General features: G+C 43.2%; 1 protein-coding gene across 1 annotated transcript; it reads right to left on the bottom strand.

Annotated features, from left to right (window-relative positions):
- Positions 1-39,795: 39,795 nt before the first annotated feature.
- Positions 39,796-115,812, bottom strand: PTPRJ (protein tyrosine phosphatase receptor type J). Its single transcript, XM_063398138.1, has 24 exons — positions 115,071-115,812; positions 68,278-68,296; positions 67,093-67,233; positions 66,063-66,326; positions 65,188-65,454; positions 62,155-62,421; positions 61,401-61,667; positions 60,004-60,270; positions 58,507-58,773; positions 57,363-57,629; positions 55,374-55,655; positions 55,005-55,139; positions 51,049-51,259; positions 50,786-50,901; positions 50,116-50,203; positions 48,774-48,815; positions 47,761-47,848; positions 46,569-46,659; positions 45,692-45,765; positions 45,408-45,542; positions 44,885-45,004; positions 44,397-44,557; positions 43,798-43,933; positions 39,796-43,073 (listed from the first exon to the last, which is right to left on the bottom strand). The coding sequence occupies exons 1-24, from the start codon at positions 115,479-115,481 to the stop codon at positions 42,915-42,917; spliced, it is 4,275 nt and encodes a 1,424-aa protein (XP_063254208.1). The 5' UTR covers positions 115,482-115,812; the 3' UTR covers positions 39,796-42,914.
- Between the last annotated feature and the right edge of the window lie 2,473 nt (positions 115,813-118,285).

The following is a 118,285-nucleotide window of genomic DNA, read 5'->3' as shown; positions in this document are numbered from 1 at the left end:
CTGATCTGCCAAAGGAAAGATTAAATGGCAAAATTCCAGCACTGAAACCTGCAAGTCTCCTCTGCTCTACTCCCTAAGTGTGAACACCAAATTTTTAGCAGTGTCACTGTGTACAGTCTATTATGTTGTTAAAAATGTGGGGTTTTCAGCTCATTTTCCTCTTATTGAAATAAAGTAAGTTTTTCTTATACATTCCTATGGGTTTATGGCATTTCTGCCATTAAAAGTACTTGCAGGCACTTTGTGGTTCATCTGGTACTTGAGCAGGTTAGGAAAAAGATTTGAATTTTCACTGAAGTGAAACTGCGAGTGGCTTTTATCAAACAAGAAGACACTCTTTTTAGTGACTTTGGAATATTTTTTCATATTTCTTGATTCAAACCTTGGAAGTATGTTGGAGCAATTAACCTGACATAGCTTTGTCAGGGAAAAATTAATTCTCCCTCCTTTGTTCTTTACCTCAGAGAGCTACAATATGTCAAAAAGCTGTGCTGTGTTCCTCTATAGACAAGACAAAGCAATTCAGATGAGAACATGCCATTGGAAACTAGAGGAAAGGAGGAGATCTGCAACATCAGTACCCTGAAGAGGAGAGAACTGACTAGAAATCTACCAGCTGTAGAGCTCAACATCACCTAACCCACCTTTTTTTATTTTTATTTTTTTTCCTTTTTTCTTTTTTCCCTTTTTTAAGACCTTCCAATTACTTTCTTTAAAGCCCAGAATTGGGAACATGGATGCAATAATCTAGTCCATTACCCTGCCTCAGACAGCAGCAGATGTTTCTGGGGAAGGAACCAACAACCAGCAGTAGACTGTTGTAGGATAATCTCACCCCCCACATCAGATCAGATCAAAGCCTAGTTTTCAGTAGTAAAGAGACTGGCTAAAAGCAGAGCATTTAATATCCTTTTGAGAGGGTTTTCTACTCTGGCCACATCAACGATTAATTTCTCTCCAATACCAATCATGGAGGTGAGTATCCTTCATAGATCTGCTTTATGTATGATATTGAGTCTCCTAAAACTCTTAACATTGGAGAAAAGACTTAAAACAGTAACTCAAACTACCTTTTCCAAATGGAGAGAAGGACACTCAGCTTGCTGTGTACAACTTGTACTTTGTGGAATTCACAGTACAAGCTGCTTGAGGCCTCTTACATCATTGCGAGATCTGTGCTACTTCCATGTCCATCGATAATGCATAATAAATCATAGCAAAGCAATTGGAAATCCCAGCTCTTCCCCCTATTCTTAAGAAAAGGCCTAAAGATATAGACAATAAAATTATCTTAAACTATACTACTTAAAATTATGTATTATTTATAATGTAACGTTGACACAACAGATATGGAGCAAAGAGCAAGAAGATGAACACAATCCTTTAAAAATATGTCATAAAAAAACACCTCCAAACTCATGAACCCCTTTCCACCACCACCTCCCAAGAATGGTTTTGTTTCGTTTTGTTACAGAATGTAGGATGAGGAATAACACACCATTGCAAGTTTCAGGGTATTTATTCTGTGATGCAAAATTCTCCAGATGTTCAGTCCGCAGCGAGCACTGAGACTCCAAATTGCTTCTACCTCCAGGCTGCACCTCCTGAGGCTGCAGTAGAGATCCCAGTGAAAACTATCACTAAACCTGCACCTTTCCTGGCTCTTCAGTGACACCTTCTGGGACGAAAATAGATCAAGCCAATCTTAGTTTTTCTGCAGCTCTTTTTACCTGTGACTAGGAGTCAAGTAAGACTTTTGTAAGCTAGTTGTCGAGGAAATGGTGGGCCCACAAAAAACGATAAGCAAATACAGCTGCCTGGCCCTGAAAAGCGTGATCTCTTTGGAGACTGGGCAGGAGATGAGTCCCAGATGGCCACAAATCTGTAAGATTTCACTTCTCCCAACGCGTATTTTGATTTCCTGAAATTGCTAAGTGAGAAGAAAAAAAATCACACTTGAACAGCTGGATCCTCCCTATAAGAGCAGTAAGGATGAAAGTGGAAGTTTATATTGAAATATCTTACTTTTAGTGACAGTCCTGTTATCTTTGCTTGAGGGCAGGTTTTAGATGCATCTGTGGTGGGACTCCAGGGCACAACTCTTGTATTTCACTCTGGCACCATAAAGGGCTGGACTGCAATTCCCACTCCCATGCAACCCCAGTGATAAAGGACAGGGGCACATAGAGATATTACCTCAGCTGCAGGAGGAAAGACACCTTTTTATCCACTCTCAGGGGAACATGCTGTTAAGACAAGTAGGCTTTGCTAGGTGGGGTATTAACTCGATGAATAGGCTGCAGCTTAGCTGAGAAAATGATCACATTTAGCAAAGAGGTCTGATCCTGAGCACTCACACATGTACAACCCCAGAATTCAGTGTTACTGTGCAAATTCACTCAGACAAGTAGAAACATCTCATTTTCCTCTGTGCATAGTCTGTTGCAAGTAAATGTACCTTTGATCATGCTGTGCTCCACTGATGATCTGTCTAGTACTTTCTGGTATTTCCATCCTGTCTGCCCCAGCCTATTTATTAATCTTTAGCTTTTTCCTAATCAGACATCTTGGACAACAGTTTTTTATGTGTTTTGCAGCTACTGTTTCACAAAGAGAAGACACAGTGTGTGAAAAAAAAATTTAAAATCTGAGATGGTCTTCAAGTTCAACACAAAACCTCCTTTTGTCTGACCTGAACTAAAAGGAAGCCAGAAGGGCATCCTCTCCACCCAGGGCAGCTGGCAGTATTGCAGGGGTGACATGGATGCTGTGCTCTGTGCCCAAAGACAGAGGGTCAGCAATTCCATCAGTGTGACCTGCTCCAGTGTGTAAGTTAAGCTGCCCTGTGTAGGTCTTCCTGGACACTGACTGCTTTCATCAGTGCACATTTGCCTGAAGTGGTAGGGTTTCTTTGTACAGGAGGTGGTTTTCATGTACAGGAGGTACAGCTAACCTGACACGTTGGAGCACAGAGAATTTGCGCTTGTAAATGGGGAGTGCTGAGAGCCACAGATAAACTTGGCAGTGTGCAAGGTAGACAATGTGATTTGTAACAAAAGCAGAAAGAAGTTACGTATCCTATGGACTTGTGCATCAATGATCCTTGGCCTTCTGCTGGAGGGATTCTAATGTAACCCATGAATCATGCATAGCTTGAAAGGAAAAGAGGACCAAAGAATTGCTGTGCTATTGGATCCCTTCATTTCTTCTCTGCAGGAGCCAAAGGCTGACCTCTTTGCCTCAGGGTTAAGTGCTCCTAAGTACACTGCCACAAAGCTGAAAATAAAGGAGAGAGTTCTATCCATTTCTGTCCTCACCCTGGGGCTCAAGAGGAGTCCACATCTCCGTGCTTCTTTCCTGGCCACCTGGAGATCCAAGTGTCTAATTCCAAAGGGTAGGGTTATATATCTGTTTTCATTACTGGGTAAGTAAATTGCTACAATCAGCATCAATTAATGCTTGCTCCTAAGCAGATGAGGTCTTGCTAAACTGATGGGACCGGTTCTGGGAATTGTCTTCTTGCTGTGGCTCTTGGTTTGGACAGTGGACATTGCCCTCAAAACTCCCCTACTTCCCTTTCAAAGTAGAGTATTATCTCCTCCTCATAAATTCCCAAATACATATTCTGGCATAAGCCTGGATTTTTTTCTTAGGCAAATCTATACATTGGAGCCCACAGAGAGCTTTTTCTGAGTATTGAGTTCTTTCCATATATTAGAGCTTATCTGCACATCTGAACACAATTTGCTGTCACCCCTTTTTTCAGGATTAAAAGTCAAATACCACATAAATTGTAAACCTCTGTGATAACAAGAAGGCTCAGCAAGAAGATTTTCTGGCTTTTCTACTTTAAAGAGACAGGATCTTGTGATTATTGTTCACTTGCAATATTGAGGCAGGCTGACCCAAACTGAGGCCCCAACATGCTGTGTTGTTTCTCTAAATACACAAATGAAAGCAGCTTGTGAGAGTAGTAGGTTTCCAAGGCAAAACATTATGATTTACATTTGACCTCTTTAAAAAACTGTTCTCAGCTGTCCTCAAGAACTCTGCACGTTTTCTTTTTACATGTCTTTTACTTGCACCCTTTGCCATAAGCTGTATCCTGCTTCATACTCCTAGAAGCACTGATTCACTGGGAGCTGTGGGTCAGGAAGCGCCTTCCCAGCCCTCCACATTCCAGCTCCAGAGCTTCTTGTCCTGCACTTTGGTATGTCCACCCTCAAAACCAGGCTATGCCTTCTTTTTGCATATGACTCAGAAGGGATGCCCTGTTTGCTGCCTGGCCAGACATGTGCAGGAGGAAAACACTTCTGTCCCCAGGTGTAACTACTGAAGAGGAGAATTCTCTCTCCTGTGTACCCTGCCAGGCTCCCCAGGATGCCATGTGCCTCTCTGCCTGGCTTACAGGGATGTGTCAGCCCTGGGAAGGCAAAATGTAGGCCCAGGCAAAGCCAAACTGAGATACCTATGCTCACTCAGGCCTCGGTGAAGCATGTGCCACTGGTGCCCATAATTTGGCTATCAACACATGTTCTGGTGTGCTCATATTTTAGGCATGTCTGTGTTTTAGGCACTCTTTGCCCAAATATTAATGAGTAGCTCAAGGGCATGGCAGCAAAGCACCAGGGTAGAATTATAACCACACTTGGCATGATACATCAAGCAGCATGCCAGAGTGCCTGTTAGAGATTTTGGGTTAATATTTGCCAATGACTATCACGGCTCATCAGCAAAAGCAGTGTGTTTTTAGTAAACTTTGAAATAAGGGATAGATTAATTGTTCTGACTGCAGCAATCCAGTCACTAAACTTCTTCTTGGGCACAGCTTATCTTTGTTTTCTCCATAGCTCTAGATTGTGAAGGACTGTAAGTTAACTTGCCATATGGAAAGGCTTCCCCCCTTAGACACCAAGGTGTTATTTCCTAGCTTGGGCTAACCACAAAGTCAGACAAATCCTCAGCAAAGCACCGTGCCTGGAAATGAAGAGAAAAATTGTTCCTTGAGCTTTGTTCATGTGCTCTACTGCAAGTGCCAGCAAGAGGGCCTCTTCCCTCCAACAGCGACTGCAGGGCTGGATCCCGGGAACCAGAGCTAGGCAGGAACAGGCTGGAAGCACCATGTGATTGTAGATGGTACCCGTTAGCCCTGCCTGAGCAGAGGCCACACTGTGGGACCACAGTCTGCCCACAATGGGTCAGGCCCTTTGGAAAGCTTGGACCAGGAGAGAAGGGGTAAAGTGCTCCAATATCAGTGTGCTGTGAAAGCCCAGAAACTTTGGCCTTCCCTTGTTTCTCCACAGCTTTGAAGCAGAGAATGAGGCTGCAGTCCTAGAGGGGTAAGCACAGTTCTGGCAGCCTTGGTACATCCTGCACAGGCTCTGGGACAGCAGCAAACCCAAGCTGGTTGAAGGAACCCAAAGATTTAAAACTTAATAGTCCCTGTCGACATCAATCTTTCCAGAAGATGGACCAACAACAAAGAGAAGTTTTAGCAGCAAAACTGCTTCAATAAAGACTGTAGGCCTAGTGAGACTGCTAAGGAAAGATAGAAAGCATATGGAGATTCGACTTACTGCTGTAAATTTGGGGACATCAGCATAGCTGCAGAATACACCATTACTGAGTCCTTAAAAATCCAAAAAAGGAAAGTTTTTAGTACCGAGATACGGAAAAAAGAGGAAGAGATAGGATATGGTATCTGAAAAGAAATAGATACTTACCTTATTTCATATGTATTTTTGGACTCAATTTTCCCCTTGCATAAATCAGTAGGAAAGTCATCTTCAGCAGCATATTTAAGTACATAATTAGCTTTAAGTAGATGCTTCATCCTGATTTAATCAAGTTACTGCATTTCTGCCTAAATCAAAATGCTCTTCAGAATCTTAAGACTACAGTGGTATAAAAAACATGTAAGAGGTCAAAGTCAGATACTCCAGAGTAGAAGGTAAATTGCTACTGCCAATGAGCTGTTAGAACAAATGGTGTTATCTTTTACTAACAAATTACATTGTGTTATACTATGAAAAAGAGAATTTGTCTTTTCACCCTAATCTGTTTCCTTTCAGCTGAAAATGACTCTACAAGAGTCAGAGCCCAAAATACAGTCAAAATTCTTAGGACAAAAGCTAAAATGCAGCAAACTTCTTGTGTTACATTCAAAGATACCTAATGAATTACACAAATTGCTTCCACAAATAAATGAAGCAGCTGACCTGGTGTTCTCAGACTGTTACTGCTGTAACGGAGTGGATGATGCATGCCTAAATAATAAATACTGCAATTCAGCAAAATAGTTCAATGTGTGTTTCACTCTCAGTCAAGTGAAGGTGGGATAAGACAACACTCCATTATAGGGTGGATGATGCCTTGACTTTGCTCATTTCAGTGAAAAGTAACACACCAAATTCTGGAAGTTACAAGGACTGGAGCAACATCTAAGAAATCCCCTTTAAAAAATAAAAGAGGAAGACAAGTCCACTAGTTTTATCTACTACACAAAATAGAACACTAATTAATTCCTACATCATGGATAGCAGAATAGATAATCTATGTTTAAATTGCTCTATAAAACAAGATTATAAAAAGATGCACAGCTTGTTTCAGAGCTAGTTTTTAATGGGATACTTACAGAATCAGCAAGCCAGAAAGTTTATTGGCAGCCCAGTGCTATGTATCTTCACCTGGTTTTCCTATTGCCATTCTTCAGTCAAGAGAGTCAACTTGTGATTTTCCAAAACACAAAACCCTCTGGGAATTTTCTACAGGGGAAAAACCCCTCTCACCCTGAAACCCTTCTCGTATTCAGGATCTACCTCTTTTTGAAAAGCTAAATAAAAATCTCCTTACCCTTGACATCATTCAGGGAAGTAGGAAGGAAGGTCAATGTGGGCACCTCAGGACTGTATTATTTTAAAAGCAGTGCCAACTTCACACATCTGGCTGGTGCCACGCTGGTTGAAGACCCATATTGACCACAGTCTCTTCAAATCTTTCCCTTGCATTCACATCATCAGCTCCTGAGTCAAACTGGGCTCTGGAGAGCACCTCCCTTTTATTCTCTCTCTGTGCTAGACTGAGCACCATGGAGCTGCTTGGTGTTAATCAGCCCAGCACAAACACAGCTCCCAGAGCAGCAAGCCCCTATTTCCCACTGCTGCCTGCACCCTCCACAGGCACCCACAGCAGGGGCTAGGACCCGAGTGCAGGATTAGGGGCGTGGAATAAAAACAGCCTTGGGAAGTGAGAAGAAGTGAGAAGACGCCGTGGGTGGGGGGAGCCACCTTGGGTGGGCAGGGAGGATGCACACAACTTTGTGAGTTTGGGTGATGTGCATGGGTGGGTAACACTGGAAATATAATTGTTAACAATTTACAGAAACAAGATGGTTATTAGTCCATGGCATTTTTTATTAAACCTTGATGAAACTCAGTGTGTGCACCCATTTTGGTTAATTGGTTAGCATTAATAATGCATGACTAAAGCACTCCAAAATGCCACTGAAATGGGAAAATATCCCTTAGTTTTGTCCCATCCCTCATTCTAGGGAAGAAAAATTATGATAGGAATGGCATTGCATTGGGACTTTAGGAGTACAGATGGAAAGCCTGCCTCTCCCTGGGAGCTGTAAGCCTTCACATAGTAAAATCATTGAAATGATCTCTGAGTACTTAGATAGAGATTCAGGGCATTGGACAGGCTTGTATTGCCCTGCTATATGAAGTTTGCTTTAGCACTACTTGATCTCCAGCTAGCTGGAAAAGATCTACCTCAGGAGCATCAGTGCTTTGCCCTGCTTTATTCCACCTCACTTTCTTTCATGGGGCACGGGCCTATGGCTCAAGCTAATAAGTTACAGTGCCAGTTGAAATAAATGGAGCACCTGTGCAAACACTCAGGCACCTCATTTATCCACCTGTAAAAAATTCATTTGGCACTTATTGTTCAGTACTGGCACATGTGGAGCTGTTGAAGCTGAAATGTTTCAATAAATGTTCGGGGAAACTGCCTGCGGGCTGCTGGCCTCTCTCCTCATCCCAAGAGGGGGTAAAAAAACCCAAACCTGTTCTGGATTCTGTCTAGTCTAGCACAAAGCTCTGAAGAGAAATGAAATATAAAACAGGAGACAGGCCATCAGAGACACTCCAGAAACGCCTAGCACAAGGCCTGGACAAAGCTTTGCTCTCTGAAGCCTGCAGCGTACCAGAGGAAGCACTAGGAAGCCACTCTTGGGGCTATTGCTCACCCCGAGCTCGGTGCCCACTTAGCAGTGGAACAGAGAGTCCCTCCCTAGGGTACCAGCTGAGGCCTGGGCCCCATATGCAGGCAGGTGCTGGGTATAGAAGAGAACAATGCTTGGTGTTTAAGATGCTGCCTTTTACTTGTGAATTGTGTGCCTTTCTTATCTTAACTAGACATTTATCTTGGGCATCAGCTCCCCATCATAGCTTGTGTTAAACCACCTTCTTTACAGAGATTTTGGCTGCCTCCTGTTTGAAGATTCCCCACCTGACTTCCAGAAGATTTTGGGGGTGAGTTTGGGATTAAAGACCTCAAGCAAACAAACGGGGAAGGTGCTACTTTTCTACACTAATTCATCTGACTTTTCTTCTAGGCACATCTTCTAGAGATGCCTTATGCAGTGAAAGACAGCCCTGCATAAGGAACCCACACCTGGAAACATTCAGAGGCAGGACCCTGCTGGGAAGGCTTAAAGGGAGGATTTAGGAGATTCGTAAGCTTTGTGCCAGCCTGAGAACTGAGATAAATGTCTCTCCAGAATACAGAGCTCTCTCATTTTTTCTATAGCCCTTTTCACCCTGAAAGAGCTTTTTGGAAAGGGAACATTTTTCCAGCCTGAATGAGATTGCCTGGTACATATAGAAACTAATGTAACTAAACATTGGAATTGCAAAAAGGAAAGATAAACGAGACCCCGGTGCTACCAATGATACAATTAGATGGTTTTCACATGGGACGGGTAACAATAGATACTTTTCAAGAATAAATCCTTATGCTTTCAAGACATATGTCTTTTCAATTACCAGGTCTTTTAAAAGGTTCACAATAAATGACTGCAAAGTAAATTGATGAAAATGTAAGGTCATCACTTAACATTCCTGATATTGATTCCATTTCCTTAATTGGTAAGCACTTTATACTCTCACAGAGAGATTTTTGTCCCTCCTCAGGTGTTTAATTACAAAAACAAAAATAAATTTAAAGATTCTTGCCCTTGGAGCCTACCTCTAGATATATTTCGAGAATGATACCTTCTTTTCAGTCAGGATGATATGGAAATTATAGTAGTGAGAAGGGGATGTGACTTTTTCTGCAGCCTTGAAGCATTTGATTTGCCTGTTAGAAACACCATCCGTAAAACCTGCAGTCCTCACCCTCCAGAAAGAGTGGCAGAGAAAGCCAACAGATGAGTCAGGATGATATTTACTGTGCCCAGATTAGCAGTGGGTGTGTGCACATCAGGGTTCTTTGAGGGTTGGCTTCCTGTTTGTGGAAGCCATTCCAGGACAAAGCTTGAGCCTTTCTGAGTCATCTTGGCCATTTCCTCAGGGTTACACCAGTACTGAGCTGTGGTTTAGCCAGAAGAAGGTTGTCTTGCAGTACAACATTTATCATCAAGACAGCTTTTCTGCCAGCCCAGCTGGAAAGCAGGACACTGGAATCATTTTCCATGGCTCTATGACTTCTCTGGCACTCAGGGTACCCTCTGCAGAGCAATCTTGCTTACTCTACACAGCCTTAGATTTCAGCAAAGCATCAGGGATTTCCCGTGCACAGCAGATGAATAAAAAAGAAGGAAGACTAAAAAACATGTCCCTGGCAAGATAAAATTACTCAGGTGAACAGGTAACTTAATAATAAGAATCCTTTCCTGATAAGAAAGGATTTACTGGAAGGATATGGAAAAGATTTGAGGTATATTGCAATAAGACGTTTTCCCCCATATCTTCCCTGAATTATTTGCAAAATCAACACAAATTTTCAATGTTTTTGCTGATTTTCAATTGGCTTTTTTTGCTGAATGAGATTCATTCTCTAATAGCCCTGACAAAATAACTGCAGGAAATTGATTCTTTCTACTGCTCTCCACAGCAAGTGTTTATATGCACAGAAATTAGGACATTTTTCAGAAATGGAAATCATCCAAGAAATTAAGGAAGTACAATATGTCTTAAAAGACTAAACCTGCTCCAGTATTTTCAAAACAATATGCAAGACCTGAGGTGTGTGCTCCTACTGGCACTAGGGAGAGTCACAACATTGCAGTGCAGGTCTTTGAGATGAAAATGTCTGAGACCTGATTTCACTAAACTTTAAACCAGAACCTCTCTGCAAGAGCTTACAGCTTCCTAGAAGTACAGAGGAGAAAGAAAACAAACAAAACCAGTGAAGAGAAAAACCTCTGAATAGCAAAGGCAATATGTAAGGGAAAGGCAAGCAGAAATGACAGTATTGTTTGAATTCATTGCCTAGAAAATTGGCAGTGATCAAGGTGAGGGCTTTCAAAAAATGGCTAATCTGAGTTGTTTTAAATTAAATTCACCTCTGGTATGAGCTGCAACTATATCTACACACAGTTTGACAGAGACAGACTGGCTAAGCTGAACCCTTTTAATAAGCACCTAAGCATATGTGGTGCTTATAAAGAATAAATATTCTTTACCATATGTGGTAAAGAATAAACCCTTGGAGTGAACTACAGCTGTTTATAGTCATATGGTCAGTAGTGTAAAAACCCCAGCTAATGCACAGCAACCCCAGCCTTCACAGAGTAGTTAATCCTGTTTTAAAAAGGACTTCACTGGTGGCTACAATGACCTGCCCTCTGGAAATGCTCACTCTCACTGACTACTGGAAGATTCCTACCAACCGGAAGTCTAACTAAAGTTAGATAGATAAAATCAGAGAGTCTATCAGATAGATAGATCAGATAGTCTGACAAGGTAAAGTAACTTCTGTAGAGTTAAAAAATTGCCTGGAAGGCTTTTCTCAGATGGCATTTTAGTATTATTTTCATTAAAAACAAGAACATTTTATGATTGACTTCAATGGGAGTATGTTCCCATTAATGCCAAACATTTTGAGAATATTGTGCTTGCTATATTCAAGTGTAAAATCACTGATTCTTAAGGGAGTGCTGTCAGAAAGAGAGCTGAACTTCCTCCAGTGATTTAATTTGGTCTGCAACAAATCTCACTAAAAGAGACAGTTATATCCTGGATATTAAGGCTTCCATGCAGAGGTTCACCAGATTTCACATCTCTACAGGAAGACCTTGCTTAACTGAAGGGATTTAAAGCAAGTCCTCAAAAAGAGATCATGCAGAAACTCGTTTGATTGCCCTTTTTCACCAGGAAGGCATTAGACAACACTGCCTGGCATGTTGCTGCACAGACTGACAGCCAACTGAGAAAGAGCTGGGTGTATGACCTGACTTTGTATTTCATTGGAAAATCGTCCTTCTTGTGCCAAAAGCTTCTTCCCTGTCCTAAAAACAATCACATCAAGGAGATAAAGCTGGCTTTTCCTGTAACACACTGAAAGAAAAAACAAGAAATTAATTCTTGCCCCATTGTTGACTTACAAACAGCAAAGTTCAGTCAGAAAACCCAGTCATCTCAGAGGACTTCCCAAATGGAGTCATGGTAGAGGTTTTCCTTCTTCCCCATCCTACCTGCTCCAGAGCCAGCTCTTCAATCCCAGGTAAGTACTGAGAGCAAACAGTGAGAAATCCTCCTTGGGAGGATCCTCTCTTCTGTGAGGACTCAATATCTCAGTTGCAATCCCAGAACTGCTGTGAACTGAGGCAAATTATCCTTGCATTCCCACCACAGAGACTGCACAGGGCCATGAGGCACACACTGTCACACCAGGGTTGATATTATAGTCTATCACAATGAGGTTTTACTTTGTCAAGTAAACCATGACACTGACAAATATTATCTAATAAAAACATTTCTAGTGTGAGGCCAAGGAAGAGGGTTTCAAGTTTAAATGTCATGGCTAAGGGTACACTGTTCTTCAAAGCAGAGGGAATAGGAGGTAAAAAGAAGCTAAAAATCAAGCTGCAAAAATATTAGTGCTTCCAGGCATGTCCAGAAACAACTAAAGAAAGGATTGTGTTTTGTTTGATAGAAGAGAAGGGCTCAGCTGCCCAAATTAAAAATAACTGAACTCAATTTCTCTGAATTTACTTCACTACATTGCTGGCTTTATCTATGCCTGGCTTAAATCCTGAAGTAATTGGAAATCATTTAAGTAGAATAAATTCATGCTTCTAGCACTTGAGAGTTCAGTTTAGTGAGTTTATAAGAGTTTTTGGAAAAAGCTTACAGTAGGTCTAAATTTGCATATTTGGACCTTTACTGGGACCAGTGTCTGAGCACAGAGTGGTGTGTTCCCTCTGTGGACACTCCAGGAAACCACAAGGCAGAAAATGAGTGTGTGAGAACTGATGTTTGACATTCCTAGGCCAGGGGCCAACCTGGCAAGCACAGCACTTGCAAGGCCCAAGCAGAAAAGATTTAAACTCTACCTTAGCAGTTGCAAGGGCTTTTGAAATACTATCCTCCAGAAGTCATAATGTATTTCTTTTCAGCCTCTGTCTGGCAGAGCACACACTCCTCTTGTTAATAAAGCAAAGTATCTCCAAGGAATTAACAACCAATGGAAAAAAGTCTAACGTAAAGTAGCAATTTAATTTACAGAGCTTCTGATAAAGGCCTTTTACTTTGGGGTATGACATAAGGCTGTCGCTAACAAAAGAACACACTTAACCATGAAAAAGGTGTTTATAAAATTCCTTGACTACAAATCCAGCAGAGTCAAGGCCATGAATGATTGTGCTCCTGGCTGGGCATCTTGCCCAGTCCCAAAATTTGATGCTTTTGGCCCTCCTGCTCCTATTGCAGGGTGTACTGGCACTGCAGGCAGCCTTCCTTCCTGTGTCAGTCCCCTCCAAAGTGGAGCCTGGTTCCAATCCCACATTTGCTGAGGCATGTGGAAAGCAGCAGCTGCACACACCAAAAGGCCAAAAAACCCAGATCCAACTACTCTAGGCAGTCCTGCTGAGCTGCCTCCTGGAAATCACGAGTAACCTACAGAAAAATACATCCTAGCTGAATACAGCCTATCATCTTTAAAAATAGCTCTTTCCACCGACTGCCACACCTGGGAGCAATGAAAAGGTGTATGGAAAGGAATCAAGAGACCCAAATGGGCCTGTAACATGGGCTTCCTCAGTAAGATACTCCAGACTGTTCCGTGGATTTTAGCTTCAAATTCAAAGTCTGCTAATGTACATAAATCCTGACCTTTCTGCAATTCATGTTTGCTCATGCTCAACTCTGTTAATACATTTTTTTTCACAATGAGTCCTCAGTTCTTTAGCAGTTTTGGACTCCAAGACTTCCCTTCAGCTTTCCATTCTTAATTTTGTAAGATTATGGAACACTTGGAAAAATGTGAGTTGTTTTATGCCAGAATAAAGGAAGATCGCTACCTATGAAGAATCAATTTGTTATTAAGTCTATTTGTGTATCAAAAGAAGGATCCAGACATAACAGTATACATATTTCAAGAGAAAATTAATAGTGTACTTCTAATTAGAATGCCATAAATTATGTAGAGTCATTTTTGTGAGGCCAGAAATCATCACTGGTCATAGTCTGGCATTTTGTTTGGAACAAGGCTCACTAAACTCGCTTATACATATGTATTTTCTACTTTAAAAAACCCATACATCACCTTTGTTTAGCTATTGTAAGAGGTGAAGGGTCCCCCACAAGTACTGCTAAGTTGTTTCAGTGATTGATTAACCTCCTTCATGTAAAGATTACATTTATCTGCTTATCCTCCACCCCCAGGGCTGACTCTCAGGCAGCAGAGCCTCTGATGTAAGAACTCTCAGCAGGATGCAGAGCTGGGCAGAGGTGGGTGAGGTAACTCAAGCACAACCAGCAGCACAGCCTCCAGACACCTTTTTCCCTCCTGACCATGTTGTTCTTCTGAGGCAAGCTAACTAGCCCACATTTGGGGGTGATCTAAAGCGGTTCTACTGCTCCTGGTACCCAGAAAGCCAAGGGGAGGGATTTGGGTGTTCCTACACAGCATCCTCTCATGGCAACATACACTGCCAGTATCCACAGGCTGCAGGCAGGTGGCAGGGGAAAGGAGCTCCTCCCAGCACTTTGGCAGGAGGCAAGACAGACAGCTCCCAGACTGCAGTCTTCGGTAAGAATACTCCAAAAACCAGCTACACCTGACATCTTTCCCCATGGTACAGCTCAGCTGGTTCAAACACCTGAGGAGAACCCCCTCCTCTTCTCAGATCATAGCACAGAGATGTGGCCATGTAGAAACACCTCATTTTCTTCCTGCACCCACTGAAATACCCACCTACCCAGGCAACCCTGGCCCAGCAATCATCTTCTGCTTGGTGCTGCTTCTGACCCACATGTCATGTGCTGCCAGTGCTTTTGCTGCTTCCTTCCAGGTCACTGCCCTGTCTCCAAAAGCACATTCCTGCCACCTTCAAAACCTTGACAGAGTCTGTTTTAAAACAGCTGCTGTCAGCACTCACTGCTGGCAGCCTGATCCTCAGCTGACAGCAAAGCAGGCAGTGCTAAAGCTTTCCTTCCTCCTCCCAGTTCCTGCTCTATGTATGTATTTGCAGTAACAACAACAGCTCAGGCACCTTCCGCATCACCATTCAAGGTGTTATAGCAGCCGCAGGAAAGAGCCTTTTCCTCTCTGAGGAAACTGCTTGCTGAACATCTGCTCCCTGCTCATCCTCACTGCTGCCCAAATAGACTTCTGTAACAAAAGCCAATCCACTTCAGGTAGTTACTGAAGGAGTCAAAGAAGACATTATTTGGTTAGGGCACAGTCTGATTGCAGCTCTGAATCTGCCTAGGTCCATCAAAACTCCTGATGAAATCTTGTTCCCATCTATTTAGCAGATTATCATGGCAAAGGTGTTTCCAGCCAAGCATTTTTAGAGGAATATTTCTCTGCAGGCCCTTTCAAGGGAAGGACCTTCTGACATCTCTTTGCTCAGGAGAGTCTGAACATACATTAGACCCTTTTGTGTTGCACCTGACTAATCCTTGTGCATGCAAAACCAGACATCCTCTCATCAGAAGGGTGCCATTTTCTCCTCCCTTCCAGAGAGTCTGGGGATGAGATCCGGCTGATACACACAGTCAATATAAGAGACTCTCCCTGGAAATACAAAACTATGTCTCCAGTCATTTCAGCTCTGGCAGCTCAGATAAATCTTACTCTGCACGCAGCCATGGCCAGGACAGAAATGCCTTTTTCAGAGGAAGCTGGTGAGCTTGGCAAACCACATCCTCCTGCACCACGAGGGACACGGGATGAACAAATCCCGGGCTGGCAGAACAAGGGGCATCAAAGTAGAAAGCTGCACATATCCTGCCAGTGATTTTTTAATGGGTGAACTTGGGGCCAGGCTGGACGGGCTTGCCTCAGCCTTGCACTGCAGTCTGGGCAGCCTGTCACACCTCCAGACTGGTGATATATTCTCAGCACTTGATCAGACTTTCCTGTCATTTCCCCGGGCCAGCACTCTAACATCTGACCAGAAATGCCTCCTTTACCACATGGAAATGACTGCTGACATACACAGAGTTAGTCTTGCATATTTGCTATTTATGGTTAAGGAAATGAGGGGAAAATAAAGGGGTTTTACATATATTAAAAATGTCCTTTCTTATGGGGAGGCAAAGAACAATCCATGTTCAATGCTACATTGTCTCCCTTAGGAATCCCTATTTTATTCTTGTATAATTTTGTGGAAGAAAATTGGTTTATGTTCAAAATGGCCCAATACTCTGCTGGAGAAAAATGGTAACTAACTTCTCTGCAAGCACCATGTACTTACTTACAGTTGAATGAAGCTGAAATGGCACTTTTCCTTGTAAGTGACCAAGAGACGTCACTTTCCACAGGGATGATACTTTCCACAGGGATGATACTTTCCACAGGGATGGGTACCCACTGGTGGTGAACTCAGCTGGCTTTGGCAGCACCCATCACATGATGCCACGTAAAAGTCCTGCATCTTGGTCTGAGATTGTTTTTTTTTTTCAAAGCTTAAAACGTTTCTCTTACTCTGAGGACAAAGACAACTTGCCTCAGCAGAGCTAAAGGTCAGGATGACCTTATGGATGCCCTTAGGAGTTTCTTGTCTTTTAAGTGAAGTGGCCCTGCAAATGGCTTATTAAAGTGACATCAATTTAGTGGTGGTGTTTTGCAGTAGAATTTCGTATTTCAGTTTCTCATGTGGGGTTATGCATTTCTGATTTGTGCTTAAGGAGGAGGAGGTAGTTAAAAAAAAAGTGAACTGAATATTCATGAGCAGAATAAAGTAACATCCTTCTCTTGAAGCAATGAAACCAAACAATTTTTAGTGGAATTTGACTTAATCTCATATAATCTCAATAATCTACTATAGAATGCTTTTTCAAAAAAAATTCAAAGTATTTTTTTTTTTTTTAAAAAACATTTTCTTAGTTTTTCCTGAATTTGTTATGCTTTTTCTGGTAGCCAAAAAAAAAATCAATAAGGCAGTAATATATAAAGTCTCAGTAATAAAGATATTCCAGTACTGGGGGGAAATTAGTTTCATTTTTTAGGAGTTTGAGTTCATTAAAAAGACAGTTCTTCCCTGAGAAATTTGGCAACCTGTCTTTGAGCAGGGGGATTACAATATTACAAACAGATTATGTTTGCTTTGCTGGCCACACTGGTGATGTCTCCACAAATTTGCTTTGTTGAAAGCAAATATAAGATACACAAAAGGGACCACACTCCTTTCCTTACCACAGCCACATCTGCATCTCCTTCTCTCTAAACACTGCAGACAGGGTGTCTTGCCAGGAGAAGTGATCAAGTCAGGAAAGATTCTGTGCATTGATGCAGCACCTCCTTATCTCCCCAGAGACCATCTAATAAGCCTTGTATTTCCAGACATCTCTCCTGCAGTGTATCCTCTTACTCCCTTCTGTGTCCCCCCACCACCAGAGGCTCTGGAGGATCATGAACTTGGTGGTTCCAAGCACAATCATGCCAACAACCCCATGCGTGCCACATGCCACAGCCTTCCTCTCAAACTCGTCACAACCTGTTTGCCTTTGAGAGCTGCCCCCTCTCCTGGATTTTGCTGCAATGTTAGTGCTCCATGGACAACAGAATCACAGAATGGCTGAGAACAGAAGGGACCTCTGGAGGCCATCCAGAGCCCCAGTCACACCCTGCTGTGGTTCTACAAGCAGCTGGAGGGTCCCTGCAGCCACGGACAAAGGAAGCTCTGCACCAGCCCCCTGCTTCTGTGTGCAGCTTAACATAAGGTTTGTGATTCATGAACCCACTGGCTGGTGTGTGCTGTCTTTTTAGGAAACCTGTCAGGGCTTTTCCTTTTGCATAAGGATTGCATAAGCTTCAACTTCCTAGGAAACCACGCTAAAAAAAAAATTTCAAAGCATATTAAGTGTCACAGCTAAGATTAGAGCCTGCAGGCAGGAATATGTAAACTAAATGTGTGCTATGAAGGAAGCAACAGTGTAACTGAACCCAGCTGGCTCCTTGTGAGCTCCTGAGAATCTCTCACAGATTTTAGACCTCTAAGGGACTCTCTAGGATGCAGGAATGACCAAGTCTTAAGCTTAGTATCAGAATAAACAGACCCTGGGTACAGAAGAACTGAAAGACTTGCTTTGATTTAGAAGCACTATCACGTCCTGTGATAATTAATTTCATTAACAGACATGATATCAATCTCTCATTACTAAAGGAAAGTGTCAGAAACAGCAGAAATTGCTCTCATTACACATCTGCTCCACCTAGACCGATAAATACTCTGCTCCCATGCTGGTAGGACTGCCAGTGTCAGGAGAGCAGCTGCACCCCTTGCTGTACTGGCAAAATGAGCTTCCTCACCAACCAGCAAAGGCAATGTACTGTGAAGCTGTGTGTGAGGACCTGTGCTTTTAAGGATAAGGAACACTGCACGGCAGCCAGCTGACCTACATTTACAGCTGAAGATGTAAAGCTGACCCACAGGGACTTCTGTCTGACCTACAAACACAGAAGGAGTGTGCTCAAGCAGACCATGTCTTTTAAAACCATCAACTGAGCAGGGGCAGCAGCGTGGGGACAGGCCTTTCCTGCTCCCACGTGTAAGAAGCAGACCAGTTCCATATACCATGGTAAGCCACTGCCAGCAGGAAGCACATCCCAGGGTACCTCCTACGGCCTCGATATGCCTTGCTACAGGGAGAAAAGCACAGTTTTGCTTTGTGGAGGAGAACAGAGTGAGCAGTGAGATGGCAGCCTGGGCTGAGCAGGGCAAACCAGGCCCTGGGGTCCCATTGCAGGAGTAAAGCTGCAGCAAAGCCAGTGCTGCTGTGCTGGCTCTGCTGCCAAGCTCACAGCATCAAAGCTCACACAAGGAGCAACTGGGGGCCACAGACACAGCTCACCACGTGAGTAAGGGTAACCTTCAAGAAACAAAGGGGACAAACAGTGCATTCTAGGGTTGCTAGGCCATAAAAAGAGAAGAGGAAGAGAGGCACAACCTACCCCAGGCACAGTGGTGATATTTGCATCAGAAGAAGAGAATCACACACACTTGGGACCAGATTTTTAACCCCCATCAAACAAAGTAGCTCTGCTGAGATCAACACAGTGCTGCTCCATAGTGTATGAGGATCTCCTCATTGGGGTAAACCAGCCTTCAGAAAAAAACAAGCTCCAGTTAATTTGCTGAGTCCTTTCACCCAAAACACAGATTTTTCTTGAACAGAGCATTCCCTGTCCCACTGTGGAGCTGCAAGGTCACATGACAGCTAAAGAGTACACAAGCTCTTTTTCCACTGCTACAGTGCTAAGATGTAAAAGAAAAACTGAAAGCTACCACAAGGCAAAATTGCACATCCTAAGCCCACCTATTAAAGACAGACTGTAAGTGTTAATTAAGCCACCTTGCCTATAGTTAAATTACATCTCACTATTTCATCCCTGAATGACAGTTCTATACTCTGGAATTTTATGAGATAAAACCAGAGCAAGGAATAGCTCTGCTGGGCTCTGTAAATGTATGTAAATAACCACAGAAGGAAACAATCCTTAATAAAACCTGGATAGAAAGATATCTCCCCAAATTACTCAGTATTAATTTCCTCTTAGTTTCATTTTGCAGAAATCTAACCATCTTTTATCAAAATTTCACACAGACAAGACTTTTCCTGGGACCATGCAAATGCCTGGTGCAGACACAGACGTGGGAGCCAGTGCAGCTTAGCTGCAGCATGAAGCAGGGACTGACTGCTGAGACACAGCCACGTGTCTAACTTGCAACTCAGAGCTATGTTGGTGCTAGGTGCTGCAGTGGGTGTCTATATTTATCACACACTTGAGTGGCTCATGTTTGTTACCTTGGTTCTCGGGTAAAGTCACCTCCCTATAGGATCTTCATGGCATTTCTGTGACGCCCCAATAGAAAGTATGATGCCCATATATTGGAGCCAACATGGGACATCAGCTTGAACACAAACCATTCAGGTTTTCATGCATCATATCTTTGTCCTGCCACCCAGCCAGAGCCTTGTATCATAAAAGTGAGTAAGAAGTTAAGTAAATACTTCCTACTTTTTTATATTAAACATTGGTGTCCACCATATCAAATAAGGTCAAGAGGAATGAGGTTTGGTTTGCAGACCAAACAGGAACATTTAATATAAAAACGTAATGTGCAGTGATAAAACTCCTTGAGGAAATTCCCATTTCCTGTGTCATGGATTCTGGAAAATAAGTCACAGACTCGTGGAATCATAGAATATCCTGAGTAGGAAGGTATCCTCAAAGACTATTGAGTCCAGCTCCTGGCCCTGCACAGGGCAAATGCTCACTGTTCCTTTCCTGAGACAAGTGCACTTTCCTACCATGCTCTTTTTCAAGCAGAATCTTTTCTATTACAAAGGTTGAGGCAATTACCCATGACTGACAAATTTTATCAGTTCAGCAAGTCAGTTCCAAATTTTACTCCTCACAGATTTCAGCCAGTTCATGATCAGCAATGATTTTGGCCAAAGTTAGGCCCTTTTTACTTGTGGGAAAGAAACATTTCTATTCATTCAAGGAAGATGGACTAGAAAAACATTTCAGAAGCGATTACAGGATTCAACACCATAAGCCCCTAAACCACTTTTAAAAGCTAGAAGGTCAGAGGTTTAAAAGCTGCTTTTGATAACTTTAAAATATTTTACCCTAATCTTGAGCTACAGCAATTTACAAGAACCTGAGGAGATAATAGATCATTCCACAGTAAGGAACAACCTGTCAGACATAATTTTTGTTAGTGACCATCTCCTGTAAGAACAGAAGTATTCACCAGTACATATTCCACGTGGCAAATTATATATACAGTCATTTGGATTTATGAAACTTTGCAGAACTCTCTCAAGGGAAAAAAAAATAACAAGTATATAATCCTTCTGTAGTCTAGCCTGAAAATTACAGGCCTGTAACATCACATAGAGCGTTTTCCTCAAAAAATCCTTCCTAAGAAGCTAGCTGAAAAGAGAAGCTAGAGATGCTGGAGAAACATTTTATATATTAGCACTAAAGCAGCAAATTAAATGATTACACAACCTTTAAAGTTGTCCCGTCCCCCCTGCCCCATTTCAGTTACCTATGTGGAGACCAACAGGCCAATTTTTTTCAACTTTGTGCCTTGTACTAGCTCTCCATTTTGAGAGCCTATTTTAGCCTAGATATCCACAAATTACCACATTTTAATAGTTTCTTCACCAAAGGAGCAATGCCCATCTGGACACGCTTAGCCAGCCACATTTCATCAAACACGTGACATGATGCTTGGTAAAGAAATGCATCGTCTGCTTTGGGGTGTAAGCTTTCATATTGTGCCCATCCTTTGTGAAAGGTTAAGGTGACACAAATCTTTGCTTATATGGGGTCATGGGTGAGTGAGCCTGTGCAATTTTGCCATTTGTCACTGCCAAAGCAGAAGCGGAAACTACTCTGGGGGTGCTGACAGTGTAGCAGTTACAAGTGGCCACAGGTTGCTGTCTTACAGATAAAACTTTCCCAAGGAGAGTCCAACAGGCTTTCCCTTCCCCCTGCATCTCCTTAGCCCTGGAAGGTTCACATGAATACATGAAAATGAGGCAGGAAACCTCCTGTGTTTGGGGAAGTAGAAGTGTACATCCACATATGCTTTGTAAACACTTTAGTTCATATTAAAGGCATGAGCTGTGCATAATCATTATCATTTTTTGGTAGGAACATCCAGAAAGGTCCCAAACACTGTGTGCCCGCTAAGATCAAGGTGGCTACAAGAACTACACCATAAGGGAGAAGATGAGCTGCTGTGGAGAGGTCCTGTCACCCATCCATCTGTTGTGACTGTGGGTGTAGAAAACAGGGTGTCACCTAGCTCATTTCCTCTCAGACTGCAGTGCTCTGCAGATAATAATGAGCAAACTTCAGCAAGCTTTGCTTTCCAAGATGGTATTTCCATGGAGATATTCCTGAATGTCCCCAGCTGGTGTCCTGGCTATGGATTTCAGTTTTGCTTCTAAAAGGTATGATAAATAATGTGAGTAAGAGCAAATAGGTTGTCTTTACTCCAAGGGATGTGTGTATCAGGCTGGTGGGGTTTTGGTGATGTGTATTGCTCACACACAAAGAAGTTCTAATTTTGCTTTGCATTGCTTTCTAAATTTCTTCTCTGGTTAGTTTTTATCTATCAATGCATGCCAGGCTTCCTGGAATCTGGATTGTGCACCATGGAAAAGCCATCCTCACATATTCTGTGAAAGAATGGAATTTGCTGGTGGGGAAAGAGCCTTCCTGGTTTTATCCAGTGTGATATGGAACGTGAGGAGGTTGCTGGCTCTGCTGCTGAGGTGGGTGCAGCATGCTCCAAGCCTTCAGACTGGAAAACTCCGAGCTGCCTAGGGTACCTTCTCCTGGCAGTGTTACTTACTGGAGACAATATTTTGCTCAGAAAGCCCAGATCAAATGTTAGGTTCTGTATTCCCTGAAAATAAATGCCTTGCTGTTGCAGAAGCTGCAGAGCATGTGATCAAAGGATGCCATATGGGCCATTTATGAACAATGAAAAATGAATGCACCATTTGTCAGGCTCTAATTGAAACAGAAGAACAATTCCAGTTTTCACTCCCACAGTTGATCTGGCTATCTGTATCACAGAGCATAAACAGTTTCTTGCCTTATTACTCCTTGCATGAATCCACAGCACATTAGATTTACACATGGATATTGAGAGTAAATATTTCATGTTATGACTCGATAACATGCTGGTATGTATGTAAGCATATTGCCTACCAGCTTCCTACTTACATACATGTTTTAATGGGATTATGTTTATATACATATACAGAAATACAAATTCACATCCAAGCTAACCAACAAACCCAACTATGGTGCAAAACCAGCACATTAACAAATATAAAAATAAAATCACTGCAGACAGTTTACATGTCATTCTGAATTCCAAGTGTTTTAAAATACTACTGCAATCTGCAAGTCCACATTCTAAAAGAACATGCTGTAAGAGCATTGCATAGAACCTATTTTCAACTGTCAAAATAAAAGTCAATGTATTTCCACTTTCTTAACTCAAGCCTTAATCTAAAAACAAAACATTTCCAGATAAATGCTTTTTTTAAGTCAAAGAATCATAGATTTCTCTTGGTTTCAATTCTACAAAATTGTCAAATTTAATAATTAACAAAGATCACAAGCTTTATATTTTTAGTCGCCTCCTCTTTCTGCTTTTCTCCATTTTCTCCCTGGAAAGTAAAATGTTTAGAGTTGCCCTTATCTTTTATCTACTCCAACAAAACTGAGAAACTTGCAACATTTACAAGGCTGAGGGAGGCAACTGGGGTGCAAAGCACCACACCAGACTGACAGCAGAATAGGAAAAGATCTGCCATTCTCTTTTGAGGCTGGCTGCAGCCATGGCCTTCCCACTGCTTCCAGCTGAGGGCCAGGCCAGGAAAGGTCAATTCATCTCATGGGACTGATCCTCCTCCCCTGCCCTGCCACGGGCCCTGGGCCACCCTTGCTTCCCTGTATGCTCACAGAGACCACCACCAGCTCAGGCACAAGGAGCGCTCCTTGGGTGTCCATTCCACGGTGCCCAAAGTGAGGCCACCTCTACCCTTGGCTTGACAGTGACAGAAATCACCAACATTTTGCCTGTTGTGACATGCAGAGTAATGGCAAAGGCTCAAAAATAACTAAGCAGCCTGTATTCAGCTCATTCATGGTTACTATTTTGCTGGAACACACCATCAGTAACAGGGTTTCAAAAAGCCCTTTGAAAAATCAAGAGAATCACTCATTCCCCTCCAAACAAATTGCATCCTACTTGTGGGAAATTACAAGCAAAGGTAAGAAGATTTTCAGAAGCTGTAAAAGCAGGCCTCAGAAACAGAAAGAACAGATAACTTAGAGTTAGCTGCAGCTGCAGAGCCTGAAAACAGAGAAGATACAATGATACAGTAAGCAAGGACATGAAACAATAGTTTGAGTTTTTAGGCTTGGCTAGAATAAACCTTAAGACTGAATAAAAATATGCTTAGCAAGATAGTAGAAGGTTTTAAGCTTAATAGTGGAATATTGTGTATTGTTAATAGAAAACATACAAGCAAGCATTGTCTGAAGCAGGTATACATGTGCTCTTAGTGATTGGCTACAACAATCTGTGAGCTTTAGCAATATGCTATTGGCTGGAAAAATTTAACTTTTAAAATGCCCTGTAACAAAGAGATCTTTGGCCAGGAGATCTGGCAAGATGAGAGCTGTTGCCATCTTTCAGTTGTCTCAACCTGTTATGAGGCTGATGTCGCAATAAAGGTTCGAGGAACATCTCCCAGTGGTCCCATCCTGTAGGTGCCATACACCAGCACACTACTTCGTGGCTAAGCTCCATTTCTGCTATGGGTTACCTTCAATGCATCTCGTTTAAAATCTAAAACTAGCAAAATTCATGCAGAGTTTCTTCCCCCTTTATTTCCCTTTTCAGTATTACAACTGTAACAGCCACAGGTTGCAACTTCACAGATGCATGTCTGACATTAATACAAAAAACTTCTCTGGGAGAATGAACTGGTACTGAGCTTGTATGTCAATACTATGTTTTTCACATTTGTTAAATTTAAATCTTAACCTGAAATAAGCTCTAATTCAGCTTCCACAAGAAAATCCCAGGAAATCACAGATACATCTATAAAACTAGGTATAAAATGGCCTCATCTTCCATATAATGACAGAGCTTGTGATTTCTAGAAGGAATGTTTGAAATCCAATTATTATGAATGTCACCTTGCTATGGGTCCCTTGGAAGCCTCAGCCAGCAAGAACAGGAGCAGGAATGGTACAGAAACACAGGGACAAGCAAAAATGTAGTTTAGACTATTTACAGGGCCAAATAAATGTTTACAAGACATTTAGAACCAAAGTTTGTCAATGCTACCTGGCACAATTGCACGAAAGTAATGCTAAACCATATTTGCCACATCATTTCTCGTTAATAAAAGGTTCTACTTCACTCTCATAACCACATAACCACAGTTGTGGTAAAAAGGCCACATAATTTCATGGACTGCCATTCCACTTGTCATGGGAGCCAGTTCAACAAGTTATTTCCTTCTGAGCTGAAACAGAGATGGAATTGCACCAAATGAGGCCTCCCCTCTTTCCTACTTGGACATAATGGGAAGGTTCCTCCTTACAACTACAGCTGCAAATCAATGTTCATGTCTCTCCTGCACCTACAAACTTGGCCCTGGCCCTCTGTCCTCTTCCCAGAGTACTCAAAACGTAACTTCCACACAGCTTGGAAAGGCAGCTGTGGTGCAGGCCATTCCAAGAGCCTATAGCCAGCCCCATGGCATTTCTGACTCCCTAAGGAACCCACTGCATCCCAGGCCAGCATGGGACTGCCAAGGCAAATCATGAAGCTGCTCAGGTTCCTCCTTGGGCCTCAGGAACAAGAATGAAGAAAAGCATCATTGCCATCAACAGTTGTGCTACGCACAGCCCAAGAGAATGCAAAGTTCTAGCTTGGGAAATCTTTGGGGACTGTGTATAGCTTTACTCAGATTTCATTTGGTACTTTGTCTTAGCTCTGAGGTAGCTACATAGTCCCTGCACTGTGTTCAGCAGGGATCTGTTTGCAGAAAACACTGACACCCCACTTCCTGCACAACCTCTCCTAAAAAAACCCCCTACGAAACACTAGAGAGAGGTATTTTGACCAAGTACAGTGCTAAAATGTTGTTTCCCAAAGCTGTCAAAAATACACATTTTCAAACTCCACTCTGAGTGTCAGGGATACTGCAGGTTGTTAGAGTGAAACTCAGGTTATTTAGTATCATTTTTGAAGTAGCAGGTATGATGCCCTCTCAGGATTAGCTGCATCTTTGTATATTAAAGGATCGCTGCAGTCTAAAAAGCTGCATTCCTTCATTCTGTTCCAGTGCTGCTGGTCAACCATCAGTTCCTTATATTTTGGGGGGCTTTTCAGAAATGTTTATCTGTAGAGCTGTTTGCAATTGATGTAGGTGCAATGCAGTATCCTGCCACTTTGAGCACCACGCACTTTGGGGGCTACATTAAAAACATTCCCTTCCTTTACTCTGCCCTATTTTTGCTCTGTGGCAAAGCACAACTTGCAAAACGATCCATAGCATCAAACTTCACAGAAGTTACCCTTAAAAAAGAAAGGGCACCATTAATCAGCAATTTTTAGAAGACTTGAGCAAATATTAGCAAGCAGCTCTGGTATTTTGAGTTTCCATTAGCAAAATAATACAACCAAAGAAAACATTTTAATATCAACATCTTGCAGCTGCATCTCGCTCTCTCATGACTAAAAGCTTAAATCAATGTCTCGCAGCACAGGAAATAACCAGAGTAGGACACAAACACTGTGTTTTAACTTAGATCATTGCAACAGTTAATCGAGCATTTTGTGACAGTGAGCCATTTACCAAGTACATTTTCACATAATTAAGCAGCAAACGAGACACAGTGCACAGGAGCGGCACATTTAATTGTGTCAGCAATCAGATCATAAAGCACTTTACACATATAAACGTGGCTACAGGACCTGTCTTTCTATACTCACCGTGCAGCAAGGCATGGGTGTTACGTTGGTCTCAAAACAATTTGCTTTAGAGCCCCAGGCAGAGCAACCTTCCTCTCACTCTCATCTCGGGCAAGTCAGTGTTTCTGGAAGGTGGCCAGGCAAGATCAGATTCATCAGCCAATAAAATTGTCTAAAGCTGCCGTTCCACAGGAGACCGTTCCTCCGGCTGCAGCCTCAGGAGCAGCCAATAAAGGAGAAAATCAGCATCAGAGTGCGGGCGAGCGTTTTGCCCCACGCTAAGGGACTGCTCTCCAAAAATCCAGCTTCTCCCTGCCCGTGCTGCTGTACACAGTCATCCTGCATGAAAAACAACTTGCACTTGGCTTGCCTGGCTAAAATAGGTGTGCAGCTATTCTGAACACTGACAAGGGTAAAGGAATCAGTCAGGCAGGTGCCTCATGAGCTGGGAAGCAATACAGTGGCATTCAGAGCCATGGATTCATGCTGCTAGAGGGGTGCCACAGCAGACCTAGCTTTCTGTGGGGCACGGGGAATTACTGCTCACACAACGTTGCTTCACTCTAAGACAGACAGCTCATGGTGGGCAATGTGGAGGCTGTGAACACCTTACTCCTAATTTTATCTTCTAGATCTGCTGCAGTGGCTGCAGAAAGCCATCCTGTCCTCAGCCCCACGTGTTTGTCCTGGACTTCATTGCCATTCAGAGGAGCCCTTGATTTCACCCTGCCAGTTCTACAGCAGCAGCAAAATATCCCAGTGTGCAACAACGCTTCACAGAGGAGCTGTCTGACATCCTGGGATCCTTAGGGCTTGTCTTTCCTTGGAAAAACAAAAACCAAAAAAAAAAATCAGTCTTACTATGTGTTATCTAATCAAAAGTGATAAAGTGTCATCCTAAAGGTGACAAGGCATTTGTGACAGTTATGCATGGAAGCAAGTCAAGAAAGGCCTTTGGAGGTCTTTACTTGTAAATTGTCAATCCGACTAAGACCAGGCCTATGTGTTATCAGTCTGAACACACATATTTTGACAGCAGATAACACATTTTTGCCACAAAATCTTACTAGAGAAGAAGCACAGGTGGTCTCTGCACACTAATTTACTGCCTTGCTGGCATTTACCTCGCCATTTACCTCTCTGAGGTTAAAACTATTAGGATTTGTTTCCTCAGGAATTTTGCACCAAGTTGCTTTATCTGCAAAGCTGAGTTATCACCAAATCTGAGGGCAGTCCCACTAAAATCCCATATTCTCAGCAACATTTCTTTCAGTCTCCTGACAGAAATGAAAAGCAAATACCATCCAGTCTTCACCAAGAATGTTACATATACTCACCTACATGTATTGGAGGACAAAATTGTCTGTAGTGCAGACAGCCCTTTGGAAGGTTAAGGCTTTGCAAAAAGCAGCACTGCACCTTGAAATGGGAAGGGATTCTTAATGAAAAACCAAATTATAAGGAAAAAAATTAGAATATGAAGATTGGAAATTAGATTAGATATTAGAATAGGGTCAGCAAGACTGTCATTAACAATAACTGCTTTTCATTTTCCCATGTCATTGCTTTCATCTCCTGGTTTATATGGATATATTTTTACATATTTATGTGAGACCTCTGCTCTCTTTCTACATATTCATGTGAAACCTCTCCTTTCATGCTGGTACTACAGCTATTTGGAGGACAACAAGCCAAAGATGTTTCCCCCAGAGCTCTGAAGGCTGTGTTGCACCAGAGGAGCTGGAGAAGAGGCTCCTGAAAAGCCACACTATGCTAAAATCAGAAAGCACAGAGGCACAGCCTGAGTGAATTCAGCAGTCTGGACTTTGTACTCTGATCTTGAAAAGCTGCATGTGCAAGCATTTATGATCTGGATTTTCCTTTGATGTAAATTGGCGTAGACCCATGTCACTTCACACAGGCTTTTCTTCCAGCTGGGGATCTTCTGCTATCTCTGCAAAACACAGGGCTTCATTTGGAGCCATGATGTGCTGCCATCCTGTCCCTTCAAGGGCAGTGCTGGGCAGGGAGCACCAGCCTGAAGGCAAGTACACGCTGAGGGCTGCCTCAGGTAGGGCCTTGGGAACAGACTTGTCAAGCAATATTTTCAGAAAACAGTGCCTTGGCTGCAGAGAGGCAGCCAAGCTGGACATACACTTCCTTGGGGCAGCTGGCCTAAGGAAACTGAGGGACACTGGACAGCAGGTGAGGAGCCCCCTTACCTCTGGGAGCAGGAGAGCACAAAGCCAGTGGCAGGCCAGGAGCCACACCAGAGACATACAGAAGAGGGGCATGACAAGCAGCTTCCAGAGCAGCCTGCCTCCAGGAACTTCTTCATTTTCACACAGCTGAAAAGAAAAAAAAAAATCAGTCAGCCAGGCAGCTGTGCTTGGTGTCACATCTCACTGGCAAGCTTTGGGTTGATTTAGGCTGGGAGTTGTGCACGTTGTGCTAAAACCCCAGTGAACACATACATTTTCTTCTCCTGTGTGTTTGGAGTGAGGTCAAACTGCAGAGAGAGGCACTGGTGCAGGGTTTAGTTTATCACTTATCATAAATTTTAGTTCCAGGATTTAAATGCAGTAATGGCGAACATTTTCTAAGCTGCTTTCAACACATATTTGAGGTGGTTTGGGCTCTAATTAATTTGGAACAGGGCAGGGAGTTCAGAAATTTTCCTTTCTCTCTCTCTCACATCCCTGTGTCCCACTTTAGTTTTAAAGTGGTAAGGCCCATCTAGATTAAGGCACTAGGAGGGTAGGAGGGAGAAGGAAGAGAAAGAAAAGAAATCTAGCTGAATTAGAGGTGGCTGACAGGGCATTTCATCAATCCAATTGTGTACTCAAAGCTTTTCAGAATCCATGACAAGAGTGGCCATGCAAATCAGTGACTCATTGCAACAGCTGAAGGGGAAAAACCCTACACACACACACACACAGAGAAAAAGAAAAGAAAAGAAAAAAAAAAGAAGAAGAAAGCAGAACTCTGCTCATCTGCTGAACCTGCCCAGTGAGGAGTTTTCACAGCGTGCTTGTATTTTGCCTAGCCATAGCCCATTTTTATTCTCTTTAGCACATTTTTCCTTTGTGAACTTTGTGAATTAGGGTGTTCCTTCTGGGAAAGCTTCATCACTTTCTTACACTAGGATAGCCCAGCAGCATGCAGGAAGCCCATAACACTTCAAGGAACTGAAGCATATCTTTGTAGTTAGAGCTAAGGCTGTTAAATCTGCATTGGGCTTCTCCGTAACACAAGATCAAAAGCTGCTTCCCTCTTGCCCATCTCTTCCAGCACCTGGATATGCAGCTGGCATCCCTGTGTCCTCAGTGGGGGGTGTTGGGCATTATTAACCCTTTAACAGCAGTATTCTTATCTTGTATGCTTTATAGGCTCCATATTTGCACAGATCTTTAATACTCATTTTTTATATATATAGAGGACCTCAGTGTTAAAAGGGAATGTATTGAATTTTGGGAGAAAACTGTTTTACACTCAAGCCTTCACACTTACTTTGATCACAAAGGACAGCAGGATGCTGTGACTTTCTGTAGTTTCACCTTTTCTGGCAAGGAGTGATGAAAGGCCATCTATATGAAAAAACAGTAAAACAATCAGAAGAACTCAGACTGGTTTTTCACCCACCTCAAGTCTAAGCAGCCCCTGCTTGTCAGGACTCCAGAAACATGGAGAAATCCAAGTGCAATATGCACCAGAAAACAGGCATTGGTCCTAGAATACAAAAAAAAGCAGCCTGCAAGAGAGCAACAGAAAATTATTTCCCTGGGAATTGTCTACCCCTGTGAGAAGTGAGATACCCTGTCTTGGAGCAGGCAGGTCAGCTGGCATGGCACCCAGTGGCCCTTGCTTTGAGGGGGAAGGCTGCTTTGGAGTGAGCAGAATGTGGAGGGAGGGACAAGACTGAAGAATTGGTGTTGCAGTGCTCAGCTGCTCAGCTCCAGGTTACTTCACACAACCCTACTCCATGAGCAGCCTGTCATGAGCACAAGGGATGAAAGCAGCTCTGTCAAGGCTGGGGGTTTTGTGTGGTAGGTATGTGTGATGAACACCTTCTGTGTATGGTGTCCTGTGATCTACCATGACAGATACCTAACTTAGTCATTAACACAGGAAAGGAGACCTTAACTGATTCACAGCTGGGGAAGGAAAGGAACAAATCATGTTGCTCAGAGCTCGGATTCAGATGAAGCAACTCTGCAAGTCTAATAATGCAGCTTTTGGCCTTTAGTGTTATTTATGGGAAAAGTGAATTTGAACAGATCTGCTGGGTTTGTTCAATAAAAGGAAGGGACTGGGTTTTTATTTGCACACACACCCCTCCTTAAATCAGTTTGACACTGCAGTATAGAGTCAATGCCCTCTGCTTGGCAGCCTCATTACCATCTGTAATGAATGTAACATCTTATAAATAATTTCTGTTGTAACAGCAAATACAGTTTAGAAGAAAGAAAACATTTAGGAAATCTGGGATCATAAAAGGCTAGAGTGAGTCAACATGGGCCTCTCTGTTTCCATGGAATTAAGAGCATTACCCTACCTGCCTTAGCTGCAGTCTGACAGCAGCCCAAGTGACCAGGCAGGAAATATTGCCTCAGATTACCAGAAAGGGAAGAAGAGCACTAAGCAGGGAGGGAGATCTCCCAGGCAGGGATCGTGCTGGGCTGGGACACAGCAGGTGCCAAACTTGTCTTCTATCTCAGTTGCTGACTTCTGTCCCACTCTAGGCTGACCCCTAACTGTGAGGGGGAGGAAATCTATATAAATGAATGAAAAATTTTAGCAAACAGCTGTTCTGGTGTCAATGCCCTGTCACATCCCATTTTCTGCTTGTTGAAACAAACTTTACCCATGCTTTCTCTGTTGCACTTGGACTAATTTATCATGCATTATGCATGTTCCTCTGTCTCAGAGTTCAATTATTCATGAATCCCTCCACCCTCACCTTCTTTCCCCTTCCATGTGCACAAGGACCAATGGGCACAACTCATCAACTCAAGCTCTCCGTCACCACCAGCTCTCCAAGGTGTGAGCCTGCAGCCTGGCCCAGCTCTGGACATTGCTGGCTCCTGCCAGGGATCCCCAGATCCAAGAGTTTACTGACCAGCTTGCCTCAGACCTCGGGGAAGTGCAGGAGCACTGCGTTAGACCTGGCTGCTGATGCACAGAAATGTCATCTCCCCTGGGGCTCCTCAGCAACCCTGCTGCCCCTCAAGCAGGTGCTGTGGGCTGGGGGCAGCCCAGAGTAACCCATTAAAATGTGTAGTGGCCACCAAGGCGTGCAGCAAAAACCCCAGAGGGAGCTTGGAAACAAATTCTCCTCATCCCCCGCCGTGGCGGGAACCCCGCCTGGCGGCCCTGGGGGCCCTCTCGCCCGGGCCGGGACGCATCGCTTCTCCCAGCACCGTTTTCACTCCGTTTCAGTCTGGAGGGAAATGTCTGAAGAGGGCCATGCCAGTCCTGTCCCCAGCAGTGGCAGGAGCGGGGTAGAGGGGATGTGGCCAGATGGGACGAGGGCCCGGGCCTGACGGCGGCCAGGAGCAGATCCGTGCCTGGTGTGGAGCCCAGGCGCCGGCAGCGGAGGGGCAGCAGCTGTGAGGAGAGGGGCCGGGGCTGCCTGGGATGGATCCCGCTGGCTCCAACCCGCTCCTCCCGAGCCTCAACACCGGGCACTGCCCGGTCCCCGCCGCTCCTCCCCAGCCTCAACACCAACACCGGGCACTGCCCGGCCCCTCCCGAGCCTCAGCACCGGGCACTGCCCGGCCCCTCCCCAGCCTCAGCACCGGGCACTGCCCGGCCCCTCCCCAGCCTCAGCACCGGGCACTGCCCGGCCCCTGCCCAGCCTCAGCACCGGGCACTGCCCGGCCCCTCCCCAGCCACAGCACCGGGCACTGCCCGGCCCCTGCCCAGCCTCAGCACCGGGCACTGCCCGGCCCCTCCCCAGCCACAGCACCGGGCACTGCCCGGCCCCTGCCCAGCCACAACACCGGGCACTGCCCGGACCCCGCCGCTCATCCCCGGCCACAGCACCGGTCACTGCCCGGCCCCTGCCCAGCCACAACACCGGGCACTGCCCGGCCCCTCCCTGACACCGGTGCTGCCTCTGGAAAAGGCTCTCCAGTGAGAGCACAACTCTCCCCGACAGCGAGGGACATGGCGTGAGGAAGAGCCTCGACAGCAGCGTGGGGTGGACGAGAGCTGAGGCAGCATGAGAAATATTTATAAACCAAAGGAATAAGGAATTACATACAGCACAGAAGCTTTTTGTGAGAGCTAGGATCTAAAAGCTGTTCTCAACTCCCAGTGCCATGTGAATCTTGATTTGATTCAGGAGTGTTCTCTACAGGATCATGCATGGGAGCCATGAAGGACAAGAAAACACTTGATGCCAGTCCAGTCCTTCCAAGTCAGCTCCCAGTACTCAAGCCCACCCAAACTGAGAAAAAATACAAAATTATTATTGGTTTCTGTAACTTAAGTGCCAGATACCATTGCTTGCATTTTATTCCAGCCCCCATTTCTAAACAGCCACAAATAGATTTGTTTTTTTTAAAAAAAGCACTTTTCTCCTTTTTTTAGTAGCAGTGACATCCCACAGTGTAGAAGAGGTATAATCTGCTGTTACCACTGTCCTGGGCCAGTGCTCTCACCTGCGCTGTATTTAGCACAGAATGCCTCAGTCAGCACCACTGATGAATGCATCAAGTATAATGTGCCTTTTTTAACTTTTAAGTCTTCCCCTCTGGCTTGTATAACATTGCTCAGCTGATCTCTTAATTTCCTACATGCAAAATTCGAGCTCTTTGTTCTGAAACCACACAGCTTTCATCTGCTGCCAAAGGGGAATCCATCTGGGTGCCGTAACTTCAGCCCTTTGAAATGTCTCCTCCCCACAGCTACTAGCAGACAGGAGGCCTGTGACCACAATTCAGGATGCCAGCTTGGTTTTGGTTTAGCAGGGAAGCAGGGAGGATTGGAGAGAGCAGGCATTCTCATCCTAGTCACAAATCCTTCCTCTCAGCTAAACCTCAAATTACTGGGGGGAGTTCCCCTGGTGTAGCAAGACCCTAAATGCCACTGTCCTTTCCATTTGCTTTCTGCCTTTGCTGTGAATTTAGTTAGGCAAAAAGATGGCATTTCATTTAACTGTAGAAATTATTTTGGTTTTTTTCATCCCTTAGAGCACTATGGAACTGGTTTCCTGTGCTGTGGCTCTGCTTGGTGCAGAGAGCCTGGGACTGCTGCTGGTGACTGGCCCATGATGGAGGTAAAGCATTTGAAGAAAGCCTTGCAAGGCATGACTGTGAAACACCACTTTGTCCAATGCAGCTTCTTGGGCTGGTCCCTCTGCTGCTTTTACATAGCAAGAACCAGGTCATAAAGCCAGACACATCCTATGGCAACTGATCCACTCCACATGTCTCGTCCCCCACCCACAGTCCTTACCCCTGGCAGAGCCCACTTGCCTGGCCACCCTCACACCTGCTGCCTGTGACTCGGTGCAGCTCAGACCTCCACCTTCTCTTTCAGTTTCATTGTTGAGGTTTTTTCCTGCTGTAATTAGTCAATTGATTCCCCCATATGTGAACACTGAGGCATCCTGAGACTGTCACTTCAAAGGGCTTTTGTCAGATTTGTCACCAATAATTAAAGCGTCTCCACCCAAGCAGACTGTGCTTTTGATCAAGGATAAGCAGTTTGCTCCTGACTGTGGGCCAAGGAAAGCCATAATTTGATCACAGTGCTGGCAGATGTCCTAGTGAGCAGGGGAAACTCACTTTGTTATGCTTAGTAGCTCCTGCCTTTCAATCATGGGAAATCATAATTTGACTATTAGCATGTAAGAATTTTCCTTGCACACCAGCAAAGTTAAAAGGCCACTATCAGCTTAGAACATTACGCCTTTCCTATGGAGCCTGATGAGAGGCTTCACACTAATCCCTCCCTGCTGTTTGCCTATAAGTTTCTGGAACTGTCACAGGTTATTGAGATGTTATATTTTTTTGCAGTGAAAGTATTTAACTCTGCAGAAATTATTTACTTTTTCCTTTTCTGCTGTGTGAAACAAGAAGAAGCACCACAGCTTCACTTCTGCAAATCTTTGCAGTACACATCTGCAATGAAACACACAGGTTTTCCCCACCATATCCCCTTAGCACAGCAAGAGTGCTTTCTGCTTCCTCCAGCCTTGGGAAAGCAATTCATCCCCACAATGCAGCTGGAAGCAAAGACATCAGTTCATTTTGCAAATTCTTTCTGGTGTATTTCAAAGACGATTGTTTGTCTTTGTTAATGATACCAACAGTGAATTGCCTACAAAGCCTTCTGATTTTATTCCTACTCCACCCATTTTGCTGAAAGGAACTACTTCTGAGCCATTTGCCAAACTCCCTTCAAATGTCTCCTAAAGATTTTGTATCTAAGTCTAAAAAATGGTAGACAATTGCAAATGCTGCTTATTAAAGTGACCATGGTTACCACCCTGCTGTCTCATGCCTCAGCTGCTGGTTGTGTTTATCTCCTGCCTCTGGCCATAGCATTGATTGCAAACTCTAATCAGGAAATGGTCCTTCCCTCCTTGGCAGCTGTGTCCTCAGCCCAGAGGAAACAGCCACCTGAGTCCTCCCGAGCCATCCTGCCTTTCCCAAAATAAACCAAACTGCAAAGTCCTTGCAAGTTGAAATGTCTACTGAGTGAAAGCTCAGTCCCAAGAAAAAAATGCAGTGTTGTGTTTTTTTCTGGGTGCAAAGAGCAGTCTCTGCAGACTGTGATGATGCTGGTTGTGTTTTCACAGAGATTTTGGCTCTACCGTGTAAAAGCATTTACAACATATTGATCACTTCATGTAATAAATTGCAACTACAACAATGTTTCATCTGGAATCAATTGTCTGTAGTTCATAGAATAATACTTCCACATACTTCTAATACAATTTAAAGCCAATGATGTTGAGAGAGCTGTAAGGCTCTGGTTTGGTTAACATCATGCCTTCCTCAGGCTGACTTAGAGAATTTCATTGCAGTAAATTAATGTAACAAGAGGGGAAAAAAATAAAAATAAAAATAAATCTAATTTCTGTCTGTGAAATGGAAAGTGGATAACCTAAATATATTTGATGGATGGCTCAGTGCAGTGCTCCTCAGGAAAGAGCATATACACTCTACAGCTCTTTAGAATAAGGTCCTAACTCAAATCTATAAATCAGATAAGAGAATACTGTGTAAAAAATACATCTTGAACTAGGTCAACAGATAGAATACTAAAACCTACATATAAGAGAGCTGTTTGGGTTAGGGGAACTTGCCTTCAGTTCAGTGGCTCAGAATACCATCTGCAAAAAGTCCAAAGGATATTACTGACTGACATCCATATACATTCAGATTCCCTATTCTCTGTGCCATCCTTTTCTAACTTAATGTGCTTAATATGGCAAAAAAAAAAAAAAAAAAAAAAAAAAAAAAAAAAAAAAAAAAAAAAAGTTTTGTTTGCCAAGGTCCTGTGCAAACTGTGTACTCTGTGTATGTCCACATTCCCTCTTTGGTCTGACTTGCAAGAATAGGGGAGGAGAGAGAAGGTCACGCTCCACACGTGACAAGAACCAGAGCTTTCTTTGGATTTCTCAGTATTTCAGTCCCTTTTACTAAAAAACACATTTTAGGAAATGAACATGGAATATTTTCCTGAATCCTGATTGAAACAGCCATGCTCTTCTTTACCTTCAATTGCTTTAGAAGTATGTCCAAATGGTGAATAAATAAAACAGATAGAAATTCCCAAGAAAGATTTTTTCAGGTGGAACAGTTCAAATTTTTCTTCAGTAGCATTTTTAAAGGCAACACTTCCTAAAATGAAAAAAAAGTTCATTTTCAAAATTCCAAGTGGCAACATCAAGTGTCTTAACAGAAACAACATGAAGCCAGTGAGCTTGACACAAGAAAATATTGATTGCAGCAAACACTATGAAATGTATTTTCTGGCATCTCAGTCACATTTTAGGAGATCTTCGTGCAGAAGAAAACCAATTCAGTAGCTTAAGACCTGGCTTATAATTAAATTACAATGGGTTTAAAGATTTGACTGATCCACACTAGTCACAATTTTTTATCTCTATTTTGGTAAGCGGCCCCCAGAGCTCAGCTTTCCTTGAGCATGTGACAACCTGGCCTGTCACCATCAGCACTGGGAGCATCACTCAGGTCGGGAACAGCATCTGAGAGGTGTTCAGCTCAGGGCAGATCTCCACAGGACCAGTGCTGACACACCAGCATGGGAAGTTCTGATGTGAAATGTTATTTCCAGGTTTGATTTATTCCTTGCTCAAAGGCTGAAGGATTTGTAAGCAGCTGGGCAGTTGCAGATAGTTCTACCAGAAGATTTAGAGCTCTCTCACACCCATCTCTATTATTGCCCTGTTGGTAAAAAAATATATCTTCTCACTAGAGCTTTGTATTGAAATCTCATGGTATTTCAAATGGGAGACAGAGGAGGCCAAAGTAACTCAGCAGATGTTGCCAAAGTAAAGCAGATGCTTTAAAAGCTACATTTAAAACCTCCCCAAGGACCTGTGTAAAAAAGGCAGGGAAAAGTCACGTTTAGTATTACACACACACACATATAAACAGATCCATTAAATGAAAGAGCTTTTTAACTGTTACTCATATTGAGCAGTACAAGCAAGCACGTCATTGTTTGCTATCTTTATTGATGTATCTGCACTGTGTTCAGCAATCCCATAAATCTGTTATTGCTGGGAACAGCTGTGGAGCAGACTGCTAAGCTGGGAAATGAGCACACAGCTGGTAATGCTGAATAACCAGCTCCAGGCTGCTCCCAGCCAGAGCCCTTACACCTTGGAATACACACACCATCACAAAATGCCTAGGTATCAGCAACACTGAAGCGTGAGAGCACTTCCCCAGGTAGCAAAGGATTATTAAGCATTGTCAGGGCATTGCTGAGCTTAGGAGTTTCTGAAAAAGTCACCTAATCAGGTGTACAACACATATCTGGAGCGGGCAGATGGCTGTACACAGGCACGGTGGCCTGGGCTTAATGATCCACATGGGCCAGGGCAAGGAAGGGGAAAGAGCACAAGGAGTGGAGGGAGGTTACCAGAATCTGGGAAGGAAGTGGAAAAAGGAGCAGCCTGGCAGGGAAAGCTTTCCATGGAGAGACCAGTGGTATCATGTGCCATCTGGAGGCTTAAACCAGAAATGAACAGGACATATTTCCTTTCCGGAGAGACAGCAATCACCTTCTAGGCAGATACATACCTTAATCAGAGCTGACATCAGATCATTATCAAAAGGTCTGTTTTCCTTCTGAGAGCATACTCCTGACTCTGGAAGCACCGGATCAAAAATCTGCCAGACAACAAAATAAAACAAGTCTAGAAATCCCTTAGAGATGATCTGTGATTTCCTGTCCATCCTGCCCTGTGGTGAAACAAGGGCAACGGGCTGGCACTGTGTGTGAAGAGCACTCTGTCCCTCACACACCGAGCACCCAGCTCTTATGTGTCCCTAGAAATCTTGTCAGCATTATTAACGTACCAGAAATATCTGTGAGACATCAGCACTACACTTGGAACGCTGCTCCAAACAATCTGGCTTTTCCCTGATTACTTGGAAAGTTGGAGATGTGAATTCAAGTAACTCACTTGGGATCAAACTAGACTCTTTTCTCAGAGAAAATGGATAATTTGCTAGCTTTGCTTCTGGCTGTCAGGAAATTATGTATATTAATTTAAAATGAAATAAACTCAGGGAAAGGAACTTGAATGCATAAATGGGATTCTGCTAAGTAACAGGGACTAAGAAGAACAGGCCTAGATTCATAATCTTTGCTTCAGATCTAAGAAATAGCTTGAGAAGGGCTCCCAGCTTCTCCCCCACGTGAGATGTGCTAACAGCTCCTTCCCTTCAGCCAGCAATGCTGGCAGCAAGCAGCTCCTCCTGGTGCTTCCAACTCAGGTTTTCTGCTTCATTTGCCTCCTCCTCCCTTGCAGGCAGGAGCCTGCACGGGCAAGGGTTCTGCCAAGTCCAAGGGTAACAAACATGGAATGAAACACAGGACTGGAGAGGCACTGTTTGGTACCAACATCAAAAGCACTGCTGCAAAGTGCTGAAAATGGAACAGTTTGCAGGCAGAGGTTTTTGAACAGCAGCAGCTCTTACGTGAGGAGCTGAAAGGGACTCCCTGAAGCAGTGCACAGTGAAAGAAGCAAGAAGTACAGTAACTTCTCTGCTGAGTACAGGAAGTGGAGAACACTGTACCTGCCCACCTCAGAAGCAAGTAAACTGTAAATCTTCGCTTGCCCCTCATTCCAGCCCTTGACCACTGTGATTGCATCTGCATTTTTAAATTCATTTTCACCCAGAACACCCAGGAGTTGTTAAGACCATGGCTTTTTCTTTTCTTCGGAATAGCGCACTATGCAAAGTTTTCAGGCATTTTTCCCTCCAAGCCCCCATTTCTGACCCTCTTTCACAAAAGCAACCACATGTTCATCTCCAAACTCTGTCTGCTGCCTGATAACACCCAGCCAGGAAGGGCATGCACAGGCAGCATCCCATTTATCAAGCCAAGAACAGGACAGAAACATTACATCCTCTCCTCTCTGACCTCCATCTCTTTAATCTCCAAGGCAGTAAAACTAATACATGACAAGACCAGGTTCAGAACATGATTTCCAGATATTCAAATTCAGCTCTACCCACACAAACAGACTAAGACTCCAGATAGCAGCCAGAACAGCTGGCTTTCCTGAAGTTCTAATATCACAAGGATAAGACCACCATGCGGATGGCACATGAACCCACTGAACAGTGACAAGACAATCACACTTGGCTCTTCCCATCTCACCATGCAGTCATTTCAGAAAACACAGCAGTTGCCATAGAGGATCACAAGATTTTAGTTTAGTGTAAGCACCCCGTGATGAACTGGAGAGCTGCTGAGTGCCAGTATCACCCTCCAGGCATGTGATCCTCCTCGGGAGTGGTTCAGGTGGCAGCCAGGAACAGCAGCTAAGAATTTTAGGAGAAAGACACTTAAGTGAGATAATTTTCTGTGCATCTACAGATAGCTGATCTGTAATTCAGCAGCCAGCTAGAATATTACACATATATTTCTGCACCCCCTTCTACCACCACCTCCAGAGAACGCAATGTCTTCAAGAGATGAAAAAGTCCTCACTCTTGTTTCTTTGGAAGCAAACAAGTCTCAGAAACACTGGTCCTCCCTCAAGGCTATTTCAGGAATGGAAATCTTTGATGGACCCTGGATGATGGTCCTGTTTCTTTACCTGCTATCAAGCTCTTCATCTACAGAAGCTACCAACTGCCAGGACACATTAACATCAGACCCAGGGCCTGCCAGGGAAGTGTGAACGACAGACTAACACTGTCCCAGAGAGCTCCAGAGACTGCAGCACACAACTGACTCAAGTGCCACCCCACAGGACAAAAGCCCACTTTCCATTTATAAAGCTTTTCTAAATGAAATGGGTATTTTAGCAAAATAATTTTATTGAAAACAAAATCCCAACAAAGGAAAAACAAGACCAAAAGTGCTCTAGGATGATGCTTTTTAATTGTTATTTTTATATTTTTAAGAACAAATCAAACCATTAAAAATATTACAGACATGTACTGAAATTTCCTGTACAACAAATATGAAAACAATAAAATTTGTACATCATTTCAAGATATTCAACAGTCACTTATTTGAAACACATCAACTTTTCCCTTCTTAAGCAGGCCCCAAATGGGAAGAAAGAGTAATACAGAAACGCAACAGATGCAATTGTCACACAATGGAACTTTCAGTGGACAGCTTTAAATAAGCAACAGTGAGAGAAAACACTGACCAAAGAGACAGATCTCAGCTAGCAATAATAACACAGAGAACATCAGAGGGCAGGGAGAAAACATTTGCAGGAATTCATCTTGACCAAGCCAGATCCACAAGGTAGTGGAGCATTACCTGTAGTCCTTTTCTGGCAGAGACATCCTAGAAGCAATGTCCTACTTACTCACACTGACACTATACCCAACTTTATACAACTGTTTACAACAGTTTAAACCTTACCAACTTTTTCCACCCATACACAGAATCAAGAGGACATTTACTTCAACCTTCAGTCTCTTCTCACAATGTGTCAGCTTTGGAAAAAACTCCTGCATACAGTTCTTCAAAAATGGATACTCATGAGATGATGGCACATGGGAGAATTTGATGCCTGCTTCCAACACCAAAATAATGGGACAGATCCATTTGTTTTCTGTAAGAGGATGTGGTCAGTGATTAGGCAGAAACACATACTGTCCTAGCTCATTTTCTGATGTTCTGCTCCAACAGAGCAGAAACATCATCTAGCATGGAAGACTCATCTCCCTCTCCTCTCAGCTATACAAAACACAAGGGCCCTCTGAAGCAAAAGAGCACTTGCCCCCCTAAGGCAGCAAGTTCTTGGGAAACCTGGAATAACGAATACTGGCTCTGTGCCCTGCACAGATGTGCAGTAATTAAAAGAGTAAGAGAGTTAAAGAAAATAACACGACTGTAAAGGGCAGACTTTCCTCCCTCCCAGCTCCTTTGGAATGGTTCTGTTTGGTGCAAGTGGTTTATCTTTGTCATCTGACAGCAGCTTAGGAAGAATGCAAATGAGAGATCCACTTTGGGGGCTGCCAGTTTGGATGGAGGTGGGCAGGATCATGAACCTCATGATGAGGGTTTTTTAAACTATTTCCAGAGAAACAAAATTATATTGAAGAACCCACAAGTGGCTGCTACAAAAAACCCCCAAAAAACAACAAAACAAAAATGAACAACAAAACCAAACCCCAAACCTAACAACCAAAAGTGCACTGTGGTTTGTCCTCTAGTTTTACTCATACAGCACACCATAGTTTCACACCAGGTTGTAAAAAATTCCTCAGGATATTTGTAAAGTTAAGTTGTGCACCAGGAATTCCTATGTTCTCCTTCAGCTGACATTGGATCCTGTGAGGTTGCCAGGTTCCACTCTAAAGCCACATACTCTTAGCATTTGCAGCTTTTTCTGACAATTCTACTAAAACAAAGAAAAAAACCCCAAACAACAAGAAAAAAGCAGCAGAATTCCAGGGACTCTGGTTATTAAACTTTCATAAGATTTTTTCCCTGCTTTATAGCTATTCTATAGCCTTACTCATAAAATTAATATTCAACTGCAATGCAACCAGTGCAACGATCCAAAGACCAAAAAACACACCCTCCCCCCAACCCATGCTACCTAAGTCCTTCATTGGTAATGCCTTCCTAAGTCTAACAGTTATGTACCAGCAAAATAAATCCATTCTGATCCTTGACCTGTGAAATCAGCAAATGGGGGTTTCTGCTTGTTCCTTCAGTTTCTAAAAGGACCAGTCAAAACAAAAGCAGCAGTACATTGCAAATAATTACCAAATAATTACACTGGATCAGTGAGATGCAGGCAGGTAAGATGTGTCTCAGTTTTTCGAATGGCTAAAACAAGAGAGATATTTGTCTTTACAGCAGAATTTTGTGCAACGTCTTTTGGTAGAAACAGTAAAGCCAGTTGATCCGTTTGGGAGTGCTTGAACACTTGGAACCTTAGCTTCAGCATTTTCACAGATTTATATATTTGAGGAAAAACAACAACAATGATAAAAAGACACCAACCTGAGAAAAACTCTATTAGAGTGAGCATTATTCAATAAATCATATATTGCACCTTTAAATAATTCATTATAAATTGTATCAAAACAGGAATATCAGCCAGGAACAGGGAGGAGCTATTCTGTCCTTCATCCACACCCCCACACACCCCCCAGCACACACATTCACAGATTCACTTGCTCTGTTTTTAACTACACTTAAAGCTCGGAGTGACAGACCACACTCCTTTTCCTCTGGCAGAGGCACCGGAACATTAAGGCAGGGGATATTTGTGGTGAAATGCAAGAACAAAGCTCACCTCCAAACTTCTGGAGAGTCCTGCCAACAGTGCAACTACAGTTAAGTTTGACATAAGCCTTATTTAAAAATCTGTGTTCTCATTAAGAGTTTCAGTACAAAAATAAAATCTCTGCTGTTTTTTTTTTTTCCTAGAGTAGCAACTAGAAAAGGCACAATTTCCAAATATAAATGTCCATTTGAAGGAGCCATTTGTACTCCTTTTTTAAATAAAAGGGAACACAGAAAAAAAATAGATCACAGAGGCAAATATCTATTAACTATGTAACCAGATACAGTAGATAAAATATGTTCCTGAAACTTATAATTAAATATATCAAAACAGCCCACCAGCCTGGTGTCTGTAAATGAAATCATAGAAAATTGTAATAAAAAGCTTGTGTTATTATTTAATATTTAAATTCTAGTTCGCTGTTCATACTGGGAATGCTATAATTTATCAGTACTGTTAAATTCCCAAGAAAAAACAAGATTCCTCTGTTAACTTTAAAAAGTTTTGCTTCGGTTTTGTTGTTTGGGCTTTTTTACCATCGGTCTGCAGCTCCTGCCAGCACTGTGTTTTTCCTCCTGGAGATCACCCCTTTGAATGCAGACAGAACTGGAGCAGCCAGACACGAGACACTGCACAGAATCGCAGAACACACGAGTGGGACACCTCCCTTTGCTGTGGGCAGGTAACTCCTCCTGGAGGCACTGGGTTCCTTCTGCACTATGCATGGTAGCCATTGGCCTTCCCACAGGCTGGCCCAGGTGTGAAGTTCTCATAGATTGCCATTGCTGTCACGTTTTGGTAGATAAGGTCAGTTTTCCTCTCTCTCTGGGATTTAATGATATCCATGACACACTGGTTTAGGAAGACGTACTGGTCCTGATGGGAGAAAGAGAGAAGGAAATACATTTCTAAAGAACACCTGATTTTGGAAGTAATTCTGCTTCTGAATATAGGTTTGGGCACTGCACTGAGTGTTATCACGGTGCTTGTTTTGGAACTTATATGTATAGTTCATAGAAAATAGGGCTGGAAAGGACCTCATGATGTAATCTGAGCAACCTCCCCAATAAAAAAAACTAGGATCAAGTTTTGCTGTCTAGAACTAGGATCTGTCATGCCTAACGCTATCCTAGAAGACTTTCATGATGGAGATTTTACAGCCTTTTTCAAATCAGCTTGAGTTAGTCCATACACCTTTCTGGATCAAAGTGGTAATTTCCACAGGAATACTTGTATTTCTGCAGAACACAAAAGCAAAGATGCACACTGAGACCACTTGACTCCAGATAATTCTGGCTCACAGCTAAAGAATAAAACCCACACGGGTAAAACTACTCTGCAAAAAAGTCTCTGCTTCAGGATTTGATTCCTTCTAGCTGCAAATTCTAGTCCTACAAAGTATTCTGTAAAGACATTGCTTGGATGTACTACAGTCCCTGGCTGCAACTACTTTTGTGGGTAAGAGATGAGGCAGGAAGGAGGGAAGTTAAATGAAGAGCGATTGTAACTCCTCAATATCTTACTGTCCTGTAATTCAGAGCTACAAGTGGAGGATGATGCACATCTGAGAGCCGTGCTGCGGGACGGGAGGGAGCCTCACCTCGGTCTGCACCATGAGGGGCCGGTGCATGCGGAGGTCGTACACCACCCCGTAGACATCCACGGCGTTCTCCATCTCCATCTGCTGGATCAGCCGGTCGATGGCGATGAACGTCCCCGTCCTGCCGACGCCAGCGCTGCAACGACAGCGACAGGCTGCTCGCGCCTCTCCCAGCCCCCTGCTCCCTGCTGGCCTGACAAACGGCCCGGCAAAAGCAGGACAATGCCTCCTACTACTTCAGTGGCACAGGCAATAAGAGTCTTGGCAGCAGAGGGGTGGCTCTTACCACCAGCAAGGGGGTTTCTCAGCCTTGTGTGTGCACAGGATTATATACACAAGCTCTTGAAAGGACATCTTTTCCAGCTCAGTTTTCCACGCCAGGAGAGATGCTCTGTTCTTATGATACTTTGTATCACTTCCTTGGCTACCTACACAGCACTGCTAGTTTCTGAAGCACCAGGCAAAGGTTTAATTTGGCAAGGTAAATAGCCCATGTCCCTATACAGAGACTTACTTTGGTTTTAATCCCACTGAAATGGAATTGACTGTAAAAAAACCACAAGATCAAAGTGTGTCTAACAGAAACACCCTTTTCCTACCTGCAGTGCACCAGAGTAGGAGAGTCCATTGGGTTCTGGCTGTTGTACTCATGAACAAGGTGCCTGAAGTTGATGAGAAGGTCTGTTGTCTCTGGCACTCCGTGATCCGGCCAGGAGGTGAAGTGGAACTGGCGCACCGTGTGGCTCTCAGGGGTGTTGGACTGCAGGAATAGACATTAAAAAAAACACCAAAAAAGCACAATGAAAACTGGCTTCAAACTTCTTGGCACATATATTGGACCAAGCGCAGCTTCATCAAAGATGCCTGTTACGAACTGTGCAGTGATTTGACCAGTTTCCCTCTTCCTTCTGCTGTGGTATAGAACGCTTTGAAATAATTTCCTTAACTTTTACTTTACTCCAAGCTCATCTCTATTGCACTGTATTTGCTGATGGGACTAATTGTTCAATCCAGAAAATAACACAGGTATCTGCATAAGCAGAAGGTTATTTACACACAAACAAACAACAGTTAAAGCAGTCCTTACCTTTTCTACAGTGAAGTCCCTTATTGTCCATTCTGGAAGGACAACTTCTGAGACCATTGTCACAATAATGTCACCATAGCTCTTGGGTTGTTTGTCTGGCCAGTACTGCTCACATTTTGTCTAAGAAGAGAGTTACAAAGTTAAACGCATCACACAGAGCAGTGAACTCAATTTTAAATAACACACCACCTGAAGTAGGGCTAGAAAGCACATCACCCTCAAGGGCTATTCCAGGGCAAGAGAAGATCTACCAAAATCATTCTTTAGAGATAAGAAACCACCCTTAGTGACAGAGATTCCACAACCTTCCTGAGACAATCTATTCCAGTAGTCAGCAGATATAAAAAATAAGAAAAAGCTTAAAAAATAAAGGAATTGTGCTTTTTTAATATAGAAAACACTCTTCCACGAAGAGGATGGTTGTTAAAAGACTGTGGCCAGTCTCCAAACCACTAAGGTGTCAACAAAATTAGAAGAGATGCAGCTGCCTTCAAGAGACAATTCAGTATTGATAACAACATACCCGGGCTTGTTCCACACATTTTGTCAACATAACAATAGAGTAGATATTCTTCTCCCAAATCATTTGCCAGAAGTCCTCTATAGTATTGGGTAATGGACCCTGTGCAGCAATAAATGCCTTCTTTGAGTTATAGCCCTATCAAGAAAAAAACAAAATAAATGTGTATACATACACACATAGTATCAGTGAGAAATAAAAGCTGATTTTAAACATCATTACAAGCCCTTATGCCTACATCAGAAAAATGCACATTATATTTCATTTCAGTTAATGAAGCAACTTACTGGCATATAGTTTGCATTAATATAATCATCAGTTCCAGAGTTTTGACTTGAAAGCTTCACACGAGAAATATCATCTGCAGAAAGAAAAAAGGAAAAGACAATCATGAATTTTTGAACTGGAACCTTTCAGCTAGATACTGTTTATCTAATGCATGGTTTCTAAAGAGAAAGTGCTCAATCTGTGTTTTAATAATAAGAATCTAACCTTAGGAATCATAAATAGCAGTAGCCTTCAGAAAAAAGAGTGGCCAGGATAAACACTCAAAAAACAGATTATTTTGGTTTTAAATATGGTTTGGTATTGCACATTTATAGCTTTTTAATCCAATAGAAAATTTACCACAGTTTTAATTACTGGATTAAAAAAAATTGATTTGCCTCCTGCTGCCATGGCAGCTGACATTTTTCCTCCAAAGCATCCTTAAGTACCTGTCCCTGTTTGCTTTTGTTACTTCTGACTCTCTGCTACATTGGGATGCCCACAGGCAGCTTGACCAGGCTTAAACTCTTCCTTCATCTGCAAAGTTGGCCAGCGGGGTCTTAATGCTTCTCATAGCTCTGCACATTTATTTGTCTGTGGTCAACTGTAATCCTCTTGTGTTTTCAACCTGGACTGCACATTTCTCACAAACGGAAAACTAAAGTTCTTTAGTCAAGGGAAAGTTTTTTAAAGAAGCTTTCTGAGGAAATATCATTCAGGGAAGGCTCTTTCAGGTTTGCTTATACAGTGACTTTGGAAAGCAGCAGCTCAAACTTCTTCATTTGGAAAATGGTATTTGAACCTATGGGTACTATTAAATCCAGATTAGCCAAATCCAACGGTTTTCACTTAAAAACTCAACCAGTGGAAGATGCAAACCCAAAGAGAATAACTCACATGGTAAGACATTGTTGTATCTGTTTTTCCCCCTGTTCTCAGGAAGTTCAGCAGCAAATTTGGGCTGATGAACACCAGCAGACTTGAGTTCCTACAGTGAAAGGAAGACTCGTGAGCACCATTAGCAATCACACAGAAATGTGAGAAACAGACAAGCAGTCCCAACACTTGTGTCTTGTGCTGTAAAAGTAGGCATGTTAAACTGCAATAAATGTCAATAAAAACCATCTCATTACAGAGGGGGAAGGTGACAGTGGCAAATCTTTTAGAGAAGGGATTAATACAGAATGTAGGGAAAACCCACAGATGGACTTTAAAAGATGGAAACAGTTTTGTGGAAACAGACACTGATATTAATGCCAGCTCCTTCTGTCCCCAAGGCAGGGAACTACTGCATAAGCTCTGCAGATATAGACAGAAAGGAGCAAACACATCATGAACCAACTGGAGGAAGCAAAATCTGAGAGGAAGCAAAATCTGAGAGGAAGCAAAATCTGAGAGGAAGATAAGGTGGAGTGCCAGCGTGTGAAGTATAGAGACAGAATTTGAATAAGAAAGTCAGTTAATAGCTCTGAGGAGATGAGAAACAGAGTGAGATTCTTTAACAGCAGACATGACAACAAAGAGTCCTCCTTTACACTTCCTTCCTGTCCTTTGCTCCTTACAATAAATGAGCTTTAGCACATTTCATAGAAAAACCCTTATGGTCAGTAAGCAAATCATAATTGCTGTTTCCCTGACTGAGCTATGCACAGGTGTGGTTTGCAAATCACACCCACACACTAAAAAAGTCAGTGAGATTAGCAACAGACCTGTCTTGATTATGAATAGAAACCCCCAAAGCAACCCAAGATGAGGAAACTGAAGAGCAGACACATTATATAGTGTCCCCTAGGCTAACTCTGTATACGACTAGGGAGAAGATTTCTCTGGTGAGAGCTCTGACAAGCAGGCCATGCTACAAGCCCACAGTCAGAGATAATAATTCAGGGCAGGAAGTATTTATCATGCACTTCAACTAAATTTGAAGCTGCATAAGGGAAGGGAAGGCTATACATACAGCTTAATCATCTCCATAAAAAAGGACCCTTCTCTCCTCCTTCAGTAAGCCTTGTACATGCTCCATAGGAAAGATGATTTGTCTTTCCAAAAATATTTGTCATGAAGCTCTCTCTTCACGGAGGACACATACCTCATACTCTTCAGCAAAACCACAGTTGGAGTCAGCTTGCTGCTTCTTAAAGTATGACTCAAAGTTCTCCACTTTTATCATTTTTGATCTAAAATGAGAAAAGCTGTGTGTCAGCAACTGGTGTTAGGTAAATAAGCCATGAATTAATTCAGTTAATGTGTTAGAAAGTAAGCTTTACTTACTTCTTGATTCTTCAGGAGAGGGTGAGGGGAAGAAAAAAAGGCTGATTAGACACATGCAGTTGAATTTTTTCATTATGTGAATCTAAGACTGAAAGCAGGACTGTTAGTTGCAGCCACAAAATGGTGCATTTTCAGGACACAGGGTATCAAGCACAGCATTTAACTGCTCTGTTAAGTCAAGGAGAGAACTATGCACCCTTCAAGAGAGGAACAAGGTGTCAGTAGCTGCTTTACTCCCATTGGATTGACGCCATTCCCTGGTGTATTTCATGCCAAACATCAAAGTCTACAGAGGTGGGATTCCATGGGATGTTTCCACCAGCACAAAAATTGGTCAGAACCAATAGCATGATTCAGTTGCAGTGCCTGTGACTTCCTTACATTGTGGTAACTCCCTCCATGGCCAGCTTTTACAATTACAACATTATCTGGATGAATGGCTCAGCACAAAGTAGTCATTAAAAAAAAAGAAAAATTCAGGTCACAGAACACACTTTGCCTTTTTGCATTTTATCAACAATTTGGATTGTTCCCTCGCTGGGCACGAAGCCTGTGTTTCATTCAAACATCCTGTTTTTCAAAACCATGTGGAGTATTTGTGTGTCTAATAATGATTCATGAAGTGAACACTCAAATCCCTGTGGTGGCTCTAGAAGTATCAATCAACATGGTTATTTTTAGTCTTCGTGCTGGCATCTTTCAGTTCCACAAGGAATTAATTCTTCAAAATTCTCTATAAAACTGCACAGAAAACAAGTATCTGAGTTCTGAGTAATTTTTGGAAATATCACTTGAGCTCAGAAAATACTGTGAAAAAAGATATGGACTTACTTAATTGGAGAGAAAGACACTTCAGTATTTCTTTTATCTTTCCTATAAGGTGAAAGAAAACAACACAATAGGTTCACAGTAGAATTCAAAGAATTTATGAGATTTCTTATCTATTTCCTGTGCCTGTTGAGAACAATTTCTTTTAAAGCATCTTATTCTGTGAGAAAAACCCCAAACTCCTGAGGCAAACTTTTACACCAGGAATTTATAAAAAAAAACCAAACAAATCGAACAACTAAAAAAAAACAACCAAAAAAACTTCATCCTTTTGGTGATGTTGTGCAATGGGATTCTTACTGTTGGAACCAGAGTATAAAGCCTGGACACAAAGCACATATTTTGGTGGAAGATGTACACCTGAGGGATCTGCACCACCAGCTGGTACCTCAGGAGAACAGCTGCTAATCCCAGAGCGCCTACAGGAAGTGTTCAACAGCAATGTGTCTGTCATTCAGGGGTAGCTGAATGAAAAGAAATGTTGCTAACTTTAAAGGAAGCTCTTGCCATGGTTGTACACAGCTATTGGACACAATTGTAAAAATAACAACAGTTAATCAAAGCAGCTAAGAAAACCGGACTAAGGGCCCTACGGCTACCTCCACAGAAAGGAAGTACTACACGGTCAGAAGCAGGAAAAAGCCTTTGTGCACCCTTCCATCCCAGATTATTTGAACAAGACTGGAAACTGAGAGACCAGCTCAAACTCATCAGCTTCTGGAAATTCCAGAATAGAAGTTTCATGTGACAGGCCATCAAGCAATTAAAAAGAATGACTGATGGGTAATTTAAAATCAAACCATCTAAGGTACAATTACACCCAATTACTTTTAGCACAATAACTTGAGTTGTTTGCTCACTTGTGACTGAATGATTTCATCACTGCTCATGAGTGATGAGGCCCTGGCACAGGTTGCCCAGAGAAGCTGTGGGTGCCCCATCCCTGGCAGTGTTCATGGCCAGGTTGGATGGGGCTCTGAGCAGCCTGGGACAGTGGAAGGTGTCCCTGCCCATGGCAGGGGGTTGGAACTGGGTGATCTTGAAGGTCCCTTCCAACCCAAGCAATTCTGTGATTCTATAATTCTGTTCTATGAATTAAAATTTATTTTGTTTAGCTCTTCTTAACTCATTAGTTCGTAACGATGGGGCTTAAACAAAGTTATTAAACAAGTGGTTTGATACTTCGACTCTAATCTGTAGCATACACACAACACTTTAATATAACATATTTTAAAATGTCTTGACAGTCATGTACCATGACACAGAGAGCCATTTTTAGGAGAAAGATGCTGGAGTGAAATACCAGTGCTCCTCAACACAACCAATGCAACAACAAACACTTTACCTTCTCCTTCTCCAGAATATAAACCCCCCTATAGCGACTACAGCGAAGATAGCCAAGAGGCATCCGATAACCACCCCAGCAATAACACCTGATAAAAGAGAAAAAGTGTTACTCATTTTCCTCTTCAGAAACTTCTAACTGAATCAACATACTACAGCAGAACCTTGCAACTGACTAACCAAGTGTGCTCCACTCCACTAAAAAAAAAAATCTTTACTTTACTGTAAAGTCTTTACTGTCCTTTGGCAGTACCAGTATTGAACTCTCACTAAGAAAAATAACCAGAGAATGTTAAATTAATATAAAATTGGGATCAAAGGACCAGTATCTGCATTTCAATACATCTGCTTCCAGTTTAACAAAACTGTGAGAACATCAGTGCCATTTGCTACTTGTTGCTACACTGAAGTCTCACTCTGTCACCCAATCCCTTTCAGCATGCCAGAGCTTTTGGCTACTCCTGCAGTGAAATCTTACATGGGAAAAAGGGATCAGCTGCAGAAGTAACAAGGTATGAATTTACAGAGCAGTGCCACTGCAAAGCTAGAAAGAAACAGTTCATAGAGAAACCAATGGGTGTTTTGATATTATGAAACTTGCCATAATTAAGGAATCTCCACACGCTGTGTATGTGCCAAGCCGCCAGTCCCATATTTGACATTAACTATACCTGGATCCTGGGGTAGTAAAACCGGTTCAGAACAGGGTGAAAATGACACATAACTGTCTTCCCCCTCAATCACGTCGGCCATAAAGGTTATATTAGTGAAGCCTGCAACACATGCCCTGTTAAAAAGGAAAGAATAAGAAAAAAACAAAACCAGGTACGTTACAGGGTTTTAACAGTCTTTGGCAAGATCTGTCATCTTTCCATTAGATGATCTAGATTTCAACAGCAGAAAACTTAACAAAAGAGTGGTTTGAAAGAAATACCTGTATGAACGAAGAGGGATCAATGGTCCATTTTCATAGCCATACATGGTGTTTCCCTTGCCTACATTAATGATGTTTTTACTATTCTGAGAATGGGAAGAATGTGATTCTGCCTGCTCTGTTTTTAGGACATATGTAACATAGGTAGTTGTCTTCTTCTGCTTGAAATCTTTGTATGTGTTGTTCAATTTAGACTTCAAAGCCTCAGAACCTTCAGGAAAAAACAAGAACACGGACATAATTAATCTCCTGGTTTTGTATCAATTGGCACAGTGGCTAAGATGGTCACATTAACCACAGTTGTCATTCCTCTGCAAGTACTGCCTCAAATGATAGGCTGAGAGCAACAGATAATTTCAGAAACCTCTTCTACTGCAGTGCAATCGACTGCACCACCTCTCCCCAGTGTTATTTGTTTTAATTTGCTACTGGTTTTACTTCTGCCACATATAGTGGAGCTTTTCTTCTCATGGACAGTCTTCACCAGCTAAGTCAGCTATACCCATATGTGTTCAATTCTTGTACCTAGAGAGTAAAATACAAATGGTGTAGAAGTATTTGTGCTACCCAAACAGCATCAGGCCTCATTCAGGGTGACACTAAACTTGTCCTGACCTTGTTCCTTGTTCTGTCCTACAAGAAGTTTCATACCTAAACTGTAAGAGGTTAAAGAAGTAATTTCTGCCTTTCCTTGACATAGACAAACACTGGACAAAACAATGGTCAGAACAGTCTCCCCTTCAGAAGATTAAGAACAGACTACCACAGTGAGCAGCGACCAACCATTTGCAGAACAGCACCACTTTGCAGTGTCTGTTTTATACCAGATGAACCCATGAACCTTGAGGCAATAATACAGTTGAGACACGTGTAACCTAAGAGGTAATAAACTCAACTTACCAGTTGTCCCAACAACCCAAGAGCAAGCCAACTGACAAATCTTCCCCGTGTTGAGGGAGATGAAGAATCTCACTCATCTGAGAGAAGTTTGCTCTCTCTACTGACTGCCTTTACAAAGCTAAAAGGTCCTTCTAAAAGTGGGTATAATACTGAATTCACCTTTAGAAAGGAGAAGCCTTGCAGGAGGCTCTGCAAAGGGGAAAAGCTCTAGTAAGTTTTCTGGAGCTGTGCAGACAAGAGGTGATCTACCATCAGCAGCAAAGCTCTCCTCAACTGTAACTCTGCAGCAACAGGGTGCACGACAACTCTTCTAAATCACTAGCTTGGTCTCATTAAAAGAAGATGAGGTTGCAATTAACTCAGCTGCCTAGAAATGGGTGTTCAATACAACCTGAGGTATGTTCTGTCTTATCCCTAGTTTCCATTCCAACAGGATGTACATCCCTGGTTATACCTGCAGCTCCTTGCAGATGCCTTGAACACCCTATGACATTTCAAACAGCCTTAGACACCATTTCTTACACAACAAAAAGTCCCCTCTGTCTATCCTAAAGGCAACCACAATTGGTTGAGAACAGAGAAACATCTCAAGAATATTTCTGCTATTTCAACAATAAAGCTGAAGAGATGCTTGGCTGTAAGGCTGCCTTCTGCTCGCATCAAAGCAGTCACTCTACATTACAGATGTGGGCAACTTTCTCCCTTATTTCTCTCAGTCACATCTTAGAAGTCCTCCTTGAATACCTTTCAATCCAAATCACACAGCAGAATACCCCAAATCTCCTCGTGACTAACCAGGACTGGCTGAAGTTACAAGGAGAGCTGCATGCAAGAGACTGTCATTCAAATCAACAATTCTGGGGCAGCTGAGTAGGCATGTGAAAAATAGGAATTTTCTGCACTGATGTGATGTAACATTATATACACATACACACATATGTATGCACACAAACACATTTCTTGGATGTAGAAATACGTAGACGTATCTTGGACGTAGATAGATAGCTAGACAGGCAGGCAGGCAGATAGCTAGACAGGCAGGCAGATAGCTAGCTAGACAGGCAGGCAGGCAGCTAGCTAGACAGGCAGGCAGGCAGATAGCTAGACAGGCAGGCAGGCAGATAGCTAGGCAGGCAGGCAGGCAGATAGCTAGGCAGGCAGGCAGGCAGATAGCTAGGCAGGCAGGCAGGCAGATAGCTAGGCAGGCAGGCAGACAGCTAGCTAGGCAGGCAGGCAGACAGCTAGCTAGACAGGCAGGCAGACAGCTAGACAGGCAGGCAGACAGCTAGACAGGCAGGCAGACAGCTAGACAGGCAGGCAGACAGCTAGACAGGCAGGCAGACAGCTAGACAGGCAGGCAGACAGCTAGACAGGCAGACAGCTAGCTAGACAGGCAGACAGCTAGCTAGACAGGCAGACAGCTAGCTAGACAGGCAGACAGCTAGCTAGACAGGCAGACAGCTAGCTAGACAGGCAGACAGCTAGCTAGACAGGCAGACAGCTAGCTAGACAGGCAGACAGCTAGCTAGACAGGCAGACAGCTAGCTAGACAGGCAGACAGCTAGCTAGACAGGCAGACAGCTAGCTAGACAGGCAGACAGCTAGCTAGACAGGCAGACAGCTAGCTAGACAGGCAGACAGCTAGCTAGACAGGCAGACAGCTAGCTAGACAGGCAGACAGCTAGCTAGACAGGCAGACAGCTAGCTAGACAGGCAGACAGCTAGCTAGACAGGCAGACAGCTAGCTAGACAGGCAGACAGCTAGCTAGACAGGCAGACAGCTAGCTAGACAGGCAGACAGCTAGCTAGACAGGCAGACAGCTAGCTAGACAGGCAGACAGCTAGCTAGACAGGCAGACAGCTAGCTAGACAGGCAGACAGCTAGCTAGACAGGCAGACAGCTAGCTAGACAGGCAGACAGCTAGCTAGACAGGCAGACAGCTAGCTAGACAGGCAGACAGCTAGCTAGACAGGCAGACAGCTAGCTAGACAGGCAGACAGCTAGCTAGACAGGCAGACAGCTAGCTAGACAGGCAGACAGCTAGCTAGACAGGCAGACAGCTAGCTAGACAGGCAGACAGATAGCTAGACAGGCAGACAGATAGCTAGACAGGCAGACAGATAGCTAGACAGGCAGACAGATAGCTAGACAGGCAGACAGATAGCTAGACAGGCAGACAGATAGCTAGACAGGCAGACAGATAGCTAGACAGGCAGACAGATAGCTAGACAGACAGACATCTGAAGGAAGATCTATAATCAAAATTCTACAGAATGAATTTCCAGTGTTGTAACAAAGGATAAGCATGACTGTCAACTCCCACTTAGCAGAAACTGTCCCCACAGGTGCCTTATTCCTCCAGTGCACTGGCAAAAATGAACAGTTGTTCAAGTGGAACCTATGATGCAAAACTAAGTTCCTTAATTTAATGATTTATGACTAGACATTCACCTATCAGAGACATTTCTCAGTTCTGATGCTTTAAATAGACCAGTCAGATACTCTGCCCTCTAGTTTTCCATGGCATTTAACTTCCATTAATGCTGTCAATGATATTTAATCCTTCCACCCACAGCCAATCTCTCTTAGTTGAAGTGTTTTGAGTAAAATCAGGAAAAAAAGCTCTTTTCCTTTGAAGACCTTACTGCGGGCATCTTTCAGCTGAAGAAGGAAGGGAGAAAAACATCCCATATTCCAAAGCTGCTTCTATTAGCTGCTCTGAAAATTATTCTGTGGGGAAAGAAAAGATACTACACAACCCTGGGGAAAGGAGTCACTGGCAAATCAAGGTAGCAACAGCAGAAGGGCAATAGATATGAGATTTATGCACAAAGATAGGTCAGGCAGGAAAAGACTGAGTGAAAGCAGGCACCTTCTGAAAACAAGGAGTGACCTGACTTCAAGCAAGCAAGGCATTTGCCTCACAACTTCTGAAAAGTGATTGAAAATCCTGAGTCTGCTTTTTCTTTATCTGTTTAACACCTATTTAGAGTGCAAAACATAATGCTGTCTGGTGCACTGTTTCAGCTACACGATAACACCATGAATCTCTTACTTTGATCTTCTGCTGCAATCATGATCGCGTAGGCTTCCAGCGGACCGTGCAGCGAATCAAAATCAGAGAACTCGACGGACAACGAGCTGTGACTGACGGCCTTGACTGAAGGAGCTTCCGTCGGAGGAGGTGGGTCTACCAACAAAAATATTTGCTAGTACATTAGGCACTGATAAAAGTATTCCAAACAAGAAAAGGCTGTGATAATGCATATTTATTGTGCATCACATTAGACTATGAATTAATGTAGTGTTTTATTCATAATCTGCAGGCTGATAACGTAGTGCATATCAAGCCTGATATTCTGCAATCATTAAGTTAATTTTTTTGTCCTACAAGTATCTTTCATTCTCAGACCTTAATGCTTACCAGTAATGCTGGTGTGACACAACTTGTCCACTGGAGAGCTTACAGAGCCATTTGAAAGAGTTATGATGGTAACATTATAGGTGCTGAAAAAATCTAAACGTGCTGTTCGGAAGGTTTGTTCAAGGCCTTCTACTGTGCAGTGTGGAGCCAATTCTTCCCCTGAAGTATTAGATATTTTAATTTTGAAGCCAGAGTTGTTACCAAAAGGACATTTCCACTTCAGCATTAGGAAAGGCTGCTTGGCCACTGGGTCACACTGAAGTGAATTCACTGAGACAGGTACTGCCAAAAGAAAAGAGAATAACAAAAAAGGAGGAGTAAGAAATCAAGCCATGCCCTGAATAGAAAAAGCTATCTATTTGTATGGTATGTGTACAAATGCTTGTAAAATGTCAGTATTCCCTTCCCCTTTTAAAAAGATGCCTATATGGCACCGACTGCCTACACAAGGACTTGTTACCCTATAAGGAAGACAACTATTTAACACAGTACACAGACCTATTCTGTGCTCTTTACCTCCTCTACAGATAGGTTTACTGGGAAAATTTCGGCTGAGTATCTACCAAGATCAGCAACATTTTCAAAACACTGTTCAACCCTTTAACATATTACTCTAAAAACATTTTTAGACTAGTATGTTGACTGCCACTAAATCCCTCTATAATTATGTAAACCTCTTAGTGGGCAACAAAGAAGAAAATTAATTTAATCTCTGTCCATCAAGAGCACAGCAGCAGCCATCCCTAAAAGCAGCAACTATAAAAAGTCAGATCGGGTGAGAGTCTTCTAGGACATGATATAAAAACTGCAACCTTATGATCAGATACAGAATGATACTTAAAAAGTAATGTAGCAGTAACACTGAGAAGAAAGGTTCCTCTTAATTAAGCATCTTATAAAACTTGGCCCTTCAGGACCAAAACACTTACAGTCTACAATTACAACAAACACCAAATTCATTTACTCTCTCAGTAAGGAAGTATTTGGTAGTTTCAAATACAGGGGTTACAGACTCATCTATTGAATTATTTTGTTGTTAGAAGGGGTATTGTTTTAAGAAACTAAGAAGAAGCACTAATGTGTACCAGAAGAAACAGATTTAGTAAAAATAGATGTGAGTGAGTAGGACTTACTTCTACTGCATTTTACAAATATTTATTTTTCATCAGTAACACTCTCAGCTACTCCTACAAATATGATGAAATTATAGATTACAGACAACCCCTGGAACACCTCTGACATCTGGTGACAATTTCTAAAGGAGTCATGACTTTTGCTCTCTATACTGTAGTACAGAGACCCCAGTATAGAAAAAAATGCTGGGCTCTGAAAGTCACAAGGAGACTCCAGAAACACTCATGAATATTTTGTGACAGACAATAAAAAGTAGAGCCACAACAATGCTTCCATATTTTAGTCAGACTGAGAATGTTGAATAGCCAAGCAGGAGTTTCAGAGTACCAGCAGCTCTCCAACTTCATCCCAGAGACCCTTTGGAAGACCCACTCAGAAGCTCTGGGCCAGATTCCTTTTACCTCAGTCAAAATGGAACAAAACAAAGGAAAGGACAAGGAAGCACATGATCTCAACAAGGAGGAAAATAGTCACAATGCCTAACATAAGGAATGCAGAAATAACTCAGCCTTTTCCTGTCTGCTGATGGGCTGACAGCCACACCATCCAGTGCTGCCCAAGCTCAGCTGGATCCATGGCCCTCCAAAGAGGGACGTTCCCAGGCACAATGCACACTCTGTGGGAGGCCTTCCAAATAAGAACCTGAGGGCCTCACCCAGAGGAAACAGGGCAACAAAACCCCCCTGCACAGAACCCCCTTCCACGCATTACCATTGCTGACTCCAGGTTGGCTGTGTGCAGCACTTCTGTCCAACATACATTGTATTTCAAAGCCTGGGCAGGCGGGCAAGAGACCTGTGCTGCACAGCAAAGTACAGACCACCAGGAAAAGGGTTGCAAGAAACTGTGACTTACTTGTATACAGGTCTGTGGACACTCCTTCTCCCTCTGTCTCATTATCAGCTGCTACAGCAAACACTGTGAAGTTGTACATTGTCCCAGGGATTAACTCCATAATTTCTGCTTTGGTGCCACTGAATGTCAGGTTCTTCACAAATGGATCACTGACAACCTCTATCCTGTACGTGTAGGTGTCAGAAGCGCTGTCATTCACCGCCCATTTCAAGGTGACAGAAGTCACACCAATGGATTCTGCCTCGAGGTCAAGAACCCGGCTGGGCCCTGTGAAAGGCAAAGCAACAACTCGTTAACCTGCAAGAACAGCTGCTCACACACATGGGCACAAGAATCAGCAGGCACACCAGGGCTTCACCTCCCTCACAACGTTGCCTCATGGTCCAGAGTGCAGCAGCATCCCAACTGCATCACCAGGCACTCCCGGAGGCTGTTGTACCAGTGGGCAGCTAAGAGAATTGATAGAATGTAACCTTGAGTGGCATTTACCTCCCTTTGACACTCTAAAGCACAAGATATAATTACAATTCCAGAGCTCCTAGGATTTTGCTCAGAAATTCAGAGATGTTAGTCAGGAGAGATACAAAGTTGTAGGGGGACTGGAGAAAGGGGGTCTATCTGTGTATAGTAAAAGATAAGGATCTTCCAACTCCACTGAAAGAGGAACAGAGGTGATGAAAGGTGGCAGAGAACCAGCTTGCCTAGGTCAAGCCATGAATGCACTCCTGAGCCAGTGTTATCTGAAGTTCTTTCTGCTCCAGCCACAAGGCCCCAAATCACAGTATCCCTATACAGGAGCCCTTTAGAAGAATGTTCTGAGGCTCTGATCCTCCACAAAGTGAAGGCAACAGATGCACCCACAAAAATCCCAGGCCAGAGAGGAAGATCTTGGGATGAGTTTATTGTGTCATAGGCTTTGGTAACCAACTTGAACAATCACAGCCTTTGAAGAGTTCATTTTACTCTGGTTTTTCTAAGAAGGCTACGTCTCTCAGACAAACATCTCTGACTGGAGGCAGAGAAAGCACAGCACTTCTGTCTGCAAGAGTCTTAAATTACAACCCTTGGGCTGGTGAGCAAAGCCTCATGCTGCACAGCAAAGCACAGACCACCAGGAAAAGGGTTGCAAGAAACTGTGACTTACTTGTATACAGGTCTGTGGACACTCCTTCTCCCTCTGTCTCATTATTAGCTGCCACAGCAAATACTGTGAAGTTGTACATTGTCCCAGGGATTAACTCCATAATTTCTGCTTTGGTGTCATTGAATGTCAGGTTCTTCACAAATGGATCACTGACAACCTCTATCCTGTACGTGTAGGTGTCAGAAGCGCTGTCATTCACCGCCCATTTCAAGGTGACAGAAGTCACACCAATGGATTCTGCCTCGAGGTCAAGAACCCGGCTGGGCCCTGTGAAAGGCAAAGCAACAACTCGTTAACCTGCAAGAACAGCTGCTCACACACATGGGCACAAGAATCAGCAGCCACACCAGGGCTTCACCTCCCTCACAACACTGCCTCATGGTCCAGAGTGCAGGAGCATCCCAACAGCATCACCAGGCACTCCTGGAGACTTCTGCATTAATAGCTGGGTAACAGGAAATTGAGAATGAGCCATCTCAAGCATAACTCATTTCCCTTTCACAGGCTAAGGCAAGAGGGGCACAGGCTACCCCAGTGCTACCCTACTTGTAGGGTTTCACCTGGAAATCCAAAAAGGTAGGCAGGAAGGAGAGAAGAGTGGAGGGGAAAGACACCGGTGGTGCAACCCTGTACAGCAAAAAATAAGGAAGATGAAATATCAATAGAAGAGGATTCGTGGTGATGAACCAGACATTCTTCTCCAATCCTCATGCCTTGCACTTCACTCCCACAGAAGAGAAACCATCTCCAGACCCTCTGGAGACACTCTCTCCAGCCCCCTATTCTTTCTGCATCTTTAAGAGAGGGCAATTGGCCATTACAGACAGACAGCACAGAAGAGACTTTTGAGCTTTGACTGGTCAGCTAGAATCAGACACGCAGGCACATTTCAGGAAAACACTAATGACAAGAACAGTCATCTATTTTCCTTCAAATGCACTCTGTGGAATGATCAGGCTGGGCTACTGCCTTGCAAACCAGCTCCAAAATGGTCCCTCCAACACCACGTGTCAAGACTTAACACTCAACATGGCAAGGTGCTGGATGGCCAAAGGAGTTCTCCTGATCTAGCACTGCTGAATCTCTCTCCTGGCTGCACCATGATGGCAGCTATAGGGCCCCAAATCACACAAGTTCATCTGGCACAATATGCTTTTTGTAGGAGCCCCTTAAAATGAGAATCTCAGGCCCCCATACTCTAGGAAACAAATGTAAATGCCCCTTTCCCAAATTTGCAAGAGATCAGTGCTGAGGGAAAAGTCTCTTCTCTTCGCTGACAGTCTTGGAGCAAGCTTTACCAACAGCTTTCTACCATGGCAATTCTGCTTCTCCCTAACATCCGATCTTGGAGATTGGCCATCTCCAGCTCCAGGATGGAATCATCACCTCTGCCTGCAACAGTCCTAAATTACAACCCTTCGCCTGGTGAGCAAAGCCTCATGCTGCACAGCAAAGCACAGACCACCAGCAACAGCAATGCAAGAAACTGAGACTTACTTGTATACAGGTCTGTGGACACTCCTTCTCCCTCTGTCTCATTATCAGCTGCTACAGCAAACACTGTGAAGTTGTACATTGTCCCAGGGATTAACTCCATAATTTCTGCTTTGGTGCCACTGAATGTCAGGTTCTTCACAAAAGGATCACTGACAACCTCTATCCTGTACGTGTAGGTGTCAGAAGCGCTGTCATTCACCGCCCATTTCAAGGTGACAGAAGTCACACCAATGGATTCTGCCTCGAGGTCAAGAACCCGGCTGGGCCCTGTGAAAGGCAAAGCAACAACTCGTTAAAAACAGAAATAAAGAAAGAAGAGCCATAGACACATTTCCCTATTCCACACAGAATGAGCATCACTTGGAGCCAACCATCACTTTCCTGTTTCAGGCATTCCTGCTACGGCATCTCTGGAAAGGTCATAGGAGCTTTGGGTATATTCTGTTTCATTTCATATGCAACAATTACTTGTTTCCACAAGTAATTGTTGCATATTTTTGTTCCACAAGTTTCCAGAGAAACAGATGGAAATCAGGGAAGGAATCAGTCCAAGCTGATCTTGGTCCTTTAACTCAAAATTTTGCCCGTGAGTCTCAATTTGAGACCTTAAGCCTAAACTCTCCTCAATATCAGAAGAAAGAAATGGGCTGGTCCAACAGCTGACACACCTTAGGGGGCTGTGTCTGCAAGCCTGACTCTGCAACAATTCCAGACAGATAAAACTCACCTCAGGTGCCTTAGACAAGCTTATCGACTCAGTAGCAGCTCCAGGACATACTGCTCTAAACTGCTTTGTAGGGACATTGCCTGTTCTCTTTGCATTTCTGAGTTACACATAAATGTAGCAGCTCCTCCTATCCCATCTATCTGGGCTGGGAAGAAGATGCCCTGGCACAAAGCCAACAATACTGGCACCACATTTGATAATGCAACCCTAGGAAGTGAGTCAGTCACAGCCCACAGGAACCTCAGGCCCCACAATCTGCAAAGAGCTCAAAACAACCTTTAAGAACAAAAAACCTCCATGACCGTGGCACCACATCCCTGCACACCACACCTTTTGGTATGAGCTGTGGTAACTCACTCCCACAGGTGCTGTGAGGGGTCTATTCAGCCCTCAAATATCTAGGAAAAGACATGCTGTGGTAGCAGTTGGATCTCTACCTAGTCTTGAGCAGACACGCGGATGAAATAACTGATCTACAGGCAGCACATACAAGCACAGAGACAATTGCAGTCCTTCTGAAAAAACTGCTGCATTCATGTGTGCACATGCTGGAGCAAAAAGGCACTGTCACAACAAGAAACGGGATGAACCTGGAAACCCAGAGTGATAAAGGAGGTCAATTTGGTACAAACAGCATGGTTACTTTCAATTGGGGGCACCATTTCCTTACTTGTATACAGATCTACGGGCACTCCTTCTCCCTCTGTCTTATTATTAGCTGCTACAGCAAATACTGTGAAGTTGTACATTGTCCCAGGGATTAACTCCGTAATTTCTGCTTTGGTGTCATTGAATGTCAGGTTCTTCACAAATGGATCACTGACAACCTCTATCCTGTACGTGTAGGTGTCAGAAGCGCTGTCATTCACCGCCCATTTCAAGGTGACAGAAGTCACACCAATGGATTCTGCCTCGAGGTCAAGAACCCGGCTGGGCCCTGTGAAAGGCAAAGCAACAACTCGTTAACCTGCAAGAACAGCTGCTCACACACATGGGCACAAGAATCAGCAGCCACACCAGGGCTTCACCTCCCTCACAACACTGCCTCATGGTCCAGAGTGCAGGAGCACCCCAACAGCATCACCAGGCACTCCTGGAGGCTGCTGTACCAGTGGGCAGCTAAGAGAGAACTGAAGACAAGCCCTTCTGAGTGGCATTTACCTCCCTTTGACACTCCAGAGGAGAAGCTTTGGTCACCACTGAAGCAGAGCTCCCAGGGAATCCAGAAATTTGGACAGGAAAGAGATGGGTATGGTTGGCAATGCAGGCAATTTCAGTTTGGTTTATTGCTTGGGTTTTGGTCTTAGAATCTGGCCCAGGTAAGGCTCCTATTAAATTACAGCCTCAGGCAGGTGGGCAGAGCCCTGTCCTGCACAGCAAAGCACAGACCACCAGCAACAGCAATGCAAAAATCTGTGACTTACTTGTATACAGCTTTATGGAACTTCCCTCTCCCTCTGTCTCATCAGCTGCTACAGCAAAAACTCTGAAGATGTACAGTGTCCCAGGGATTAACTCAGTAATTTCTGCCTTGGTTTCATTGGACGTCAGGTTCTTCAGAGGTGTATCATTTGTACCATTGACAATCTCTATCCTGTAGGTGTAGTTAGAAGCTTCATTCACTGCCCATTCCAAGGTGACAGAAGTCACACCAATGGATTCTGCCTTGAGATCATGGACCTGGCTGGGCTCTGTGAAAGGCAAGACAATAACCTGTGAGCCTGCACGAACAGCTGCTCACAGACACGGACACAAGAAACACAGCCACGCCTGTTCCTCACTGGGCAGCTAAAAGAGAACTGCAGACAAATCATTCTGAGGGGCACTCAGCTCCCTTTGACAGCCCAAAACTTAAGCACAGGCCATCACAGTGACTGAACTCCTAAGGCTTCCCTCGGAAATCCAGAGGTGGGCAGGAAAGTGACAGTGTGGAATGGAATATTTATTTAGATGGGGCCTACAATGACCCTCATCTGCCTACCTGACCACCTCATGCCTCACCAAAAATTACAGCATTATTAGAGAGAGTATTGTCCAAATTTCTCAAATACAGAAGGGCTTGGGGCACTGACTACCTTTCTAGGAAGCCTATTCCAGTGTTTGAACTCTCTGTCTGTAAAAAAATGCTTTCTAATGTCAAGCCTAAACCTCCCCTGAGGCAGCTTTGAACTGCTCTCACTCACTATATCCCTGGACATCAGAAAATAGCAATCAGTCCCTCCTTCTGCATTTCCCCTCCTCAGGAAGCTGAACAGAACGACGAGGTCATCCTCAGCCTCCTTTTCTCCGAACTAGATATACTCAAAGTCCTCAGCTTCTCCTTACAGGACAGGACTTCCAGCCCTCTTAACAGCTTTCTTGCCCTTCTCTACAGGCATTCAAGGACCTTCACATCCTTCTTCAGCTGTGGGGCACGAACTGCACCCAGTACACATTCAACTCCTGCATCCATACCTTTGATAAATATGTTGAGCAGCCCTAGGATTGAGCCCTGAGGACAGCACTGGTGACTGCTCACCAGCCAGACACACCCCACTACTCACCAGAACCCTGCCCTGGGAGCCCTGCCCTGCAGCAAGCTCCTCACCCAGCACACCATGAACCCCTCATCCCACAGCCAGACAACTTGTCCAGAAGGATGCTGTGAGGGACAGTACCAAAAATCTCACTAAAATGCAGAAAAACTACACTCACCACCTTCCCTTCCCCAGTAGGTGGGTGATCTTAGCACAGAAAGACAGAATTAATTAAATGGGACTTGCCCTTGTGACCCGTGTCAATGGCACCTGATGACTGCACTGTTCTTTAAACACCTTTCAACAGTACTCAGTGCCATCTTCTCCATAGTTTTTCCAGGAACTGAGCTTGGTCTAACAGGCCTGCAGGTTCCTGGGTCTTTCCTCCCACCCTCCTGGCAAAAAGGAGTAACCGTGGCTGTCAGAGACCTCCCCGGGCTCCCAAGGCCTTTGGTAGCTGATGGAGAGGGGTCCTGCTGTAACACCAGTGAGATCCTTCTGTACTCAGGGGTGAATCCCAACAGCCCCATGGACTTGTGAACTTTCAGCTGATTCAGGTGGTCCCTCACACTTTCAGTGTCCACAAGGGGAAAGCCACTGCCCCAGCACTCAGGGGCCTCCAGCTCTGGGGGTCGGGCACACCAAGGTCTGTCAGTACCACCAAAAACTGAGGCAAAATACACATGGAACGCCTCTGTCACCATGAGATCTTCCTAGTTTGCTGAGAGTTCATACTAAAGTAGAAGCGTGCACCTTCTCATGCTCAGTCACATAAACAGGAGATCGTGTTTTGTAAATATCGCCATTGTTTTGAATTCCTTCTCCAAGAGAAGGGGAGGTTGAATGATAGCCTCCTTGACCCATGTGGTGAGAGGTGGGAATGCCCACTCTCCAATCCATGGTCACCCTGCTAGAAGTATATAATAGGAAGTAATAAACAAAGCAGGTGGATGTTCTCCCCTGCTGCTCTGATCAACCCAGACTCCTGACTCCGTGTGTCTTTCTGGCGAAGCTCAGAGCGACACGCCTCTGCTTCTTCTTCATCACTATTAGGCAGGTGACCATCTTCAACAAGGATCAGCCTAACGTTTTCTTTATACCTCCCCTTGCTATGAATGTATTTCAAAAAGCCTTTCCTGTTATCTGAAACAGCACTGGCCAGTTTCTATTGTAGTTGAACTCTGGTCCTTGGTGTCTTCTCCCCGCATGGACAAAAAACAGCTCTGTAACACTCCTGAGAAGCCTGACCTCACTTCCACAGGTCATACAACTTCTTCATCCTCTTGAGCTCCACAAGGAGTTTTCTGTTCACCAAAGCTGGTTTTCTGCTGCAATTGCTTGACTTTTTTTGACATAGTGAAATTGCCTGTTTCTGTACTTCTAAAAGATAGTTCTTAAAAACTGAACAGCACTCGTGGATTCCTAAGCCCTCAAAAGTGGATTGCCAGGGTAGGCTGCTAAGTAGTGCCCTGAATGGCTTCAACTTGGCTATCCTGGAGTCCAGGGTAGCAACTCTGCTGTCTCTTTCTATTCATTACACTTTAGATTTGAAACTCAGTCATTTAATGACCACCACAGCCAAGTCAGCCACCTATCATCTCCCATAAATCCTAATCCATTCACAAACACCAAATCTAGGAGCGTATCCTTCCGAGTTGGCTCACTATTTGTGACAAGAAACTGTCTCCCACATGAAGAGATATGAGGACAAAGATGGAGAGGAAGCAAGGTGGATTACATTCACCTGTTTTTCCTTTTTAAAGCAAGGATGCGTTTCTTCCACACCTAAAGACCCCATTGCTTACAAGACATTCCAGATTAGGCTCCAGGAGTAAGACATCAGATCTACACACACAACAGCTTTACCCTTTAGCCCTTGGGCAGTTAGGAAGAGCTCTGAGCTGTCCACCAGGAAAAGGGTTGCAAGAAACTGTGACTTACTTGTATACACATCTATGGGCATTCCTTCTCCCTCTGTCTCATTATCAGCTGCTACAGCAAACACTGTGAAGTTGTACATTGTCCCAGGGATTAACTCCATAATTTCTGCTTTGGTGCCACTGAATGTCAGGTTCTTCACAAATGGATCACTGACAACCTCTATCCTGTACGTGTAGGTGTCAGAAGCGCTGTCATTCACCGCCCATTTCAAGGTGACAGAAGTCACACCAATGGATTCTGCCTCGAGGTCAAGAACCCGGCTGGGCCCTGTGAAAGGCAAAGCAACAACTCGTTAACCTGCAAGAACAGCTGCTCACACACATGGGCACAAGAATCAGCAGCCACACCAGGGCTTCACCTCCCTCACAACACTGCCTCACGGTCCAGAGTGCAGGAGCATCCCAACTGCATCACCAGGCACTCCTGGAGGCTGCTGTACCAGTGGGCAGCTAAGAGAGAACTGAAGACAAGCCCTTCTGAGTGGCATTTACCTCCCTTTGACACTCCAGAGGAGAAGCTTTGGTCACCACTGAAGCAGAGCTCCCAGGGAATCCAGAAATTTGGACAGGAAAGAGATGGGTATGGTTGGGAATGCAGGCAATTTCAGTTTGGTTTATTGCTTGGGTTTTGGTTTAGTTGTGGTGGAGGAGGATTCTTTTGTTTTATGGTGGGGGGCTACATGGATTTACTGTTTAACCAATCAATCAATCAAGCAAGCAAGACTCTGTTTCTTCTATGCATGAACCACTCATTCTTAGCATCTGGCCCGGGTAAGGCTCCTATTAAATTACAGCCTCAGGCAGGTGGGCAGAGCCCTGTCCTGCACAGCAAAGCACAGACCACCAGCAACAGCAATGCAAAAATCTGTGACTTACTTGTGTACAGCTTTATGGACACTCCTTCTGTCTCATTATCAGCTGCTACAGCAAATACTCTGAAGATGTACAGTGTCCCAGGGATTAACTCAGTAATTTCTGCCTTGGTTTCATTGGGTGTCAGGTTCTTCAGAGGTGTATCATTTATACCATTGACAACCTCTATCCTATACGTGTATTTAGAAGCTTCATTCACTGCCCATTTCAAGGTGACAGAAGTCACACCAATGGATTCTGCCTCGATATTAGAAATTGGGCTGGATCCTATGAAAAAAGAAAAAAGTTTTTAACCTACAAGAGTATTTGCTCACAAACACATACAGCACTCTCCTCCCTGCCACACCTAGTCTCTGTAAAACAGAAATCAGCCTGGAAAAACACTCAAGCCATCTTTCTCTACTGCAAGGCACACTTGCAAGCTCTGCCATCTACTGCACCTCCTCAAGGTTCACTTCACGCCAAGCAGTAAAGCTGTCTAGGTGCAGCAGTGACTGCTGTGCTGCCTCAGCTGTGAGCGTCACACAGTGTGCTGAGGAAGAGCAGGACACACAACACGCTGTCATTTTTTCCTAAACTGGTTGTCCCAAATAGAGGAGCCTTTCCAGCCACGAGATTCACACACCTCTCCGTTACATACATGACACAGAACACTCTGTACCAGGCAGAGGACTCCCACTGTACCCCATCACTTATGCATTTCAAATCTGTACATCACAGTGAGTTGAACTATTAACCTGTAACCTAAAAAGCTCTAATAACCAGGGAAAGAGCCCAAGTCTAAGATGGATAAAATCATTCCAAGGCCATGCAGCAATCACAGTATGAAACTGCACTCCCAGCCAGGTGTGCAGATGCATTTCTTGGCCTCATTCTCTACTGCAGTAAAGCAGCTGGATCCATGCTCCTGCAGTGCTTGTACAACTAGAGTTCAGGCTTAAAATGCTATCACAATATAGAAGTGCAAAACACCCTGAAGATTCACATCCCAGTCACATTCCAAACCACGAACGTGTTACAGTGCTTAGATCACCTCTTGTCTCCTCAGATGCAGCCCTGATCACTCTTCCACCTGCAGAGGTTCTGTTCCCATTTGCAGAGCTTAATGATAAATCATCACTATTACTGGTTGCTGGTTCTGCAGTTACACTTTTTGAGCTGCAATCCTCAGTGCCTGAAAGGAGAACACAAAACTGTCGTCACAGAACTTCTGAACTTCCCATTTGCAGAAGTACAGTCAGTTACAGATACCATGCACAGACCTGCAGTCACTTCTGTTTTCCCAGTTCTGTTTTCCCAGTTCACTGCACATTTCCTGGTTTTACCACTTTTCCTGGTTTCACCTCTTAACTTCTGTGAGATTGTTGGAACCAGAGTCAAGTGATTGCCACATTACTTCTGCCATCCATTGACTCTACACATGGTTTGGATGAACGCTATCTCTTTTCAGTAAAGTTTTGTTTGAAAGCAGTTAAAACAACTTGCAACCACATTCTGTGTGTGTGTTTTCTTCATGTATTATCAGAAGTTTTGTTTAACCTGGCATAGCAATTTTGTCTCTTCCCCTCAGCATATTCCCCTGTTCCCCTCTCATATTCCCACAATGTGTTTCCACGAGTAAGGAAGAGACATGGCTTTATGTCTAGAACCAGAACTATTAAGTCAATTTTACAGGCCAAAGAATAGAAGGAGTAGATTCAGACCCTAAAATTTAAAGGCTAACTAATTTAAGTCTGACATTCAAGACTAAGGTAGAAGTTATTTGCACACACTTTCAGAAATTTCTGCCACATGAAAACGTTATCTTGGCCAGTACGGCTGCTCTAGACTCACTTCAGAAATTCCTTAAAGGCATCACTTTGTGTGTCTTTTGATTTTGGGGTTTGTTTGGTTTTTACTGCCTTTAAGTGTATTTTGCCATCTTTCTAAGCACATTACATCCGCATTTGATTCACCAGAGCTCTCTACAAACTGAAAAGCAAAGGTATTTAAGTACAGACTTAAATTTTTAAATATCCTTAAATGCATTGTAGGTATTACAGTCACTAAAATAACTGAATACATATTTTTAACTGCTATTTCTAAAAATTCTTTCCAGGAGACTTTTTTTTTTTTAAATACTTCGCTGATACTGCCTGATCTTTCTTAAAAGCAACTAAGGATAAGGAGAGTTATTAAAAATAAATAAATAAAAGGCAAGCAACAGAATGATACTTACAAACAATTGTACATCTGACCTGGAAAAAAAACCAAAAAATTGAAATTAAAATTACTGGAAGCTCAAATAAAATAAGGATTGGTTTAATTAACATGAGGGCAGAAGAAATCTCTTTTGAAAAGTCTTTTTTGAAAAAGATTTTTCAATCTGTAAAAGGCATACTTAAAATTCGACTGACATAAAAATAACACCAAAAACATACACCAAACTAGTAGGAAAAAAACCCTAAGCACGCTGGTAAAATGTTAATTTCCACATTCTAAAAAGAACTAGTTTATTTCGTCATCAAAAAAAAGTTTGACTAACATAAGGCGGTTATTTTGCACATATCAATTTATAAACCAAACCTGTAAGATCTTAGTTAAAACACACTTTAATTAGTATCCTTGACACCATCTCACAAAATAATGGCAGATATTAAGAAGAAAGACGTAATTGACAAGATTTTTCCTTTCATCCTTTTGCTGTATAAACCTTCTTATTACTTCTCACAAAAGAGGGGTTTGCATTTTCTGAAGCAAACACAGGGTAGTCAAAGTCCAAAACACTTGATACACACTCTGAAATCCAGCTTACACATGGGCACACATTCATAACATATCAGCAGTTGCCATGTAACTGCAGCCTGAAACTCTTCTGCTGGTAATACTGACAAACATAGCAGAACTTTGCTTTGAGGATGATTTTTAGACTTCAAACTTTGTACTTTACTTCCAAATAGCCATTTCCCTTCCTGTTGATGTGAGAATCAGCCCATATATTGTCATGTTAACATCCCTCCAGGTGGCACCACAAAATGCTGCTTAAGGGAGTGAAGGAAAACCCCCTGACTGAGGTCTGCAAGAAGCAGTCTTATCTAAAGCACTTGGAACTTTGGTTTTCTCTACCTTCCTCCAATTTCTTAGCTCTCTGTGTAATTTCATGAGCTAACTCAAAATAAGCAGCTATCTCACAACACCCATTTAATGCAATGCTTGAATCCCAGATCACTCCCTCCCTCAGCTGTCATGTTGCTGGTGCCACAAGGAGCTCCAGAAGCAGCTCCTTGCACCAGTCACGGGTCCAAGCAGACACACCCTTAAAAAGTAGTCAGAAAATGCCATTAAATCTTATTCCCATTATGGTCTCAGTGCCACAGCATGAAGAGTTTGGGCACTCTTCCTAGGAAAAAAAGCCCTTGTAAGCACCAAAGACCTAATGCCTGGTCTTATGGAGCACAGCCCTACAGACAACGTGGCACACAACAGACATGACATGGGATGCAGATCTCCTACATACAATTGTGAGGCTCCTCCTCAACCTGAGCTTTTGAGAGCTCAGCCACACTGCAAGGCTATTTGGGAAGCGAGGAAATATTTGCCTGCACCCAGGTCAAGAGTACTTCTGCATTCCTATACAGAGTGTGTGAGGGAGAAGAGCTCAAGAAGTAAACAGCCACTCTGAAGGCAGGAAGACACTACCCTGCAACATCCAGAGCAGAAGAGCTAAGATGTGTGGAAACAGCTGCTGAATAGTGAGCAAGAGGTGAGATCCCCTGAAATGCAGGGTAATCTACAAGCAAAGCCAAAAGGATGTTGTGTTTATTAAGAAAGGGAACTCACAAGAAGAACAAAATCAACAAGAAACGCCACAGGGCTAAGCTACAGTGATTTCTGCAGCTCTACAAAGAATCAAGAGCCTGACATCATTCACAACCCATCATCCTTCAGTTACTTTCTCTTCTGTAGAACTGCTTGAAAATGAATTTTCTCATCTCCTCCACAAGTTTTGAGTTTAGGGCTACAGCATCCTTCCTGAGCAACAGGAACAACAGTACTATAAGACTGTGAAACAGATACGCCACTAGAGCAAATAGCTTGAACTCCTTTATACTATCCCATTTCTTCCCTGCCGGCTCAAGCAAGGAACACCTTGATTCCTGTTTTATGGGCATCTGATCTAATGCAAATAATGACCAAGCTGCTAGAAATTTGGTTATACAATCACATGTGGGTTTTATTAAGGATGCTCAAACAGGCTTAAAAATGAAAGTTACCCTAAAATTCCTGTCACATGATTAATGAACTGCATCCCATCATTCCACTTGCTTATCACACCCTGGCAATACTCCCTTAAAATAATCTTCTAACTTCCCAGAACCCTATGTGCAAAATCAAATTCAAAACAATCACATCCCCCTGACAGCAGGCAGGCCTCCTTCTGAAACCCAAAACCACACAAAACAAATGATCCCATTCCAAAGCATCAGCCTGCCTGACTCAGTCATTCCATGCTGTATTTTTCAACACCAACCATGAATCAAACTGTTCTCCAACCTGATGTTATTACTTAGAATTTACACAAAGCATTTGTTTATGAATTCAGAGGATATTTGCACTGAACACCTGATTCTCCTTGTGTTTGCATTTAATACATCATGAGCCTTGCCATCTCTGCTTTTCTTTTTCAATGACAAATCCCTATTATTCATATATACATCTGGGTAATTTTTTTATCTTTTGTGGAACTTTGGGTAGGGGTGGAACATTCTTAAGCAAGGAAAGACAGCAAAATGCCAAACACCAACTATTTCAACTGAAAAACAGGTGAGATATGTATACACAAACCCATCACTGTCATCAGCTATGAATTTTTTCCAGTGTCACACAGCCATGCTTAGGGCCCAGTCAAAGGCTGTAAGTTGCAGAGGAGCTGAGGAATTCATTTGAACTTGCACAAGGTCTGTGCTCCTTATGTGAGCAGTTTACAACTGACCAGGAGTTGGTGGTGTGTGATACATGCAGAATTCAGCTCCATCCTCCTCAGGCACACACTGGGTTGCCTAACTGAGGAATCAGTATTAGTCTCATGACTAATGGTACAGGAAAACTTCTTAAAAATAATGAGTGAATGAGAAGAGCAAACCTCACTGATATTCGATAAATCAGAGTAAGATATTTTCAGGAGCAGGATTTAAAACATGCCAGCTCTACACATGCACTGGGAGAGCCACAGGGCAGACAGTAGCGCAGGACTTCAGCTCAGCTCGGCTCTGCTGCCAAACTGTGCCCTCTAATAAATTTGGGGTTCCTGCTGTGGGGAAAATCCTCGTGGACAGCAGCCAACCTACCTGCTCCAGTTTTCAAAACAAACAGCATGGTTTGGTTCATGTAACTATAAGGTCAAAGGCTGGCTAAACAAAGCTAGCAAACAAAAAAAATCTTAGCCAAAAAAACCCCCTTAGCCAGAAATCCTTTCCAAGAACACCACTTGAGGTTGCTGCTTACTGTTTCTGGTGTGCTGCACCCCTCTCAAAGCTGATGATCTTCCATGTGTTTATCTTCAGATCTTATTGTCTTCACCCACCCATCCTCTCAGGTTTGGAGGAGTTCCACAAAAATACCAAGTCGTCTCTAAACTGCTTCTCAACACCCCTTCACCAAAGCAACAGCAAAATTAAGATCACTGCCCCACTAGCCAGTACTCGTGATCTCACACCTTTCTTCCCCCCTCTGTGTCCACCTACCATTAGCTGTCCCACATGCATAACTGGGGGCTTTGGGACAAGCCACCACACAGCACCATCATGATGGCTTGCAACCAGGCTTGCATTTGCTGATGCTGTCAGCCACCACCACTCAGCCAACAAACATTAACCAGCAAAGATGCAGTAACTTCGCCACTTACAGACCTCTTTCTCACCTCTGATATTACCCATTTAGCATGGGATTATTCAGGCAGCATTCCCACAGAAAGCTTTACTCAAGGTCACACAGAGTAAGTGAAAATCAGACTCAGGAAGACTCACAGTAACAGAAATGGCGTTGCTAAAGTATTGTATCCACAGACTGATACAGCTTTCCAATACTTGCTGATTTTGTAGGATTTTTAAAGCATTGACTTCCATTCCACCTGGGGGCATGTTTGAACTTCCCTAGGAGTGCAAAATCTTAGTCAGCAGGGAGTAACACCTTTCTGCTGGAGACTGTTGTCTCCAGGAAGACAAGGTGGGTTTTGGGAAGATGAAAGGTTTCTGTTTCTTGAAACCCATCTCAGGCCTGTTCCATCTCATTCATTTCCATATTATTTCCAAATTAATGAAGTGTGTAGGCTTCCAACACCAGACAAGAAGAATGAGTTCACTTGACTTGGGACACAGAAGTATCTGCTTAAACCTGTATGAACCTATGTCAAGTAACATGCCTTATCTGGACAATGTGTGGATTCTGGGGTGGAAAAAATATCATATGGGAAAATGAGTCAAAATACACTTGGGTAACATAATTGCCCTATTTTCCAATTTCTTTATAAAATGTCATAAATCTTCAACTGCAAAGCATTTCCCTGCATTTAAGCAGAAAACTTCAAGTGCAAATCATGACACTATTACAAAACCAGAATCATCAAGGCTGGAAGAGACCTTCAAGATCATCCAGTACAACTATCAACACAGCATCACCACAATGACCCCTGGACCACATCCCCAAGCACCACATCCAAACACGTCTTGAACACTTCCAGACAGCCTTTAATTTACAAAGATATGCCAAGCCAAGAAAAGCAGGTGTTTTCCCCTGTGCTTCCCCTGTCCAACGAGGAAAAAGACAACGTGGACAAAGCCTGTGTGCTGAAGGAGTGGTATGATAACAGTTCAGTTACCAATTCCAGTGGCATTTGGGGATACTTAGCTCTCATGTATCAGGTCCTTACTACTCGAAGGAGGAAATAATCAACAGGAGGCTAAGTCAGAAACTAACATTTAATTATGTTACATAGTTTCCTTGAAGATTGATTACTTGGTGGATTCAGTGCTAGAGTTTGGAGTTGATTATCTTTTCCCCTTTGTAGTCTATATTTACTCTGCTAAACTCACTTTAACCATAGTCCACAACAGTTCTGTGTTGTTGTTGGGGTTTTTTTCATTCAAATTAACTCCAGATGATCTCAATAATATGATGCATTCACTTCCAGTGAAAAATAGAATATATGCTGTGGCAAGTGTCCGTTCCACCTGTTTTCCCTCTGGTATTTTATGCAGGTACTCACAGCCCATACACAATACACCACTTCACAGCATGTTTGCTCTAAGTGGGCTTATCCTAGAGTAAAAAAGCTCTAATTTTAGAAACAGCGGTAAGTTTTTACAGGATGTTTGGAGTCTTCTTTTAACCCTAATTGAGCAGCTCTGCTAATGAGCCTGCACAGGACCAGATGGAGATGTGGAACTCGGAAGGAAGAAACATGAGCTGCTGTTTGTTATGAACTGGGTGGGGCTGGACCCTCCTGGGCCACCCTGTTGTATTAGGGAGCTGTGCAGAACCCTGAAACAGGCACACACAACTGTGCTCAGGCTATTTTGAGCTGTTATGCAGTTATGTGAAAGAGGAAAGACTATTTCCACTTTGCATGTATTTATATTTTGCCCCTGACATTTCTAAATTCTGACTTCCCTGAAGCAAGCCTTTCTGCAAAGAGAGACCAAATATAATTTCTTTTCCACTGGCTTTTATGAAAACATATGAGGACATTCTAATTTGTGCAGCACTGCCAATGAACTAAAAGTGCTGTGGAATACAAAGCCTTGTAAGAAAACCAAGATGAGACACCAAAAAGATACTTGTGATGACACATACTGGACCAAGCTCTTTTTTTCCTCTCTTGATTCTTCTGCAAGTTTTCCCTATATCTGTTTTTCAGATGGCTAGCCTAGGAGCAAGGAGTTTTCAGGGCAACATATCCAAAATAAAGAGAAAAGTAGACACCAAAACCCAAACATGACTGCATGGCAACTGCCAGCTGTCTCACCACTGACCCCAGAGAACACCATTAGATTTAATTCTAATGAATTCCAGTTTAAAATGTTTAGTTTAAAACATTTCCATGCAGCCCAGTAGCAGTTCCGTCTCACCCAGACCTCCAGGTCCTGATTAATTGCAGGCATTAAGTGCTGCAGACTGTCGTGGTTGCTGGGGGAGGTGAATTTTTCCAGGGAGAGGTAAGCAGGCCAATTAGTAATCAGCTTTTCTGCTGGCACCTGGATTGGTCACTCGGAGGTTTAGACACGCCTCTGAGGACACAAAGAGTTAAAAGCAGGACCCCAAGGGGGTTCGGCCTCTTTTCAGATCCCGGTTTCAGCAGAGAGACCTGTCAGGCCTCCTTCCCCTGCCCAGCCACGAGGCTGGGTGGGGGAGGGGAAACACGTGGTCGGGCTCAGGTAAGCCGGAGCCCCGGGGGGAGAAGAGAGTGGACAGGACTGGAACTGAGCTGCCCCGTCCAGGATGGAGGGGTGGAAAACTGTGGAAGTGCCTTCTGTGTGTGCTCACCCCCCTCCACCCCCAAACTCCGGGAGAAGGTGCCCAGCCACGTGGGGGTTGCCGAGCCTGGGAGTGCCTGAGCCTGCAGCACCCTGCTGAGAAGAAACTGTTAACCCTTGCTTGGCAGAAAGAAACTTTTCTTAGACATTGATTCTCATGACTGGTGATTTTCAGAAAAAAAAGAGAAAGAAGCAGCCTAAGACCGAAGTGATAAAGCACGATTAGAAAGAACCTGATAGGAAAAGAATGAGAGGAGTAGCCTTCTGAGCTGGACTTTTCTTACATAATGTCAGCCATAGACTGAACTTGAGTATCTTTTGAACATAAACTGCATTTTTAGGTAGATACAGCTGCCCCTGCTTTTGCTACAGTGACTGGCACTTGAAGAGTAGAGCGAGCAGAGAGGAGGAGAGTGAGGTAGTGCCTTCTGCCCGCAGGGGAGACCTGCTCCTGGAACCCCAGCCCCTAGGTAAAAAAAGGGAGAGCTCAGCATGCAAGTATCCTTAAAAGAGCCCTGTATGCAGCCTTAGACTATAGACAGCGGTGAGAGCGCTAGACATAAGAAAAAGAGAGAGTCACCCTGGCAGACTTCTCCGGGCGGTGCTATGGGTGACAGGAGAACACATAAGGGGTGGACCCGTGTTTTCTGGAGAACAGTCTGTGGTGCGAGAGAGACTCCTCTCTCCCTTGCTGAATTGAAAATTAGTTTGTTTTTGAGTGGTGATTGTTTGATCTAAAACCCAAAAGTTAGTCTGTGAAAAGTGATGTGTGGAGAAGTAAAAACTAGAAGAAGAAATGTTCTAAAAAGTTTTTATTTCTGTCTCTGTGTGTGTTTAAGAGTATTTCTGTCCCTGTTCTTATGTAATGTAATAAAGTTTTAGTGAGTTTTTTTTGTTTTCAAGATTTAAGCCTGCTCTGCTCTGTTCCTGATCACATCCCACAGTAGCTGTTAGAGAAAAAACATATATTCATGAGTGCATTAATATCTAGCCAGTGCCAACCCATGACACAGACCATCTCATAGTTTAGTAGGATCATTCCTCCAACTGAGGAAACAGCAAAACTTCAGCCCAAAGAAAGGCTGAAAAGTTTCAAAAAGCTTAAATAATTCACATAACCAATAAATTGTACGTGTAATTCAGAGATTATCCTGCTGAAGGAGGTTATAAAGAGAACAGTGTGCTTATTTGGCAATGGCAAGGAGTAATACTTGAAACAACTAATTACTAAACCCCAAATTGTTATTCCACTCAAGTTCCATGTCATACCGTGGTGGTTCCACCTTGGGCAGAGTTAACTTTCTCCACAGTGGCTGGTGTGGGGCTGTTTTGGATGGGGTACTTGGTTGCTAGCTGGGGTTAAACCACAACACTTAACTGACATAGGTGGACCTGGAGATGGAAGAGCCAGAGCAGTGCTGCAATTGAAAAATTCCTCCTCTTCTACGAGTTCTAAGAGGAATTTCCAGTTAACACTGCCAGTCTCCAGTCTTTTTTTTTTTTTTTTTTTTTTTTTTTTTTTTTTTTTTTTTTTTACTGAGGAAGCGTCAACCTTTACTTTTATGTGAACGAGCCACATTCCTGCACACAGCTCAAGAGCACCACTTTTTCACTCGGAGTCATTACTCAGGCACACCCTGGAAGAAGCAGGATTCAATGAAAAAAAAGGAGAAAGGAAAAAAAAATAACCAAATCCGGGTGGCAATGACACAACACTCACTGTCGCCAAATCAGCAGGGCTGGCCACCCAGGCACCATGGAAAACGCTCACCAGAGCCAGCAGCTGCCCGGCCTCTGCAGCACAGGCACAAAAAGGAGCAGCATTTCCTGACACAGCCCTATTTCACATCTGCTTAGCCAAGTGCAGTCAGGACTCTCAAGTTTCTCTTATCGCAAGGATATTTCACTATGCTGTGCCAGACACCTTTGCACTCTGCACAGTCTTTGCTCAGGGAAGTGTTAAAAATATTTTACAAGGAGAATAACATTGAGCTGGATTTGGTTTGAGAGTTTTCCAAGTAAAACTAGTTGTAAAGGGATTTTAAAACTTACACTAAAGCTCAAAAACAACATCAAGAATGATTATTCTTACTGACAAAAAAGGACCAAATTTTTAATCTCTGACACCCTGTCTAGTGGCAGGAGAACCATGGCCTGTGAAAGCCTTCAAGCTTGCGCACAGACAGCTCAAAATTGTCTTGTTTACACAGAAAATCCTTTGAGGGGGGCAGCCTTGATGCTGGTATATAAATGTTTTGCTCTTTCCTGCCTTAATTCTACACTTTTTAATACAGTTTATCTTTTTGTTTTTAGCAGGGCCCTGAAAACTTCCTAATCTAAAAATCTGTGAGCTGTGCAGCTGGGAGAAACCAGCCTGTGACCACTGCCCAACACAGACTTCTCCAGCTAACCTTCACCTCCTCCTTCACGCTCTATTGCTGTTTATTACCATTCATTTATGCTCCTTCAGCACATTCAGTTCTAACTCCGTGTGAAATGCTCCACTAGAACCCAAATAAATTTTCTGTACGGCACTGCCCTTGCCCTGTAGCTGGGTGAATCTATCCAAAGGCAGGGAGGAGAGCGCTGCTCCCTCCCCATCCCCGAACAGCAGCTTTGGAGGAGTTATGCAGTTTGAGACCACTAGAGGCCCCAGCAAAACCATCCAACCTCAGCCCAAGTGACTAACAGCAGGGAAAGAGGCCTGAATTCCCACAAAAATTGACATTCTGGAAAGCACAAGGCTAAGGATGACCGCATTAAGTGTGTAAAATGTGGATGCAGATGTCAGCACCGCCTCAGATGCAGATTGTGGGAGATAATGACACCAGGCCCAACTGGCTTGGGTAGGCTCAGTGCATCTTCAAGCATCATAAACCTGCCACAAGGAAAGTAATTTCATGTAATAAATTACTGGCTGGACCTTAGACTTTCTTCACAGTGCTTATTTACAACATATCACATCTTCACCTGCACTGATTCACACTGAATCTATATTTTTTGATGAGACCTAAAAGCAAAGTAGCTTGACTTCCTCAAAATAAATGCAAATTTACAGCAAAAAACATGATGTGAAAGCTTTTCCAGCTCCAAAATCAGCCACAGATCCGGCTCATCTACGAGGATCAGATTATCACAAACACAAACAATTTGATTAAACTATGTTTTCCCATATGTTATTTCCACACACAGCACCATGAGGCTGCGGGGATACCCTTGGGGTTTGCCTGCAACCATCAGCCCATTTAATCCTTTAATGAATTTAAACTGTAGCAAAAGACAAATGGACCGCCAGTGTTCAAAACATGCAGTAGTACTCCTGGGAGGGAACAAAAGATCTCATTGTACATCTCCACTAAGTTCATCTGGGGCTCTGGTAGAGTCTCTCTTTTGCTCCTCTTTGAACAGAAGCTGAATAGAAGCAGGAATGAGAATTGGCTCCGCCACCCCCCCAATGCCTGACTCGTCTCTGTGAATACACTGAGGCTGCATGAGAAGTTGTTCACCGACCACAACATGGGCTCTCTCATTTACCAGTCAATAGACACATCTCTCAGAGGTCAACTTCATGGCCATCTGGGAGGACTGGCTATGGTGGAAAAAGGCTGCATGGCGCAGGGTCAGAACCAGAGATCAGACCGACACTGCAGCCTGAACAGCTGCAAACTTTTTACTCTAGAAAAATAATACCCACAGCCTCTCTCTCCTTCCAAGACACATGAAGGAGTCCCTGCTGATTTGTATATTTGGCATAGCTCTGATATAGATCAGACAGTTAGCAGGTAGCTCATTTCAAACTCGTATTTTAAGAGGCAGATGTTTATGTTATTTATTACCAGTCTGGAAACATGCTCATTTCAAATACAATGCGCATTATGTGCAGTGTTTGCTCAGCTTGGTATATCACTTGAAAAGAGAAACCAAACTAAACCTAGAAAGTCTTCAAAGCTAAGAGTCAATTTTCCCAACATTTTGGTCATTGTTTGCTTAGAGCAACAGTACCACTGATGCCATTTCCCACAGCTTCTGTTATCTCCATATACTTACAGATTTTCTCCTACCTACACTACAACCCAGAATACAAAAGCATATCTCTTTCTATTGCATGGTCTTGGCAGACAAATCCAAAGTTTTTATAAAAGATTACTTTTTGGAAAAAATATTTTAAAAATTGCAATTAAGTGAAAGACAAGACAACAGACAAAATTCATTAAATTTACCCCAACTCATTTTACCACTAAATGAAGATCCACTGCCAGTGAGTTTAATGATGAAGCACAACCATTTTAATCAGAAATTCCCGCTCCACTCAAGGATGGTTCTTGAAAATTTTAAATGCACAAGTTTGGGGTTTTTTTAATCTCTATACAAGTTCTGTTTCTGATGACACATCCATGCATATTTTATGCAAACAGCCTCCTCTTTCACAGACTGCCTTGAGAAAACACATTAAATGCACTTTGAAGTTTCATTAGAAGTACAGGTGCACTATTAAGAATAATTGTGTCACAAAGGCCTTCACAGCATCTGACAGTGTTGCCCTAATAGAAAAGCAGAAAAGGGCAGCAACAAGTGCAGTACCATCCTCTAAGCACTTTGGCAGATTCTCCAAAGATTTGGCAAAGTCTGTAGCGGCAACGATTGCCAAGAAAAAAAAGGTAGACATTGAAAAGTACTAATACTGGTCAGGCACTGACTCTGCAGAAGACACTGGGGGGTAGGGGAGGGCTTCATCAGTACTTCTCTTTTTCCACCTATGCCATTAACCCCTTTAGTCTAATTATTTTTTCAAGCATGTTAGGGACAGTTAGAAATTCAAATGGAGGGATGTCCCTGAGGTATCCTCAATGTATTTTAATCTCTTTTAATATGCCTATACAAAATGGCAGAGTGAAAGATGAGCACCAGGTACTACAATCAATCACATCTCTTTGTCCTCCTTCATTTTTGCTGCACTTCAACAACACATTAATACTTCCTTCAATTCATTATTCTTTGACTCAAATTGAAAGTCACAATCTGGTTTGATTTCACACAGATTATATGTGCATTGTCTTTGAAACAGTAGATGGGTTCTCTTTCGCTCCTCTGCCCACAACAGACCACAAACATGAAAAGTGAAAAAATATCCCTGCTTCTCTAGAAGGTTTCTAACCTCGAGCCAAACTATAGAAACAGTTTCCCTGCACCACTGCAAAATGCCTCAGAAACCCTGAAGGACAAGAACTTCATGATTTCCAGACAGACACATTTCTTTCTGGCTTATGTTTGGTGTTTAATTTTTTACACTTCGCAATAGCTAAAGCATAACTGTTCTACCATATTCAGGGAGGAAACAAGGACATACCCAAAGCCAGCTAGCTAGAGCACATTCACTGCTATTATTTATTTGCCAAAAAAAAAAAACCCAAAAAACAAAAAAACCCAAAAACAACAACAACAACAAAAACCAAAAACAAACAAACAAACAACACAAAACCCCCCCAAAACAACAACAACAACAAAAAACACAACAAAAAACAAACCAAAAAAAAAAAAAAAACAACCCCAAAAAAAAAAAAACAAAACACCACAAAAAAACCCCACAAACCCCACCAAACCACCAAAAATAAACCACCAAACCAATGCCTCCTACTCAAAAAAAGAAAAAAAACAATTCAAACAAATACAAAAAATCCACAAACCAGTAAGGCTATGCAAATGCTCAGCTATTGTATTAAAGCATACCTAGTCCACAAACAGGACTTTGCACTACCTGCTGAAAATATGCTTCTGAAGTTTCTCATCTTGTGCTTAAGGCTGACAAGCACCAAAGCTCTGAACAGAAAAGCCACGTAAATGGGTCTGGTTTTGGAGCAAGAGCTTTGGGGAAGGTTAGATGGGAAACCCTTCAGTTCACTGAGATGCGTTTTCACCATGCACACACGGGGCAAAGCTTCACCTTCACACTCAAATGCTAAAGCCACATTAAACCAGCTCTAAGACAAAGATGAAACCAAGTCCTCCATGCCTTGCATCGTGTTTTATGTGCATGCCACAGAAAGGCTAAGTCATTTACTGTCTTTGCTCATCTAATATCCAGAGCTGCCTCAGGTTAGGGGGATAACATACATATTTGTAACTGTCTATAAACTGCTGCTTGCCAGCCGCAAAAATTTTAAAGCAGCAATACAGAACACAAACCTTAAGTGCTCTGCACCACACTGCCAGAGGGATTTTGGTATATCTGTAATCTTAGCACAGTAAAAATTACACATGAACTCAGTGTGCTGAGTTCCAAGTCAAAGCCTTGTATCAGATGACACAAATAACTGACCTTTGTTACCTGTGTGCAGGTAGGGGAGAAAGATAAGAGTGAAGAGGAAGCTAATTACATTCCAGCTGCTGAAACCTCGTTATCTTTGTACCTTTTAATTGACTTGGTCTTGCTTCCAACATCACCTTCCCTGAACTGCTCCTCTAGTGGCCTCAGGCTCTTTCCTCCCCTCTTTCCAATAAGGGTTAAACAGAGTGATTCACAAGCTGGATTCCTCTGCACCTCTCCTGTCTCTAACAGAGACAGTCCAAACGTCACAGAGTTATATAATGCTGACAGAAATGTGAGTACCTGAAGAACAGGTTTGAATATAGAATGTAAAACATTTATAAGAACGATTACATACCAGAGCAAAGCAGTGCATCCTTCACAGGCTATGGCAGTCTCCCATCTCTAGGAAGTACTGCTTGCTTTATTCCTCCTTACACTTCAGCTGCAGAAAACAAACTAACAGGAAAAAGCACTTTGGGATAATATGCCTTATTGGTGAGAGCTGACAGCAGAGTTTGATCCACACCCCCAGAGGGTTTGGTCCCTGGCCTGCATGGCAGCACCTCCACCCTGTGTTCCAGCAGCAGTGAGAAGGAATCCTGCAGATACCACCAGGAAGAGTTTCATCAAGAGGGAAGACTCAGCTAAGGCGACACATACAAATGAGATCAAGGGCACGCCAAGCCAAGTCAGACTAAAGACCACTGTTCACTGCACCCAGACTGCCCTGCAAAGCTGAAACACTTTTCAAAGGACTGAGAAACGCATTAGCTTGAATACACTAGCACACACAAAGCCCCAGTTTAGAAAGATGCCTGATCCACCACCTGACTCAAGCTATGAAAATGAAAATATACCCACAGACTCTTCTTCTGTCATGTATTGGGACACATGAGCCTCCAGATGCCAAAGGCAAGAAGGCAGATGTCTAGACAAACCCTAAGGGCTGAGCATTTCTATTAAGACATTTTCTCCTTTTCTTTTCTAGTGATATATCCAGTCTGCATGACCAAGAACGTTTTAAAATCCAGTGTTACAGCACTTTCTCCCCACCATACAGTGATTTTCACTCTGTGCTGCCTCTAACAGCAACTGCACATTGTGAAGTCTGTGTTCAGAGCCCACTTTAAATGCAGACTAAGTGTTAGAGTCCAGTCCCTGTTCTGCCTCCCAAAGACACTTACCAAAGCACATTCCTTACAAGTAAGCCAAACAAACAAAGTGTTTGGATAACTAAGGGGTTTCCTTCTTGTTTGAAAATGGAGCAGGGACCTGAAAGTGTGTGCTCTTGCAGTGTCACCCAGGGGGTTCAGATGCAGGCAGCCAAAAAGATGAGTTCTGACAGGACACTGCTACATGTAAGAGGAAAGATAAAAGAATCACTCATGTCTCAAGATCATGGGTTAAAAACCAAAACAACCCCATGGACAAAACCACAAAAAAAATCCTCAGCCAACTAGAATGTCTTATCAGGGATAGCTCTAAAATCAGGGATGTGTTTCTAGAAAGATTTCAAGATCAAAGCCACCTACAAGAAGCAAAAAGGTAGTTTTTAGCTGCCAAAGGAAAAAAAAAGAAAAAAATTTGCCCTGAATGTACTTCAAACGAGCATGTTTCATTATTGACTCCAGTAGCATCAAATTATCTACGTTCATTCATTCAAACTCTACTACACTAGGGCCAGGAATGCAGCACCAGCAGAGACAACCCAAGCACAGAAGAAACCAAAAGAATTACCTTTCTACTGACAGAGGTCAGCCCAGGGGTAATCCTGCACTGAAAGGAGCAAGTACTATGATAAGAGACAATAATTAAACAGGAAATTCTCTGTTAACATCTGTTTTTGATCCAACACCAACCACTGGGTATTTCCTAGCCAATTTCTCAAAATCTTACATTAGATGATATGACTTATCAGAATTTAACCTTCATATTTAAATGACAGAAAATGAATTGCAGTTATGGTATTTCTGACTCAAAGCATTCATACTGCAAGTTAACCAAAACAGTCTCATTTGAATTACACCCTTTATACCTGACATTTGAACTGCCTACACTGGAGACTGCAGAGTGAAAAAAAATGAAGAAGGGGATAGAACATTATTCTTTCTATTCTTTATCCTGATTTAACTAGAATTTTATCCTGGAAGATATTTCCAGTTTTACTATTGACACGCTTATCCCACTTCAACACATACTGTATGAAGATTCCTCCATTCCCAAATCTTATCACAGTAACATTTTAAGCTCTTACACCATTCTTCCACACACCCCGCCCACATCATTGGAACACTTCATGTATCTATCAATCCTTATCTCCTATAATATGCAGACCTTGAGTTTTTAATTAATTTCATTAGGATAAATTTTATTGCAATTCCATCAACAGAACACAGAATGTATTTATAGCAGCTATCAGAAAAGCTGGGTGTAAATGGTGGCTCAGTCACCCCAGAAACAGTATCTGCATAGCTACACAACCCAAAATAGACCCAAAACATCATCTTCCAACAGAGCTGATCTTCTGCAGAAAAAAATCTTTCCAGTGAAGTGTCAGAACTTCCTCCTTTATTTCAAACACTGATCAGACACCCAAGATACAGAACAGCTTTGAATAAGAAGTTTAAAATGCACAATAGTTTTCTCTCTTATTATAGAGAGTTTACGTTGCCTTGTAGATACCTTGTTTGTGTTACCATTTGAGCTGGTTCCTTCTACTGAAGTACCACAGCTTTTGCTGCAAAGCTCTCTTTTTAAAGTTATAGGCTTACATAAAACCCCAGAAGAAACCCCAGTAAAATAAAAGCCTTTCCCTGACTGCAGGAGTCAGGTTTGCTTATCAGCTGAACTGGATCCACACTACTCACAACAGCCCAAGGACTATATAACAATAAAGAAACAGGCCTAGCAAATTTTAATATTGCTGCTTCTGGGTGGAAAGGTTTGTTTTTTTTTTCCCTTGCTCAATCATTTATTCATTAAGAAACACAGTTTCAGGGAAGACTAAACTATTCATGAATTTGGGCTGAATTTACAGCAGGGTTCACTCAAGGACAACCCCTCCGACTCACATTGAAACCAAGGCGGGAGATGGAAAGGAACTGCTCCGATCCTGACAAAAACCTTCAGATGCTGAGCACGGGGAACAGAAGCCGAGGCAACAAAGGGCCACGTCCAGCCACAATGCAGTGAACATGCTTCCCAAAAGCCCCACAGTCACAGCGCTCAGCTGGCACACAGCACATCCACGCTGGAATCTCCTCCTGCCTGGCCACAGAGGCAAGGGCAAAGCGGGAACGGGGCACAGCTCCCACTCCACGAGCCGCCGGCCCGGCTCAGACCTGCCCTCGCCGTGTGTCCAGTTGTCCCTGATTACCACCAAGCCTGGAACACATTCCTGCCTGGGACAGACCCGAGGTCAAGCCCTAATGAAGAAAAAAAGCTTCAGCAAAACACATACAGGGATGTGCCACTGGGAAAAACATGGGCTGCCCCTCTTCTCCTGCTGTCTTTCCCTCAACTCCATCCCCTGGGGCTCTTGGGTTTAAACACAAACCACACAGGCAAAAAAGAAGCCCAAGGTAAACCACTCTAATATGAGGTCACACCAAACAGTCAAATTACCCTAAACTACCCAAATTGTGGGTTTGTGTTGCTGTAAAACTTCCCCCTGCTCCTAGCCTCCACCCCCATCCCCACTATCTAGTGGAATTGCCACAATTTTTCCCTTTGAAATTTTTTTGGGGGGGAAAAAGTTATTTCCCCGTATCTATTCCACCAAATGCAAAAATAAAGATGTAGGTTTTTTGTTTTCTTTCCATGTTGTACTAAAAAAGAAAATCTGGCCACTGCTGAAACTGTGTGCACTTCAGTGAGGGTGAGTCTGGGACACATTCACATTTTACTAGCACCTAGAAGCCAACAGCTCCGGGAGCAGAAAACTCTGTAAAAACAATAAATAAACATTAAAAAGAAGGGCAGGGGAAAGGCATTTGTTTGCACACCAGGGTGGGGTGGCAGCACAGTACTAAAGACATAAATTATTCTTTTTCCTTTCTGTTTAGTTTTCTGCATAATCCCTCTAAATAGCAGTGATTTGGGGAACAGCATTAAATTCCTCTCTCAGAGGCCATTCTGTACATATGCCTTATTCAAATGCAGTTAGAGCACAACAGGAAGAATGATATTCATTACTTTCTGCTGCTCAGGGTGAGACTAAATCTACTCAACAAGCCTGTATGGAGACACCCAAAACATATCCACCAAAATTAAAAGCCTGGAAAAGGAGGGACATGAAATAATCCTAGCTTTGTTGATAGACAAAAATAGTGAGAAGTTAGACTCAAAAGTAATTTAATTATAAGCAGGACCACGGTATGAAGTAGCAGCAGTGAAATCATAATGCAGCGCTCTGACTCACACCATGTATGCACAGCAAAGCAAGATTCTCCTGCCTGGGGTATTTTGGGAATCTGTATTCTATATATGCTGTAATTGCAGCATTCCAGCCCTCTGAATTAGGCCCAAATAGCTCCTTTTATTATGGTACCTTTACTGAAGAAAAAACACTGCGTTGCAGGTGCATTCTCTTACCTAGAAAGTGGCCATTCGTACAGAAAACTGCTCTTTCAGTACCCACACAGCTTTCATGAGGCATTACACCCAATTAAGTCCCAGCAGGGCTGCCCTTTAGCAACGACTCAAGAGACTGGATGTTTCCAGCTCTACCACTTTGGACACATCTTGCTGTCAGCTGGAAGTGCTGCCCCATTCACCCATCTTGCATCTTTATGACAGATCTGCAAATTTAACTTCACCCCATCTGATGATAATAAAAGGTAAATAACTAAATATAAAAGAAAGGCTAGCTGTTGAGGTCCAACTGCAGAGTTTTGCATTTCTCCCATGGAGCAGCTTCTGTGAAGTGCTTTTCCCACCTGCTGCTCTGACACCTGGCCAAGCTGGCAGGACCCTCGTTCCAGCCCCACTTCCCAGCCCCGAGCGGGTGCAGCAGCAGCCACTTGGCACAGGAGATCAGGCAGAGGCAGAGGAAAGCCTCCACCCTGCGGCACAGCTTTTTCAATCACCACTCAGCCTCAAGACTTCTAAAAACAAGATCAACACAATGAAAGATCTCAGTGATATGATGGGAGCCAAAATTGCTTTTTTTTATGTGCACACAAATGAATCAAAAGTTCCTGTCCGATAATGTCTTCCAGCACACAACTCCCAGCCAGTGGCACATGCCAGGCTGGGGTGGAGAGCTCCAGGCATTCACAGCTCTAACTGGAAGAACACCCAGTGCCTGGCAGTATCAAGAGTCTTATTTCCTAATTTCCACTCTCAAAACAGTTGGTGCAGAAAGAAGTGTGTGTGGGGAAATATTTTATGTATATATACATTTGTTATTTATGTAAAAAAAAAATTGTATGATTTAATAAAAAGAAAAATCAGTATTTGAGATATTTTTTCTGTTACTGGTTCTGGACTAATGTTCTGACAAGCAGCAGACCCCTGTTTTTTGCAGGATCTCTTGCTTTTCCTTATGCCAGAGAGTTGCCTTAAAATAATAGGGAGAGAAAAAAATAACTTTTAGCATTTTCCCACAGTTCTAACCCCTGCCAGCAAGAGCAAGGCTTTAAATTCATAGTCTGGCAAGTGAGTAGTGTAAGCCCCACACCATCTCAGGGCTACTGTCTAAAAGAAAACTATTAATATTCAAAATGGGATGTGGAGAAGGTGATAAGGGTTGCACTTGACATATTTCTGTATCTACTTCTGAAGAACAGCGAGTATCTCACACAAAAATGTTGTACCAGGTGCTCTCTCCCGCTCCCGTTTTATTTTCCATGGGCAGCTCTCCCAGCCCCACTGGTATTTGGCTCCCCTCCTTAAGCCATGACAGCTTTTAATCGAGAACACTGGCTAACAGAACACTTGCTCTGTGATTTGGAGGGGAGAAAAAACCCAATACACAGGATGTTAAGGCAGGAAGATCCATGTCTTTCTGCATGACCAGCCTGCTGCAGAAGGGTTCAGCCCAACACAAGAAGGATGTGGCTGCCCCAGCCTCCACCTTGCTTGAGGTTTCCAGAGCAACTGCACCAGCAGGAGCTGCAGTGGTCCCTCATGCAACTGGACATTTGACACCCAGAAGGTCCCACACTGCCAAACACAAAAGAATACTAATTTCCAGGCAGGGCTCACTATTTCCGTGGAACACATTTTTATTATAGCTATAGGAAGTTGCCGAGAAGATCTCAGGAAGCTAAGAAGAGGAACCAGATCTTTGATGGACTAACAGGAATCAGAAGAGTTGCAATACGATTGCTAAAACAGAAAAAGTAGATCCCTTAAGGGCAGGATTAAATCCTGCACTTCAGTTATAAAGTCAATCCTGTGTTCAGGAAAGGTAGAGAACTAACATGGAATCTCCCTCCATAGGTGAATTTGAAGTTCCTTTCTTCTGCCAGAGCTGGAGGTATCTACCTCTCACAGGCACTTTCCCCTCTTGCTGCACAGTCCAAGTGAGGGGTGAATGCAGCCCCCATGCCCCCCATGAAAGCAGCTCACATTTGGCTTGAGTGAATAACAGGAAGAGAGAAGAGACTCCCCAAGAAGCTGAGCCTCCACTCACTCTGCCCAAGCTGGGAACTCCAACCTCAGCCTGGCTGTTCTGTGTCTGCCGAAAGCCTTTGAAATGAATTCTTTGAAGTTGGCCAGAAGCAGCTCTGAACTGGGCAGAGTGAAGAGGAGGGTGGATGGGGGCCAGCCAGGGGCTTTTATTCTCACACAGTGGAGTCCAAGTCAAGCTTGGATTCAGCAGAGAAAAAGGGCATTTTTCTAAAAGTCATCATTCCTTTTATAGGTAAAAGGAGACATAAATCCTAACTCATGTTCACAAGATGACCCGTAGGCCAAACTGTCTCAACAAGTGCTACAAGATATGGAAGTCTGCACTTTTTTCACACTGCTGCAAAGATCATCCCTTAAAATACGCCTCTATGACAGGACTGGACTAGGTACCAAAGCCCTTCCCTGTGTGTACTTCTGCAGAAATGACCGAAAATTCCCTTAAAGCTCCATGCTGCAGGGACAGAGGGAGCTCTTAAAGCAAATTTCAATTTCTCCCGGGCAAGTAAGAGTGGGAACCATGTAAAACTGGCATTTTCTGAAATACTTCTGCAAAGGGCATCTCCCATCTTCATTTTCAGTACTTAACATACTATCACACAGACTTTAATTCTAGGGGCTACATCTTTGGAGAGTAGCAATACTGGGACCTGGCAACACATTATCTCTCTGAGCAAGGAGAAAAGGAACCCCATAATAAAATAAAACACCCCCTGAAAGTATTACTCACTAGAAACATTTTATCCCCCTTAGGATGCCTGAGGACCAAAGGAGCACAGGCAGTAACTGAAGTGCTGAACACATGCAGGCAGTTTTTCAGCAAACTGATGAATGGGAATTAGTAAAGTTTCTGTTGCACAGAGGAAGGAATGAGGCACAGCAGGCAGCCAGTATTCGGCCCACAAAACTATGAAAATGTTAGACATTATTTGATGATTCAAAAAACCCCCTAAAAGTTCAAATGGAACCAGTTGCACATACAAGACTGCACCAGGAATAATGTGCCTGAAATTCTGGGACCCTGGGTTTAGTCATACTCAAGTACTACTTCTGTTTTCCTTTTCCCAAAAGCTGTGTAATCTTTAATACAATTAATTTCCCTATAATTTAGGGCTTACTGTAGAAGTGTTTTCCATCCAGTCCCTGACCAGCTGCATGTAACAACCAAGAGGACAGATGAAGATTTTTACTTCACAAGTTCTCTTGCTGCATTTTATAACCATTTCTCACAGACCTTTCTACAAGCCAGTATTTTTAATAATCTTGGTACGGAAAAGGAACTTGTCAACACTATTTCCTCTTTATTTGCTCTGTTAATTTAGTGACTTTTTGCAACACACTAAACCAAATGACTTTCAATTTTGAAACATTTTGCAGCCTGTGTTTAACAAATTAAGATTTAGAGCACAAGTATTTGAAATACAACACAGCAACGTCTCATAGTGAAAGGAAAATATTTCCCTATAATAAAAAAGATGCAGGATTTATTGTACACTCCTGAATATAAAGGTCTTTAGGCTGCTAAAAATGGTGCCACGGTTTCTACATTATTGTATCTCAGCGACTTGTACATTAAATTTGCAGATTTCACAGACAATTGTCACTGTTACTCTATTCAACCTCACTGGGTTGTATTTTCTGTTTTGCTTTGCTTTTTAATTAATTACTTCAGATCTGCAATTTGAAATCACTTAACAGTTCCACTGGGCTGCTTTTAGGAGCACTTCTCATCTCCTTGTCTACAGAAGCATAACTTGTTAGAAATTACATGAAGAAATATTACAATTCTAGTGCAGGAAGGAGAGGTTACTCAAAATAAGCACAGCAGCAAATGTGTTAAGCAGAAATATATTTAACTGGCCTGGTGACCACAGCCACTTACTGAAGCCATGAAGACCCTTATGCAAAGTAGCTTCAGTTAACATCATGTTAAAAATCACCCAGTACTATTTAAAAAACTTTCAGTTTCAACAGTGTTTAACCAGATAAAGTATGGTTCTTCGCACTAAGACAGTCTCCAGACATAAGAATTCTTTCTCCTCAGGGACACCACAACATGCAAAAGAAAAGATTTTGAACTAGACCCTGAGCTAAGCCCTCTCAAGTTGTGTATTTAGCATGTCATCAACACAATGAGCCAATAAATTGCTGCCCCTTCCTTCCATGCTTTGTTTTTAAAGGCCTCATTGTATTTTATTTCAGTTTATTTAAGCAAGATTTCTATCGCTGCTGATACAGAAACGGGTAAAACTTCTTATCTTTGCGAATATGAAAAAGGCTCCTGAAAAATACATTCATATATATTAATTGCTCTGACCTTACAACTTAAAACTTGTTAGTTCACTCTAATCAGCAACCACAAATCAATACGCCTTCATACCTTGACAGGTTATGGAAATGAACAACATCAGCAGCAGCACTTATATCATTTTCCTTTTTCTTCCCCTGACAAGCTCCAAGATCAGCAATGAAGCCAGGCAATACACCAGTCTGAAAACTATTATTGAGCTTGCAGCACTTCCCTGAACAACCTTTAGGAAGACTTTCACACTACAGAAGAAAACTTACACTAATGAAAAGGCTGAAGGATAATTATTTCACATTGTGGGGTATTTCCTGCAACCCCACAGACAGTGAAGAACAGATCTGAGAGCAGCTTCTAAAGATCTCAGATCAGCTGCTCAGGTTCTGATGCACACACAGGTGTCAGCAAGTGCTGTCTTGACAGACCTTTTCCTATTGCCTGCTTTCTGAAACACCCCAGACATTCAAAAGAAAGACATGTGACTCATTTTCCCAACCAACTGCTTACTAGGATTATTGATTTCATGGGTCATTACACACGTTCCTGCTTTTTTCTTTGTCTCTGCTGCAGAGTGGGGATGGGAGCTCAGAACTTTCAAAATAAATATGAATTAAGGAGCAGTAATGACAGATGGGAGAAGAAAAAAAAGAAAAAAAAAAGGAGGGTGGGTGACAGAGATGACATGGAACAGAACACCAGTAGTTTCAGCACAAGAATTCCCAAAATACACCAAGGAATGCCAAGCCCTCTCTTTCCTCCCAAAGCACCACAAGGCAACAGCAAACAAGAGGAAGAGTCAGATAAGGAAAGAGCTGCAGCAGAGCTGGCAAATGTGTTTGCTGTTTGCTTCTCTGGTTGTGGGTAAACATCCAAACATTTGTATGACTAACTGAACTTCATCATTAAATTTCCATGTAAACTTGCCTATATCAGAACATTTCATCTTCCTATATTTAGAGGAGGGGGTATTGCTGCTTTCTTAAAATTCTCTTTTATTTCAGAAGCCTAAAAAGCCTGAGGCACAGAATATTTTATTCTCTGATTACTTTTTTCATGAGGAAACTCAAATGAAATATGGTCAACAACACATCAAAAAGCTGAAAACAGGTAACCTACAACTCCATTTTAAAAGCCTGCTTATATTATAAACAACTGTACACAGCCCTTCTCTGCAGCAGGTCAGCACTAATGCTTTGGCTGAGCACTTTGAGCAGGAAGAGGTGCCAAGTGACAATGGGAGAAAAGAGCTTTTGTTCAGCTTTGTTCTTCCCACTCCAACCTGTGATTATTATTTTGATCCTCTCTAAAAGGATCAAGTTTGCATTCTGAGGTCTGCTCTGTGGGAATGAAGCAAGCCCCTCTCTCTGTAGGAGACTACAGACGAGGGGGAAGCTTTCCTCCCATTGCTGATTGCACAGAGCACTCCTGCAGTGGCTGTCATCAAAGAGCCTGGTGCTCCAGCATTCCTGGACACAGTGCCCCTTGCAAGCTTCTGCTCTGCTGCTTTGCTGCTCTTTTTCAGGTGCAGGATGCAGGCAACCTGACAAGTGGCAAGTCCCACTGTGGGAATTTAAAGCATCACTGAGCCAAGATACCAGCCCAGTCCCTGCCAGGTAAAGCAGGTAATAAATTACCAGGGCAAATTTCATCAAAGGACCTTTCGAATCCTGAGGAGAATCCCATCTGCCTGACTCCTCCAACCAATGTAGCCCAAACATGAGTCCCAGCTCAGGAGTCACTTGCAACAACGTGAGAGAGGAAACTGCACCACAAAAAGAGCCCCAGGCTCATCTCACCTAATACCTCTCTATAAACATCTCCCATGAAGCCAAGGCCCAAAACCCAGGGTGGTTTTCCCTACCACTTTTGTTGAAAGAGTTATTAAGTGTCATGTTCCAATGGAGGCAAAAAGAAAAATTCAAAGGCACAAAAATCACATTGAATGAAGTTTGTAGTATTTCTATCCATGTTCACATCACCATTTTCACTGAGACACAAAACAAACACTGAGACACATATGGACATAACATTTACAAGTGAAAACATCTGGTAACAGTAGCTTGAAACTGCCAGAGCTGTAGAAAGGACTTCAGCTTGCTTTGGAGCTTTTCCTGGTAAAAACTAATAGGCTTTAGACTCAATCTTCTAACCAGAAGTAATTCCTTACCAGCATGACTACAAGAAAAGTCTAAAAATCACCTTTCATGTTAAAAAGTGTAATAAACGTCTCAGACAATATGAATATTAAGCCTCAAACGAAACAAAATGTGTTTGGGGAAACAGATAAGAGCCTTTGGCTAAAATAAACAGCTAAGAAACAAAAATTAATTCCCTAATGTAAACTAGAGGAGGAAGAAAAAATATTTGCCAGTAGATTCCCATGTTCTGACCTCTGCACGAACTCTAAGTAACCAGTCTGCAATTTCTAACAGCAACAAGAAAAGAAAGTGTATAGGAAGATACTGAAGGATCCCAGTCCTTCCAGCTTGTGCTAAGCAGACAGGACACAGGTCAACTAAAGGAAAAAACCCCACAAAACCAGACCTTACACTGCACAAAGATGCAGCAAATCACCAAATACTTCACTGCAGCCACCACAGGTGAAACACTACACATCACACACCTATACGTGTCTGGGGACCAAGGCCTGACTTCAGCTGCAAGTTTCTTCCCAAAATCTATGTAATGCCTTGGGGTTTAGCTATGTTATCAGTTCAAGGTAAAGCCAGTTTGATTCAGAAATGATTCAGATACTGGATAATCTATCACAACCCAATGTTAATGATTCCCCAGCTTAATTGGTGTTAGCATAATCACCCGTATCCACTCCAAAAGATAATGTGTTAACAAAAATATTCAAACTATTTTAGAGGACCTTAACGTGAGTATTTTCTGGTCTGAAATAAATAGCAAAGCCCAATGGCACCCACTGAACACATCAGAGAAGTTACAGGAGAGCTTCAGCAAAGTAGGTGCTTTGCCTTCACATGGCATTAGCAAGCAGTAACTACTCAAATTAGTGTGGATAAACTGGTCTTAAAAGTGTCAGAAATATTGGAATAAGTCAAGATTGCAGTGCCTATATTACACTGCATATTTTTATTAAAAGAGGATTCCTCTTAATTCCTAAATAATTAAGAAATTAACCTTTGTCACTAACCTCAGGTTCAGCAAGGCACAGACATATACTTTCTTTCTCATATCCCATGGTTTGTAGCAGACAGGTCTCCAGAAACTGCTGGTAAGTTTGTTTTGTTTTGGCTGATAGGAAATAACTTGCTCTTGCTACACAGGTGTGCAACATTATCAGCACATTATTTCCAGTTTTCTTGAAAATAAAATAAGTTCAGAAATTATTTTAAAAAGGAAAACTGATTTTTATGCTTGGAGGAGCTTCTTGTCTTTGCAGCTGTAGAAGAAACTGAATGCCGGAACAACCTCATCAACCATCAGCATATTGCCACTACCACCATGCTGGACTTGGATTTGCTCTATTAAAAAGCAGTTCACACATTTAGCTCTGAAACTGGCATTTGATTTGAGGTTTACAGAGGTAGATGATGACAGTGCATAAGAAACTAAAATAAAATTATTACAACTTTTACTACTGCTGCTACAGAATGTGGCTGACCCTACCCAGCTGTGGCCATTCCTGCTCTCCTCACAATACCCTCACTGAGGCACAGTCACCCACCTGACTGCACAGTGAATTTGTTTAAGCAGCTCATTTGGCAGAGAACTTTTCTTCCAGAATAATGGGAATAGCTTTCTGCTAATTTAGCTATCTCACCCAGCCCAACACGAGGTCAGACACGGGCCAGCAGAGTAAAAGGGAGCAGCTCACGTCAGTCAGCACAGGGAAGTAGATGGCCATAGATCGGATCAGCTGTTTCGTAAGGCCTCACCCTCTTTCAAACATAAAGGAAAAGATCTAACACTTACCCACCTCAATGGCATTTGAGGCAGGAAAACATTCACCTTCCACCAACAACAGTCATTTCACAGAGGTGTCATATTCCAATTATGTAAAACAAGTAAACAGAATCATTTGCTTATCATTCTTCCTGGTGAAAGCTCTACCGGTGGTCTACAAAATGATGGCATGTTCTTTTCTGACCAGGAATCTCAAAAGCATCTTTTCTGCAATCCACTCATTCCCTGCCTGCTTCCCTCACTTTCCTGTCTTTTGCCTGCATGAACCAGTTGAAAGACATGAGACAGGCAAGTGACTCCAGTAGAAAAAGCACATAAATTAAGGTCCTTCTGCCTTAGCAGTGCACATGGCTGGACTTGAGAACATCCTTTTAGAAAGACAGTTTTCAAAAGCACTCTCTATTCCAGGCACGCTACTTTATCACTGTCATGAGTGAGATGCACAAGGCACTTGCAGAGGGATTATTCAGACACAGCAGGAACAAATCATCTTTCAGTCAGCACCAACAATGAAATGAATGAACCAGTTGGGAGCCCCGACCCAATTCATTAGACAACCTGCACTACTCCTTAGCAGAGGTTAGTACAGTGTTTATTCACAACAGAAAAGGTACCTTGTGTTCTTCAAGTAATTACTATAAATATTGCACAAATGAACTGCAACAAAATACTTGTTTTTAAATAAAATGTTCTCCCCTTCCTCTGTGCAATAATATTAGTTGAGAACACAAATACAGCAGCTTGAAATAGCAGAACTTGAAGAAAGTAGGAAATTTAGCACCCCTTATTTTGCCTGTTCATGCAAATTACACATATTTGCACTTCAGTAACACTTAGAAACAGAAACCAGGGCACCACTCTATTGAGAGCTCTGCTCTCATCCAAACCAGCTCCTGCTCATTGTCCTTCCAACCCAACCACAGCAATTCAGGGGGCCTTTAAGGCAGTTGGCAATTGCAAAGGATTTATCCCTTTCCTCCAGTGCAAAACATTAATTCTATCTCCTACAACACGTGTTCTGAAAGATGAATCCACAGTATCCACCTGATATAAACACTTCATGGTCCAGAAAAGGTTCAGCCAGATAATCACACTTTGTGCTGCACGTGGATGGTAAAAACTATAGAAATGACAGAGTGAGGTAATTTACCCCTTCCTGTTTCAGAAGTTATTTCCAAACTTCTGCTTCTTTGGCAAAGAGACTCAAGAAAGTTACTAAAATGCAATGGACCGAGGTTAAGAACTAACAAGCTCCAATCTTGCAAAAAAAAAAAAAATTTAAGTAATATGCAGAAACACAAAGCCAGCAGCACAAAAAAAAAAAAAAAACCCACTGACATTTCCTTTGGCATAGAAAGGAAACAGGCAAGTGAGATGTCAGAAGAGTTAAGTGGTCATAGGCTGCAGCTCCACTTTCCATCATCAACAACCAAAAGGCGTAAGAGTTTGCTTCAACAGAGAACCAGACCTTCCATCTTCCTTTAGAAGGGGAGAAACTGTCCCCTCGGGCAGGTGGTGATGCTGAAAATAAAATACAAACTCCAAGAGGAAGAACAAAGTAAGTGGCTAAAGCCCTTCTGAGATGTACAGAAAAAGAGGGTGGGAGAAAATGCCCCAGGAGCTCTCCACAGCTTTGAGTGCCATTTTATGAAATGGTAATTGAACTCTACACAGCCTGTCATAAATGTGTAATATACTTTCCTTACTGAGATAATGAGAATATTTTCCTTATTTTTTCAGTACAGTGAGTTAAAATAATATAAAGAAGTCACACAAGAAAAAGAGAATCTGCATAAAACCCAGGATACTCAAAACAATTGCAAGAACCACTACTAAGGTGTGCTTTTTGCATATAATGAAACCTATTATGTCTAATCACAGAATATATTCAAGCAACACAGAATCCCACATATTCATTGAAAGATTAGACAGATAGCTCAGTGCAAAACAATGTACTACCTGTGCACTGAGCTTTTCTGATGAGCAGCAGGAGAACAGCAGAATTTCTGTTGCTGTACATGCCAAACAAATTGTACTACTGTAACCCATCTTCTAGCATTCCCTTAAATTATCTCTATTGATAAAGGCAAGATACAATTTAGCTGGATTCACTGAGCTCAGCATTACCAGAATTTTAACTTAAAAGCTGCACTGTTAATTAGATTTTTCCCCTGCTTTTAATGAGTTGAAAATATTTACCAGGGCTAAGTACAGTTCCTGAAATCTAGGAAGACTTCTGGATTTACAGATGTATCTTACTCTTTCCTACAGTACTTTTTCCTTCCCTGTTTTGTGTCTGCCACGTGCAACATGACTGAAAACACAAGAGCAAACGAAACACTGACTTGGTAAAAGTGCTGCCAGAAGCTCCAGGAGGAAGGGTGCACATTTGGAGTTTGGTTTTGCTTTTTAAAAAACTTTCAGTAATCATCATATTCAGGCAGTAGAAATGTGCCATCAAAAAAAGAAAAGCAGAAGAGCTGCTGCTTTACAACTTGACCAAGTCTGCTGGATTAGGTGCTAGAGGAATTTAGGATAATTTCCTGCTTAAACCTGCCCCAAAAGAACACTCAGCAGACTACGCTAAGTGGCCATTTTTAACCCAAGAATATGTAATTTTTCTGAGAGGGATCCAACCCTTGTACAAAAACATAAAAGGTTACAACAGCTGCCAATACCTTCATTTCTTATTCCTATATACACACTTGTATTAAATCAACCCCACAAGACCAAAGTGGAAAACTGAAGCAGAAAGTGAAATGGAGAAGAACTTAAGAGTATATATTCACATACCCAAAAGGAAGGAAAGTTTACTAAACATTAATAAGCAATGGTTAAATACTGAAAGCTAGAGTACATAACCCAAGGTGAATGACACAGTAAGAGTAAAGCATGCCTTATTCTGCAATTCAGGTTTTATTCCATAAAGATTTGTGAGGAAATGCGGCTCACAAAGTGTGTATGCATTGTAATCCCTGGTTAGTATAAAACCTATTACAGAGTATGGCATGACAGGTGCTACTTTCAAGGACTAACAGGAGGCAGTTGGGTATCTGGGGGAAAATGCTCGAGGCTGTAAAGAACTATTTTTGTTTAATGAGTAATAGGCCTTCCTCATCCCTTCCACAACTGAAAAGTCAGGGAAGGAAAGCAAACACTGAGTGAGGTTACTGTGTACAGCACAATTCACCCCTGCTGCTTCTAGCTACTCATTAACTTCCACACATATTAACCAGACAATACAAACTCAGTTGTTTCCCCCTCCACACCAAGAAACAAATGAAGCAAATGATAGGTTTAGAACCACCAAAAATGCTCAAGAGATTCATCACCCCATGGACAACAGCAGTATGGCTCCACACTCAATGATGGATCCCCACTATTGCCACGGGGCCACAGAGACACCAAACCCACACTTCTGGACAACTCTTTATCTGGAAATTCCCATACTGTAACGTAGCCAGAACCAGCACACCAAGTGATGCCCAGAAAAGAAACACACACCACAAAACATCAGTTAGCTGTCATTTCAAGCACCTGATCTAAGAAAGCATTCTTCTCAACACAAGGCCTCAAAAGTAGGCTTAAGGGTGATTGACAATGCACAGACTTGGACATCAGAGATTTTGGCTTCAGCAGCTTTCAGGATTCTAGATTTTGCCCCAGGCAGTGTGTGAGGCTCTAGTGACAGCTCAGGAGAGGCTCACTGAGCAGTCAGGCAGGTACGAAGCCAACTGAGGACTAGAGCAATACTGTGATGAGCTCCTGACATCAGGGAACAAAGGAGTTGATGATGCTCCTCCTCCATGAGGACACCAAGGAGGCACAGGTCAGCCCCCACCTGAGAAAGCACCACCACCATCCAACAACGCCAGCGTTCCTACAACTGCAATCAAGCAAAATCACAGCAGGTGCTGGAGGATTCCTCCCCATAAAAAGGCTTTCTTTTTATTAGCAATGAAAGATGAAGAAAACCAAGACCCTGAAGCACAAACCCCCCTCTTGTGACCCCTAAAACGATGCACAGTCTACAAAAGACAAACTAAAATGGACGCAGCAATGGACCTTTCACTCCCTTTAATTCAATTCTCTCCTTTAAGTCAGTGCACTATTATTGCCCTTGCAATGAGACTGTAACACTGAAGTTTTTCAGCTTGATGGTAAAATCACGTAGTGTCCATCCATCTCCAATAATAGCAATATTGAGACAATGAACTCTATTGAGGCATCTAATAAGGCAGATAGTCATTTGCATAGTACATTTTCTGTGACTCTCTGTAATACAACATCTCAAAGACTCAATTCAGACTATTCTCCTTTCCCACAGACATTTTAAAAAAAGGATTCTTTTACTAGAAAAAGAAACAATGACCCCTCCCATAATAGGAGAAAGCAAAAGATAGAATTTTCCTGCCTACAATAAGTGCACACTTTTGCCTGTGTATTTTTATTTGGTTGGCCTAGCTTCTTTTCCTTTTTTTTTTTTTTTTTAATTAACTCCATGTACTTTTTATTTCTATGGTGGCTTGAATGCTCAGAAGGTTTTTCTGATTTTGTTCTAACAGGCTTCTCAGTAAGAAGTACTTTGGGATCCCCATCCAACACCATAATCTTTAATTCCTGCGCTACAGTCTTTTTCTTCATGTCTTCAGATACTTCTCTCCTGTGTGACTCCCCAAATCGTGATTTGCTGTCCACACCATGGTTTTGGATATACTCAAGCCCACTTATGAGCCCTGAGTTTTAGGACGGGCTCTGCAATGCAGTACTTGGTAAGTTTGACAAATAAGCCCCTTCCAACAGACTGTAACAGCCTCAAGGAAATGTACACACACGTAATGGATGCTGTACCCCAGAGTTCAGCTCAAATAACATCTCCAACGATTATGTCCCCGCTCTTCACAATCCTCCTACTTTGCCCTCTTTCCATTAACAAATCCTGGACTTGGTCAGTGTTTCATTTTGCACAAGGAAGCACGCATTTTATTCTTGGAGCCAGTTAAGCTATCTCTACCTGTACAGTTAAGGCACACACTCAAAATACCACCTCAGTGTGGTCCAACAGCTCTTGTCTGCTCTGTCCTCTGTCCCTCAGCATAGCCCTAGGCAAGCTAAAGTTTTTCTTAAGTGCTCCATTTTCTCTGCCAGAGCCCACAAAAGGAGCAGTGTGAGAGAACACATATCCATAACTCATCTCCTCAACTCACGGCCTGTGATACGACCACTGATCCACCTTTGGCCATGAACACAATCTCTCTGCAGCCAGGCCAGGGTGCAGAGGAGAGAGCCACTGAGCTACCAAAGTCCTTGGGCACTCCCCTGCCACGTCCCAGAAAAGCAGCGGTGACACACACTCTTCGCACAGCTCAGGCCTGAAGCCTCCCTGCAGAAGGCTGAGCCAGAGCACAGCTCTTGGGGTAACCTTCAGCAGCTCAGTGTTGGGCTCCTAGGAAAACGAAACTAGAGGACATTTCTGGCAAGTCAGAGAAGGTCAGCGGAAAGGGAGAAAAAGCTGCCACACAACAGCCCTAGTGAGGAACAGCACTGCACTCTTTGTCCAAGTTTCTGATTTTATCAGATTATGCCACAGTGTTAACATTGTTTATGGCCCTATTTTGTATCTGTGAATCACCCACTCCCAGAGACTCTTCTTCCACCCCAGATTATAAATAGCACCATATAGAGAACAGAGCCTGTGAAGCAAAGGAGACTTGCTGAAACAAAATAATGTATATTGAACTGACAAAAATCTTTGAAAAGCCTTTCTTACTTATTTATAGTGCTGGCTAGACAGGCAGATTCCCACATTTCGTCAACCCTGTAGGTCACTATCTCCATTGCTCATTCACAAACAATTCTGCTAATAAAATAAAAAAAAAATTTAAAAAAAGCCCTCTGGTTATAACTGAACTTATTCCCCAGCACACTGCTTCTTGGCACATGCCTTTTGAAAAGAGAGATTTTGAAACAAACAGTATTGTGTATTTTCCCTATTTGAAGGCAACATATGTCTAGACCATGATATGCCAATATGACATTATTTATGTATCTGCAGACATTCAGATATTGCAACCAACCTCTTAGTGCTCTATCAGTATACTCAAGTCATTTTCTACCATGTCATAGCAGACTGAGACTTAAATTTCCATTGATTCTATTTTTATAGGAAAATAATTCTTGATAGCAAGCACAAAATCCATCGCATGTTTTTCAATTCCCTCTTTTTTCCAGAAACAACTTCTTGCAGGAGGAAGTTCACAGTGCTGTCATCCAGGTAACAGAACAGACAGGGAGGTATGTGGCCAAAAGCTATGGAGAACAGGCTCCTGGAGTCCAAACGCACATGACACCTTGTTAAACCAAGACATAATGAGCTGCAGGCCTTAGGAGCCAAACAAGCAAAAGCCTGGGCATGAATAACTTCAAATTCCTCTCAAGATGGGATGGATGGAAAGCAAGCACACACATTTTGCTTTGGCAAGGCAAACCCTCAGTGCTCCTGCTGAACCCCAGTCAACCCATCCAATCTTTCCGTCCCCACACTCGGACATATTTGCCACACATCTTCACACCCAAAGAGGATCTGGACTGGATACACGTCAGCCTAGCAAGGGCCTGCTGAGCTCAGGCACCCACATCAACCCCACACTGGCAAATACACCCCACTACACCAGCTGCCAGACACACCAACACCAGGGATGCTGGGTCTGGAAGAAACGCTTGATTTTTCCTCCAGTTACAGAGACATGGTTATAGAACACGTCTGTGTAAGACATCCTCCCCAGAATCGATCGAACAGAAACAGAAGAGACCCTGAAATAACCCTGGCGTGTTTTACTGATGAAATTCCTCATAAGTGCCTAAGGTGAATCCATTCAAGTACTTCACCATTTGATTCACCATTTTTCCCCCTGCCATTCATCACATGGTTATTTGTCAAGCTAACGGTTCCTTAATCAGTTGTAGAAGTTAAAACCTGATGTAGCAAGGTTCCTCTTTAAAACACAAAGGAGGAGTCAAACAAAGCACTCCAATGCATATTTCAGGAACAGTTAAATGTATTAATATTGTTGCTCTTTTTTATTTTGTAGACTCAACAAAAATCAACTGTTTATAATCTTAGCAAAAAGGAAAACACTAGTGCCTGGAAAATATCACAGCAAGTCTGGACATCATTTAAGCTAAGTACACATCTTTTTTTGTATTCTCCTACTGCTTATCTCAAAAAACAGTTCCTTTCCCTTTAGCCTGTTTCACATTATACTTGATACTAAACAAAAAAAGGGCAAAATAAATTATTTCTCACTAAAGGCACATTTATTCTGTTGTGCATATACGAATATATACTGTGGACATACACAGTCACACATATAGAGAGAGGTATAATTATACACACACACACACATATTGAACTGTCTAATGCTACCTAGAGTACCCCATTATTTTACAGGTACTCAAAAACCAACTAGTATTAAAAATGACTTTTTGGTAGAAAGCAAAAATGTAAGTAGGGTCCCCTTGCAAAGACTTAGCAGCACAGAAATTCAGGAAGTCCAAGCTGTGTGCCCTCACTTCACTGTTACTTCAGACCCTCGTGCCTTTTTCTCCACATTTAAGAACAGAAGTTTTCCCAGGGCTTCAACACATCGATTTTCATCACCACTTTGAAATACTGACCAAAGTGCTACTACAGTAGCAATATTTAACCTTCCACAAGCTCTTTCCACATAAAAAAATGTGTCTGTAATAACCATCTTTGTCAACGTGTCTGATCAACACAGAGGGAACTACAAGATCATAAAACAAGACTGTGGCACAATAACAGTGATGGGGATCTCCCACGTAAGTTCTCATTTATGCACACAAAGGAGAAACAGGGAGGAAAAAGAAATTTAATTAGAGCTGACTGAAAAGTGAGGCATATGGTTCCCAGGAATTTTTGCTTTCAATTAAAACATCATCCTCCTCCTCTTCCTCCTCAGCAAGCTAAATAAATAAAAATGAAACCAAACTATTCTGTGACACGTATATGCAAAAACTGAATATAAGCATGAAATAAACTGGGGTGGAAGCTGTACCATAGACCATGTGCAACTACAGTCTGAGTTCTGTAAAAAACACTTTGTCACCACACTACACAAGCATTTATTCCTCTCCATCATCACTGAATGTAACTGTTTCCTCCCCATTAGTAAAACTCATTCCACCTACATACCTAAAATATGACTTGAGGTGTGGGCAGAAAAGGAAAGGGGGAGAAAAAAAGTTGTAAAGAACAGGGTTGAATTTTAGCAGAAGACTTTTTACATAGAGAAATCATGTTCTGAAGTTTCATATTGATAAAAATGCTAAAATATGAAAATAGCTTTATTTCTAAAATAATATATTGCAGGGAACCAAGTAAATGACAAGGCCATTAAGGATGGATTTTCAATCAAAATGACAAATTGAAATTATGTATCTACAGAGGAGACTTAAGAAAATGGGATATACTTGATTTAGAAACAAGTATGAGAAATGCTGTGAGAAATACCTTTCACACTTGCATTAAGAAAACTCAGAATGGGTGGAGCTTTAAGTTACCCCAGGATTACCTGGCCCACAGAGAGGGGAGTTTAGTAAAGGTTGTGCCACAGGGCTGTGTCAAGGATGCCCATCTCAGGTGTGCTTGGAGATTTCACCACAGCATCACCAGCACAGTGTGTCTACCTGAGGGTGCTCTCACACACTGTGCATCCCACACCCCAGAGGTAAGCTGGGCTAGGCTTAAATGGGCCACACCATTTAAGTTTGGCTTAAAATAACAGACACTTGGGCACTTCAGAACAGAGACTGCCTTCCCATGCATTTTCAAAGCAAGCAAGGTAGCCCCACTCCCAGCTAAGGAGCTTTGGGCAATATCCTGAAGTGTGTATGTGTGTATATATATATATATATGCAAACACTAACACCAGTCACATCTTCCTCTCAACAACAATCACCATAGACTGGAGACTTTGCCACAGTGCAGAGAAGCTGATGAACCAGACAGGCTCACTCCTCTTAAGCTCTCAGATCATCATGAGTTGACCATCAGTAGACGCTGATCATCATCACCTCTTTGCAAGCAGCACACAGCTGGTGATCTCACGTAGAGAGAGCCTGCAGGTTCAGCACGAGCTGTCCAGAAATGCCTTCCATCACTTTTAACCAAATTAGAGGGGATAGTGCCATGTTATCACAGCTGTCAAGTGTGCAGAGGTCTGGGGGTGGTGGGTGTGTGTGAATTTGGCCTCCCTCTCATTTCAGAAGGGATGTCTCGTCCCAGGAGGATCTAATTAAGAAGAAGGAGGTGGACTGGTCGGTTCCATGTCAGCAGGAATACGGTCCAGCTCTGTGCAATGAAACAGCACATGCCTGGGCACTGCTTCAACAGCTGAGGCACGCTGTTAGCTTACGTAGGCTGCAGCAATCTTGCTACTCATGTACACTCTGTGTTTACTCATCATCCTCCCCCAACAACCTACTTCCTTTTCCTCAGAAACTTTGCTTCTGCTTCCACAGAGATGGACACGATGAAGGAGTGCTTACACCCCAGGCTCAAGTATCCTCTCGTACATTTGTCCTCCTCAGCTGTACCCACACGCAGTTCTTGTTTAGCTCTCTCTGCTGCATTAAAGCAGGGACAGGAACATCTCTAATTAAAGTCCTCCAAACACCACTCCATACATACAAACCACAGACTGCTCACAAGACCAGTCATAGCCCTATGGGATATCCAGAAACAAACTGTGGGTTTTGCTGGTCAGAAAAGAAAGCATTTGCTGTGCAAAGGCAACAAACAGGTTTGTTTCAGTGATGTTCAATACACCCTGTCGGGGGCTAGAACAGCCTGACAGAAACCATTTACAATGCAGATATTTTACCAGCTGATTTTTGCACCTTTTCAATATAAAGGCTGTTACTTTTAGCAGGATCTGCACATCCATGTGCCATCTCTTCAGAAGCTCCCTAGCACCCCAAAGTCTCTTCCTGCCCCACTTGCTATGAGCAGCAGCTTCAGAACTGCAGCAGCTCCAGGGACTTGCTCCATGACACATATCCAGGGTGATATTCACTGTCCCACTAAACGCCTGCCAAGGTTTTGTGCAGCCTCACTCACACTCCTACTCCCTTTTCCCAAGCACTCGAGTGGTTTACCACAGGCTGCCCAGTGTCTAGAGGTAAATGTCTATCTCACCACACAAGAACCCTTCCCCCATCTGTGCCTGATGTAAGGAATGCCTTTCCTATCTACAAACCCACCAAGAATTAGCCAATTCACTTGCACAAGAAAGAGACGAGACCCCACAACCCCGCTTTTGTCTGATTTATAACCCATTCATGACCAAAAAGGAACCCTGTATTCACAAAATACAGGAAGTTGTATAAAGGAAGCTTTTTTCCCCCCTGCAGCTCTCATTTTTGATGCAGTTTGTGAGCAGAAGTGAATCCTGGTGAAAACAGGTGAGGTGGGGTATATGCTGATTTCCTGTATGCACCTGCCGACTGAGGAAGATTTCTTTTTCTAAGTCATTGCCAGAGATCCTAACCCCACAGGATTCCTTAGTAGTATTCATGTACAACTATAATGTCCCATGACATTCACAACCTCTAGGTCACACAACACAGCCAGTGTAAGAAAGGGGAGGAAAGTGCAAAAAAGACTTGAGGGGTCGCAGCTGAGCAGCTCCCAAGTCCTCTAACAAACCTTGACACAACAACCTACTGCAAAGTCCTAGAACTTCTCAGTCATTAACTTCATCTTCACAACTCCAGCAGGATTTCATCAGTGCCACGTTTTGTGCTGGAGCATGGAAGAGCAAATGTCTGACTTCAGGAAAGCAAAAGTAAGAGATCTTTGTTCCAAACGGAAGCTGAAGTTCGGCACTATCTTATCTCCCATCTTTTCCACACATTTCTACAGGAGGAGACAGAATGTTCAGCTGACCAGTTCTGACTGCAAAACTCAGATTAACATTCATGGAATGAATTTTGATGAAATCTGGAGACAACAGTGACAAATACTACATGTAGCAATGACTGAATAAATGTCTACATATGAGATACCCATTTTCTTTCATCTTGCCTTTTTTCAATTAAAAAAAATCATTTACAAGAGGGAAGAAGCAACTAAGGTAGGCAATTTGCAGAAACAAGACTGCAGGAGACTCAATGTGCAGCAACAGTTTTTTTGCAGAGCTGGGCATTACAACTTACTCTTCTTCTTAGCAACTGTGCTGGGTGTTGTGAATAGCCCTAAACTTAGGAAGAATCACTGCACACACTGCTTACAAACCATAAACACACTGCACAGAATTCTGCATGCAGTATAACCTGTGGGGCACAGTGAAGGTTATCAGAAATCCCTTTCTGTCCAGCAGCAGCACGGCAAGCAGGCAGTGGCTCTGCTAGGATGGAGCAGGGGCTGCTCTGTGTGAATCACCCAGTCATTAACTTAATAACTGCTGGAAGGACAGCAGGCCCTTCCTGCAAGTCCAAAACAGTGCAAGTGAGTGAAAAGGACTTTTTTTTTTTTTTTTTTGTAGGCTGCTCAAACTTCCAGAAACTTAGAAGAGAACTTAGATGAAGTCCTAACCAATTCCACCATAAAGAGAACTAGGCTCCATTATCAGTGAAGAGGGAAAAGCATGCTCTGCAGTAACTAAACAGCAGCTCTGACCTTCTGCTCAATCCTCCTGCAGTGTTGTGCTTTGCACACTGAACCACAAAATAGTTCAACAGATACATGTAAAATTATGAAACTGAGTCAGAAGACAATGGTTAAATAAATACCAGTTAAACCACATACCGTAGATGTGTCTTGTAGGACTGGGAAATGAGTACTGCCTAAGGGTGCTCCAGATATTGCATCCACCTGCAAATATTTGCTGCTGGCTAAAGCTCAGCACATGCACTCTCATCAGCAGTGGCAGGATTCCCCAAAATATTGTGGGCAAGAAAGAAAGAGAATGTTGGCTTAATTCAGAGCACAGTAAACTAATTATATCTTTTAATCATCAAAAGCATATAATTGCTTGTTGGAAGACTTTTTAGTTTGGGTGTTTGGTGGTTTTTTAAAGCACATTATAAAGTTAGTTAAGGATACAGCTCTTTTTTTTCAAGAATTTTAGGCCTTCAAATTCATGAATATAGAGAGCTGATTATTAGCTTCTTTAATGTGGCTATTTTACTACAAGTGTATAGCAGACATCAGAAACAAGGATGTCACAGAGGAACTGGGCACACACAATAAAAGCTCAGAAGCAATTACACTTTCATTATATAGTCTTAAATCCACATAAAAAACATGTTAAGATATTTAGATTTTAGATCAACTACCCTTCAGCAATAGTGAAAAATCATCGGAGAGAAACACAAGAAGATAAAAATGCAGTAACACACTGCTGGAGGACTTGGCTGTTAAAGTCATGTCTTAGGAAGAAGCATCTAAACACTTTGGAACAACATTTCATCTGTAACTGCTAAGCTGGAAAAAAGGCCTGTTTCCAAATGGATTCAACACATAAAATAACTTTTTTTCCCTTCCGTTAACTAGCTAGGTTTTTTTCTCTGTAACTATCTCGCCAAAATTTTAACATGTCCAAATGCAAGTCCTTAATAAGTTACAGACAAAGGCAAGTTTTCTCTCTTTTAATAGGGACAAAGGAGTGTATTGTTGAGATTTGTCATATACATACAATTACCTGCATTGTTATGGAGATTACAGAACAAAGGCCCAACAGATCCACTTCCAGAACTAACAGCCTAGTCCTTTCCCATAATTATGTCTTAAAATTGGATTTCATTTAACACATTCACAATACCAATACCTATCAGTGCTTAGGGATAGTTTAAATTATTTTAAAATGGATGTGGCAATGCATTTAATTTTTCACTGATAACTCCAATGAACCTGTTCAATTTAATAGTACCAATAAAGCAAGAGGTTTCTTAGTTGGTTGGAAGAAGTCTTAAAACTAGACAAAGTTAATCAGAATAGCTGGCTACTCTATCACTCACTTGAAAAAATGCAAAAGAAACTTTCACAAAAATTTTTCCTTTTTTCCTTTAATCTCAGAAACAAGATTTTGAACAGCAGAGAGATATTGAATTAATAAGAATAAAAAAAGAAAAAAAAACCCAAACAAATTTTATCCTGCAAATATTAATGCTGCTCCTTTACCTCACGTAAGAGCATGTCAGTCTCCTTTCCTCAGCTGTCAGATACAAAATCTATCAGAAACTCTGAGTTTAGAACACCAGGCCTGTGTCTGTGACACGCCCAGTGTGCCAGATCCTGACCTCAAAGCTGGGCTGCTCATTCCTCCCTGGTGCCCAGCTGCACAGAGTGAGAGGTGAATTACCCTGAAAGCGTTATGGAAACTGAACCGAAGATAACCAACTTCCCCTGAGAAACAACTTCTTTTTTTTTGTTGAAGATACACGTTTACAAAGACTGCGGGAAGGAAACGGTGGTTACAATTCCTGTATTTCCCCTTTATAAAATAAAGAAGTATAAATCCATGGAAGGTGAAACCATCAAAGACCTCAGTTAACCAGGCACAACCTACTTAGCAAAAAAACCAAAAATCACATCAGAACTGACCACCAAAAGGATATTTTTGTTGGTATTGAACTTTAGGCCAAGTATTAGAAGAAGTAGCTGACCTGCAAGCAGATGGAAAGAATACTAGAATTTAGAAAGTATAATTCATGTAGCAGCAATGCCATCGACTCAATTCCAAACTTGATTATAAAATGGGCAATTATAAAATGTGCAGTATGAAAAAGACTTTAGAATTCCCATATCTGCCTTCACTAGGGAAAAGCAAATAAAGAAAACAGAATTTGATGATCCAAGAGGACCCTACCAATTTATTGTTGTCCATTTCATCTCCCCCTTAATTGATGTATTTATAAGTATGTAAAATTCCTGCAGAATCAAAGATCATGATCACAAAAGGAAGAAAACTCTAAATTCCCTTATTAACACAATACAATTTTACATATGTAAATTTGATGCTAGCCACAGGCACCCATTCTTTTCATCACATTGTGTTTCATAAAAAGTCACATTTGTTGTTTAAAAAGTAAATGTTGTTTAAAAAGTAAATATGAGTAAATCTCATATTACACTCAAACCACCAGCAAGACCAAGTCAGTACCTTTTGATGGTTCCACAATGCTACTTTCGGCTAATGTGCTTTTCTTTCACCTCATCCCAGAGGGAATCAGTGGAAGCCCTTGTCTTTGTCAGCCAAAACCACATCTTGCCCTCAGAGAGCTCATTTACCCCAAACCCCTGCCAGCACACAAAACTAGTTGCCTTTCCAATCCAGATGTCCCTAGTGGTGGAAGCCTCGTTCCTTTCCACTCCAGCATCCACCTTGCTCTTTCCATTTCAAAGCACAGAGGCCACCTTGCACAAAGTCAAGCAGCAGAGCAGGTTTTGACAAATAAAGACAGAGATGGAACCTCTCTTACTATGAATTCAGACAGTAACTAACAATTCAGCTGTCCTTAAGCTGATGCAGACAGATGAAGGTAACTAAAATGAAGTGTCACAACTTTCCCCTTCTCATGAGACCTTCATGAAAATTAAGATGAAAGTTTCAAGGTGAGAGTCTGGGACTCCGTTGTCTGGGCTACTTTGGGCATGAGGAAACCCTGGGAAGGAAAGGCAGCAGAAAGAAGCAACCTCCACTTATCTACAGGGACTGTCGATCCTGCAGCACAACAACTGCTATGGGGAGGCAGCAGGAAGCTTTCCCAGTCTGTAACACCATGGATGGTCCCATGCTTTGCTGTTTATATAGGCTGGCCTGCCCCATCCTTTGCAGCATCCTCCTGTCTCAGGAGCCAATGTGGCCCTCACAAACTAATCCTCTGGCTGGCATCCTCTGCATGGCTCTCTCCTTAATTTGAGAAAGAGAGCTGGTGGAAAATACAATTTGAAAGTGAGGACTCAAAACCAGGTACGTAGAAATAGACTTGCCAGCAGTGACCTGTTCATGCGTGTAGACAAGAAAATAAACAAGGAGGCTTATTAAAAGTGCTCTAATTTACTGGAGTCCAAGTGCATAAGAGGAAATAATGACAGAAAGCTCTGTTTAAGCTCCACCAAGATGGGGAATGCAGAAACAAAAGCCACCAGCATTCCTGTGCAAAAACACCCTCCAGAGCCATCTACCATTGCAGAGACAAACAATCAGCAAGCAGACCAGGATGTGTAACATCATGAACTGGACCAGGAGTCTTCTTACAGGCATGCAGAGTTCTCTCTCTTACCACCCATCTGCCAGGACATCCATGAATGATTCATTTTGACACACTCCATCAAAAAAAAAATCCTGCTGAACTAGCAGAAGCAAAGGCTTTTAAATATACATTTAAAACCATGCCAGGCTACAATCCCTCAATGACCAAGGACAGGCTGGGTTTCCACCAATGTGGTCTGCACAAATAACCCTCTTTGGGGAGCACTCCCACGCAGGCTAGGTGCAGCCCAACTGCTTGCAAGCTGGCAGACACCAAAAAAACCCTACCAAAATAGTGCCAAAAGGAAGTAAGGAATTACTCTGAGCATGCACCTAATCACAGAGCCGGCTGTGTCATAGATACAAATCTAACAGCCTAGCCAGGGAAAGCTCCCAGGCACCCACCTGGGCTAGGATGGGAGAGAGGGCCCCAGCACTTTGGGGCTCAGAAGTGCTAAGAGACTGCATCTGCTTACCAGGCCACAAGAGACAGGCTGTAATTTGCAATAAAGCTCTGCACCTGTTGTTCAAGTCTTTACTTGATAATTTTACAGTCTCAGAAGTAAAAATTTCATACTTTCAATGAGGAAAATAGGGCTGAAGTTCACACAAATTACTCTTTATACTCAAGACCTGGCTCATTTGGTGCACAGAACACAAAAACCACTACTACAGTATGTGGACAGCATTCTCCTGCACACCACAAAGCCAAACCAATCAACCAAAAAACCATTCAGCCCTTCCAATAAACAAAATACCCAACTCAACATTTAAAGAAAGGACCCATATTCTCAACCCTAAAGCAGAAGCCCACATGCTGAACACAACAAAACCTTTGCATGCAATAGGAACTTCCCAATGACACGCTAGGTATTTCTTTCACTTGTTCAGTTTGGCTAAAACTGTACAAAAGAATGAGAAAATTCACAAGTGTACCAAACAGATGGGAGGTACAAGAACAGGAAACAAGTAGATGGGCAACACTGGAAAGAAAAAGACTTCCAGGCACTGGCCTGGAGAGCCTGAAGGTGACCCTAACAGGGGTTCCTTCTCCTCCCTGAAGCAGTACTCATGTGGAACACAGCCTCAGCCCTCTCTCCCACTCATACCAGCTGGGTTTGAAGCACCATGCATAGCCGAGCTCAGTTACAAACCCCACAGGTCTGGTACCACAGCAAACACCAACATCACTCCTTCCTTCATTTAGAGCTGCCATTTCTTCTTCTTCTTCTTTGGTGCAACTTCTTCAATTCTGAGACACACTGAAAAGCACAGTTACCTTTTCTCCCATTACATTTCTGCCAATGGAGAAAGAAGCTTTCCTACATGGCCTTTGGTATCTTCACAGAGAGCACAGAAGGAAAAGACTGATGGGTGGACTGCCTGGCTTCTAAAATTAAGGGGTTCTCCCAATTTCCTGATGATGGTAGGAAAAGTACTTTCAGTGACATGCCAAATACCAACAACATTAATGGAAAGATACGGATGTACCTTTCCCTGCCTTTTCCACTCAAAGCCTATGAAGGCCATAGAAGATGACTAAAGGGGGCCATGAACTTACTGAGTCAGCTCTGGTTGGACCACACTTACATGTCCATTCTTTGCTGGATTACAGAAATACTTTTCCCACTTAATCTTGGATTTTCTCCTGGAATTTTGGATTAATAGCCCCAGGAGGCCTGTTTATGTGCAGATACATTTGGGAACAGCTGGAAAGCACTTAGAGAAAAGCCTTGCTGCAGCCTTCCAGAGCAGTGCATCTGTTTTCTTCTTCCCTTCCTGTGATGCCTGATCACTCTTCCCCCCACACTCTTTGCTTTCTAACACTTCATATTAGCACACGTTCACCCCCTCCCAATTAAAGTCCTCCCCTGCACAGTCATTTCCTACTGAAAATTAATTTCCTACTGATAGCTCCATTTAAGGCAAAGCTCTTTCACTCTCCCATCCCTACATAGCAGTAGGCCCTCTCTGTTGGAAAAAATTCAACTAGCTCTTCCTACACTTCTAGCAACCTTTCACGACATTCAAGGTACTATTTGCATTCAAATTTTGGAGACAAACTAAAAGCACCAGGCTAACAACCAGATGTGCAGCCACCAACTGGTTTAGTAGTGTCTCTTGCATTTGTGCATACCAAGAATCCTTCAGGCAGGCAAGTAAATGTCATAGAGAGGCTTTGCACCTGCAAACATCCAAGTACCCAACCACTCTCCAACACTGTCAAAATGCTCCCTCTATGATACTCTGTAACTCCAGTCGAAAGAAGGAAATGCATAAATTAAAATTACATAGATTATGCCCTGCTCAATGCACAACCAAAGATTTTGAAACAGCAGCAATTTTGCTCATATTTAGCAACTCAAACCATAAAAACATTACATGCCATGAAAATTCTCAACAAAGACTTGCATGTAGCTCACATAATTGAGGAAGTACTAATAATAGCATGGCTGTTTGCACAGACAACATTTCCACTGTGGGCCTGAATTCTGATCTCAAATATGCAGAAGATATTTTGTTGTGTGTTGCTGGCTGAAGACTCGAAGTATTGGAAACCATGTGAGTGTGCTGCAATGTGCAGCCAGCCAATGCCTCTAAGGAAGCACTAGGCACATCCATGCCACGCTGAAGACAAAGCCTCCATTGAGCACTGCAGAAGGTGCTTGTGTTGCGGGGCTTTGTAAGGAACACAGAGAAGCTCAGGAAATTAACCTGCGTTGCCGTTTTAAACAAAAATTAAAGCAGTCATCACACAAAAATAACCTGGCCCAGCAGATGAATTTTATTTCTAAGCTCCTCAGACCCAAGCAGACGCTGTTCACAGCTACAGCTTCCCCTTCTGGTCTATGCTGCTTAAGTTCAGGCCTGCTCAGGTCTCCAGATCAGCAATGCTCATACCCATGTTTTTAATAGTGGCCATTAAAGGGTTTACCCCAGAAGCTCATGTACAGAAGCAGCAAGGGAGCCTCACATTTCTCAATCTTTATTCTTTTTGTAAGCCTCTGTAAGTAGACCTGTCACAAAATTAAATGGAAATTACTATTAACTTATTCTTGAATTTGCTGAAGATTACCCGGAATAATTTCACAAACTAAAATTTAAATTTAGTGTACTATACAGAAGAAGACTCAACAAGGATGATTAATAATGACCAATACATAGCAGAAATTATCTCACATGCAACATACACACATGGCAAGCCCACATTTGAGATAAGATGCTTCTTCATTTAAACTCCTCAGCTGGAAATTCACACCAGCAATTAAGTCATAATCCTATATAATCAACTCACACAGCATCAGTAGTTCTGTGTATGGAATAAGATGAAACAACAAGCTATTAGGTCCACATAAAAGGCATTTGTAATTCTAAACACCAAAACAAGCCCAACACCACTGTTGCTCTTTTATTAGTAGACGTTATTTATCATATCACTAATATGATCACTCTCAATAAAAAGCAGAGAGCAAGGTTTGTTTTTTAACAACTCCAACCTTGCCCACTATGTTGTAATTCCTCAAAAACAAGCAAGATGCTTATTCTTCAGTAAAAGACACCACAGAAAGATCACGTGCCCATCACACCACTGAGGAGCTGCCATGACACAGCCGCTGCAGCTCTGGCTGCTTCCCGCTCCCTGCGTGTGCTCGGGCCCACAATGGTGTCAGTGTGGAGCGCTGCCCCCTCTCCGAGCCCACAATCATCCGAAAGGCAACACAGGGGCCAGGCCCAGCCAGAGACACTTCCACCCCACCCGCTGCCTTCCCACTCAGGGGCTGCCTGGGAGACTGCAGAGAAGGGGCGACAGCTCTTCCTGGCAACACACGGAGCCCAGCTGATGCCACATGCCTGACAGCCCTGTCAGCTGCTGTCACCTTCCTACAGCAGCTAAATGCCTCCAGGTAGTGCCAGGTAGTGCCAGGCCATGTCCCTGTACCTGAGCACAAGCCACACCTCAAACAACACCGGCCAACTCTAACACTCACCTGAGCCTACACAAAGAACCCTACACAAAGAGCAGAACTGTGCCCTATTAGAGAACATCCTCAGTTTTAGATGGCAAGACCGTGGCAACAGCGTTAAAATGGGCAAGTGCTTAAAACACTGCCTCCAAGCCAGGCTTTATTCTGCATCCTTATTGCTTATAGGCTATAGACACACAATGCCCTTTTCAAATATAAGTTATCCCACCCTACCTGATATAAGTGGCTATGATGAAATTTAGTAATTTCAAACGAGAGGATGATTTGTAGAATCACACTACCAGTGAGCACCTGGTTTACATCCTATTCCTCTAAGGAAAAAAGTCCTAAAGGACCTTTCTCCCCACCTGTCTGCAGTTCAAGCATGTGCTCCTAATGTTCAGAACTCCACCAGGTGCTGATCAGCACTAGTTAAGAAGCCTGGTAAACTGAGACTTCCTTGCCTCAGCCTTCACATTCACAGGTACAATTAAGTCAAAATTAAGAATGTTGTCTTCTAAATTTTCAAAAGTGACACTATGAGCTGCAGAGTTCCCACCTAAAATTATGAGCCACACCAAAATCTGCAGGACTCACCTGTGTCCTGCAGCATGTTGACAGGAGCTCTGATAACATCAGGGGATGACAAGACCTAGTTGAGGGTCTGCAGCTGGGTCCCAAGATGATGAATGCATAAATATAACTACATGTAATTGAGGAGAGGGTCTACTTTTTCAGTATTATTATTAATCACACTAGACAACAATTAAGAGCCTGACTCAGAGAACATTAGATATCACCAAGTCACAAGATCTCATACCTAGTTTGAAAAGAAAAACTATAAACAGAGGTCATGGCAGGCAGATCCCACAAGGCTGTACCCCAAGGGAAATCTAGGCCTCCTTTGAGGTCTTCCAAAATGCTAGTGTACTTCAACACTCAATCCAGTTATAGCTCTTATTCAGAAGGGATTTTTAAACCTAGGCTTGGTACAACAACAAACATAGATCAAATGACAAAACGCTGCAAGGTACTCCAAAGTGAAACAGAGGAGACAAGGAGCAAAGGTTTTAAACAGTCATTGGTTGCAATCACAAGCTGGTGCCAACACCAGCTAAGGAAAAAGCAGTCAAAAATGTAAAGCAGCAGTACAGTTCTACTCTGCAGCTCTCAGGCAGATCTGTCACCACAGATTAGTGAGCACCTTGGTTCCCATCAACACACATTCACACTTCTGTAGCAGAAACCACTGAGGCAAAGAGGACAAGCGGGTACATCTGGAAGCAAAAGTTCAGCAAGCCCCAGAACATCAGAGTTCAGAGCAGCCATGAAGCACTCCTATGGGAACACTGAGAACATCATCAGCCGAGGGAAGCAGGGGTGAAAGAGTCTGTGCCAGCATGCTGAGTGGGTAACCTGGCAAGCGTTCTGATTTACATCACCGAAAGGTGTTCTTGGAAGAACATCCTGCAACACACGTGGGAACAGAGCGGGGCCTCAAAGCCAAGCGTGCCGGCCAAGGCCTCCTGCTGATCTGCTGCCCTGCACCGCCAGGGCTGCTCGCTCCGCACCACGGCAGCGTTTTCCCGTGGAAACTCCGCGCTGATCCCGAAAGCTGTAACCCGGCGGGCGATGTGCACGGGCAATGCACAAACACCCTATCACCATTTATACCCTATTAATATAATTAACCAGCAGCGACACGAGGAGGGCAAGCTACAACACTGGGGAGACTGGAGCCTTCCCTGTTGGACCCAGGGCAGCATTTACCCAGGCAAACAACCGGGGCAGCCTCATGCCCCGAAAGGAGCCACGCGGCTGCACGGCCGGGTTAAACCCCAGCGCAGCCCGGCTGCGGCCGGGCGGGGGGCAGGGGGAGGCCGCGGGGATCCCGCCCCAGGTGAGCGACGGCCCCGCCGGGCCACACCGCGGCCCCGCCGCCTCCCCTCCGCTCCGCGGGCGGCACCGGCGGAGCCGCTGCGGGACAAAGCCCGAGCCCGGCCGCACACCTGCCCCGCCGGCTCCCCGCCGAGCCAGGGGCAGGTGCGGCAGCCCCCCGCCTCCCGCAGCTCGGTCTCACCTCGGCCAGCAGCAGCAGCGGCGGCAGCAGCAGGAGGCAGGGCAGGGGCAGCCGCCTCATGGTGGCGGAGAGCGCTCCCCGCTGCGCGCACGGCCGCTCAGCCCGACGCCGCCGCCCCCGGAGACATGGCCGGGCTGAGCCCCGCACCGCCCGGCGCCCCGGCCCTCCCCCGCGCCCCGCCCTACGAGAGGCGGGGGGACCGAGCCGCGGGGGAAGCCCTGCGCGGGGCGGAGTGAGGGGGCGAGCGGGGCAGCGGCCGCCGGAGAGCCGGGCGGTCACTTCTGTGCGCCGCCGCTCCTCGCCTGCTTCCGCCGGCCCCTCGCCCGCGGCTAAATGGCCGTCTGGCAGCGGGCGGAGGGGCTGCGGCTGGCGCTTCCCCGCCTTCCCCCCTCCCTCTCTCCCTGCCGGCATCTGACATCTCCCCCCGCCGAGCCGGGCCGGGCGAGGAAGTGGCTCCCTCCGAAAGTTTCCCGGTCTCCGTCGGCAGCCGCGGAGGGAGCGGCGCCGCGGGGCGCGCCCTGCCGCCCGCCCGGCCCTGGCACGGTGCTCGGGGGCGGGCGATCCAGAAGGGTCAGGGGTAAGGCGAGGTTAACCCGGCCCCGGGGGCTCGGCTGCCCGCCCCGCCGCCGGCCGGAGGCGAGCGCTGCGCCGGCCGCGGCCACACGCGGCCCCGGGCGGGTAAGGGGCGCCCGAGCCCCGCCGGGGTTTGCCGCAGTGAGGGGCTGCGCCTGTTGCACCGTTTCTCATCCCCAAATAGTTCCCCGAGAAAGTCTCATCCCGCTCCAGGCGCGGGTTTGGACATGTTTTATCCATGTCATCAAAAGGGACGTGACATCATTAAACGCAATGACTTTTATAACCCTAACTTACTTCCCAGGCTCGGTGAAGTGTTCCACATTTCATTCATCTTGGATAAGGGAAAGGGGGAGGCAGGGACAGTTTACAGAGCATATCTTTAATTACAGAAACACTGGCAGTCCTCATTTTCTCAGAAGTTTTGAGCTCATCTGTTTGTCATTTCCCTGTCTTTTCTGAGCCCTCAAAACATATGCATAGCATTACGGAAGCAACTATTTCTATGGGAGTTCATGGGAAAATTCACAAGAATAAGGACATTGGGGTTGTTCTCTGGAAAAAAGAAGACTCCTGGGAAACCATATTAGGGCCTCTCAGTACTTAAGGAGAGCTTTGTAATAAAGATGGAGACAGACATTTTAGCATGGCCCGTTGATATAGGACAAGAGGGAATTGTTCTAAACTAAAAGATTCAATTGAGACTAGGTATAAGGTGAATCACTGGAACAGATTGCACAGGGTAGTTGTAGATGAACCATCCCTGGAGATGTTAAAGGGCATGTTGGGCGGGGCTCTGAGATACCTGGTGGAGTTGGAGAAGTTCTTACTTATCACATGGCAGCTGGACTAAGTCACCTTTACATGTTCCTTCTAACCCAAACTATTCTGTCATTCTGTAAGGGCACACACGAACCTTGTTTGGGAGGCTGATAGCTACCACTGGAGTTAGACAGTGTGTAGGCATCACTTCATATCAGTAAGATTTGTAGGAAATAGATAATTACTTCAGAAAAGGTTTGGGGCTTTTTTATGTTAGGGAGTACTGAAATGAGGCAATAAACACTATACAAATAAAAATATAGTAAAACTTTCTGTACTTTCCATTCAGTGCAAAGTATCTGAGAAATTTTTTTCAGCTGAAGACTCCTCCTGGTAAACCACACACCTGACAGAAGTCTCACTGGCTGCTGCGAAGTTGTTATGCTGACATAATTTCTGCAGATCAAACCCTACCATTTGGAAATTACAGCTCTGACTCATAAAATAAACTCCCTGTTGCTGCTCCCTGTGCCTGGGCAGACCCCAGTGGGTTTAAGTAGCCAAACTGCAGCTTCTGGCCAGACTGGGTTCCATTGTCTGGGCTGCACCCAAAGTGCCACAGCTGCACTTGAGCAAGCATACTTGGTCATCCTTGGCTCCAGCCCAGTGGGAACAGCATGGCTTTTTCTAATTGCCTACCTTTCCAGTACAAAACCCTGCTAACTAATCCAGTTGTCCTTCAAATTCAGTGGGAATCTCTTCACTGATGTCAGCAGTAATGGCAGCCAGCTCTGAAAGAGAAAATTAAATGAAAAAAAAAATTAAAATGCACCAAGAAAGCAAGAAGTGGGGTTCTCACCTGTTAAAATTTTAAGTATCTCCAAGCTGATGTTGCCACCTCCAGACTCTAGACATCCTTGGACTTTTAAGTTAATTCATTCCTCTTCATTGAAGAAGCCGCAGAACCCAATTTAGAAGTAAAGGGCTTTATATTTCTTAGGCAATGTTAATGCTTTGCTCTAGAGAGCAACTGAGCAGCTACATCACTATTACAGGAAGCTGAGCTCTTTTCACCACACCACGTCTGTCTGGGTCTGGTATAACTGGTGGGACTTTTCAAACACAAGGTACATGGAATCTGTAATTAATTACTTTCTCATTAACACTTGTGGCTGAGTATACATCATGACTACTTGTATGTCACATACCTGAACCAGGAGGCCTATGAAGTTCTGGGACACATTCTCGTTTCTGGAGCATCCAAAATAGTAGAGAACTGCATTAAATTTGCTTGTGGAGATCTCTAAGCAGAGTATTTCTAGCAAAAAGTTGCCTTTATGGTATATCATTAATTATAACTATAACTGATGCTGTCAGTAGGATTTATGCACTGTGGGTTAGATTGACACACAGAGAGCATCAGTTTGTTACTGTTTCAGGTGTCCCTCTGACTGACTCTTTCCAGACCTCAAGGAAAGAACTGACTCCTTTCCAGAGACATTTCGGGGGTGTTAGAGGTACCCAGCTTCCAACTTTGAGAGGCTCTTGTCTGTAGGACAGAGGTGTGAACTATGAAGATTCATAAACCTTTGAAAAGACACAGATACGCTGAAGGCAGCCACAATAAAAGGGAAAAAAAAAAAAAAAAAAAGTGAAGATATATCAGGCACTAAAAAGTGCCCTTATTTTGTAACTTAAAACAGAAATGCAATTTCTGTTTGATTCATTGGAGGGAAAAAAAAAAAAAAGAAATCCACTGATAGCAACCAAACTTTTTTTTTCTTATGTACAGATTCTAAAGTAACATTTGTGTCCTCTACACTGCTTAAAATTCTGGGAGGAGGGTTCCAGAAAAGCTTTTCTGATTAGATTTTGAGAGC

This window comes from Prinia subflava, chromosome 5 (assembly GCF_021018805.1).
Source record: "Prinia subflava isolate CZ2003 ecotype Zambia chromosome 5, Cam_Psub_1.2, whole genome shotgun sequence".
NCBI lineage: Eukaryota > Metazoa > Chordata > Aves > Passeriformes > Cisticolidae > Prinia > Prinia subflava.
The sequence above is the reverse complement of the archived record's forward strand: the minus strand, read 5'-3'. Positions and strand labels throughout refer to the sequence as shown.

Bases quoted from the DNA above. Each gene is read 5' to 3' on its own strand.
- PTPRJ (XM_063398138.1), bottom strand. From the start codon at position 115,481: ATGCCGGCAGGGAGAGAGGGAGGGGGGAAGGCGGGGAAGCGCCAGCCG. The intron at 66,327-67,092 runs GTGATCTAAGCA...CTTTTTTCATAG, and splicing joins TGCATCTGAGGAGACAAGAG to GATCCAGCCCAATTTCTAAT. The intron at 45,005-45,407 runs GTATGTTGTTAT...CTCTCTTCTTAG, and splicing joins AATGTGTGGAACAAGCCCGG to ACAAAATGTGAGCAGTACTG.